A 144,179-nucleotide genomic window follows, 5' to 3' on the forward strand; every position below is an offset into this window, starting at 1 on the left:
ACACTGCACAGCACACTCTGCACAGCACACTCTGCACAGCACACACTGCACAGCACACACTGCACAGCACACACAGCACAGCACACACTGCACAGCACACACTGCACAGCACACACTGCACAGCACACCACTGCACAGCACACACTGCACAGCACACACTGCACAGCACACCACCGCACAGCACACACTGCACAGCACACACTGCACAGCACACTCTGTACAGCACACTCTGCACAGCACACACTGCACAGCACACACTGCACAGCACACTCTGCACAGCACACACTGCACAGCACACACTGCACAGCACACACTGCACAGCACACTCTGCACAGCACACACTGCACAGCACACACTGCACAGCACACACTGCACAGCACACTCTGCACAGCACACACTGCACAGCACACACTGCACAGCACACTCTGCACAGCACACTCTGTACAACACACACTGCATAGCACACAATGCACAGTTTACTCTGTACAGCACACACTGCACAGCACACTCTGTACAGCACACACAGCACAGCACACTCTGTACAGCACACACTGCATAGCACACTCTGCACAGCACACTCTGCACAGCACACACTGCATAGCACACAATGCACAGTTTACTCTGTACAGCACACACTGCATAGCACACAATGCACAGTTTACTCTGTACAGCACACACTGCATAGCACACAATGCACAGTTTACTCTGTACAGCACACACTGCATAGCACACATTGCACAGTTTACTCTGTACAGCACACACTGCATAGCACACATTGCACAGTTTACTCTGTACAGCACACACTGCATAGCACACATTGCACAGTTTACTCTGTACAGCACACTCTGTACAGCACACGCTGTACGGCACACTCTGCACAGCACACGCTGTACGGCACACTCTGCACAGCACACGCTGTACGGCACACTCTGCACAGCACACGCTGTACGGCACACTCTGCACAGCACACGCTGTACGGCACACTCTGCACAGCACACGCTGTACGGCACACTCTGCACAGCACACGCTGTACGGCACACTCTGCACAGCACACGCTGTACGGCACACTCTGCACAGCACACTCTGTACAGCACACACTGCACAGCACAATCTGCACAGTTTACTCTGTACAGCACACACTGCATAGCACACACTGCACAGTGCACTCTGTATGGCACGCACAGCACACACTGCATAGCACACACTGCACAGTGCACTCTGTATGGCACGCACAGCATACACACAAAGCTCTACATCCCTCTGCTCAGTTTGTTCTTTTTGTTTTCTTCCCTTCTCTTTTTGAAGCTATGAAGACTCTGACCTTTCTAGGAAAATTTCTAGAACTTATTCAACATGGGAGAAAAGAACAAGAGAAAGGGAAGGAGAACCAGGATGTGTGATAAGGGGAAGGTTTTCAAGAATTGTGTCTGAGCCTCACCACAGCTTGGCCCTATGGCTTTAGTTGCCTCCTACTGTAAAGTAGAGCAAGCGAAGGCTGGAAAGGTTAAGTAGTGTATCCGTCAGGGTCTCCAGAGAGACAGAACCAGTAGGAGAGATGTAGTCTAGCAAATCTGTGCATAGGGTAGAGAAAGTTGGCAGGCCCAGAACCCACAGGTCAGGCCAGGAGGCTGGACATTTGGGTGAGAGTCAACATTGCATTCTTCATTCTGATGCAAGGGACAGAGCCTGGAAACTAAAGTGGAGCTTTTATGTTGCGTTCATTTCTTTAAGATATTTTGTTATGTTTATTTGTATATGTGAGTGCACATGCTAAGGTCAGTGGGCAACTCTTGGGAATCAGCTCTCTCATACAAGTTCTGGTGACTGAACTCAGGTCATCTGTTTGTGTGTCAAGTTCCTTAACCCACTGAACCATCTCGCCTACCTGCTCATTCTGTTACAATCTTAAAGAGAAGCCTTCTCTTAAATGCTTTCAGATGATTGGCTGAAGCCAGAGAGTAATTTCCTGAGTCTACCAATTGTAACATGAGGGCCTGCTTGACCAGACAGGACAGAGACCCTAACAAGCAGGCCCTCATGTTACAGAATGGTGCTCACATGGATAACTGCATCCACATAAAGCCTAAGTCAGCTTGGGAAGTAATTCTAGAACAAAATAACAGCATTATGCGTGGTTTCTTGGTAGCAGCAATTTCTCAGGTCTGCTCTGCTTGCTAGAGGTAAGCAAGTGCTCTCATCTAAAAGAGACTTCCTGACTCAGCTTTAGCTGACAAACCCTGTAGCTCTTTAAGAGGTCCTGCCACAAAACACTTAAATGGTGTTGATAAAAGCTGAACACATGCTTTTTGGTTTTCAGCGATAGCAGGAGAAAAGCTACACCAGTTTAAAATGCCGGCTTTCTGGGCCATCCTGCCAGTGCAAACTCTGACTCTTTGAGCAGGAAGTTTGGCTACAGAGAGAGCATTTGAATGTTGTTTGTGGACACACTGTTGCAGCTTACTTGCTGGCAAGGACCTTGAAACACCATAGAGTTGTGGCAATAAACATGGCTCCAGTCGGTACCTCAGCCATGAAACTGAAATCTCAGAAAGCTAAGAAATGGGCTGGATCCAGTCGTCAAAGCCACGGCTTTAATTTTACCCATATTGCTTGATAAGTTAAAGACTTGTATAGGCAGAAAAAGAGAAATATACAGTAAAGAGAGATTCAAAGTCAAAGAAAACCTCTAAATGGTTTACAGTGTATTAAAAATATATGCAGGCTTGAAAAAATGATTAAATTTTCAAAATAAGAGAGAGAGAGAGAGAGAGAGAGAGAGAGAGAGAGAGAGAGAGAGAGTAGTTGGGTGTGGTGGCACACACCTTTAATCCCAGAACTTGGTAGACAGAGACAGGTAGACCTCTGTGATTTCAAGGCATGGTAGCACACACCTTTAATCCCAATGCTTGGGAGGCAGAGGCAGACAGACTTCTGTGAACTCAAGGTGTGATGGCACACACTTTTAGTCCCAGCACTTGGGAGGAAGAGGCAGGTGGATCTCTGGGAGTTCCAGGATAGCCAAAGATACACAGAGAATCTGTCTCAAAAAGTAAAAGAAATAGAGGTTAAGATAAAGCCACATAAAGATGGAAAATACACAGAGTATCTGGATACTGTATGTTATTATGCTCTCTTTGAATTGTTTGAATGCTGAGGAAGGAGCAACAGCTGCTAAAAGATATTTGTTTATAAATGTTGCTGAACTAATCCAAGATAGGTATTTTGAAAATACCTTGACTTCAAAATTGAAGTCAAAAGGTATGTTACTTTGGAGAAGAGATTTTGCTTTTGTTTCCACAGGAAATGTGAGACTGTGGATTCATTCTGAGTTAAGAAAGATCAGGTTTGATCAAGGAAGACCACCTGAGAAATCTCCGGTAGAAACAGACGGCCCAGTTGTCTGAGTTCGACATCCAGAACAGATTCAAGATGCTGTCTGAGATGATCAAATCTCACAGGATACTCTAGTCGGGACTTGATCATAACTCTAAATTTTCTTTAGGTCCCCATAAGAATATCAGCACCTCCAAACAGCAGAAAGTAGCCTGGAATACTACACCCACATTCCCAAAAAACGGACTATGGATATTTTCCTTTGTTTAAAAAAAATAGAGGGGGAAGTGGTGTGAGACTTCTGTATTCTGTCAGTTATGTCTTAAATAAATGCTGATTGGTCAGTAGCCAGGCAGGAAGTATAGGCAGGACAACCAGACAGGAAGTAGAGGTGGGGCAAGGAGTATTCTGAGAAAAAGGAAGCTCTTTCTGCAGTCCTGTCCAGACACTGCAGAGGCAAGATGTGACCTGACCCGCCGAAAAAGGTACCAAGCCATATGGCTAGCACAGATAAGACTAATGGGTTAATAAGGAGCCTGAGCTAATGGGCCCATCAGCGCTTCTTTAAAACATAATTGACAGGATACAGTTGTCCCGCACTAACCACATCTAAAATATACCTGCACAGGAACATATGGGCTGCTGACCAAGCACCAGGTACCACAGCCCAGGTCATTTGATACAGAATTAATGGCCACAAGTGAACAAACCAAAATTTCACAGCTAGTAAATGGTAAGCTGGGACAGGAACCCACATTTCCCTGGAACCAAAAGCCAGACAAGGCAAACAAGCTGCAGTCCAGGGGCATCCCCAGTGAGAGGATGGAACAGCACTGCCCAGAGATGGCCAATCAGCAGCTGGAAGCTATTCAGAGTGTCCCTGCTCTGACACCTACTAACTGCCTTTAAGTTCCAAGGATGGAGAGAGACAGAGAGAGACAGAGGGAGAGAGAGAGGAGAGGTATAGGCACCATGGTGTTAAGATTCAATGACACCAACTCAATAAAAACAACAAAAAATAATAACAAAAATATTCAATGACACCAAGAGGAAGTACACATTGATATCATAATAATAGTGAATATCACTATTCACCAAAATTTCTAAACATAAAAAGACTAAAAATACCAAGTATTGGCAAGACTGTGGAAAAACTGGAAGTCTCAAAAATTGGCAGTGGAAGTGTCTGTCAGTGCAACTACTTGGATATGAACCAGGAAGTACCATCAGAGTTAAATGTCTCCTGTATCACCCAGCAATACAGCCCCTAGGGATAACAAACTCAAAAAAAAAAAAAAGAAGTATAATAACCCACAAAGGAATGTGCACAACTACTTAATTCAGATGAATTCATATCTGAAAGCTGGCAACAGCCCAGTGTTCATCAGTAGACTGGATCTACTGGCAAGGGCACTTTAATTCAATGAAGCATTACACTAAAATAAAAAGAAGCTAACATTCTACATACATCATTCTAATCACTCATTTTGTGTTGGGGTGGAGACTTGTGCATATTACTGCACAAATAACTCAAGAAAAAGCCAAAAGATGCTAATTTTTTATAAAATTATTTTTGATAATAATTTTTTTTTATTTTTGATAAAGGAAGTCACTATGCAGCCCCGGTGTTTCAATTTGGGTTACTATTGCTGTGATGAAACACCTCAACCAAAGACCAAAAACAACGTGGCATACATGTCCTGGATCATTTGGGGGAAGCCAAGGCAGGAACTCAAATGGGATGCAACCTGGTGTCAGGGGCTGATGCAGAGCCATGGAGGAGTGCTGGTCACTGGCCTGCTCAGCTGGATTCTATCACATTTATTCCTCAGTTGCACGCCACCTTGTTTCCGCTTGTGGATTGGCTGGTTGCTTTGTTTTGTTGTTGCTGCTGTTGTTTTGAGACAGTGTCTCTCACTGAACCTGAAACTCATTGATTTTGGCAAGATTTTCTGGCTGATGAGTTGCGGGGACGCTTTAGTCTCTGCCTCTCAGCACTGGCCTCACCAGAGCATAGCACCAAGCCTGGTTTCTTGTCTGGATCTGGGGATCTGAACACAGATTCTCATGCTTGAGCAGCACGGAGCCGTCTCTCCATTCTCTGTTTTGCTTTGCTTTACATTAAACAAACAAACAAAAACCAACTTTAAACACTGAGAAACCTGGAGGTTGCTGTTTCGGTACCGCGGGAGAGCTGAGACTGGGAAGGACACCAGGCCACCGGCTCATGCTGCCCACCCGTTCAAGGAAGGAGACCCTGGGAAAGTGTTCCTGGCAGAAACTCAGGAACACTTTCTGAGCTTGTGATCAAAAGGAGGTACATCTTGTAAAAAGCTCTGTCATTTCGTTTAAAACAGAACTCTCTTCCCTTGTCTGATATGCTGATTAGATTTCAGACAGGATTAGTGGGGTTGATGCCATTCAGTTAAAAAGTCATCTCCTCGGGAAACAGACCAGAAAGCCTGACTTCTATTTTCAAAGGCCTTAGATCCCATTAAGATGAAATATTGAAAACCATGTGAATTTAGACTCAATTGGAGAACTCCGAGTACCGGGAGACTCTGGTGAGCACCTGGATGGTGAGAGGGGAGGGGACAGCGGCAAAATGGGGACAGTGTATTTTGGCAGGGAGATCAGAGAATTCTCAGCAGCTCTCCTTCTCAAGAACAAGTGATCAATAACTCAAGCATTGCCCCTCTGCCAGGGAGTGGCTGAATAAATTACAGAGCGGTGGCTCTGTGAAATATTGTGTAACCATTAAAATGTCCGAATTAGAGCTACACCAATGGACTTGGATGAATTTCCACCAGATATTCAGTAGAAAAGGCAAGAAACTTGTTTTAAAAGATCTATACATATTGTGATCCTCTTGCCTAAAGCCCGTATTGCTGAGTATGACAACCCATGGGTACGTTCACATGCCTTTGTATGTGAGTCTACATCAACTGAGAAAAACAGAAAGAAACCTACCAGGTCATTAATGCCAGTTATTCAGCGGGACCTGAGATTGAGATGGGGGACGCTGAAGAAGTGTGGACCCAAGTTTTTAAAATAATCAACAACCAAAGTGGAGCCAACAGGATCGATGGGAGTTCATGCATTTGCTCATGTGAAGATAGGGAGTAGGGATTAAACAGGGCACTGTGTGATGTGAGGTGCCCCTCTGTATGCTGTGAATATGTTTTATTACCATTGGTGAATAAAGAAGCTACTTTTGGGCCTATGGCAGGCAGAATAGAGCAAGGTGGGAATTTCAAACAGAGATAGAGGAGAAAAGAAGTCGGAGTCAGGGAGAGGTCATGGAGTTGCCATGTAGCCACTGGAGAAGAAAGACGCAAGCAGCTAGCTAGAACCTTGTCGGTAGGCCACGACCCTTGTGGTAAAATATAAAAGAATAGAAACGGGTAAATTTAAGATGGAAGGGCTAGCTAGCAATATACTTAAGCCATTGGCCAAGCGGTGTTTTAACTAATATGGTTTCTGTGTAATTATTTCAGGTCTTGGTGGCTGGAAACTAATGAGCTATCTCGGCCAACAACTGTGTCTCTCGTCTCTAGCCCCGTTACAGAAAAAAAGCAAAAAGGCTTTCTTCTCAGAGAGTGAATCAACACATGCGAACATTCTACTTCCCTGCCTCCTGAGTGCCTACATACCACTCTGTCATACAGTTCACTGAGCAAGCATCTCCTCAACTCACACTAGTACTAGGCACATTACTGCTGTTAAGGGGTCTGTCTAATAGTAGAGAAAACAAAACCATTGGAGGTGGGTACACAGAGACGTAAGTAAATAGTTATCAGATGAGATTAAATAGCTATAGCTTGGACAGAGAGTGGTGCAATCGGAGAGTTTGTCATCATATTTTTTGTAGCCCATGCCAGCAGACTCTATGTCTGAGAGGGGGCAGTCACCAAAGGGCAAACTGACTTAGCCGAGATACAGATAGGAAGTTGGTTTTGGTGTCCGCCACAGCGAAGACAAAAATCTCTCCTCCCTGTGCATGTCTGACAATGCCTTTTTGGACAGTAGCGATGTTTTGTGAGGATCTGAGGACACAGAGATGTGTTGTGTCTGGATCCCTGATCTTACGCTTCTGACAAGAGCACAGAGCACCGGGAGAGCGGTGGAGCATGGCCCTGGGATGTCTGGCAAAGTTCCTAAGCTGGAGATGGAGAGGAGGGAAAGGGGCTGGCATCCTTTTCTTCAGAGAGGAGATCCCTGGCTACCTTTCCATCAGTAGTAGTAAGGCGCATAGTCCCCAGAGTTCAAATGCACCACAAGTCAGGCAAGCAGGGGAGATGGCTCGCTGGGCAAATGGCTTGCTGTGCAAGCATGAGGACCTGAGTTCGGATCCCCAGCATCTGCTTAAAAAGTTGGGCATATTGGTGTGCACCTGTAACCCTAATGCTGGGATTGGCAGAGAGGGGCAGCTCCCTGGAGCCCCAGCTTGCCGGTCAGTCAACCCAGATGAATGGATGAATGGATGAGCTGCACATTCAGTAAGAAACCCTGTCTATGGAAAACTCAGGTGGGGAAGCGATTGGGGAAAACGTCCTAACTTCCACATGTACCCATGCGAGCAAGTACACTAGAATACAACACATATGTGCGAGCACACACACACACACACGCACGCACGCACACACACGCACGCACGACACCACAAGTCATGAGAACATCTCTCATTCCTCCCATGCAGTATGAAAATGCTGTACCCACCGCATTGCCCTTTATCTTCGTAAACGCTGGGTGCTTTTTTTAAAATTTATTTATTTATTAAAGATTTCTGTCTCTTCCCCGCCACTGCCTCACATTTCCCTCCCCCTCCACCAAATAAGTCCCCCTCCCTCATCAGCGCAAAGAGCTATCAGGGTTCCCTGCTTTGTGGGAAGTCCAAGGACCACCCACCTCCATCCAGGTCTAGTAAGGTGAGCATCCAAACTGCCTAGGCTCCCACAAAGCCAGTACATGCAGTAGGATCAAAAACCCATTGCCATTGTTCTTGAGTTCTCAGTAGTCCTCATTGTCCGCTATGTTCAGCGAGTCCGGTTTTATCCCAGACTTTTTCAGACCCAGGCCTGCTGGCCTTGGTGAGTTCCCGATAGAACATCCCCATTGTCTCAGTGTGTGGGTGCACCCCTCGTGGTCCTGAGTTCCTTGCTCATGCTCTCTCTCCTTCTGCTCCTGTTTGGACCTTGAGATTTCTGTCTGGTGCTCCAATGTGGGTCTCTGTCTCTGTCTCCTTTCATTGCCTGATGAGAAGGTTAATATTCAGGAGGATGCCTATATGTTTTTCTTTGGGTTCTCCTTATTTAGCTTTTCTAGGATCACCAATTATAAGCTCAATGTCCTTTGTTTATGGCTAGAAACCAAATATGAGTAAGTACATCCCATGTTCCTCTTTTTGGGTCTGGCTTACCTCACTCAGGATAGTGTTTTCTATTTCCATCCATTTGCATGCAAAATTCAAGAAGTCCTTGTTTTTTATTGCTGAGTAGTACTCTAATATGTATATATTCCATACTTTCTTCATCCATTCTTCCATTGAAGGGCATCTAGGTTGTTTCCAGGTTCTGGCTATTACAAACAATGCTGCTATGAACATAGTGGAGCATATACTTTTGTTGTATGATAAGGCCTCTCTTGGGTATATTCCCAAGAGTGGTATTGCTGGGTCCAGGGGTAGGTTGATCCCGAATTTCCTGAGAAACCACCATACTGCTTTCCAAAGTGGTTGTACAAGTTTGCATTCCCACCAGCAATGGATGTGTGTACCCCTTTCTCCACAACCTCTCCAGCAAAGGCTATCATTGTTTTTTTTTTTTTTATTTTAGCCATTCTGACAGGTGTAAGATGGTATCTTAAAGTTGTCTTGATTTGCATTTCCCTGATCGCTAAGGAAGTTGAGCATGACCTTAAGTGTCTTTTGGCCATTTGAACTTCTTCTGTTGAGAATTCTCTGTTCAGCTCAGTGCCCCATTTTATAATTGGGTTGATTAGCCCTTTACGGTCTAGTTTCTTGAGTTCTTTATATATTTTGGAGATCAGACCTTTGTCAGTTGAGGGGTTGGTGAAGATTTTCAAAAGGACACTGTCACTAAGGCAGAAAGGCAACCCACTGACTGAGAGAAGATCTTCTAATGGGTCTTTTAAAACCGGATCAGGTTTCCCTCCTGGCCAGGGGCTCCTCTTACAAAATGCCCTCACTCTGTTTCCTGGCTCCTGCCGGGGGCCAAGATCCCTCTCACCCCTCAGAAGGGTCTTCAGGAACAGGACCAGGCTCCCCGTTTGCCAGGGATCTTGCCAACCAAAGGCCTACCTCTTTGATTTAATTGTAGTGGGGTGATCTGCTCTCGGTGTTGCGCGCTGGTCCCAGCCGCCTTCGGCCTGCATCTGCCGTCATTCCCCTCCGCCTGAGGCCTGCATAGTCTGCCGCTGCGCCGGTCCCCCACGCTGGGTGCTTTGAACATGCACAAGCACGTGCCGGTTTGCACGCAGGTGTTTATGACAGCAGTATTGGTAACTGTCAAAACCTGGAAGCAACAAAACAGACTAAGGAGCTGCATGGCTAAACTCTGACTCATGCACCAAAGATACAAACTGCCAATGCCTAAAAGACACAGGAACACTGCATGTGCAATAAGAAAGGGAACAAAACCCTTGTGAGGGCTGCATACTGTAAGATCCTGAAGGTAGACATTTTGGAAAAGGTCAAACTATGGAACACGGAGGAAGTTTGTACTATGAAATTGTTCTGTGTTGTCCTGTGGCACTGAGGCAAACATGGAGCTGTTGTTCTCTGTGGTACTGCAATGGCAGACACATATCATGTATTTGATGAATGGCAGGGCATTTGCAGACAGTGGCATGGAAATAGTACCTTAAAATACAGGCAGCATTTTTTTTTTAGTGCCTCTGTTTTTTGAGTTGACATTTAAAAGCAAGACAGCATCATGAATTTATATTCGAGTGAATATTCTTATTTAGGCTAGGAATACAAGAAAGTTCACCAAACAAAAATATTTTTGCAGCTCCCAAAAATATTTATTTCCAGGCAGCCATGTATTCGTTTTTATGGGGCTGGTTGTCATTTTGAAGGTCAAAAGAGAGTTGACAAGCACAGACAGTCAAAATAGAGTTTAAAGAGGCAGGGGCAGAGAGAGTTCAGTCAGTGAAGTGCTTGCATCACAAGTGTTAGGGTTTAAAATCGATCCCCAGCACCCACAGAGGGTATGCCAGGTATGGTGGCTCGGCTGCCATCCCAGGGAAGGCAGAGACAGGCTGATCCCTAATGCTTGCAGGTCCGACAGCCTACTCTACGAGGTAAGCTCCAGGCCAGAGATAAACCCTGCGTCAAAACAGGAAGGTCCATTGACAGCTTCCTAAAGAATCACACCTACAGGTGTCCTCTGTCCCCATGTGCGTGTGCACACATGTGCACGTGTACCTTCACACACATGAACATACACAAGAACTAACACTAGCACATCGTTTATCTCTTGAGGGTATTATTGGATGTCTTTAAGGAAGGCTTTCCCATCCCAGGAACAGCTTGTATGGTTCCATGTCTCCACTGCCTTCAACAGAGTTGCCCCCGTCTATACCTATATGACTTATTCCTTATAAACACCTGGAAGTTCACAACCTTTGAGCACAGTAAGCACTGAGATACGTGTGCCAGTACATTCCAAAGGGGACCCTGCTCTGCATTTGCCTTGTGACATTGGTAATTCCACCACCCAATTTGTACTTTGAGAAGGAAGTCTGACGGCACAAGGGAGCCTCATCTGGTTCCTGGTTGTTCTCTTCCACTTCTGATGTGGGAGTGTCATATCAATCTGTTGATTTCATTGTTTAAGCAATAAAGAAACTGCTAGGCCCATTTGATAGGCCCACCCTTAGGTGGGTGGAGTAAACAGAAGGGAAGGCTGGGAGGAAGAGGAAGTGAGGTCAGACTCCACAGCTCTCCGCTCCGGAGCAGACGCAAGAGAGACGCCATGCTACCTGCTCCAGGGAAGACGCACGCTATGAAGCTCCAACCCAGGATGGACTTAGGCTAGAATCTTCCCGGTAAGCGCACCTAGGGGCGCTACACAGATGATTAGAAATGGGCTAAATTAATATGTGAGAATTAGCCAGTAAGGGCTAGAGCTAAGGGCCAAAGCAGTGTTTAAATGAATACAGTGTCTGTGTAATTATTTCGGGGCATAAGCTAGCCGGAGCCAGGTGGCTGGGGTCTTGGGGACACAGCCCTGCCGCCGCTCCTATATTACTACACACTTCTCTACCCCATGATGTTCCAGGTCCTGTCTTGCCTTCCCCTCTCCATCTGTGCCCAGCTAGCCTCTGAGCAGGGTTTCATTGTTAAGGAGAGACCCACAGGCATGGGAAAGGCCAGCATGGGAGCATGCCCCATGATACCTTGGTATTAGAGAAGCTGGGATAAGTGTCAGCTGGTACAGGTAAATTGCCTAGGACTCATGCCCATCCCAGTATAGATATTGAGGATGTCTTGTGTAAAGACTGTCAGCATTTGGGGGTCTCATGGCATCTCTGGGTTGGGGTAGTGGCTGGTAGGTAGGCCTGAGAAGGGAAATATGACTTCCCTGAGCCTTTGAGCTTGTATTTTACCTGGCTGAGTCTCCCAAATCATATAACAAGTCCTCCCCCATGGCTTCTCTTCATCTCTTCCAGGGACATCAAGGGCCCATACTTTTGTTTCATTCTTGTTGTATCACCATGAGGGTTCTTCACCCTCCGCTCCTCCTTCGAGTCATCTCTTCAGAGCCCTCCATAGATTCCCCACTTTAGCCCCACGCCCTCTCCCCCTGATCCTCATCAGAATCTCTTCCTTCTCTGTCACTACCTGTGACACCCAATACAGTCTATGTCACAAATTCTGGGATCTTGATTCTGTGTTCTTTGCCCCATTGGGCTTTCGTTAGCTCGTCTGGGACAGGGAAATGTATGGCTGGATTGTAGAGTGCTTCCCGTCCTGTCTTCCCAGGTGTCAACTCGGAAGGGTCTGGAACCAGCCAGGAGATGAGCCTCGGGCCTTGCCTGTAACGGACTCTCTTGATTAGATTAGTTGAAGTCGGACAATTCACCCTGAAAGTGGCAGCATCATTCCCTAGGCTTGGCTCCTAGTCTACATACAAAGAAGAAAGCTAGTTGGGTACCAACACTCATCTTGCTCTACTTCCTGACTGCAGATGCCATGTGATCAAACAGCTTCCTGCTTTTTGCACCACACACACACCTCCCCAGCTGCTATTGTGTTCCCCACTTTGATGGAATGAACCCCCTAGAACAGTAAGCCAAAACAAACCTTTCTCCCTTAAATTGCTTTCTCCCCTTAAATTGTTATTTTTGTCACAGCAACAGGAAAATAACCAAGACACAAGGTGTAGACACTGGATATGGACACCGGGTGTAAACACCAGGTATAGACACCAGGTGTAGACACTGGGTATGGACACCAGGTGTAAACACCAGGTATAGACACCAGGTGTAGACACTGGGTATGGACACCAGGTGTAAACACCAGGTATAGACACCAGGTGTAGACACTGGATATGGACACCGAGTATAAACACCAGGTATAGACACCAGGTGTAGACACTGGATATGGACACCGAGTATAAACACCAGGTATAGACACCAGGTGTAGACACTGGGTATGGACACCAGGTGTAAACACCAGGTATAGACACCAGGTGTAGACACTGGGTATGGACACCAGGTGTAAACACCAGGTATAGACACCAGGTGTAGACACTGGGTATGGACACCAGGTGTAAACACCAGGTATAGACACCAGGTGTAGACACTGGGTATGGACACCAGGTGTAAACACCAGGTATAGACACCAGGTGTAGACACTGGGTATGGACACCAGGTGTAAACACCAGGTATAGACACCAGGTGTAGACACTGGGTATGGACACCAGGTGTAAACACCAGGTATAGACACCAGGTGTAGACACTGGGTATGGACACCAGGTGTAAACACCAGGTATAGACACCAGGTGTAGACACTGGGTATGGACACCAGGTGTAAACACCAGGTATAGACACCAGGTGTAGACACTGGATATGGACACCGGGTGTAAACACCAGGTATAGACACCAGGTGTAGACACTGGGTATGGACACCAGGTGTAAACACCAGGTATAGACACCAGGTGTAGACACTGGGTATGGACACCAGGTGTAAACACTAGGTATAGACACCAGGTGTAGACACTGGGTATGGGCACCAGGTGTAAACACCAGGTATAGACACCAGGTGTAGACACTGGGTATGGACACCAGGTGTAAACACCAGGTATAGACACCAGGTGTAGACACTGGGTATGGACACCAGGTGTAAACACCAGGTATAGACACCAGGTGTAGACACTGGGTATGGACACCGAGTATAAACACCAGGTATAGACACCAGGTGTAGACACTGGGTATGGACACCGAGTATAAACACCAGGTATAGACACCAGGTGTAGACACTGGGTATGGACACCGAGTATAAACATCAGGTGTAGACACTGGGTATGGACACCAGGTGTAAACGCCAGGTATAGACACAAGGTGTAGACACTAGGTATGGACACCGAGTATAAACATCAGGTGTAGACACTGGGTATGGACACCGGGTATAAACACCAGGTATAGACACCAGGTGTAGACACTGGGTATGGACACCAGGTGTAAACACCAGGTGTAGACACCAGGTGTAGACACTGGGTATGGACACCAGGTGTAAACACCAGGTATAGACACCAGGTGTAGACACTGGGTATGGACACCGGGTGTAAACACCAGGTATAGACACCAGGTGTAGACACTGGGTATGGACACCGAGTATAAACACCAGGTATAGACACCAGTGTAGACACTGGGTATGGACACCGGGTATAAACACCAGGTATAGACACCAGGTATAGACACTGGGTATGGACACCGGGTGTAAATGCCAGGTATAGACACCAGGTGTAGATACGGAGTGTGAGGCCACACAAAGCAACGTGTGCTGAGGAAGAGCTACCCCGAGCATCAGGGTTTAGTTTTTGTTTGTTTGTTTGTTTTTACAGCAGAGAATGAGCTAGAGAATCTTAAAGATAAACGCCAAAGCCCTACCATGTATCAGAGACAGTGCTGGGAGGATGGCCAGCTCCCATACATGAAGAAATAGATCAAGCCCCAAGAGAACCGTCACCATCCATTACTCAGAAAGTCTCCTTTGTTCCGTGCTATGGCCTAGAGGTTTGTGTTCCTCAGAACTCTTGTGTGTTAAACCCTAAACATGGATGTGATGGAGTCAGGAAGTAGAGCTCTGGGGCGGGGGTTAGCTCTCTGCTGTCATGAGGGGGGATCAGTGTCCCCATAAAAGAGATTCTGAAGACTGTGTAGAAATAAAGCCAGACGGTGCCTGTCATGAACCAGGAAGTCGGCCCTTCCTAGGCCCCAGCTCTGATGGTGAATTGATCGTGGACTTCCCAGCCTCCAGAAGTCTAAAAGGGATTTGTCTGCTGTTTATTGCTCACTCAGACTGGAACTTCACAATAACGACCAAAGAGACAAGGACGGCTCATTCCCAGGAATTGTGTCATTTACCTCTGAAGTATCTCAAACCATCTCTTTAAAGACAGTTTATTCATATTAGGGTCTAACAGAATCCAAACACTGCATTCAATTGTTCTGCTTATAATCTAGCAAGACATCCTTTCTTTTTCCTCTTTTTTTATCTGAAAGAAACTGGGCTAGTTCTCCTACAGAACAGGTGGCTTTGAGTGTCCAAGACTAAAAGAGTTGAGGCTTGGGGTGCCGTCCTGGAAGACAGCTGGGCTTCACAGAGTATCTTGGAATGAAAACCTATTTCCTGTGGCCCTCTGTCATTGAAACCCTCACTTTATCCCCCAGAATTTAATCAGAAAATTCCTATGAGTGATACAGACTGCAGACATTTAGGGAAATCAAGTCTCACATCGTAGTGAGAGTGTGTTAACCAATCTATATACTGTGGCATTTTCCATGCCTGGTACATAACTCTTCAGCGCCAGGAGTTGGGAAGGAAAGATGGATGTGAGGTGAACAAGCAACGACAAACCAGACTCTAGGAAGACAGACTGGCATCCCAAAAGACCATTTTGAACTCCTGTTTGTCTCACTGTCCTCTAGCGACCTGCAGGGTTAGCTGGCACTCAGAGATCCCAATACCACCTGACCCAGGACTAGAAGTCACTAAGAGCTAAGGCTGTGGACATAGGCATCAGAGAACAGCAGTGGCGTGCCTGGGTCTAAGGCAACCTTCGGGGCTTAAACATGGTGGCTGTTCCAAATTCTACAAGTCTCTCTGTGGCCTGCCCAAACCTGGGACCATACAGGGGAAAAGTCCTTCAAGTTTTTGGCTAAGTGACATTTGCATAGGAAACAGCCACTAAACTTTATACTTCCCTACCCCTGTGGTGCTAGGAACGAAACACAGCCAGGCCAGCTCTCTATGCCGGATCTCATCCTCAGCCTTAACCTACCATTCTGAGGATGACTTTCATAGGAATGTGGCCAAGCTAATAGCCAGTCACCCCCTCTTATCATAGGGAATATGTTCTAAGACCCTCCCCCCAATCTTAGAACACCCAAAACTTCAAATAGTAGCAGACCCTATAGTGTGAGGCCTTTTAGTATTGTTTATGATGCAGTGTGGTCGTGATGTTTGTAGTTTGAGGTGTCATAGCAAAATCATCATGGATTTCTTTTATCTTCTTTAAATTTCACAGTGAGAAGACTCTCTGTACCACAGACCTCAGCAACTTCATTCCGTGTATTTTTTAAGTCAATAACTTTCCATATTTTGCATAAAGGATTCACTTTATGACTTTTCTTTGGCCTATCTGGACTGCCAGAATCACCATGCTTGATCCTTGGGGTCACTGTTTAGAAAAGGATTACTTGAACATTAGTCCTGATACCAAGAGGGTTCCAAGTCACTTGTGGGCGGGTGGCATATGAGGCAGACGCATTAGATAAGGAGATTCTGCACACTCGCGACATGATAGAGCTGGATTGCACAAGATTTCCTCATGCTAGCCAGAATAGTGTGTAATTCAAAACGTACAAATGCTTTGTTTCTGGAACTTTCCATCAGACATGTAGGAGTCATGGTTAACCAAGGATAACTGAAACCACGGGAGGCAAAACTGCAGGTGCCGGAGCAGATCACAGGTATGCAGTTGTGGTCAGTCCAAGGCCCCTTCCGTTCAAATTCATGCTTCCTTTGCCCTGAGGGCTAGCAATGACGTGGGACAAATGGATGCGGTCAGGAGCCCCGCGGCTGTCTTGGTGAAGATATGTCACTTTGAGAATAAGCTCCTCTTCTCAGCAGGAATGTGGCCTGCATCCTGTGACAAGAGAATGCAGCCAAGCAAGTGTATAGACACTTGAGCCTTCTTCCTACTCAACTGGGAACAAGAACTCTGGGGTGTTTTTCTCACAGGCAGTAGAAACATCCCTCTCATTCTACTTCCCCAACATGGTTTGGGATTTCTGCTCACCATGGAGTATGTGAAAATACCTATAATATGGGGGCTGGAGAGGCAGCACTGCAGTACGGAGCACTTGGTTTTACAGGGGACCCTGGTTCAATTTCCGGCACCCACAAGGTGGGCTTATGATCATGTATGACTCCAGTTCCTGGGGATCATGTGTCCTCTTCTGACCTCTCTGGGCACCAGATATGCATGTGGTGCACAGACATACATGCAGGCAAAACACTCATACATGTCAAATAAATCATTCAAAAAAGATAACAAAAATAACAGTATTGACAGGCATTTTTTTTGACAGGCATTTTTTTTATATTTATTTATTATGCATACAATGTTCTGCCTGCATGTATCCCTGCAGGTCAGAAGAGGTCAACAAATCTCTTTACAGATGGTTTTGAGTCACCATGTGGATGCTGAGAATTGAACTCAGGACCTCTAGAAGAACAGCCAGTACTCTGAACCTCTGAGCCATCTCTCCAGCCCTTGACAGGCATTTTTTAGATTGTGTTTGGTATGTGCCATGCACTGGTAAGTTCTTACCCTTAAATTCACATAGCAGGCATGCTAGGGCTAACTTACCAGGCCTGGAAGGATCAAAAAGGAAAACAAAATGGTTCAATGACAAAAGTTAACATTATTAATATAAATTATCCCTGATAGTTTTCAAGATCCCACAAAATCACATTTTATAGAAAATCCTCAATGTCCACTTTCATAGAAACAGGAGTTTCACTAAACACCAACATTACATAATTCAGGGCTGGGAGATCACTCCTCAAGTGGGTGAAGGCTGGTGGCCTGAGTTTGGTCCTTTTACATGGTGTAAAGAACAGATCCAGCTCCCAAAAGTTGTCCTCACACACACACAGGTGGGGAGTGAGGAGAGAGAGAGAGAGAATAAGAAATAAAGACTATTACACACTTCAAAGGCTTTGAGCCTCTCTCATCAAGAAGAATCTATTTCTTACACCGAGAATTGGGTATTAACTACCTCTGTGACTTGCTTTGGAAAGCGACCAACTGCCAGTGCTGAGCTCAGAACTCAAGAATACCAGAATCGCTCTTAGAATCTAACCCTGTTGTCATGGCGCTGGACTAAAGAAGAGAGGCCATGTGGACGGAGGCCTCAGACGAGAACCGCTGAGGCCCCAGACGTGTGTGGCCAGGAGAGAAGAGCCCAAGCACAGGTCAGTCAGATCCACGATTAACTGAACAAACTGTTGTTTTTAGTTATTTGATTTGGGGGAGGTTTGTTATGAAGCAAAAATAGATGCAGAAGGAGAAGGCAAAACTAGACTTTTTTTTTTTTTGAGGCATGGTCCTGTTGTGTAGCTCAGGCTAACCACAAACTAGGAATGCCCCTGTCTTAGTCTAAGTTCTAGGGTCACAGGCATGCACCACCATACCTCACTAAAACTTTGTTTCTATCATGCTATACACATGTGCACACACCTGCGACAGCGTATGTACGCCAGAGGTCAATATTGGCGTGGGTGTCAGGTTTCTTTCCACGGTTGCTTTCCACCTTTGTTTTTGAAACAGGGACTCACACTGAAACTGCAGCTCATGGATTTGGCTAGGCTGCCTGACCAATGTGCTTTAGAGATCGGCATACCCCTCTCCCCCACTGCCCCACCCCCACTCTGGGTGTGTAAAAGTACACCTCCAAGCCTGACTTTTTATGTGGGTGCTGGAGATCCACACTCGGGTCCTCATGCTTACATGACACGTTCACCTAGACTCCGAAGCTGTATATTTTTTTTCTCCGACCGGTCTCACTATGTAATTTTGGTTGTTCTAGCACTTACTATGTAGACCAGGCTGGCCTCCAACTCACAGAGATCCACCTGCCTCTGCCTCCCAAGTGCTGAGATTAAAGACATATACCACCACTACTCTCGCTTAAAGTTGCATCTTTTAAAAAATACTGAATATTGAGTTTTTTAAAAAAAATATTTATTTATTTATTATGTATACAATATTCTGTCTGTGCATATGCCTGAAGGCCAGAAGAGGGCACCAGACCCCATTACAGATGGTTGTGAGCCACCATGTGGTTGCTGGGAATTGAACTCAGGACCTTTGGAAGAGCAGGCAATGCTCTTAACCTCTGAGCCATCTCTCCAGCCCTTAAAGTTGTATTTTTAAATGCGTTGGCCTCTTTTATTTTTTCCCCCAGAAACTCCATCTGTCATTTTATTTTTTAAACACAGGGCCTTCCACACGCTAGGCAGACACTCTACTATTGAGTTATATCCCCAACCCTAAGGCCCTTTTCTGCACACCGATAGTCACCTCTGACTCTGCATGCTGGACAGGATTTAAGGAGTGCCATTTTAGACAAATAGATTTCCTCTTTTAATAAATACATTTTTTATTCTGAGAGAAAATCATGATGTGTAAAAACTTAATATAAATAAATAAATAAATAACACAAGCAGTCCATAAGCGGTGTTCACATTTATAGTTTTTTCTTTTAGACTATTTTCTACTATGTACTATTAGATATAATATATAAATGTACAAGTATCCCACTTTTCCCCCTCATATGATTCTTGCTTATATATTCTTAGTTATCAAAATTATCAAAAGCATAACTTCTTATTTTGTTTTTTTTAAAAGTGTAACTTCTAAGAGGTATAACCGTCCATCATAAAATTATATCATTACCAGACTGCCTTTCACTGGTAAACATTCACGCAGTTCCAGTTTTTTGCTGTCACAAGTAGCAAAGACTTGAGTACCTAATTATCTTTGCTCGTATCCCTAAGTAGAAACTTTACTAAGGAAGAGAGACTTTACTAAGTACAGAGACTTTACTAAGGAAGAGAGACTTACTGGGTTAAGCAAAGTAAATATTTAGTTCTTTGTGGCATATAAAAACCACAAATGGGGGCTGGAGAGATGGCTCAGTGGTTAAGAGCATTGCCTGCTCTTCCAAAGGTCCTGAGTTCAATTCCCAGCAACCACATGGTGGCTCACAACCATCTGTAATGAAGTCTTGTGCCCTCTTCTGGCCTGCAGACATACACGCAGACAGAATATTGTACACATAATAAATAAATATTAAAAAAAACCACAAATGGGGTTGGAGAGATGGCTCAGTGGTTAAGAGCACTGGCTGCTCTTCCAGAGGACCTGAGTTCGATTCCCAGCACCCACATGGCAGCATGCAAGTCTCTGTAGTTCCAGTTTCAGGGAATCTGACCCCCTCACACAGACCTGTAGGCAGGCAAAACACCAATGCATATAAAGTATAAATAAATAAATCATTTAAAAAATGTAATCCAACCATCTAGGAAGAATGGCTATACAAAGTATTTATTTATACACTTGACATCGAAGCCAATCAGGACACAGTTTCTGTTTGACTGGGATGACGTTAGAAGTGAGCAGTTGCTGGGTAGTCTGTGAGACTCGGAAGCCATGAAGGTGTGAGTCTGGGAAACCCATTCCTTCCAGGGTCTGCAGCTCACAGCTCATGGCTGGATTGCTTTAAAAACCCCTCTGGATCTTCAGCTGCGTTCTTTAAATGGTAGAGCCAGTGAGCAGACCTCAAGCGCCGCTCAGGAGTTCTTTGCTCTCTGCCTGTTTTCCCAGCCCCTTCTCACAGGGGCTCCTTCTCCCTCCAGCCGGGAGACCTGCCAGGCACTGAGGAACCGATGTTCCCAAGGCCAGTACATCTGATTTTTGCTCTTGGCTGGAATTCAGAGCAGGGAAGAGTAAACTCCAACTGGGCCAAGGTGAGTCTGTCTGGAGGCCGCCCTTGGGCTGAGTGGATAAGGTGTGAGAAGCTGAGCCAAGTATGATGGCGAGGGACTTTGTGAACGTGATGAACAGCAAAACTCTGAGGTGAAAGGCAGACTCAGGAGATCTCAGACCGGGCCTGAGGGAGGCCAGTCTCTTCCAGGGCCAACGAATGGCACAGACCTAAACCTCCACAGTGTACGTTTAGATAAAAGACAAAGTTAGAATCCACTGGGGCATTTGCTATGTGCCAGGAACCTTTTTCATATTTTCACTTTTCAGAATGAACAAGCCCCGGGAAACAAGGTTTTGCTTAAGGTTACAAAGCTATTTAATTAAAGTTGGGACTGAAATGGAGTGCTTTTCGGTTTCTGGGAACTGAGACAGATTCATCCGGTAGATCGCCAGCCTTGGACTCTCGCCAAACACTTTGTCTCCTGTGAATTCCTAGAACTTGGGCCTGGTTACTCATCTCTCCGGTTTCAGCTTCTTCTGTGAAGCCAGCCCGCGGCCCACCTTGCAGGATCCGGTCAGAGAGCTAACAAAGGGACTAACTAGTGTCCTCCCCGGCCTCCAGGAGGACCTGACCATAGCCAGTTGGGACATGCACCATATTTGCTTCTGTCTCCTCTTCTGAGAGCCTTGAGAAGGAAACCCATCCAGGCCCCCATCTCAAGGGTGTCTGGAATGAATCCCCTCTCACCCTAACCATGCCCACCATGACTGGTGAGCTCTGCCTTGATGCACTGGCTGCCTGATGCGCCCGCCACAGAATGACCTCTGGAAGCAACCTGCTGGGAACACTAGCAAGAAAGCTCCATGCTCAACTTTTTTCTGGAACCTTGATAAACCCAGTCCTCAGCTAGAGGAAAGTGAGGGGATGGTGGCTTAGACCTGGCTTAGGCCTGGCAGAGCAGTAACTATACAATGTGTCCAATATCCGGGTGCCAGCTTACCCTGCCTTATGGAAAACTATCCAGGGAGCAGCAAGGCCCTTCTTGGCTCACCTTGCTGACCCTCAGGCCCTTTCAGGCCCACCCCAGGTTCCTCTCAGGGACTGACTGAGCACACCTTCTGAAATCACTCCAGTCTGGTGTTTCCTTTAAAGGCTGTGGACTGAACACAGCCACCTCAGATGGGGCCATGGAGGACTAGCCAAGCCAACCAAAGCGGCTTCCCAGCCTGCCTGGGAAACATGTCATTTTCTATTTGCAGCATCACGGATGTTGACTTTTGATCTCTTTTCTTTCTCCCTCGGGGCCTCAAATCAGTGGTGACGGCGATTTCATTTCTTTTTTACTTTTCCCTATAAAGAGAAAATGTCAGGAGGAAAGAAGGTTTTGAAAAAAAAAAAAAACGGGAAGAGTTTCAGACCTGAAAGAAGGCACTCACTCGGCAGTGAGAGCCTGTGGCAATCATGTGATCACACAGTGGCTAGGTTAGGCAGTTTCTGAGGTAACACTTCTTAACCTTTAGGGTGTTTGTAAATCACTCAGGGTGCTCTTTTAAAAAAAATTGACCAATTTATTATAAAACACACACACACACATACATATGTATGGACTAATTGTATCTAGAACTTTGTAATAAATTATATATATATATGAGCTTAAGAAAATTATTATCAAATCCATTTCATGTTCTGCAGTTTCTTTTGTAAATTATTTTTTATTTAAATTTGACACTTTTGCACATGCATACAATAACTGTGAACATTTCTACCCTCTTGTCCCCCATTCCCTCCTACTCTCTGAGCTCCCTTCCTGATTTGTCTCTTCTGAATTTCTTGTCTTTGTTCAGGTCTTGTGCAAGTAGCCACAGTGTCTGTGTGTTTGCAATCACATTAGCCATTGTGCCCCGAAGACAGCATGCCATCGAACCCCGCTCCATCCTCCAGTGGTTACAATCGCCCCAACCTGTTTTCTGTCTTCCTGTCACCCAGGGATCTTGTGGTCACGCAACTCAGACTCGGTATCTAATGAGTCCCAGCACGAGGGCCACACGGCTCCTCTGGGTCACACTTGGAGGAGGGGGTGTTCCTTGTCTTGGCCTCACCTGGTCTTAGAGCAGTGGGGTGTCCCTACCCCATCACACAGCTGGGTATTTACAGGTGAGGCGCTGGCCACATAATCAACAGACACTGTAATCTCATTAAAGCTCACACTTAGATTTGTATCCCTCCTGTTCCATTCAAACAGAGATTTTCTGATGCATATGCACTGGATAACAGCGCCTTCAAGTGATGAGCTCTTTCTGAACCCTTGGGTGATTTCTTTAATTACAATTTTTGAGATCATAATATAGTTATTCTCCATCTATAGAATGTTACTTGTACATTTTCAAGGCTATTTAGTCTTTAATGACCAGTTGGTGTGTTCTTCCCTGGGGAACACTATTTCTCTATTTCTTCAGCTTTCAGTACTCCTAGTTGTCTGTAGATCTTTGTCTGAAGTTGAGGCCTCATGGCCTTCCCCCTTCCACACTGGCATATCTATTAAGTCTGGCTCAACCGTGGGAAATGAAGGCTGGTACTGGATACCTAGCCAGCTACCTGGGGCTAGTGGAGTCATGTTGGAAAAGAACCAACAACCACCATTTACTAAACCAGTGTAATTCCTGACTACACTCTAAATATTTATCCTCATACCCCCAGATAAGTGTAGTTCTCAACCCGCATCAAAGAAACGTCTCTTTTCAACAGTCAGAGACCAGTACAGAAAATCCTAGCTCATCAAAACAGAGTTGTGAGCCGGGCGGTGGTGGCGCATGCCTTTAATCCCAGCACTCGGGAGGCAGAGGCAGGCTGATCTCTGGGAGTTCGAGGCCAGCCTGGTCTACAAGAGCTAGTTCCGGGACAGGCACCAAAGCTACAGAGAAACCCTGTCTCGAAAAACCAAAAAAAAAACAAAACAACAACAACAACAACAACAACAACAACAAAAAACCAGAGTTGTGGAGCCCAGACCCAATCCATACATCTACAAAACATTCCTGTACCTAAGGCTCAGGGAACGTTGTAGAAAAGATTGTACAAGCCAGAGGATCAGGGACTTTGCTGTGAGATTCTATCTTCTAGAAACATCAGAGAAGTTACACACCCATGAACTCTCCCCAATATGGCTGCCGAAGCATGCGCAAACAAAAATGACACCAACAGACGTTACCTGGGTGACTTCTAGGAATGATGAGGCATGCTAGACCTGCTCTGCCAGGAGTCCCTACATAAAAACCACAGGCTCCAGTGAGTTTCATCTGTCCCTCCCCCATCCCTGCATTTGGAGCCGTCTTCAGCTCCCAGCTCCTGGCCAGTGTTCCTGGCACCTCCCTCATCATCTGAAGTCCTAGCCCATGCAGACTCGCCTGCCCTCAAGGACCTTGCGTTTGTTCTGTTTCTTGTTGCTTTGACAAAATGCCAGACAAAAGCAACTTAAGGAAGAGGTTTTTTTTTTTTTTTTTTTTGGTTTTTTGAGACAGGGTTTCTCTGTGGTTTTGGAGCCTGTCCTGGAACTAGCTCTATAGACCAGGCTGGTCTCGAACTCACAGAGATCCGCCTGCCTCTGCCTCCCGAGTGCTGGGATTAAAGGCGTGCGCCACCACCGCCCGGCTAGGTTTTTTTTTTTTTTTGGCTCCAACTTGAAGCATAGTGAAGGAAGTTTGAGAGAGCTGGTCACATGGTATCCACAGTCAGGAAGCAGAAACAAAAGAACGCTGGTGCTTAGCCGAGTTTTTCCATTTCATCTCATCAGCCCCATAGAACATTTAGGGCTCAGCGTCCCACCTCCATTAATTTAACCTCGAATGCCTCCACCAATACCGCCGCACACACAGACACGCCCAGAAATTTGAGTCTTAGGTGGTCTAGATACTACAAGTTGACAGTCGAGATTAGCCATTATTGATGTAGGTGTGGTTCTGAGCCTTTTGTGCTCACAAACCCCGAATATCAACAAATGTTACCCAGGCTTCTCCTAGGTCTCCGCTCTGTGACACTCCGAACAGGCAGGTGTCTGTGGGCAGGACTGACACACCCCGTGGGAGTGGCTGAGAGCCGCTGGCAAACACTTGATTGGAAGATGGAAATCTGCTATTCCCAAAGAGACACCAGAGTGAGGGAATTCAGGAAGAAATATGTTTCTTTTTCATTTTTAAAAGCTTATTGTTTGAGAACGTCACACAGTATATATTTCTAAGATTTATTTATTATGCAGACAGTGTTCTGTCTGCATGGATGCCTGCAGGCCAGAATTGGGTACCAGATCTCAATATGGAGGTTGTGAGCCTCCATGTGGTTGCTGGGAATTAAACTCAGGACCTCTAGAGGAGCAGCCAGTCCTCTCAACCTCTGAGCCATCTCTCCAGCCCCACACAATATATTTCAACACATTCTTTCCCATCCTCCAACATATTCAGAGAAAATATCTCAAAAAATGCAAAATCAGGCAGTCCTCAACCTAAATTCACCCACGGAAGAGTAAACAGCATGGATTGGAAAGAAAACAGCATGTGCTTTGGGTCCCTTGACGTCACATCCGGACCCTGCAGGTGTGGTGTGTGGCCACAACAGAGAGCCTACCTAAGGATGCAAGAGGAGGTGGGGCCTGAGTATAGGGACAATGGATAACTCTGGTCAACCTTAAGGAATCCCCAGTGCCCCTGACTTGCCTTTAATTACCTTCCAATTCTGAGGATGTTTGAAACATTTGGGCAGAATTCAGCCCTCAGGCCAATAAAGTGTGAGCGGCCACAACCTCAGAAAACCCTGAATATCAGCCAGTGTTAGTGGGCCTTCTCCTCGGTCTCTGCTCTGTGATGCTCCAAATATGCCTCCTCTTCATTCCTCACATCCACAAAAGGTTAATAGGATTATATCCATTTTGCAATTTTGAAAATAGAAACTGAGAGATTAGTTCAATACAACACAGAAACATGGGTTTGGAAATGGGGTCTCCTGGCGTTTCGTCTGGAGCTCCTAGCGTGATTTGTATTCTGTTCAGATACAGAGAGCTGGCGCAACGGTGCTCAGATTGCTATTATTCAAGAAGCAAAGTGATCTTCAAAGGGATTTGGGGACTAGAATGCTGTTTGAGTAATGCCCAGGCATTACCAGCAGGGGGCAGGAGCCTGCCACTCCAGAGGTTTTCATCCTTTAAAACCCTGGGTTGGAGTAGGGGTGGGGGCGCTGAGACCTTTCTTGCCCCTTAAACGTGGAAGAAGCCAAGGTGAGATGCAGGATCCCTTGGTGGGAGGATGTGCCTCCAAGGCATAGAGGCCACGCAAGACCCTCCAACACTCCTGGAATTTGAACAGAAACAAGGCAGCCCTTCAGGCTCCACCTGTCCTTTGCTAACCGGGGACCATTTCCCTCTACACAGGCTTCTGTATCCAGGAAGAGGGCATCACCCCTTCTGCCTGCGGGAGTATGGGAGCACTCAGAGGAAAATCCCTTTGCAGACGTGTGCATGCTGGTCCTTCGAGGTGAGTTCACGGGCATTTAGTAGGCAGCATCTCTCACTAGGGCGCGAGCTGGTTCACACAGGCATGGATGGTATCGAGGCCAGGGGAGTGGGAAAAGAAAGAAGGAACTGTCACTGTCTGTTTGGGTCACCTGGGTGTCAGCACAGCATCCCAGTGCAGTCTGCTTCAGATGGGTCGCCTGTCCCCTGGGGTCCTATTTGAATCTTGCGGAGAGCAACTGGCAGACCTGGGGTTTGGAGACATGTTTAGCTACATTAGCCCTCTGCAGAGTCCTCTACAGCCAAAACGGCTTAGAGCAGCAAGGCCTGCTGTGAGGTTGAGCGCGAGAACCCAGAAACCCCTTAAGCTGTCATTCCCAGCCAATACTCATCTCAGAGTCCAGGGTTTTCCAAGTTGGCCGGAGGACACAGCTTACTGTTGTTCCCTAGGCCCATAGGCCTGCGAAGCAGGTAAAGAGAGAGGCACGGCCTGAATTCTGGTCTAATAAGACACCAGATACGCATGTGCTACCCAATGGAGCAAAACTCTGTCTCTGGTCTTAGGGCCCTAAAGCCTCACTAATTTGCTCTGGCATGGGTTTCAACACAGGTCTCCCACCTCTTCCCAATGCACTCTAAAATCTCCATCATCAGTTTCATTGTCATTATCAAGATATTCAAAGGTCTTATTTTGTTTTTTGTTTTTTTTTTTTACTCCCTCCCTCACCTCCTTTTAAAAAAATATAAGCCACACACTGTACCTTAGGCTAACCTTGAACCTATGGCAATCTTTTTTCCCCAGCCTTCCAAGCCCTGGGGTGACAGGCATGAGCCACCATGGTCTGGCCTAATTTGTCTTTGCAACTGCCCCGTATATTTTAGCCCAGTGATTCTCAACCTCCCTGATGCTATGGCCTTTAATACAGTTCCTCATGTTGTGGTGACGCACAACTATAAGATTATGTTCATTGCTACTTCAGAACTGTAATTTTGCTACTGTTAAGAATCATAATGTAAATACCTGATATGCAGGAAAACTGATATGCTACCCCCAAAGGGGGTCACAGCCCACAGGTTGAGAACCGCTGATTTAGCATCACGTCCTTGGGTTCTTCTGTGTTGTATAGAATAGGCTGCTTTCCTAAGCAAATAATGTTCCGGTGGACGGATACTGTGCAGCAATTTCATTTATCTGTTCATTGCTTGGTGGCTACTGAGGTTGTTTACACTTCTTGGTCACAGTGACCAGAGCTGCCATGAGCTTTGGTGTGTGATCATCTCAGTTCTTTTGTCTGAACTCCCAGATGTGGAACTGCTGGCTCAGTGGTAGTTCTATTCCTAATTATTTTGAGAATCATCCATACTGTTTTCCATAGCAATCACATCATTTTGTTATCCCAGCAACCCAGACGAAGGTCCCTGTCTTTCAGCATCCTTGCCAGCATTGACTATTTCCTGGATACACACATACACACAAACACACAAACACACGCGAGAGAGAGAAAGGACATTGTAGTTGTGATCTGCACTTGTCTGAAAATGACTGATGTTGGACATGTTTTCATGTGTGTATTAGTCATGTGTGTGTGTGCATGCTTGAAAGTTTATGTGTGTTCATGTGTGTAGATATGTGTTCATGTATGTGTGTGAGTGTGGAGGCCAGAGGTCAACCTTGGATGCCATTGTTCAAGAGCCACACACTTTGTATTTAGAGATCAGAGCTCTTCATGGGCTTGGGGCTTGCTGGCTCCGCGAGGCTGGCTGGCCAGCGAACTCCACGAACCCTCGTCTCTATTTCCCCAGCACTGAGGTTACAAACACACCACCATGTCTGGTTTTACAAGAGTTCAGAGGATGGAACTTGGGTCTTCATGGTAGCATAGCAAACACTTTATGCTCACATCTCTATGTCATAATTTTATTAGTGTATATTATAGAAAATAATGCATTTATTATGATGTTTACATGTATGTATGTAGTAATCTTTGACCATATTTCCCTCATTACCCTCTCCTGTCCCTCTTTCTCCTCCTGTGGATCCCTTCCTCTTTTCAAACTTCTTTTACTTACGTGTCTTATCTTCTTTTCTAGACTCATAAACAAGAGATTACACGGTATTTGTCTTTCGGAGTCTGGTTTATTTTGCTTAACATAATCATATCTAGATCTTCCTATCTTGCTGCAAACTGCATCATTTTTTTCTTTTGGTTGAAAAAACATAACATCTCTAAGTTTAAAATTTTCTTATTTTTTGTGTCAGGTTATTGATCTTTTTTTTTAAAGATTTATTTATTTATTATGTATACAACATTCTGCCTTGATGTATGCCCGCACGCCAGAGGAGGGCGCCAGATCTCAGTACAGATGGTTGTGAGCCACCATGTGGTTGCTGGGAATTGAACTCATGACCTCTGGAAGAGCAGCCAGTGCTCTTAACCTCTGAGCCATCTCTCCAGCCCCAGGTTATTAATCTTTAATTATTGAGTTATAGGAGTTCTTATTCAACGTATAGACCTCACGGATCTAATAGTATAAAATTAATTTGTAGATGTCATCTACCGTCCCATATTTTCCTTTTATTCTTCAGATTATATTCTTTTGTAGACAAAAAGTTTTTAGTTGGATGAACTCTCAATTGTAAGAGTTTTGCTTTTTTGTTTGTTTGTTTGTTTTCACCTGTTCTTTTGGTGTCACATCCAAGAACTAGCCAAAGTCAACATTAAGTTTTATTTTATTATTATTATTATTATTATTATTTTGCATGTGGTATAAGGTATTGGCTCATCTCCATCAACTGCCCCAACACAGTTTCTTTAAGACTACCCCATATGTTGGTCTTTATGTTAATGCCACACTGTTTTGATTGCTGTAGGTTTGTAGTATCTTTTGAATTTAGGAAGTGTGTATCCTCTGTGTTTTCTCTTCTCATCAGATTGTTATTCGGGCCATGTCATAGTCCAGATTAATTTTGCCATGAATAGAAGACTATGTCTAGGCAAAATCCTGTTGGGATTTTGTTAAGGGTTACATTGACTATGTAAATCCCTTTCAGCAGTATGGGTATCTTACATTTGAACATTCAACATGAACATGTCGCATCTTTTGATTTTAAATTTTTTATTTTAGCAACTTTTTCTTTTTTTAGTTTTTGTGAATGTAACTTATACCACCACAGTTAATTATCTTAGAAATATCTAATTCTGGGCTGGAGAGATGGCTCAGTGGTTAAGAGCACCGCCTGCTCTTCCAAAGGTCCTGAGTTCAATTCCCGGCAACCACATGGTGGCTCACAACCATCTGTAATGAGATCTGTGCCCTCTTCTGGCTTGCAAGCAGAGTACTGAGAATATTGTATACATAATAAATAAATAAATCTTAAAATAATACGAAATATCTAAAAAAAAAGAAATATCTAATTCTAAATGGAGTTGATATTTTAATTTCCTTTTCAGATTTCTCATTATTAGTTTATAGAAATACTTCTCTGGTCATTTGGTTTTTTTCTTATAATGGAACCCCTAATTCATTTTTAAGATTTAATCACATTGGTATTGTTACTTTTGACCACGTCGTTGTATGTCACTGTGGTCCTTTGTTCATCTTTGTCTTGTTTCAGTGACCTTCTCCCTTAGCAATGTAGCCCTAGGTGTCTTCCAGCAAGGGACAGCACACTTTAATCCAGAATTTTGTTATGGCCTGGCCTGTACTCAGGGGTAGGGATCCTAGGTGCTGGGGTCTGGGGTACACACAGCTGCCCGATGACAGACCTCCAGGAAGGACTGAAGCACAGCAACATCGGCTGTCACTGCCACCAGCGTGACTCTCTGGACTTCCATCTCTCCAGACAATGGCTAACCTTTTAGCTTCTCCGCTTTCCGGGTTCGCTGGCTGAGTGGGTGTTGAGAGGCCGCCTATCATGTTTTGATTGCTCATGTCGTTGGGCGTCTTACACATTTGACAACATTTGAGTCTCCTCCTGCGCTTATTCAGTCAGTTTACCAAGAGTATCTAACATCTCCTCTCTTTTCTATTAGCAAGAGATAAAGATATGGCTGAGGTATGCTGCCCTTCTGGTTGCAGACACATCCGTCCAAACTATCATTCCGCTGTATGTAAACGGCACTGAAATAAGTATGCACTGTTGATATAATCAGCTTCATCAGGTTCCTGCCATATGGCTGTGCTTTCCCACCCCAGAGCCACAAAGACATCCCATGCTTCCAGACTGAGCTTACGTGTCACGGGGGACCAGGAGGTCCTTCACTTTTCAGCATAAAATGGAACCAGCTCCATCCCGTTCCTGATCTTCAAACTCATATGTTCTTTACTGTTTTGGGTGCCGCCTCCATCGTCAATGTCAAGGGTCTCTACGTAACAATGACTCTGGCCTGAGCATCTTCTTTTTGTTTCACACTAATTGCTCATTCCTTATGAGCACTAACATTGAATACTTTACAGTCCCATGGCCTTTTCATATACATTATAAAATATGTTTCTTTAGTTCCTAAAATTATTTGATAGAATTTTAGTTATAAATTAACTTGGAGAAAATTCATATATAAAAAATGTTAAATCACTGGGACTGGAGAGATGGCTAGTGGTTAAGACCCCTTGAAGCTCTTCCAGAGGACCTGGGTTCAGGACACAGCAGCCATATCAAACGACTCACAGCTGCCTGGAACTCCATGTCAAAGTAGCCAACATCTTTTCGTCTCCTCAGGCACCCACACTCATGGCACACACATACATACACACATAAATATAAGTAAAAAATAAGTTGTGAAAATAGCTAAATTATCCCATCAATGAACCTAGTGTCTTATTTTTCTTCTGCCCTTCTTTTGAGACAGTTTAATAATTTTCTCCTTAAAGGGGCAACACTTGAAAGAATGATCCCAGATGCCGCAGGGTTTGTTTTTGTTTTGCAATTACTATTCTGAAAATATCATTATATTCTTAAATGTTCTATATTTTAATATATCTTCTACTGCTGGCATTAGGGAGTGACATTCATCTTCATAATTTAATTGGTATCCAGAAAACTTCTGAACTTTGATTAGATCTAAAATATGTTGATTGAGTTTTGATTGTGCCTGATCAGCTTTTCCTCCTTCCTCCCTATAGCTCCTGCTTGTTATTATTGTTACTATTACTGTTGTTGTTGGTGGTGGTTTGGTTTTATTGCTTTGGTTTGAACCATGACAATCATAATAGGGACCTTTGATTTCTGGCATAAGCCTGGAATTTCTCAATGTCCTCCACTGGGCATAGACATTCAATCATAGCCCCATCCATTTGAGAAAATAGAAATAGAGGTCTGTGATAGTTCCTGGAAAATTAAAGTTTCTTAAACTTAAAGTTTGAAAAAAAACAGTCCACTAATGGTGAAAATCATGTTTCTTTCTCACATTAAACTTCCCTTTATTTATTTATTTACTTATTTATTGGTTTTTCAAGATGAGGTCTCTTTGAGTAGCTCTGGCTATCCTGGAACTCGCTCTGTAGACCAGGCTGGCCTTGAGGTCATGGAGATCCACCCGCCTCTGCCTCTTGAGTACTGGGATTAAAGGCATGTGACACCACTGCCCAGCAAACTTTTTTTTTAAAGATTATTTTTAAAAATAATCTTTAATCATTTATAGCTTTTAGATGGTTTATTGCTTTTTCTTTTGTGTGTATGAGTGTTTTGCCTACATTTGTATCAGTGCACATGTGTGTTCAGTGCCCTCAGAGACCAGAGGAGGGCAGTGGGTCTCCTGGGACTGGAGTGACTGGAGGCTGTGAGGGGCCGTGAGGGGCCGTGAGGGGCCGTGAGGGGCCGTGAGGGGCCGTGAGGGGTCGTGTGGGGCCGTGAGGGACTGTGAGGGTGCTGAGAACCACATCAGTGTCCTCCCCAAGAGCAGGAAGTGCTCTCAACCTCTGAGCCATCTCTCCAGCTCCAGTAACTATTTTATTTATGTTATTTATTTCTATTTTCTTTCATTTTTATTAGCATTTATTTATGTATATCTGTTGAGACAGGCTACACTATGTAGCTCTGGCTGGCCAGGAAATCGTTACATAGACCAGGCAGGCCTCTAACTCAGAGCTCACCCTGCCTCTGCCTTCTGAGTGCTGGGATAAAGGCTTGTGCCACCAAGCCTTTAATAAATGTATGAGCATTTATTAATCATACAAAAATGACATTTCGGGCATGTATATGATGCACTTTGATCATCTTCAGTCACCTAATAGCACATCCTGCTTCCGCCCACTGTTCCTTCCTCTACCTCCCAAGCCCTGATACCTCCACATATCATTGCTACCGGACTCTTATATACAGTCAGCCAGTGTTTTATGTAGAAACATGAAGTATTCTGACAGTTTTCTGTCTCTACTCTCCTTGTCCGGCTTTGTAATAAAGGTTGGTCTTACAGCGGAGAATCTCAGCTCTGTTTTCTGGAACAGCTTGGGTTGTCTAAGGATTATCTCTACCTTCAACAAGAGCAGAACTTATCTGTGCCTGAGTCCAGAGCTTTCCAGGAAGGGGAAGTTTTTTGATCAGTCCCTTATTGGATGCTTGAAAAATTGCTAAATCTTTTTTTGTTTATTTGTTTGTTTTCACTTTTTTTGTTTCAAGACAGGGTTTTGCTGTGGCTTTGGAGCCTGACCTGGAAGTAGCTCTTGTAGACCAGGCTGGCATCACACTCACAGAGAATCACCTGCCTCTGTCCCCTAACTGCACCATGGCCCGGCACTAATCCCTTTAATTCCAATTTTAGAATTTTACAGTTTTCCAAAAAAAAAAAAAAAACAGGAAACTGTCTCAACATTAATAAGCTTTCAAAGTTTAATTTTCATAATATTATTAGCCTAAAACTTTTGTGGTATTTAGTATATGGCTCTAACTTCTCTCTTCAATCTCTCCAGCAATCTTATCAGGCATTTGTGAACATACATATGTATTTTAAAGTTGATTATTAGTATGTGTGTGCATGTATGATTATGGTGTGCCGTGGTGTTTGCGTAGAGGTCAAAGGATGCCTTTAAAAGTTGCTTCTCTCCTTACACCTTATGTGGGTGCTGGGGATCATACCCAGGTCATCAGGCTTGCAAGTGCTTTTGCCAACTGAACCAGCTTGCCAGCCCCGTATGATTTGTATATTTTAAAAATCCAGCACGTCCAATGTCTTGTTGCTATCCCTGACTTCTCTAAGTGTGTGTGCTCGTTCGTGAACGCGTGCGTGCGTGCGTGTGTGTGTGTGTGTGTGTGTGTGTGTAAACAAGGTTTCACAGTAACAACTAGCCTGTCACTCTGTGTGTGTGTGTGTGTGCGTGTGTGTAAACAAGGTTTCATGGTAACAACTACTAGCCTGTCACTCTGTGTGTGTGCGTGTGCGTGTGTGTAAACAAGGTTTCATGGTAACAACTACTAGCCTGTCACTCTGTGTGTGTGTGTGTGTGCGTGTGTGTAAACAAGGTTTCATGGTAACAACTACTAGCCTGTCACTGTGTGTGTGTGTGTGTGTGTGTGTGTGTGTGTGTGTGAACAAAGTTTCACGGTAACAACAACTAGCCTGTCACTCTCTGTGTGTGCGTGTGTGTGCGCGCATGTGTGTAAACAAGGTTTCATGGTAACAACAACTAGCCTGTCACCTCTAGCTCAGGATGCCTTTGAACTCTTGCCGACCCTCCTGCTTTAGCCTCCCAACCACTTGGGTTACAGGTATGAGCTGTGATGCCTAGCTTATGCATACATTTCTTTAGACTTATTCTGTTTTTTGTTTGTTGTTTGTTTTGTTATTTTTTTTTGTTTGTCAGATTATGTTATTGAACATTTAGCTACGGGAATGTTTCCAGAAAAAATTTAAGATAAAGTCATCTAAAATCTTTAATACTTGATAATATTTTTTTTAACTTTTATTTAAGTGTCAGTTTGTCTGGATATAAAATCATAGGCATGAAATCCTCTTCCGCGAACAGCTTGAATATTACTTAATTGCTGTATTCAGTTGTATCGTCAAGTTTCATAGTGTTCCTGCTGTTTTTCATCTTAGTTTATCCAGTTTCTATCAATGTTTTGAGAATTCTCTTTGTCATTTATGTTCTTAAACACCGCTACTGAGATCTGGGTTTCTTTTATATCCAAGTTATTTAACACTAGGAATCCATTCAATCTGATATTTCATTCTAAGAAATGCTTAGTCATTATGACTTCAAACATATTTTCATTTGTTATTTGTTTTGTCTTTCTGGCTCCAAAGCCTGTGCTCCTAGCCCCTGCAGCCGGCTGAAAAGAGCAATTCAATCCCTCTTGCCTTTATCTGTGTAGGTTTTGCTGCCCTCCAACACGCTATGAAAGGCAGAAAGAAATAGATCCTACTTCATCTCTGCGCACGGTGCAGCCCTGTCTTCTGTGTGAGTGAATGCGTCAATGAATGAGCCAGGAGATTAGAGGGGTGGAGGGCTAGAGCGAGAGGTGCTGGGAGTGCACAGCAGGAGCCGAGTCACGACTGGAGTGTGCCCACACCCAGGGCATGACCTCTGTCAAGGTGGCAGTCCCTTCAGCAGGCCCCTCCCTGTGGCAGGGAGCATCTGGGCTAACCAGCTCAGCCCAGCCCAGCCTTGAGCTAATGACCTCCACCAGCTCCAGACTTGGCCCTGCTTTCTGACGTTTCATCCTGACACTCTGCCTTGACTTCTTGGCTTCTTCTTGGACCCTGTTTTCTCTTCTGTGACTGAAGAGAAAATTTGTACTGCCTTGTATAGCTTCTGGGGGTAAGAGGAAGCAAACGAGACCTTCCTGTGGTCTGTACACACGCATGCGCGCGTGCACACATACACGCCCAGGGAAATCTACACATACTGTGGAACCCTTGCTTTGATCCTGTTTTACTAGAGGGAACGAGATCTCCCACGGGTCTGCAGCCATTGGGATTGCTGGCAACTTTCTAGGGACTTTGGGAAGGTGGAGAAGTGACTCCACGGCAGTGATCCCATCCACATTTTGGCCCTCCTTCCCTGTACTCTTATCCATAATTTCCCAATCAGTCTCTCCTTTACACTCACCGCATCACCACCGGCCATCCCGTGTGTGTATGCCCGGCACCTTGAGTCTTCCCTTCCTCCTTGGTCAGCAGAACTTGATAGGACATCAGTATAACCTGGCTCTTTAGGCCTACGTAGAGGAATTCAAACTAAGGTTGTCCTTGGTGACATGGCCTTACTCTTGTGTGTGTGTGTGTGTGCGCGCGCACACGCATCTGTCTGTCTGTCTGGGTATCTATGCATGTGTGTTAAATAGGGACATCTAAAGTCTTAACTAATAGGGCAACAGTTGTGGGAACTATCAGCTCCCCTGGCTGCCTGGTAGGGCCCACAAGTAGATACTGCAGACTCCTCTGGAAGCTTTCTTAGGAGTAACAAAGGCCCATACTTTGCCCTGATAAGTCTGTTTCTCCAGGACCCCAGTCACCAGCCCTTGAGAAACAAGCCCTTCCGCTTCAACTTCACTGAAGAGTTTTCCCCAGCACCTTCTGAACTCTTGTTGAGCCACGCTACTTCATCTTCCATTTATTTGTTCGACTAAGCCTGGCGATCTCTCAAGATTCCAAACTTCTTAGTGTTCTTTCAGAAAGACTCTCCTTCCTCAGATATTTATCCTCGGGGCTATCAGGCATGAAGTAGGAAATCGGATTGGTGTATCTTGAGTGGTATTCAACCCTGAGTTCATTGAATCTGAAATTCAAAGCCATGGTCAAAACTAAACCAGCACCGCTGGGGTCAGCAATGATTACATCAACTGTATGGGCAGAGGCCTCCTGTCCAATGAGAAGACGTAGTGCCAACACCCTGTACTTGCTGCTAAGATTGCTCAGTTATGACTTTACTTGATTTAAACGTTCAAATTAATCTTATCTGGAGCATGGTTTAGATACCCTGTCTCGGTAATGACAATGAGAGGCAACACATCAATGGCACCTGTACCCGCCAGTCACCGTCCCAAGGGCTTGACCCACCTTAACTCTTATTTCCTACAGTGACGAGGATAAGATAATTAATATTTTCAACATGACATTGCAGAGGGGAAAGAGACACAAAGAGGCTCTATATTTTGCCTGAGATCTGATTTGGTAGATGATAGAGCTAGAGTCAGACTACCCCTGACTGTGTGAGATAGGATACATACTGTATTCTAAAGCTTGAAAGCACGGCTGCAATCCCTTCTGTGTAATCCCGCTTTCACCCCTCCTCACCAAAGGCTGCCAAAGCGCTTGTCCTTCCTCCACCCTGTCAGTACCGCGTGCATCAAGGAGAGCTGGATGCAGGTGGAAACTCTTGAAAGACAGGGATGGTACCACAAGGAACGATAACAAAGCAACAAGAAGAAATTGGACATAATGCTTGAGCCAAAGAAGGGTTGAAGAGAGGGGAAAAGGAGGAAGTTAAGAGTCTTACATAAGCCTGGGAAACCATGGTGTGCCGCGCCTTATACAAATAATTAAAAAGGAGATTTGAAAATAAAGAAATGTCATTTCTTCCCAAATTAATCTATAGAATGTCGGTTAGTGTTAATAGTTTTTTTTCTGGGGGGGAAGGTTGTTTTGTTTTGTTTGGAACTAGATAATATCATTATGAAATTCCCTTTGAAAAGAAAAGGGCCAAGAATAACCGAGAAGCAATTTTGAAAAGACACGAGCTTGAAGAACTGGCCATGCCAGATGTCAACATTTAGTCTCAAAATATTTAGCAAGAAGACAATGCAGTTGGGCACAGGATAGACTAATGGAGGAGGGCAGAAAACCCAGCCATGGCTCATCCATGCTCCGAAACAATCCAGGGCAGAGGTGAAGCTATTAACCCAGGTGGGAAAGGGGTTCTGCTGACCAATGAGTGCTAAAAAGAGCTCCCACCAATGTAGAAAACATCAAAGTGGATTTCTATGTTAGGTCAATTTCAGGAAGATTAAAAAACGAAGAAGAAGGAGGAGGAGGAGGAAGAGGAGGAGGAGGAGGAGGAGGAGGAGGAGGAGGAGGAGGAGGAGGAGGAGGAGGAAAGAAAGAAAAAAGGGAAAAAACACAAACTTTAAAAGACAACATGAAAATTTAAAAAGCCATGATCTTAAGATAAAGAAAAGAAAAATTTCACTAAATAAAAAATTAGAAGCAAAAAGTTCATAAATTTAGTTGCATTGACATCTATCCAACAAAGTTCATTGTAACACATCGAAAAACAAACCATATTATCTGAGAAAAGAAGTTTGTAATTAATATAATATGTAAATAAAATTCACAAACTAATAAGATGACATATGGAAGAGGCATGGACAAAGAATATAGGAGACTCTTAGACGAACTCCGGAAAGCCAATGACTATAAAAAGAAGCATACTCTCACTATTAGAGAAATACAATGCAAAACAACAGAGTGTTACCATTCCACCCACCCGATTGGCAAAAATGTGCAGCTCGTGCCAAGTATTAGGAAAGAGCAGTTAAATCTCAGAGTCTCATGCATGGCTGGTGGTGCTGCCAGCGGATCCAAGCCCTCTGGAGAGCAGTCTGGCAAGCAGGCATGAAGATGAAAGTGGTCATGTCTCGAAGTCCCACTGGCGGCAGGCAGTCAGGCAGACATGTATGAAGATGTTTACTGCCCCGGCTGGAAACAACTGACATATCCCTCAACAAGAGAACAGATAAGCAGATTGCATTGTAGTTATACAATGGAAGACAGCGGGATGTGTCATCAGAGATCAAGATCTCACAATTATAATGCCAAGGCAGAAACGCATTGCAGAAGGTTCTAATTTTCTCTCTCTCTCTCTCTCTCTCTCTCTCTCTCTCTCTCTCTCTCTGCTTATGTTCTGTGTAATATAAAGGGTTGTAATACTTCATTGGTAAAGTTTCAAAACCCCGCCTAAATAAAACTTTACAGTGTTTGTGAATACACACTGGTGCAATAAAAAGTTTTCTTTAAAAAACAAGGGAGCGGACGGTTAAGATGGAAATCAAAACAAGTTCGGGAAATGAAGGCAGGAACTAGGATAAAGTGTTTGGAGAGGAACTTAATTATGCCTCTTTTTTAAAAATATTTATTTATTTATTTATTATGTATACAATATTCTGTCTGTGTGTATGTCTGTAGGCCAGAAGAGGGCACCAGACCTCATTACAGATGGTTGTGAGCCACTATATGGTTGCCGGGAATTGAACTCAGGACCTTTGGAAGAGCAGGCAATGCTCTTAACCACTGAGCCATCTCTCCAGCCCCCTTAATTATGCCACTTATATTTACTTCCTTTCTTCTGTGTTTTTAAGAATACATTTATTTATTTATCTATCTCTCCTTTCTTTTGTGTTATTTAGAATACATTGATTTATTTATTTCTCTATCCTTTCTTTTGTGCTTTTTAGACTACATTAATTTATCTATCTATTTATTTTGGAGGTTGTGTCTCGCTGTGTATCCTGTGTTGGCCTGGTCCTTGCCCTGCAGTTCAAGCTGGCCTTGAACTTGCAGAAAGTAGCCTTTCTGTGTCTGACTCCTTAGTACCAGGATGACAGAGGTGCACTACACTGCAAGGCTTCTGCTATTTGCTTTCTTTGGAATAAAGAGATATAAAGTAAAAAGGGCAATGTGTTCATATTTGCCAGTGCTCATGTGGCCATCATAAGTGCTGCCCACTAAGTAATTGTTGGCTGACTGCTTTCCAGGCAGGTGATTGTATTTCCTATCCACTCTGAAGTTAGAAGTGACCTGGAGACTTCCTCTACCCAATAAAAAAAAGAGTGTGGCTTACGTTTATGACCTCATAAGCCAGTGAGCAAAAAGCTTTGGCCAACATGGCAGCCCGGACACAAAGCTTTATCCTCCCTGGCCTCAGAGGAAGCATGACACATTCAGGCCACTGGAGGAGAACACAAGGAAATGTGAGAAAGGAACCTCTGTGGGCTTGGGCCAGAGATTGGGGGTGGCGGTGTTTCTTGTTACTGCAGCATAGCTGAGCCATCCTGTAGTCACCACAAGCAACCTAGTTCGAAAGTTTAGCCCTGCTCCAGCCTGTGTAGCTCAGGCTGGCCTCAAGCGTGCAGCAACCAATCTGCTTCAGACTCCCAAGTGCTAGGGTCATGGTGAGTGTTACCATGTCACAGTTTCTTTGCTTATTTGTTTCTTTCTTTCTTTGTTTCTTTTTTCTTTCTTTCTTTTTTTTTTTTTTTTTTTTTTGATTTTCAAGACAGGGTTTCTCCGTAGCTTTTGGTTCCTGTCCTGGAGCTAGCTCTTGTAGACCAGGCTGGCCTCGAACTCACAGAAATCCGCCTGCCTCCGCCTCCCGTGTGCTGGGATTAAAGGTGTAAAGGCGTACGCCACCACCACCCAGCATCACCATGTCACAGTTTCTAATTTGAAATAAAAGGACTTGAACAAGTAGGTTAGTGTGTTAATATCTTCCTTCAGCAAGAATTATGCTGATTGCAACTGTGACGGACTCTGTGTGGCTTTTGAAAATGTCTTTCTACTCTCTGTTTTCTGTCCTTTGATGTATCTGACTAACAACTGGCCCTCATCCTCACTGGCTGCCAAAGTATTTGCCCGATTGTAGTTCACTTCTGAGAGAAATGTCAAGAAAATGGTCTCTCACCTCCTAGTCTAAGGTTCCTTTTCAAGGTGGCCCTCGAGTCCACCAGAGAATAAAAGCCCTAACTAGGGGTAATGGACGGGCAAAGCGGAGCAGGAAAGGAAACTGGCACCCTTGTCTAGTTGTGTTCCATAGGTGCTGTGCAGAGAAACCCAAGCGTTGCCTGGAAGTGGCTGTGACATGTGATGCCTTTGAGAAGTTCTGTGGAAAGAATGACATCATCACCAAGCCCTCTCCCCCACCTTTTTTTCCAGTGGGAGTGAGAAATAAATAGACGGACACATTTTCCAGTCAGGGAGCGATTCCGCGGAGCAAGTTTACCTTGGCAGAGGAGCCCAGGTGGAGTTGTGAGAAACCTTATCTGTGCTTGCCCAGTAAACAGGAGCTGAAGTCTCCCCAGAGCCATGGCTACGAGCAGGTGATAGGAGAGGCAGGTGAACGGGGAAGGTGAGCAGAGGGCGCCTTGGTCTGGCCAGAGCCACTGCAGAACCAGCCTGACCCGGGATCACCTGTGTTAGGTCAATATTGTCTTAATTTGACGGGCAGACTCCTTTTGACTGACTGCTCGTTGCCAAGAGACATGCCATTAAACCCACGAGGCTCAAAGCGGGAGGTACCTGACCTTTACATGGACAAGTCTCAAATTGTGATGCGTGCACATGGCCATGGAATCTTATTCAATCCCATTAAAATGTGGGGTCTGATTCAGCAGGTGAGATGGCCAGAAATCGCCAGCAGGGTGAGCTGCAGAAGGAGCTGGCTGTCAGGCCTCCCTGAAATTGTGAGTGTTGAGACCTCAGATGACAGTGTGTGTTTGCAGAAACCCGTCCCTACCGAAAGAGAGGAAGGAGCGCAGGTGCCCAGCCAGGTGTTTCCTATCTTTCCTTTTCACTCCTCAACCTCGGCAAGGTGGGTGTTCTTATCCCCACCCCCGCTTGGCAAGCCAAAGGACTGAAGCTGAGAAAGGCTAATTCATGTTTTCTACCTGTCATTTCCAAAGGATTTCATTGCTACCTCGGCTCCCTTCGCAGTGATCTGAAATAACCCAGAGACAAAGGGTAATAGACACCCTGTGGCAGACAGGCGTTGTCTGTTTGTGGTGATTGGCCCTCTCAACACCTGGGAATGAGTCATCCCCTTCTATGTAGAATCCTGAGCCAAACACAGGACCTTAGAGATCCCGGTATCAGCGTTTGGCCTAGGAAGCTCTGGCTTCAAAAGAGGCAGAACGGTGGACAGGTCTGGTTTTCAAATCTCTCTAGTTACTAATGTGTTCAGCCTAAGGACACAGAGTTGGAGAACAATTCTTAATACCGGGAGGAGTTGTGCTGATGTGTCAGCTTGGAAAGAATGCCTCAGGCGGCCCATGGAGGATTGCAGGAGAAAAGCAAGAGCAGAAATGCCCAGCTTGTGAAAACATCAACGGGAAAGCGATGGTGGCCAGTCAGAGCATTCTGGGGAGATATGTGGTGTGCTAAGTAGACCCAGCTGTGCCTGGGGAGAAGCTTCATCATGTCTGGACCATAAGGGGTGAGACAGCCAGGCTTCCCGATCCTGGCCATGCACTACCTTCAAGATAATTGGAAACTGTGAGACCCTCTCCCAGACTCTTGGAAAACCTGAATCTTGTGGCACACTCAACATGTATGGCTGCTTTGAGACTCTATCCACATTCTCAACCTCACTCATGGTGGCTCCCAAGGGCTGCTGTGATTGGCACCGCAGGGTGGGAGGCCACACGTGGGGACCCCTAGAAGTCTACTGCACCATTCCTGCAAAGTGGTTCCCCAATAGAAGGTGAGAAGACAAATGGAAGGTTTCCCCAAAAGGCATTACTTGATTCTGTTACTATTACATCATTCTAGAAAGTATCCATGCTTACAACAGCCACAGGGAGTAGAGTAGAGGCTTTTAGAAAGTGATAAGAGTTTTGGAGAGAGGGAAGAATAGAAGGCAGGAGCAGAGGGAGCCTAGAGTAGTCTTGCTGTGTGCTATGAATTCCCAGGTGCTTACGTTGGGGTGTTTTCAACAGAGATCAGAATTCCTGACTTATACAGTAGTATATGATCCTCCTAATCTATGAATCACAAATTCAAAGTAGAGCTGCTTCAGGAAAGCCCAAGCTCCCTATGGAGCCTCAGAATAAGAACATTGATTCCCAATATCGCGGAGAAGCCTCGCCCGCAGCCCTGTAGTGAACCCCAGAGTTTCCTAGGAAGCTTCCCACAGCACCTTCTATGCAGATGTATGGTCAAGCCAATGCTTACTCCTGCAAGAGCAATTATGGAAGGCTCCAGAATGGCCCCTGCTGGTCCAGTTTAACTCTGGGGAACCTGTTTGGGGACTCCCTGGAAACTTGGATTCAGTCTTCCGTTGGTCTTATGCTCACCTCACTTGTTGGTGGAAGCTGCTGGCTTCCTGCAGAGCTGTACCCGCGGACGATGGGACACGGCATCTGCCATCCACAAACAGGAGCTGCGGTGACTCTCAGAGTGCCAGACTGTCTCCACCAAGGAGTTGAGAAGAGGCTGAGGGGAGGCAGGGTCTCAGGCTAGCAGATCTAGGCTCACAGTGCCCTGCCTGTTGAGCTTGGGAAAAGCAGATTTTTCTGGGCTTTCATTCTGTCCCCTGCAAGGTGGGGATAGGGGTCAGATAAGCAGAAAGAAGTCATGTGTTCCCTAAGGAGCCAATTGGTTACAGTGCCGTGCACAGCTAGCTGCAGAGAAGCAAAGAAGCAGGGCTGCAAGCCTTGGAGACTGCAGAAGGTATCAAATGAGCCACCCCACCTCCTTCTCTGCAAGGGTATGCTGCCCAGCTGTGAGTGTGGGGTGAGCAGACAGCCTCCAGCTGTTCGTATCTTCTAGGTGTGCCTCCCCGATGCTCACACTTCTGCAAGACAGTCCATAGTATGGATTAAGCGAGGCAAGGCCATAAAGGTCCAGGCATTTTGGCATAGGAAGATATATTTGATGGACAATATTAGCTCCACGGTTCCTCACAGAGTTTACCAAGATCTGTCGGGCCTTCAGCCAACTCTCCTGCTGTCTTCTATTGGGTATCTCCTCCCTTCTACGAGTGTGGGTCCCAAGCCATGTCTCCATCTGTTTCTGCAGAACCCCATTTGTATAGCAGTATGAATACCCATGGCACACACTTACAGGCTCATGACCTTTATGCAGAAGCCATGGTGACACAGACCTATAGCTTGAGAAACAGTATTGACAGTTAGACAATAGCGTGGCTGCTACTCCATGAACGGTGGGTGACTGCATGGAAACTCCCTCAATGTGGGATGAACCTCTGTGTTCTGTGAATATATTTTATTACCATCAGTTACTAAAGAAGCTGCTTTGGTCTATGGCGGGGCAGAAGAAAGCCAGACAAGAAATCCGAACAGAGAGATACAGAGAGACAGAAGCCAGAGTCAGGGAGATGCCCTGCAGCTGATGAAAGAGGACCCCGGAACCTTACCGGTAGGCCACATCCTGAGGGTGATACCCAGATTAATAGAAATAGGTTAATTTAGGATATAAGAGCTAGCTAGGACTACACCTAAGCAATTTGCCAAACAGTGCTGTAATTAATATAGTTTCTGCACAATTATTCGGGTCTGAGTGGCTGGGAAACAAACAAGCAATCTCCATTTACACTCAGTCTGTTGGAAAGAGACATGACCTCCTCCTCCTCAACCAGCCCCTCTTAACTCAGCTTCTCCAGCTATGAAGCTCAAAATCTCCAACCCTGTTCCATCTCCCTCCCTCCCAACCCCCCATGCCCACAGAATGGAAGACCTGAAAGTCTGTCTGGGTATCAACTTCGGCCATCACCCCCACTTCGCATCAAAACTCACTCCTTTACAACCTCTGTAGTGACCCTTAGCCTACCTTTTCCTTACCAGGCTCTCATTCCTGGTGGTTAGTCCTCTGCTATGATGCCTCTGTTACCTCCTGTATGAATCACTGCCCTCCAGAAAGAAGAGAGAGGCCTGTTGGAACCAAGCCTGCCTCTCACACCTGTTTCCCTGAAGTCATTGGCAGGTGTCCGTTGCTACTTGCAAGAAATGCCCAAACACAAAAAAACAAAAGAAGGTAAAATAATGGGAACTGGACAAGCTTCTGTTTTGACTGGGGTCAGTGTTCTTTCCCCGGCATTGACCCAGAACTCAGAGCACTCATTCAAGTGCTGAGATGCCCTTGGCCTGGGGTGTGAGTGCTTGTGCAGACATGCAGAGGTCCCAAGAACAAAAGAGCTCAGCGCTTGCTGGCACTGGGTACCACGATATTTCTTAACGCTCCTGTCAAACGGACAGCTGTGAGAAGTTGACGGAAATGTCTGCAGCCCTGGGCGTAGCCGGGTGGGTTGTAAGGGTGGAAACTGTTCACCTGTCACGAAGGACTGGTGGGCCATACAGCAACCAGAGGTCTCAGCTCTCAGTCCTGTGGGTGCTTGTGGACATGGTACTGGCAAGTGTGAGGCCCTGTATAAATACACCCCAAAAGGTGCTTCAAAGAAGGAGAGATGGAGCAGGGACCACAATTGTTGGCATCATTCTCTTTTAGCACAGGCTAAGCTGGGAAGCCCAGAAGACATTTCACTTGGTGCCTTTACTGTTTTTCTACTAAAAAACAACTGTGGAATCGTTACTAAAGCTCTTACTCTCCTTCCTTTTCCTTGCTTCCTTCCTTGTGTCCTTGCTTCCTCCCTTCTTCCTTCCCACCCACTCTTCCCTCCCTCCCTCCTTCCCTACATTCCCCTCTCTTTTCTTTTCTTACCCCCAGTCCATCTTTAAACAGCGACTGATTAAATACTGCACCTTTCTGCTAGGGGGGCTGTGCCCTTGACACCATTGCACCTTTGCTGCGCAGTACAGTTGACCATTTTACGGATGAGCAAACTCTCTGATAAGGAAAGAAAATGGATAGTGCTTATCAATGATCAAGACCCATTGAGTAGCCCAGTTAGTCTTCCCTGAAAAGCATTGTCACTGAACTCCAAAGTGCTGGGATAGCAGGCAGGCACCACTACACACCATTGTTTTTTCCTTATGGATCAGCAGTGAGCTGAGATGCCCATCACTGTTTTCCCTGCCTCTTTTTTAAAAGCAGAGATTCTCAATCTGTTGGTCGTGGCCCCTTTGGGTAGCATATTAAATATCCTGCATATCAGATAATTACATTATGATACATAACGGTAGAAACATTACAGTTATGAAGTATCAATGGAATAATTTTACGTTTGAGGGTCACCGCAACATGAGGAACTAATATTAAAGGGTTGCAGCATTGGGGAGTTTAGGGATCGTGGCTCTAAAGCCTCCGGTGTTAGCACTGGGGAAGCTCGTCGTCCCCAAGAGAAGCGGCAGCAGCAGCACCCAGGACAGCTGTGAGTGCAAGGCCAGCTTTCCAAAGCAGCCCTGAGTCAGGAGGGTGAGCAGTATGGGTGGCCAGCTGCCCTGTCACCCTCAGTGGCTGAGGCCAGCACTGTCAGATGAGCCCTGAACACCTGCTGAGGCTCCAGGGCATAGACCCTCTGGCACTTCCTCTAGCTCTTGAGAAGGCATTTGGCATCTGGCACCCGCGGTACTTCCTCACTGTGGCCAGGGACGCCTCTGCTGGTGCATGTCTGTGCAGGGTCACCCAGTTCCCTGGGTCCAGCGAGAGGAGTCCCTTTCAGCCCAAGTCTCTGCCTCTTCTTAGACGCAAGAAAACGAGCTGCCTGGACCTTCGAGTCTCCTTCCGTTATCGCGGACTAGAATGCTGTCACCGCTTTAGAGTGAGGGTCAAGGACACCAGTCTGCTGTCCCCTAGAAGGGTGTGACAGATGGGAATAGGAACAGCTGTCCCCCTATGGGTGTCTGTTGGTGGTACCAGACTTCCTGCCAGCTCTCTCCTTCCCATGTCATCATGGTCCTGTGGTGTCTCCCACACCTACTCACCTGCTGGAAATGCTGCTTTGGTAGAAGCAGCTTTGGCCGGTGCCACATGTCACCTTTGTGGCAGAACGTATGTGTCATATTAAATGCTTGGCCTGGAAGCTTCCTGGGCTTGGGGGGTGGGGGGGTGTCACAGCACAGACGATTGAGGAAAAAAGAAAGGGGAGGCTTGAACATTTGGAAAGCAGTCAGGAGGTGCTGGGTTCTGAGGGCCGGGGCGCTGCCGAGAGGTGTAAAACCAGAGGGGACAGAAGGGGAAGTCTTCAAAGACCTATGTCACATAGACTAAATGTGACTCACTTATGTTTCTGCAGAGGTGCCTCCCTATTGGTCACTAGCCCAGGAAACACAGGCTGGAGAATTGGTTTGGCTAACAGAAGAGAGACATTTTTTTTCCTCCAAGAAATTTCACACAGTCCTTCAGCAACATACCCTTTCCTGACATAGACACTCATTCTCTTTGCAATGCAGGGCTGGCATCATCCAAAGCTTCAGCCTTTCTTCCCAGGCTCTATCAGGCATGCCCATTCCACACCTGCATGCCACGGAAGCTAGCCATAAATATATCCCAAAATAAAACAGTAAACTCACCTAAAACATTGAGATTTTCTTTATTTGTAATTCGAGTATGTGGTTTTGTTGGGTTTTGTTGTTGTTGAGCTTCATAGATGACAAGTCATGTCTAGTTCCTGGCATTCTCTTGGCATTTTCCTCTCCCGAGCCTTGATAGCAATTGTCCTGGTGGCAAGATTGCCTTTCTCTGGCTTCTCTTCATCCTTTGAGATCAACTATATTAACATGAACCTCATTTCCCAGCTACTGTTCACCCATCAAGTATTTGGAGAGCACCTACTGGGTGCCAAATGTCAAAAGGACATTAGCGCCCAGCTAGGCACAATCCTCGTTCCGGTAGAGCTTAGGTTCCGCATCCCTCTAATAAGAGGCCTGCAGCTCATGACAGAACCTAGCATACCCCCATTATGGTCATGCGTCCCTGCCATGGCACTTATCACATAGTGTTAGTGGGAGCTGGCATCCCTGTCCTGCCTCCCCAGTGCCTGGCATGCTGCCCAGCATTAGAGACAGCACCCCATTACTTTGTAACAGGACCTCGAGGAGCAAGGGTCTCAAGAAGCCATGGGTCTTGGCACACTCGGCTCTTAACGCAGTGCGTGTGCCATTTCTCTAGAGCTCTGATGATAGTTAGGGGATTCTAGTGATAGTCACCTGCTGGGCACAATGGTTCTGCACATGAGGGCGCTCATGGGGAATGGCTTTGTCTGGGTGAGGGGAGGACAAAGATGGGAGAGACCCAAAGTCCTCCTAGCGTGGCTCCTTGCAAATATGGATAACCCTCCTGGTGCAGAGGGCGTGCTAATGCCTGCTGGAACTGTTGAAAGGGCAGAAAGGGGTGTAAAATGGACCCAGCTATCTGATTCCAAGGCGTGTCTTGTGGGTGTGAAGTACACCAGGGACTCCAGCAGGCTGGAGCTGGCTCAGGTTACTGCTCAGAGGCAGTGAAGTGCTCAGAAGCCGTTCTCTGGGGGATGTCATAGGCCGCTTGCTCCTCCAAGGAGGAACAGTGGGTGTGAAATCTGCGGGGATCAGTTGCCCCTGGAGGAAGCATAGCGAAGTATATTTCTACTCAGGGAAGCGACTGGAGTGTGTTCTTCTTTTTTCATAACGCCACAGGTATGGTGGAGTTTCTCCCTGCTCCCCGGGCCGGGTAGGAGCAGGCTGGATTGGTATGAAGGAGTATGCCTTGTTCTGTAGTTCCTGCTTTTTGTCTAAAGCCTTGACAGGCACAGCCCACCCGAGGAGCCCTCACTATGCCAGCGGTGTCCCTGTGATAGTGGCCTCTCCTTCTGGCTGCGGAAGTGCATTCCTGCGTGGCTATGGAGGGAGAGAAAGAAAGATAGACTAGAGCTAGCGCAGGAATGCGAGCGTTTCCTTAATTGGACACGAGGGCCTTGAACCAGTTCCAATTGGAGTGTTTTCTTTTTAGGGCCTGGTCCCTCAAGAGTCTGTAGTGTTTTCATTCTCAGAAAAAAAAATCCCTTTGATTCAAAGGCCCCTTGATGGAAATAAAGAAACAGCCAGGTTCGACTCCCTTTGATATTTAGGAAGGCAAGAGTTTATGGGCAGCCAGCTCCCAGGCCTCTTTTAGGGTGATGGGGATTCTGGCTGGGAGGGAGGAGACATTTTCTGAGATAGTGCAGGCCAGGAGGACCATGGGCTTTCTGTGGGGGCTGCAGAGTCTCAGTGCAACTGGGCTTTGCTCCAATAACTTCGAGACCCAGTTTCTCTACCTCATTTCTCTGATACTTGCAAAGGCAATGTCCAGTGACCGCTTTGATTGCTTTAGGTGCCTGAAGCAGAGGTGTGTGTGTGTGTGTGTATATATTGTGTTTGTATATGTGGTGTATGTGTGTGATGTGATATGTGGTATGTGTGAGTGTGTTGTGTTTGTATGTGTGGTGTATGTGTATTGTGTGATGTGATATGTGGCATGTTTGTGTGTGTATGTGTGTGTGTGTGCAATGTCTCACTATGTAGCTCTGGCTAACCTGGAACTAAACTCACTATGTAGACAAGGCTGTCGGCACATGCAGAGATCTCCCTGCTTCTTCCTACTGAGAGCTGGGATTGGCATCTTGCGTGAGGATGCACAGCAAAGCAAATCAAAGGCTGAAAGATTTTTTGTCTTTTGGTTTTGGGGCTGCTGTACTCATTTTCCAAAATGACCAAGGTAAGAAGGTAGAATGACATCCTCAGGCTTCTGTACTCACCATGCACCAAGCTGGGCATGTCTGAGGAGACGCTGGTGCTGGTCTGAAGGGAGACGAGGGACACTGGAGCCACGGTAGTGGCCACTAGACAGAGCATCACTACCAATGTCTATCCCCTAACAGTTGAGAACATCAATTGAGAGACTTTACAGGAAAAGCAAAAGATCTGCCTAAAATATAAGTCTCTGTAGCAGACACACTGGACTCTGCTAAACTCGTCTTCTTCCCCAAACACCTTAAAAGTAAGCCCTACATCGGCTCAGTGCTTTCCAATGCACTGTGTGTTTTCCCAACACTCATTCATCCTCACACAGGCCCACACATTCTTGCCACTTAGATTTCTTATGTACCCAAAGAGTTTCACTGAAAAATTGGCCCCAAACTCCCCTTCTGCTCATATTTAAAAAAAATACAAAAAAACAAAATAACCCTCAAGCCTTTGACTAATATCTTTAAGAAGAAGCTCCCAGGTTACCAGGGTGGGAAACATGTTTATTCTGCCTGCCCTGCCCTACTGGATAGCTACCAAGAGTCCTGTCTTTGCTATTGGAACCAACACGTCCGTATTCAGCTCGTAGTTCAGCTGTTGAAACAAACAAAGGTACAGAGGCCATGGTGAGTGTGATATTGTAGGGGACACAGACTTTGGAACAAGTAAGCCCCAGAGTTAAATTTTGGCTTGGCCACTAGAAGGCCTTGTGGCTGTGGCCAGGGTACTTAATCCCTGGAGACTGGGCGTCTTCGTTCATCCGTCAAGTGTAGTTACAGAACCTGTGACTAAGGTGTTTTGAGGCATAAACATGAGAACGCCTCCACAAATGTTGCTCCTTGCCTTCCCCAGCTTTTCTTGAACAGGTCAAGCATGCTTAGTAAAGTCCCATTTATATAAATAAACAAAGCATTATTAACCTAAGCACCAACTTCACCACCACTAGGCAACTTAAGTGTCAGATTGTCCTTGGCAAAACACAAGGAGGCCTAACGTGGGATACATTGCTGGGTGAATTTAGATGAAGACTTCTTAATGAGATGAACAGTTAGCTATCTGCCTCATATATACACAGTCAAAACTGAGAGATTTAATTCTAATAAGACCATAAGTCTGGCTGGCTGTGGTCACTCACACCTGCAATTCCCAGAACTTGGGAGGCCGAAGCAGGAAGATTGCTGCAAATTCAAGGTCAGCATGGGCTATAGACATGTCTCAAAAAATACAGCTTCCACTCTATATGCATGTATATATATGTACGTATTATATGACTATATATGCACACCTTAACTTCATTACCCTTATTACCAAAAAGTGACTTTTGGTGAAGGAGAAAAGGAACTAAGAAACTGGATTTATGTGAGATTGGAAAGCAAAATAATTCTACATAGGCTTTTTTTATTCAAGCTGAATTGCAGTTCAATCCTTTGATCCCTCAGGACAAAGGGGGATGCTGGAGACAGCGCAGAGAACTCAGGCTGGTGCATATGGTAATAGAGGCTTGGTGAATGTTGCTTGATGGCCCGAGGAGGCCTAGCAAGCCCAGGTCTCTCATTTTATCTCTGCTGTGCGTTTCTTGGCAAACATGGAGCACACTGTGGTGTGATCACGGAAAGAACATTTGACCAGTGGTCCGCAAGTGCGGTTTCCATCGACATCACTTAACAGCCTGGCGACCTCGGACATGCCATTTAATCTGTTAGGCATCGTCTCGCCTGTAAAATGAGGAGCCTGGACTCGGTAGCTTGGAAGGTCTCTTTCAGCGCTTGAAGTCATTTCATTTGCTAGTGTTTCTGCGTCTTCATTTATTCAAAGGAAAGTGAGGGTAGAAACCTATCTCCCAGGAACCAGGAAATGTAGAGATAGGGACCAATGTAATAGAAACAATGTAACAGAAACAATGTAACAGAAACAAAGTAACAGAAGGGGAAGCTGTGTGAGCCCTACACCCTGGACTCCCCTTCCAACTCAACCTGTCTAGCTGTGACAAGTTTCCTAATTTCAGCCATGGTTTATACATCCGTAAACCTGCGGCCTGTAAGCCATTAAGCTGACCATTTCCACCACATCATATTCTGTTGAAAGCCAACATGGTGACCGTGTTTGGAAAAAAAACTGTAGTAGCATTGAGAACGGACATAGATTTGGGATGCACAACCCAAAGCTGATTTTCTGCTCTAATTTAGTGATGGGTGAAATTGAGCTAAAATGTTCCTTCTTACAGTTTTCCAAAGAATAGGCATCTAGCATTCCCTCGATGTCTTCCAACATAGGGCATTTTTCACAATGCCAGGTGAAGAAGAGACCTTATTTCACATCCTCGTTCCCCCAAAGGGCTAATTAATTTCCTCTGTTGTGTTTGGAGGTGCCAAGAGGGTTAAGACAGCTTTCTAAGTTTTGATGGCTTCACTAGGTAGTAATCACAAATATGTAAGATATATCTGTGATACAGTGGTACTGTGATAGCCTTTCATCCCAAGCCTTAGGAGGGATTGCTATGGGGAGATATGGGAGGAGGTTTCCTTCTTCTAATCTCAGGGCCTGGTTTAGGGACCACCCGCATAAGATTGCAAGAAGTCTCAGCCTAGAACCTAGTTCTCCAAACATTGGCTCCCCAGGTGACAACATGCCACCTGACAGCCAATGGCACTGAGATGCTCTCCCACCATATCAAAAAGACACTAGCAACCCCTCTGTTAACACAAACACACCCTAGATCATCTTCCCTCAGTACCTGTTTATTAAGAGCTGGCATTCCATCAGATCCCACCCCCAGCCCACCCCCAGCACCGGGCCAGGAACAGAATGGAGTAGTCCTGAATAGCACGAGCAGCTCTGGATTTATCTGGAGGAGCAGGGAGAGCCTCCTGCATTTTTCTGTTTCCGGGGTTTATGAAATACTCTTTTAGGAAGTTCAGTTTTTACTCAGGTTGACTATGTGATTGGGGAAAAAAGCAGTTAGTTATTCCAAAATTACTCTTACAGATTTATTTTATGTTTGGATTAATTCGAGGGGGAAGAGTAAAAAATTAATTTTAAGTTGATTAACATGAAAATGCTGACAATTATGAGGTCCCCTTTCCCAACATCCTCGTGGCCCTGCTACTGATAACCCTCTCTTGAACCTAGCAGTCTGTTACAGGAGAGAACCCGTGTGTTCCACTTTTCTTTCACGGCTCAGACTTATTTCAAGTCGCATTTAATTGTGCTTAGTTTTGGACCAGAGCTCTCCCTCTCTCCAGCCCCTTTATGCACATAGATGAAGGTTATGAAGCTGTTTTATAGGAGTAATTGAAAGAGAGGCCACAGAGGGGCAGCGCTGCATACCGAGTTCTGTTTTCCCGGCTCCGGGGGCTGTGCAGCAGTTTAATCTCTAGGACAGACACTGGGTCTGCGATTCCTGGGCAGTGTGGGAGTCAGTCTCCTGGAGCTCTTTGTGTTTGCCATCAGAAACTGCTCCGGGAGCTAAGGCTAGCGGGCTGTACTTGCATGCTGCCCACTCTCACGCCCTTCTCCCAACCCAAGTGGTGTGCGATTGTGTGAGTGTGTGTGTGTACACGCAAGCGCTCCCGCGCAGTAGGAAAACCCTTGTAAGACACCACATCTTTTTTTCCCACAACTGAACCCTCCACGGACCCCAGAACTGCAGGCTTTTCGAAGGCCAACAAGCCCCAACTCTTCGTCTCTGCAACCTTCTCCTTCTTTCCCATCATTTTCTTTTTCCTGACCTCGCCCCGAGTGCCAATCCCCAAGAAAGGCCTGCTCTGCATGGATGACCAGTGAAGAGGGTCCTGATATGCGGGAGTCACTGAGAAACGCGGAGCCAGGCGCTCGAGTGGAGGAATGGCGCCCTCCCACGGCGAGCTAACACGTCCCGAGTGGGCACCAACGCTCACCCAGCCCCATCACCTTTAGTGTCCCTGGGTGTGCGCGGGGAGGGGGCTGCGGACGCTGCGGATTTGTGGACAGGAAGCCGCGTTGACATTGAACTCCAGCTCGTGAACGCGCGCGTGCTAGCAGTGGGGAGGGGGCCGGGCTCGTAGCTGCGGCGAGCCAGCTCAGGCAGGGTACAGTGCCCGGCTGGTCCCCGCCGCCGCCCGCGGGAGCTGCGAGCGCTGAAGCCATTCATGATTTTGGTGACGTTATTCTAAGAGTGGGCGAGGGGAGGCGGAGCCGCTCTCGGACAAGCCCCGCCCCACTCCTATAAATGCGGGTTCCCGGGCTCTTTGTGGGACCCGGAGCTCGGTGGAGAGCGGGAGCTTGGTCTGCACTGCCTACGCCGCTGGCAGCCGGGGAAGGCGGACCGGCGATTGCCCAGTACCCGCTCTCGGCTGCCCGCTGCTCTGCTCTGCGCCCCTGTCATCCTCATTCGGGACGCAGTGACCATTTTTTTTTAAATCACAAGGGCGTGGGTCAGCCTCCCCTAGGACTTCATGTCTGTATATTTCCCCATTCACTGGTGAGTATCCTGCGCCTCTGGCGGACACCGGTTTAACCCGGGTGCCTGCGGGGCCCGGCAGCCACCTACTGCCGGCTCTGGGTGCGAGGCCAGAGAGTGGTATGGACACCCAGTGCTCGCTAACCCTCCGCCTCAGCCCCTGCAGGAGTCGACGTCAAGGTTGCAAAGCTGGGGGTTGGGGGAGGCCGTACTGAGAGCATCCAGACAAAGGAAGTGAACTCGGAACCTTCACTTAAGTGGCGGCCAGAGGGTGTGGATATGGTGGCGATGGGTGGGAGAGAACCTGGGGTCCCGCCTGAAGCCCCTAAGGACACCCTTAGAGGGTCCGTAGAGGGAGGCAGGAGATGAGTCCTCCTGGTGCAGGGGGGCTCCGGCTCACCGGGCCCCTCCCCTTTTCCTTTTTGTTTGCACGCAAGTCTCGGCGTCGAGGACGGCTGCAGCTGGGCTGAGCTGGTGCAGCCGCCCGGGTTGCAGAGCTGGGGGGGGGGGGGGAGGCGCTCTCCTCACCCACAAGCCACAAGCAGCAGGGTGCACTCTGCACCTTCTCAACCCCTGCTCTCTGGCCCCTAAAATCCAAGGCGCTTTTGTGAAAGACTGGGATGGGGGGGGGGGCTCTTCCAGGGCCAGATTGGAAGAAGCCGGTCACAACTGGGTAGGGGCTGCAGAGGTTTGCCCCCAGCCTGGGAGGATCGGGTTGTGGGGATCAGAGCCCGGGAGGATACGGAGAGAGGGCCCTAGCTGCTGGGACGTGCGCGCCAGCTGCTTCTTCCTTCCTGCTGTGGGGTATAGAGGAGGGGCCCTACCGGCGATGAGCGCTCGTGGTCCTGGAGCGCGCTTGCAGGTGCTGGCTTTGGAGAGCTGGTTGCAGGTCCAAGGCAAGCTCAGAGCTCAGAGAAGGTGGGCCCTAGTCACAGCGCTGTTCTGCTTAGCCCAGGAACTCTGAAAGTTCAGGTTTCTCATTTTAACTTTTTGGGCCGGCGCCACAGTTCCAAGAAAGAACAGAAAGCCGCTAGGAGCCTGGTCACAGCTCTGTGGATGCTCTCCTGATTCCCTTCTTTGGGGTTTGGAGGCAGTTTTTCCAGACCCGGGAGGAAATTCTGAAAGTCTAGCTTCTAAACTTAAACTGACCCCAAAGCCAGTCACTCTCTCTTACTGTCTCTGCTCCCTCACAGTTTGGCTTTGAGTAGAGGGCCCACTGAGTTTCAAAAGAAAGTAAAATTCTCCTACCCTTGGAGCCCGTGTATCTTTTCATGAGCAGACAAGTCAGGTATCTTATGGGTGAGACTTTGAAGGGTGGTGGAAGCTTTGTGCCCCTTCTCCCCGTTGCTCAAAATTAAATATGGTAGATGCTAGGGGTCCTCAGGATATTAGCCCCCCCCCCCTCATCCATTAAGGTTTATGATTATTTTGGTCATTAGCACTTTCTAAGATAGCTGCAACATTTTTTCCCTCCAGACATAGCTATGGGCTATTCATTGTTAGCATCTTGGTAATAAACAGGGCTCCTGCAGAGGGTCCATGACCTGTTAAAGTTCACACAGCTCTTAAGTGGTGAGGACTCTCAGGAACTAATTGCTTCTGTTGCCAGGGCCAAATGCCATTTCTACCCTATCAGATATATTAAAAAAAAAAAAACCCAACAAGATTCTTGTCTTCCTGTTTTCATAGATGTAGTCTCTCTAAAGCCTGCCCCTGCCGTGCCTTTTTCCTTTCGCAAACCACGTGCACAGACACGATAGTGAAAATGCTGGCTGTTGTGTTCTGGGTACCTGGATTTGGCACTATCCATACTGAACTCTGTGTGTGCCCATGGCCTGAGCAAGGATAATGGGTTGTTTGTGCCCTGCTTAACGAGTACAAAGTACTTTCACATGTCAACCACTGGTGGGCCAACTTGGCCCCTCTGGAAATTTCCTTGCAATCAGAATCTGTGTATCCTTAAGACTTTTAATCCGGGGGATGTTTTTCATGCTGGGACCTAGTGGCAGCTGCTTCTGGGGATACAAATGGGATAGTATGGCACATGGGAAGCTGGAGAAAAAGCTGACCCCTTGGGGTGGGACATTTTGCCTAAGGGAGCACCAGACAAACAGAGACAGCTAAGAAGGCTTCATGATTAGACTTTGTCTCCCCGAGGCTGGCCTGTTATTGTTATTATGTAATTCTACTGTGCAGTTCCCATTGGAAATTCCTGGGCAAGATTACTCTTATTCTTAGTGGGGGAATGAGGGGAGACCTAGCTACATTAGTTTCCTATAGACTCACAGACTCAGCTGCCTATTCTGTGTTTGAGTGTGTGTGTGTGTATTGTTACTAGTACATTTAATAGAAAATCCAGGATTGCTTTGTGTGGGGTTTGGAGGTGAGGGAAGGAAAAGTTGCAGAGAGTGGGGGCTTTGTCTGTCTCTGCAGATGAGCAAGCCACAGTGCTGTGGGTTTGAAGATTGCTTCCTCGGGTGAGCTTGTTTTGCTGTGAGCTGTTTGAGTACCTCTCATCCTGTATTTAGCCAATCCCCTGATCTCAGGGCCACAAAGTCGCGAAGAGGAGGGATGTGCCTGTGTGTAGATGTGTTGAATTTCTGGTCTGAATTTCTTGGCAGCCCTGACTATCTGAGATCGGCTGAGATGACTGAGGTGATGATGAACACCCCATCCATGGAAGAGATTGGCCTCAGCCCCCGGAAGGATGGACTCTCCTATCAGGTGCGTTCAAGCTTGGGACCTTGTGCTTTTCTCTGGTACCGCACGTAGGCATGGTTTGGGGATCCCAGTATCCCCTGTAAGAGTTTGGGAATCCCAGTATCACCTGTGAGAGCCATGTCACCTTGAGACATGTGACAGTGAGCCTCAGTTTCTTCACTCGTAGAATGGGGCAGCAATGGTCTGAATCCTGTAGGACTATGATGAAGTCAGCTTGATGCGAGGGTGGGTTTAAGGCATTTGTACTGCCCGGGACACCTAGGGGTTTAGTAAACACTGACTGGCGTCACTAACTAGCCATCCTGATTCTCCCAGTAACCGCAGGCTACTCTTTCCAGCCAGGCTTATGCAGTAAAAATGCAGCCGAGAAGCAGCTGATGGTGATGGGTGGTCTGATAGGGGAGCAGCTACCCATCGTCTCAGAGTGACAGCTGACTGGCTGATCCAAAGTTCATGGTTAAACTACGCAGAGCCCAAGAGGATGCCCTCTTAGCGGTGCTGATACTAGAATGCAGCATAGGGATCATCTGGTCTAGTGGAGATAAATACATAGGACAGCAGAAAGTAGAGGTGGGGGCTCCTTTCTCACGCTTGGACAGTGCTCTTTAAGTGTGGGAAAACCTCAACATCACGGGAAAACGGGGGCTATCACCCCAGGCAGCACCAGAGCATTTTGGTTACCTCCGGGATGGACAACTGGTTTTGGATCATCAGACAGTCCCCGGATTGCCAGTTTTGGAGGAGAGAAGTTTTGAGACTAAGGGGACGTTTTGAGACTAAGGTATTGTGTACAGTGGCCAGCCAAAGCAAGATGAAGGGGCACGAAGTGCGAAGCACTTGGCACACATTTCTTTGCTCATTCTTGCAGTAGTTCACACTGAGACCCTAGCCCAGCCCTATCTGGGGCCTTGGATCTCTACTCCTGCTGGCTTGATTCTCCTGACACATCCTGTGTCTTCACACTGGGCTTGTTCTGCTGGAGTCTAGACTTACTCCAGCTGCTTCTTCCTCGGAGCTGTTTCAGGGACACTTCTTTTGTAAAGAGCGAAGCAAATAGAAAAGCTGGGATGGGCGCCATGTGATGGGAGGAGAGTAATCAAAGAGAAGCCAAGAGGAAAACTGAGGTTGGGAACATGGCTTCAAATACCAGACATGCTTGGGAGGTTCAGGAGCCCCTTTGTTTTATGTCAACACACCAGGCCTCCCTTGTTGGCTGCAAATAAGGATCCCAGGGGGTGAGGGACCCAAGGGAAAAGATGGTTGGTTGTTCAAGGCTGCTCTCACTTTCTTTTCTGGGAGAGAAACTAAGGAAGGCAGTTGAAGAAGGCCAGGTGGGAAGTACAGAAGTTCCCCGGCCCACCTGCCAGGGTAGTTTTGGATTCCAGTTTCCAAGCCTCTGAGTCAGACTAAATGTCTTGGTTACAGGTGAGGGCATATTTCAGTTCCGGGTTGTAGATTTCCACCACAGAAACTTTTCCAGCCACAGTTGTCAGGGTGTGTGTGTGTGTGTGTGTGTGTGTGTGTGTGTGTGTGTGTATGTGTGTGTGTGTGTGTATGTATGTATGTATGTGTATGTGTGTGTATGTGTGTGTGTGTGTGTGAGAGAGAGAGAGAGAGAGAGAGAGAGAGAGAGAGAGAGAGAGAGAGAGAGAGAGAGATTCTCCTCTAAACACATCCTAGGTAAGGAGTCCGGCATTTTCTTAACCCTACACATCCCTGAATGTAGCCTTACCACAGATGACATGGAGGAGGGGACTGCCATACTGGGGAAAGAGGACTGAGTTGGGGCTGCAGTGGCTGGAGAAAAACAAAAGAGTCTCCGGGTTCTTGTAGTATCTGTATGTCTCCTGAGAAGAAGACCCTCAAAGACCTGCCTTATGCCTCTGTATTGAGGGCTCAGTTCCTATAGCTCCCAGAAAATGGACCTCTGTCTCCTGGGTGGGGACTACTGTCTAGTGTCCAAGTATCTTACCTGGAACTCTTAAGCACCCTTGTCAAAGATGATTTCAGAAAAGGCTCTTGGTTGTCTGGTGAAGAAAAAAGGGGAAAGTTACAGTGTTTGGCTAAGCAGCATTTACGAGGCATTTTCTACATTTGACCTGATGTACTTACTGGATGCAACATCCAGGGCTTGGGGCTTATGGGAACCAGCATGTCTGTGTATTTCTGGGACACATGCAGCCTGGCCAGTCTATCTGTGGGCACTGGTGAAGTGATCTTACAGAATCTGAGAGGTCGTGAAACAGGGAATCAACAAAGGCTGGACTTTGAAAGAAAATGAGAGCCTTGAGGGGCAACCCCATCTTGCACATGTAATTTTATGAAGCTTCAGATACCCCTGGGCAGCCTGCCTATGCCAAGGGCTCCACCGTGAACTGGTCTGGCAACTGTCAAGTGATGGGTACTCTCTGGGCCCCCACAAAACTGGTGCCATCAGATTAAAAGCTTTCCCACCAACGCCCTGGGAATTGGCTGGGCCCGGCTCTTGGCTGAAGCCTGCTGCCCTGTATGCTTGGGCTCTGCTTGGAGCTGAGGGTGGGAACTCAGCGCTCTGTTCTTGGCTTCCCTCCTGAGGATAATAATAGTATGTGGCTTTTACTGAGACCTGCTTTTCCAAGGAACTGAGTAAGGGCTGAAGACATCAATCCTGTCTTGGCAGATGAACCAGAATCTCAGGCTAGTAATTTGACCTTGAAACAAGGTCATCACATAAGTGACCCACTGGGCTTTCAAGTCCTTCCCCTACCTTCCAGACCCACCCTGAATTAAGCTTTCCTGAGTTCTCCATATTGCATATGACCATTCTTTTCAGTGTCTGTGCTTGGGGTTGAGTTTTAAACTTTCATTTGATGCTGTGCTGGGTTTTCGAGATGTGGGCCCATTACCTTCCCGTTACCAGGTCTGTAGTGGCAGGGGTGCCTCGCTGTCAGCTTTGTATCCTGTAGCCCTTGTCCTTTCCCCACTCAGGTACCTATATGCTTACAGAGCAGGTGTTAACGGGAAGGGTCTCCTGATTTGGGAACTAGCCACTTAATACCTCTATGGTGTTCTCCAAGGTCCTGCTGAAGCTATAGGTCCAGCCTATACCCATCTAGGCTCTGAATGCATATCTTTTTTTATCCTCTGAAGGACAGGTTAGCCCTTCTATTGTTTAGAAATTCATACCAATAATACTTTATTTTATATTTTGAGACAGGGTCTCATGTGTCCCCAGACTAGCCAAAGGTGACTTTAAACCCCTAATCCTCTTGCTTCCGACTCTCAGTGCTGGCATTAGAGGCACAGTTATGCAGTGCTGGTGATCAAACCCAGGGTCTCAGACATGTCAGGCAAGCACTGTACCGTCTGAGTGACATCGCCAGCCCCGAGTTCATGCCATTTGGTGAGCATGCATAGAAATCTGGAGCCCGTGTCTTGTTTGTCATCACATCCATCGGGAGAGTCATTCAAATAAGTGAAACCCACGTGGCACATTTATTTGGCAGGAATTATCACACCCCATGGGGAGGGTGAGTAAACGGTTACTAGAAAGCCTAGTACATTTAGCTCAGGTCGTGGGAGGCAGCAGGCTTTCAGAGCCACGTGGGAGGGTCTCTGTAAGGATATTTATGTCCTGAAGGGCTGAAAGTCCATCCCCATGCGGCGTCCGTGGGTTTCCTAGTCAGTCACCAGCCTATGGGACAGGAATGTGTACCATCCAGTGCGGACTGGACCCACTACTGTACAAATGTGATGTATAAGAATAGGCCTTTCTTTGAGGGTCTCCTCTCAAACAGACCAGGGCTTTCTATTGGGGAAGGATTCTAATGATTTCTCTATGAGTTCTTAAATGGAACCCCCTTGGGGTTCATTTTAACCTTGCCCCTAACTTCCCCTAGCACAGTGTACACAAACCATCCTTTTTTTTTTTTTTTTAATCAACATGCTTAAGTCTATACATAGCTTTGGGTACCTTCAGATTTAAACCTGTCCCTTCCTCAGCTTCTGGTCCAAGGTTTGATACCTTTATCTTGCCCTAGACGCCTTTCATTTTTATATTGTTATATTATTTATTGGTAGACAAGGTCTCTAGCTCAGGTTGGCCTAGAACTTTCTGTGGAGCTGAGGGTGTCCTTGAGCTTCAGCTCCTTTTACAAGCTGTGTGACCAAGTCTGCTTCTGGGGGTGCTGGAGAGCAAACCCAGAGTCTTATACATTCTAGCCGAGCCCCTGGCCAGCCTGAGCTGCAGCCACAGCGCCTCCTGAGGCTCTTCTTTGGTTACCATCGGTGCCGTGTTCCACCTGCTCTGACTTTTGGCCATGCATGCCTGCCTTTGACATCATCTTTCAGGCAAGCACTTTGCCTTTCCCTCCTAGAAGGCCATTCTGGAAACCAGAAGGAGCAGTTTCTTCACATACCCTGCTGCTCCCGTGTCCCTCCTCCTCCCTGATGCCTTCCTTTTGATCCAGAGAGCTAAGAGCTTCCTGCATCTCCCATGGTCAAGAGAAGGACAGTGGTGGGTTGACCTTTCTTGCCACCCCTTAGTGTTTGCTTCTTGCAGGCCCAGAGCCTTAGTTGTAGCTCTGTCCTGGAGTGAGGACTGAAGGACTCGAAAAGTAGATGCAAGATAGAATCCTGCAGGTCCCGCCGTCACCATCAGACTTTAAAAAGCCTCAGCTGTCCCCAGAGAGACATAAAGCTAAAATCCCAAAAGCCTGTGGCAGGAGATGGTCAGCTATAGACACGACATATGCCTGGGACTGGGGCACATTCTTTTTCTCCTCCCACTTCCCTCACAGTGATGAGACACACAGGAGTCTATCTATCGGACTTGGAAGCGTGAGTTGTCTCCTCTGAGTGACACTGGCTCTCGCTAAGCCGACACACATCTTTGCATTGCAAACCTTCTCTGTAGAATAGTCCAGCACCGTCCTTTTCATGTTGGAAGCTAGACGAAAAGGTCATATTCACTGTTGTGGAAAGTCCCTGGATTAGGGCCTGCAGATGGCTGGAACTGTTCCCATGGGAGCCTTCTTCTTCTCTACCCCCATGGGCACAACAGTGTATTTGTGCCCGGCTGTAGAGAGAGCCGTCTTTTTTCCACAGCCAGCCGGCCGGCTGCACACTGAATTCACAGAGCTTCTCTCCAAAGGCCTGTGTTGGGCCCGCCCCTCCCTCTTGCAGTAGCCATGTGTTCATCACGCTGCAGGGCCAGGGCCTATGTCTTAGAGTGCTCTTTGTTCCCAGTGTCCTACAAATAGAGGCTTAATGAGAGCTGAATGATGGATGGGGCCCTTCCTCTTTCCCTTTCCTGGGCCGAGGCTATCTCTGTACCTTGGCAATCCTCGGTGAAATGTTTTAACAAGATCAGCATTTTTCTCCCAGCCAGTCCAGTCTCTTACGTTGGAAAGAAAGGAGGATTGTACTGTACCGTGAAGAAAAGGGATGCATTTGGGTGGTGAATCTTGTGACTGAAGCCAAGAGCTATTCCTGGGTGTCTGGCGAACGTCCTGAGATGACCTTTCAGGCCTGAGTCTGAAATAATCCTTAGAGGATATGAAGACAGGATTTCATTCACACGGGGCTGCAGCTCGCTGGGGCTTCCTTCCTTTCCGGCCTGGTTAGGTGCAGGGCTGCCTCTGCCTGACTCTCCTAAGGCCACTTCCCCGCCCCGGCAAGGATCTGTGTCAACCAGTCAAATCCTGCTTCCCACAGTTTATCCTTGGCTTGCTGCTGGCCTATCAGCTTCACAAACCTATCCCAGAAACAATATCCGTCTCTGCCCAGAGTTTCTCCCAAGCAGTGAATTCCGGGAGACCGGTGCAAGTTGCTTCCACCTCCTCCCATTTGTCTTCATTTTTTATCTTGCACTGCGGCAATGTTTTTTTTTGTTTTGTTTTGTTTTGGTTCTGTTTGTGGGGTTTTGTTTTGTTTTAGGTTAGGCCTTATAGTAGAAGCCTCCAACCATTCAGCTAAAACTGTGTTGGCTGCTAGCTTCTTAGCCAGGGATTTTATGGGAGCCCAAGGGAAAAATGGCTCTAGATCTTTTATGTGGAAGTAGTACGGGCCAAGCCAGGAGAGCACCACAAACTTTGTTGCTGAGGTGTTCGGCTCCCCAGGACTTGAATTCATCTTCTGCCTTTGCGTTGGAGACCATAAAATGCTTGCCCGTGACCATCCCTATAGACAGAGCAGGTATAAGCGCTTTCAGTGCCCTTGCTCCCACTCCCTCTACCATACAGCTGAGAGAGCGGAGTGGTGGTGCTGGCGGGCTTTCTTTTGCCAGTTAGAGTGTTGTCGTTATAGGAAAATTCTTCCTTCCCTCTTTGTCAGTCATTTCCTGTTTTCACTGATCAAGTATGCATTTTGGTATTCTTATGCTTTTCAAAATTGGGTGACTGCTAGGAAACGTTCATTTTCTTTCTTTTTTTTCTTTTTTCTTTTTTCTTTTTTTTTTTTTTTTTTGGTTTTTCGAGACAGGGTTTCTCTGTGGTTTGGAGCCTGTCCTGGAACTAGTTCTTGTAGACCAGGCTGGTCTCGAACTCACAGAGATCCGCCTGCCTCTGCCTCCCGAGTGCTGAGATTAAAGGCATGCGCCACCACCGCCTGGCCTCTTTATTTTTTTTCTAATTTTCACACATTTACCTGGCATAGCTCATAAGTTTTTAACACTCCTGTACCTTCCACTCTCTTTTCCAGTGCTCTTCATGCACCCCAAATTTGCACTTCATTCTGGTCTGAGGTTTTAAATAGCATTGGTCACCAGCATCATGGTGCCACTACAATTTATATCCAGAATAATCTAGCTCCCTTTCTTTGTTGTATGGTCCTGGGGCCCAAAGCTAAGGCTTCATTCATGCTGAACAATTGCTTTCCCGTTTAACTACATCCCAACACTCTTTCTTACTATTGATTTTGAGATTGGTTCTTGCTAAGTTGCCTAGGTTGGCCTTGAACTCTCAACGGTCCTCCTGTCTCAGCCTCTCTAGTAAGCGTCCACCACTACACCCTGGAAATGCTGTTAGATCATGAGATTGGATGATAATTTGTTTCACTGTGGTCTTACCGTTGAAATTTTTAGGTCATATTTTTCTCTTATATTGTGATAGTTTACATTAAATTTTTAATATAAACCTTAGTGAATAATTTATATCACTTCTTTAGTATAGTTTTACGCATAGAATTTCTGAGTCAAAGAGCAAAATTGTGGATGGATGTATATGTGTTATCATTCTAAAGATAATATTTATTCTTCGTAGACCGTAGCAAAGTAGACTTAGACCAAAGAGGCAAGACCTAGTCACATTCCTATCATTGAAATATTTTGGTGTGTTTACTTTCAACAGTTTTCTTGGCACATTTTTCAATGTGTGGCAAATCCTTTTCCATTTAATCTAATGCTGTGGCTGTCTTCGTTCTTGTCACGTGGCTTTCTTTGTAAAACAGTATTTCACTCTGTACGTACCACTTCTTGCTGGATGTCTAGGCTGTGGCATCTTTTGTTCTTAGGATGACTCCTGCTCGGAACATCATTTGATGTAAATCTCTGTGCAACCCGAAATTGTTTCTTTGGAATAAGTTCCTAGAAAAAGAACTACCAATCCAAAGAGAGCCAACAACATTAAGCCTCTTGATTATATCGCGCCTTAAGAACAGAATGTATAAATGAGTTTATCAAGATTCAGTCTCTCAGCATTGATAGTTCAAACAAATGGCAGCATCTCTGATCTGTAGCATCTACAGAGATGGGATAATGGTGGAGCCCGAAGAAGAAGGCAGAAGGCATATTATTATTTTGATATATTCTGATGTTGTAAATCTTCCCATAGTTTAATTATTTATCACATACATTATAACTAATGATGCTTAGCTAACATTTAGCCAGCATTGGAAAAATAGCTAGTAATCATATTCTTGACCCACAGCTAACACAAGAGATATTTTCTAGATTGTACAGGCTAGTCATTGTTTTATGTCTTAGGGTTTCTATGGCTGTGAAGAGAGCCATGACCATGGCAACTCTTATAAAGGAAAATGTTTAACTGAGGTGGCATCTTCCAGTTTAGAGGTTCAGTCGATTATCATCACAGCATACAGACAGACAAGTTGCTGGCTACATCTTGATTAGAAGACAACAGAGAGTGGACTGTCTCACTGGGCATGACTTGAGCATATATGAGACCCACCCCACAGTGACACTTCCTCCAACAAAGCCATACTTTCTAACAGTGCCACTCTCTATGAGCTCATGGGGACCCACAATGTTCAAACTACCAGATTCCCCTAGTGACAACGAAGCACCATGTAACCTTGAAAGACCAGTGCAATCGTACAGACCCACGAAGTTTGGCCAAAGGCATCCTTAGTGTTAGGAACCATTTGGGGGTCTCTGGGTTTGTCTCATGGCAAGTTCTTGGCTAACAAAACTTTGCTTCTCTGGATGTTAGAATAGACAATGCTTAGAAGTAGATCTAAATTTAACGGGCGCTTTCCATCTACCCAGCAAGTTTGCAAGGCTTCTCATGCATATAAGCAAAGTAGGCCAGTTTTCAAGTAGGGTCCAGTGCTCCTGTTGGTTTATGAAATCGTCAGTGCTTTCCATGGCGCTGCCTACGGCACACACTAGTTCTCTATTTCTGTGGTAATAGCGTTTAGTTTTTAAGTAAGTAGATTTTAAACACACGAGTAAAACAGGAGCCTGACACCTACAAGGATATATCGGAAAAACGAGGTGTTGATGTGAGGCTGGCAGACACTTGCTCCCCTGAGTGGGAAATTCTGCAGCATGGCTCTTTAGGGGGTCATTGTTGGGGAATATTATTCTAAGGTGTGTGACTTTTGTTTATGTTGCATTTGTTTAATTCTGTGAAGCTTTGTTACTGTGCCTGTCTGAGACACCTGATGGACTCATAGAGTTGAACAGCCAGTGGCGAGTCAGGAGGGAGGAATAGGTGAGGCTGGCAGGCAGAAAGGATAAATATGAGGAGAAATCTGGGAAGAGAAGGGATAGGAGAATGAGAGAGAAAGGAGGAGGACTGTCCAGCTACGCAGCTGCACAGCCAGACACGGAGTAAGAAGGAAAGCAAAGGTACGCAGGAGTAGAGAAAGATATAAGCCCAAGGCCAAAGATAGATGGGATAATTTAAGTGAAGAAAAGCTGGCCAGAAACAAGCCCAGCTAAAGCCAGGCATTCATGACTAAGAATAAGCCTCCTTGTGTGATTTATTTGGGAGCTGGGTGGCAGGTTCCCCCCAAAAGCCTAAAGAGTAAAACAGCTGACTACAGGCGCTCACTGGAACCGGCCCTCACTGGAACTGGCCGTGAAGGAATTTGTTTCCTTCAGAAGTAGAGCATCCTCTTTGGCAGAAACACTATGACACTGTCTGCTCAGTTATGGTTTCTGTCTTCCTTTGTTAGTTACCCCCCTGAAATATGATTCACTGCCTCCAGGTGCTTCCTGGCTGTCTCCCCCCCCCTGCACTTTAGTGTTAGAGGGGTTCACGCCAAACCACTTCTCAATGATGCCCTGTGTGACCACTTCGTATCTTATAAAGTATTAAGACAGAAAGGCAGCTGCCCCAAGGGGTCGCAGAAACTCTCCAGGGAACATGAAAGATGGGGAGGGGTCTAAGGAAATCTACGCCTTCACCTTTAGCTTCCTTCTGTGGCTTTGTACGAATTACCGTTCTGAGGGAATCTTTACTGGCTGCCTTTCCCCACCTTTCTGTCCAGATTGTCTGTCTGTCTCTTTACGAGGGAGCCATGGGCTAGGAATTTTCAGGGCATTAGAGAAATGGACCATTCAAAACAATGTGTCCATGTAGTCCCCTCACTTCACAGTGAGAAACTTATCCAATAAAAATTAATCTCTCTATTCAATAATTACTTGTGATATGTTTACTGAGTGGTTGGAGACTAATAGCCACATCAAGCCAATATAGAAAACTTGAATTTTTAAAACCTTAAGGTCACCGGACTTTTTAAAATGTCAGCTTATATGCATAATAGATCTTTTGTTGAGGGGAAGTATGCAAAACCCAGTGACTAAAGCCTTGAAAACATCAAAAGATATTAAGAAAATAGCCAGTCGGGTGTGGTGGTGCATGGCTGTAATCTTAGCTCATACAAGAATGTGGCAGGAAGGTCATGAGTTGGAGGCAAGCCTAGGGTACACTGTGCATCCAGGCTAGCCTGGGCTACATACATGGAACACTGTCTAATTTAAAAAGTAAAACAAGAGTAAATCCCATTTAGAAATTGACTAGAAATCCACGCTCAAATAGAAAAAGGGTTATTATAAGGTTGACTCTGGAGCTTACTAATAAGTGTTTTAGTAGAAAATGGTTGATATCAGGTTGCTATAGTTCTCATAATACACTTGAGTATAGTTTTGTTTTCTGTTTGTTTTTGCTTGTCTATTTTGTTTTGTTTGATGGCAAGGTCTCATCTCACTATGCAGCCCAGAGAGGCCTGTGGCTCGGTACAAAGCTCAGGTTAGCTTTGAACTCTTGATAATCCCCCTTGCCTCAGCTTTCTGAGTGCTGCATGTATAAGCCTGCACTGCTGTGCTGAGCCTAACCCCGAGATGAGTTAAAAGAGTGGTGTGTACATCCTGGTTTAATGCGTTAGCATTTATGATCTAGTGGGAGTGTTTGGGCGTGGAAGCGGAGGTGCAGTTGTTCAAAAATTCTTCCAGTGATTATGTCAACAAAAAGGTGTACATACCCACACACCCTCTTACCCCTCCCTCCCAGGATAAGAACCGTGGTTCTGCAGCGTCTGGACGAGGGGTAAATTTGAGATTGGACTACTTATCTTGACATGAATCCTCCTTTGAAGTCACATGGCATTGGGATACCCAAGGGGTCCTTTGGGCACCGCTAGGAACACAGAGCTCAGACCCCCTCAGCTCAGAGGAGCTAAGGACATCTGGACAATGGTCCTCTGTTTTCAGTTTTGTGTTGTCTGTGCTGGCTTAGGAAGCACATGCGACTGCTCTCGGCCTCAGCTGCCTCATCCATAGCAAGAATTAATCTCGTTTAATTTTGCTGGGCAGATAAATGCTGACATGAAGTCGTCCTGCTAGTAGATCTCCACAGAGGACTGAAAACTTTGCTCTCTGGCCCCCATATTTGAAAGCACCCTTGATGTTCTACTCAACTCTTTCCCAGTGTTAAAGTATATATTGTCTTCATCCTTGATTTCCCTGGCCATCTTTCTGGGAATGTTTTTTTTTTTCTCTCTAGGCCAATGGTTCTAAACTTGGGTTTCAGTTTATACTTTTTTGAAAAAACAATGTGTGAACTTTTGTTTATGTGTGTTATGTCTTTATTGTTTCAGTAATTAAAGGAATTTTTTCAATTTTTACTCATTAGTTTATTTAGAAAAACAATGAAGCGATTATATGTTGATATAAATAATAGTTTTTTTAAAATACAACTATATTTTCTAAAACAGAAAAATCTTAAAAGAAAAGCATTGTTTTTACATTTTTAAATCTCTCTTATGTCTGGTCAGAGGAAAGATGGTAAGATTCTCATGTGTGCTTCCCATGAGTATAAATTTGTTGCAATATGTATTGGTTGAAGAAAATGAATAAAATCTGGCTTATACAGATTATGCAGTTAGGAATAGCAGACATATTTTCACATCTCTTCCAGATTGTTTATGGTACACTTTTTTCCTTTCCTTTCCATTTCTTCCCCTCCTTTTTCATTCTCTTCTCTCCTTTCCCCTCCTCTCTCCATTCCCTCCTCTCCTTCCCCTTCTCCTTCACCCCTGACATTGTTTTAAGACAAGACCTCACGTGACCTAGGCTGGCCTCCAACTTGTTCAGTAGCAGAAGATGACCTTGAATTTCAAATCTTCCTTGCCACCAACTCCCAAGGGCTAGGATTACGTGTGGCAACAAGTCATAGTTTCTTTTTCTTAATTATTTATTCTTATTTTACGTGCATTGGTGTTTTGCTATGGGTGTTGGGGCCCCTGGAACTGGAGTTACAGACAGTTGTGAGCTGCCATGTGGATGCTGGGAATTGAATCCAGGTCCTCCAGAAGAGCATCCAGTGCTCTTTACCACCGAACTCTCTCTCTAGCCCCTAAGTGGTAGTTTCTTAAATGTGATGTGTTTAGTGATGAAACCTTATGACTGAACTTTTTGTACTCTGACATTAAATTTTATTAGTCTGGCTTGTACCTTGCTTGGTTCTTTTCCCCATGTTCAGTTTTGTAGTGTACTACACTGATCATTTGGACATAAATTATTCAGATCTTCCAAATGATGACACAGTTCGTTGTGCCATATCAAATTCATTGCAATGTCACATTGTGCCATGTCAAAAAAATAACATATTTGTTAATATCACTGCTGGCCTCATCAAAAAGCTAGCAAGTATTAGGAGTTGTCAAGCTTTTGGCAGCTGATAGAAATTTCCCAAAATTCTAATTTGCACTTGAGAGTTCTATATTTTATCATTGGTGATAGATACCATCAGTCATTTCCTTGGACACTACAGATCACTTTTCATTATTGAGAAATCGTCCATGATTTTTCAGTTGTTTTTCAAGTACCGTGGTGGCCATTGAAAAAGCAGCTAGTTTAGCTGGCAACTCAACCACGCGAGAGCTTTTATTAGGGGTAACCCGGGTACTGTGGTAAGCGGCAGAAATGCTATACTTTAATTTGGCGTTTCACCATCCTAAATATGGAAGCGTGATCGAGAGTCAGTGTCTGGTGAGTATGAAGAACATGAAGGGTTGTTATTTTGTTGTTGTTTGTCTTTGTTCTAAACATGTGAGGTGAGAGCGGATAAGTGATGGCAAGTACAAATTTCTGGCTGTACTTGTGAAGGTGCCAGCAGTTTCAGGAACTGTGGCTTTTTATATCATTAATGTAAGTGTCAACACGGGGTAAAAAGCAAGTGGAATCTGCACAGTATTGAAAATATTTTCTCCCCATCTGTGCTTTTTCCCTGAAAGGATCTTGGAAGCAGCTTCTCTGGACGGAATAGAGTGTGGCTGAGCAGAGCAGCAGGGCTCTCAGCTAGTTCCTGTTGGGGGGGTACCCTTTTGATGGTACCCTTAAAGGTGGGCCGTTAGCAGAGGGCTTGTTTTTGGAGGAAAGCAAGTGGACATGGTACTGTGCGGCACAAGTGGTACCGAGTGAAACCGGCAAAGGTCACGAGGCAGGATAGCAGAGTTGTCGCGGGAGATCTGAAAGAGTTTCCACTGCATTTCAAAGCTGTAGGGTTTAAGAAGCATAGTCCAGACCAGGATGCCAGGGCTAAAGACGCAAGACTTTTGTCTCTAACATGGAGAAGGAAGGGATGGTTGAGATGGCAGCTGGGCCAGTCTGGACTTTCTGAGAGAAGAGACGTAGTCATGGGACATATGCGTTGTGCTGACGGAGGAGGTGGGGGATAGGAACTGGGAAGATTGGGCAGGAGGTCATCTTCTTTCAAGGGGTAATGATGATACACACATTTGATAAGATATAAATATTTGAAGTCATCTATGCCACAGAGAACTTTGTGGAAATTCTCTAATATGTTTCTGGGTCCAGCATTATCAGGAGCTATTAGTACTCATTAATTGGAATTTGGAACCCCTGACTTGGAAGATGGGTGTGTGTTTGAGAGACGTTTATGAAAGATGGTGTTTATCCCAAGGATTTCCTTTTCCTTCCAGTTTCAAGGCTTAGGCACTTAAGCATCTTTGATCCAAAGGAAGGAGGTTCAGGGTTGTTCTAAAGGCAAGTGTCTGCTCAAGTGCCCTGAAGGATTGGGAGCACCAGGGAAGAACAGAGAGGGGTAAGGGAGATGTCCTATAGCCTTGTTTTCAGAGAAAAGTTGAGATGTGAGGTGGGAATTACAAAACTGGATAACAGTTAGGTTTCCCAGAACCCCCTCTGTAACCCTATGACCCTGAAAATCCCTGTGTGTTCCCTGGTCACTTGCTACATTCAAAAGCCAATAAGATGATATTAGTGTTAACAACACGATAAGATAGCCAGAGGTCAGATTTCGAAGACTATAGTTCTTGCCATGATGCATAGCTTAAGGACCAAAGAGCAGGGTATGTTGTTCATCTGAATTAGCTGCAGCTCATTTACTCCAGCAAGATGCTGGGCAAGACCAGCCCCTCCTAAGAAGAAATAAACACACGAGGCAAATCCGTGGTTGTTCTCTAGGAAAACTAAGAATTCCAGGCTTTGGGAATCTAGGGTTCAGGAGGTATCTGACTTTTATGGGTGAAGACCCCTGGAGTAGACCCAGGGAGGAGGGCCAGGGGCTTTCCAGGACTTCCATGGAGAGAGAAGGGTTTAGTCAAGAGAGCGGTTTCAATTCCAGCTGTCCTAATCCATGTCATGGGGAAGCCAGAGGCTCTGGGAGAGAGGCAATGTCATCACAGGTCTTTCTCAAAAGAGCCTGGTCTGAGATTTTTGAGTACAAACCTAGAGTGTAGTACATTTGCTCCTGTCCCAAGCTACAGTTGTTGGCTTTCCAAGCCCTTGCTCGGAATGCTCCTGGGGGACCCTTGCTCTACTTACTAAGGGCAAGCATTAGCAATGCTAGAGTTAAGAGTTTCCCCAGCGTGTTCACACATACCCGGGTTTAACGCTCTCTCAAGCCCGGTAAGATCAGCATTAGTAGACATCCAAATTTATAGAGGGGGAGAGAGGAAGGAGCTGGCTGTGCAACAGGACCCTGCACCAACCCTAGTAATCCTGAGGAGTGCAAACTACTTCCTCTCTTTATTCAAGGGACTCAGAGGAACTAGAGCGACCCAATCAAAGTCACAGAGATATTAAGAGTTAGGGGCCGGGTAAAAGCCAAACTTTTCGAACCCCTGGTTCACCTGCAAGAACAGTGATTCTTTTCCATAGTTGGCTTGGGATTGGTTCTTTGTTGCTTTCTGCAAATGGAGAGGGTGAAGGGTTACTGTGTGGTTTTGTGCACAGTGCCTTGGGGACTTAGCCTGACTATTTCTCCCAGGCCTTCTGCCTTCCTCCCCACCCCAGCTTCTTCTGCCCTCTGCTCCTCCCCAGCAAAGAGGAGCAGGGTATCCGGGGCTGCCCATGTCTCAGCTTGCATAGCTGGTAATTAGTCCTTTGTGTCCAGCTAGGCACCTTTCATCCACCCCACCTGCTGGTGTCTGCTTTCCCCATTAGCATCTCCCAGCTCCTTGCTGAGCCCTCCACCCTCTCTGTGGCCAGATCATCTTGTTTGTCGAGATGATGGCCATGCAGTGCACCAACAGGGAAGGGCCACAAAGACGAGACTTGCTCACATTTTCCATAGTAGGTGCCAGGCGACTCTTTCTTATCCCCACCCCAGAGGCAGCTAGGTTTAGGTCACCTGGCTTAAAGGCAGACAGCTGATAGCTAGGCCTCCAAATTTGGGGCCTTTGGAGGCCTAGTTTTGTCTTTCAGTTCCTCTCTGTTCGTGAAATGGGAGCTGGCTCGCCAGCAACTCTCTCGCCCCCAGCAAAAGGCTCCTGATGAGTTCGTGGTCTCTAGAAACCTGGCCACAGCCCCAAAGTTCTCAGCTCTGAGGCCACCAGTATTGGTCAGCCAATCCAGCAGCCCCAGTCTTCCTTAAAACCCTGTTTTCATTGTCTTCGTAGTTAGGTAGCTGGAGTACAGTTGCTGTTTGAATTTTTATTAAATTTGTGTTTATGTGAGTCACATGTAAAATCTGGCCACCTTTCAGGGCTCATTTAGCCGCCCGTGACTAGTGAACACTGGACGGAGCAGCACGGAAAGCATTTTCATTACAGCAGAGCAGCCTTTTGGACTCCACAGCTTTCACAGCCAGACATGCCAGACTGCTGGCATCTACATTACCAAGACCACGTCCTGGGTCATCCTAAAGCTTCCTTTGCTTTTCAGTGCGGTGGAACCTTCTCCCATTCTCAAAGTGCAGGGACTTATTGTGATGAGGGGGCACTTTGCAAGGGGTACCTCTGCAGAGGTGTCCTCCGTGAAATTCATGTGCATATGGGACTCAAGATGTTCTTGGTGTATGGGTGACTGACAAGATTCCATTCCGTCTGTGTAGGTGGGAACTTGGTGCTCACCTATTCTGTTCCTGCCGTTCTCCTGGGCATCTCCACGTGACAGCTGGTTGTGGAGGGCAGTGGTGGCAGAAACAGGAAGGGATAGAGCTGAAGAAAGTGCAGTTGGCACATCTGGATGCCTCTAGATTAGCCCTGTTGTGGGTGAGGGTAGGTGCCTCCCATATCTCTTTCAGAAGAGCGTTGACTGTAGGGGGATTTTTCCAGTTGGTTGTTTGTTTTCCTCCCAGAGCGAAGACAGGGCACTTTGGACTTGAAGTTTCTGGAACAGGGGCATTTCTTTTGTTCTCTGCCAGGTTCTGCCAGGCAGCTCAGTGTGCAGGACGCTGTTCGCCTGCCGCCCCAGCCGTACGTACCTGTCATGTGCTCGGCAAATCGAACGAGAGTTCTTTCTTTTTCTTCTTCTTTTTTCCATTGCCTTCCCCACCCTATCAAATTGTAGGTGCGACCTCTCATTTTTCTGCTGCCTAGATGATTAAAAACCATGACTTAGTGGAAAAATGCTGACCTCCTCAGGGTCAGCCTCTTAAGCAGCTGTCGGAGATAAGATTGTGCTGGCAAAAGGCTCAGAAACACTCTGCAAGGCTTTCTGTCTTTTCCCGACGCTGTTCTGGTGCAGGATGTGTTTTTCGTGGTTGCTTAGTTTTGGAGAGTGATATAGTTTCTAGAGGCACAAATTTGTGTGATCTGATAATAAAACAAAATCTCTGATGGCAGGGTTAGAGTCATTATGAGAGTGATTTTTACAAATACAAGCTTTGTGAAAATATTTTTTTTTTTCCTGAGCCTGGCCAGTGGTAGTGCACACAGGCAGAAGCAGGCAGGTCTCTGGGAGTTTGAGGCCAGGCTGGTCTACAGACAGGACAGGCTCCGAAACTACACAGAGAAACACTCTCTCAAAAAAGCAAAACCAAACCAACACACACACACACACACACACACACACACACACCCACCCCTTTTAACGTTTCTTGCTTCGAGGAGCTCACAGTGCAGAAGCCTTTAGCAACTACTGTAATGTTGGCTGTGGGATGCTCGGATCACCCCCACAAGGACTTATGGACCTGACTGTCGAGCTCTTGCTGTGAAAAGCATTGATTGTTATCATTTTCACGACTGTGTTCGTCTTGTTGCTTCACGCTCGGGAGTAGATACCAACTCTAGACCTGTGGAAATCGTTGCAAAGAAGGCATTAGGATTTGAGTTTTGCTTCGGTCTTCCAAGAATTGTATCACTTCTGTATTTATGACCTTGGACCCACCAAGTGTGTTGAGGAGGCCACTTCATTTCTCTGGAGGAGAAACTGAGATGGGAGCTTGAGAGGACCTGGCAGGGGTCACGCAGCTGATGACAAGGGTCTATAATAAGGATCCAGATCCCGTGGCTCAACCCAGTATCCTCAAAGGGGTTCTTCACTCAAGTCCTGTAGTTATCTGATTTCTAGGAATGTGGCCTTCACTTCTAGCTCTAGGGGTCTACCACTACCTACTTCATACCGTCCTTATGAAGACGGAGGTCCTGCTCAGCAATGGCCTCCTCCATTATCAACATCATCCTTCCAGCTTGTAGTAGGATCTGCTGTTCTGCTGCTGCCCGGGCTGCCTCTAGTCCTTTCTGTTATTCGGTGTCTTGAGTGATCCTTAGAATCAGGTTCTCACGTCTCCTGGCCATGCCACAAGCTGTCCTGTGGAAGGTAGAAGGTTGGTCCAGAGGCTTCCTTTTAGCTCCCACAGCTGCATCTCAGGTCCAGAAGGATGAGAGTCTAGACTGTGAAAATTTGGGGCTTCTGTTTATTGGACAATCATCCCTGTCCATGAACTAGAGCCTTCCTCAGCCAATCTGAGTCTTGCTTGCCTTGCTCACCTTTCCCTCTGGAAAACTGAAGTGATAAGATGGACCCAGGTGTATCCTACTTAAGGATGAGCTTTGAATCCTGGTTTGGCCTTGTGGCCTTCAGAGTCCCAGGCTCTTGCCTAAGCTGGCAGTGATGTCTCCGTGAAGGGACAGATATCGGGAGAGCTTTGCAAAACGAAGCCTGCTTTCCGCTCACTGGAGAGTGCCTACATCCTCCCACAGAGCTCATGCTTGGAAGGGTCCTTATGGCCTCACCCCCCAGGATGGGCTCAGCACCATAGAAGTGAGCAACCCCCCACCTCCGCCAAAGCCTAGCTGACCTGCTCTCCACCCACACTTGTCTTTGTGAATGCTCCGCAAAGTCCAAGGGCAAACATCTGAGTGGGTGGCTTAACAGGAGCCCGTGGTCAGCTTTCCTACCTGACCTGCGTGGGTCCAGCCCCTCCCTGGTTTGTTTTCCTTCTGGCTGCTATTAGGATACTTTTTATGAGCCCTTTTAAGTCTTTAATGATGCGTGTTCCTGCCGCTGGCTTAAGGTTTAATCCCAAGCAATAGGCCTTTATTGGATAAATGGTTAATAATCACTGGTCTGAGGGGATTGAGACGCTTTGTGAGGCCTGTGATTCTCAGAAGGCCCATGTGGCCCGTGACAGGATCTGAGTGTGTGTAGGTAGATCAGACACACCAGGAGTTCCGCAGAACTGGGGAGGCGGCCTAAGTATCTCTTCATACAGCAAAAGCCAGGAGCTTCCCTGCATTTCTCCAAACTCCAAATATCTATTTCCATCCACTTGAGTTCTATGCAAACAGACTGTGTGACCTTCAGTGAAGACTCCTTTTCCCCTAGGGTCCTGAGTTTCCTGTCTGTCAGACAGAGGTGGGAGGAGATGGCCTTGAAGGTGCCAAGTATCAGCGATCTGGTGAGCCCCAGATTTCCCAGGCCAAAGCTCCTCTCTCCTTGGGTGTGTCACTGAGGGTTATGAATGGCAAGGGACCAGCAGGCCAGAGGATTAAGTGCTTAGCTACTGGGCAAAGAATTGGGTCAGCTGGAGTCACAGGGCAGTATTGCAAAGGGAAGCCAAGCTTGGCTCTTAGTTTTATAGCCTGGCTCAGTGTTTCGGTCGGCACTGGACAGAACCCGCAGCGGGCATTAATAAGCAGTGCCTCTTTCACGGGACTCTGGAAGGAGAGTCGAGTCCTCCAGGTGTGCAACTGGCAAGAAGCCAGGGTTGCTCACAGGTGAAAAAAAGGGAAGGCTCCAAGAATTCTGTTCCCAGCTAGCTTGTGACCGGAGGCCTTGCCTTGATCTGAGTTTGGCTTGGACGTGACAGTTTCAATAAGATCCAAAGGGGCCGGTGATGCCGGAGTGTGGGAGCAAGCACACCTGAGCTTGCGTCTTCGTTAATGTCAGACTAGAACATGAGGAGCGCTTGGTTTTGACTGTGTCAGTTTGAAATGATGAAGAGCCCGGTTGTTTGTTTCTTCTCGGCACCGGTAATTACTCTGGCAGGAGCGTGATGTTTTCACATCTGTTGTATGATGTGGACTGCAGGCATAAAATGCTTGTTCCGAAGCGAGGCCTGGCGTACGTGAAGACATGATTTTCTGTTCTTTTATCTAGCAGGAAAGCACTATAGCCGAGTTACACCCACCCTTTTGTTCAGTTGTATGGGCCACAAATTTTTAGCTTCAGGACTAGAAGAAATGTCTGGCTTTGGAATAATTTTCCCTAGAACATACTCCCCTGGTTCCTTTCTTACACCCACAGTGTCTAGAAGGCAGAACATAATCCTTGGAAGATGGCCAGTGTGCTCTCTCTCTCTCTCTCTCTCTCTCTCTCTCTCTCTCTCTGTCTCTGTCTCTCTCTGTCTCTCTCTGTCTCTCTCTCTGTCTCTGTCTCTCTCTCTCCTCTCTCTCTCTCTGTCTCTGTCTCTCTCTGTCTCTCTCTGTCTCTGTCTCTCTCTGTCTCTCTCTCTCCTCTCTCTCTCTCTCTCTGTCTGTCTCTCTCTGTCTCTGTCTCTCTCTGTCTCTCTGTCTCTCTGTCTCTCTCTCTGTCTCTCTCTCTCTCTCTCTCTCTCTCTCTCTGTGTGTGTGTGTGTGTGTGTGTGTGTGTGTGTGTGTGTAAGGAAAGAGCCAAGCTTCTCTTTTCAGATACATACGTGACCAGATGTCTGTTTTGCTCTTTAAAATTTCAGATCTTTCCCGACCCATCGGACTTTGACCGATGCTGCAAACTGAAGGACCGTCTGCCCTCCATTGTGGTGGAACCCACAGAGGGGGAGGTGGAGAGCGGGGAGCTCCGGTGGCCCCCTGAGGAATTCCTGGTCCAGGAGGATGAACAAGACAACTGCGAAGAGACAGGGAAAGAGAAGAAAGAACAGTAGAGTCCCGAGGGTTCACCTGGGTCGTGCGAGCCAGTGTACCTGAACTGTTTTTCCCATCGCGATGGAAGAAGAGAGTGAGCCACAATCATTCTGAAAAATGTCAAACGAGGCTTCCGTTTTGCACCTGAAAATCTCCGAGTCGGTTTTCTTTTGTCTTTTTTTTTTTTTTAAATTCGTTGAGCAATGGAGCCCTCTGACAACTTGCAAGGCTGAGAAAGGAAGCTGCTGAAAACAGGGGTGTGGGTGGGGGTGTGGGAAAGGGGTGCTGCTTCTAAGATCCCTATCTGAACTCTAGTGCCAGAAGCAGTGTGTGTGTGTGGTGGTGGGGGTTCTGGCTGAGGGAGGGAGGTGAGCACATGAGCAAGAAACATTTTGGGTTAAAAAAAAAAAAAACGAAAACAAAACAAAACAAACCCCACATTTTTAAAGAGAGCTACAGCCAGTAAGTGCTTAACAGCATTTGCTCTGGCTGCCGGGGCATCTGACAACCAAATTTTCATCTCCAGTCCTGCTGCTCACCTCCACTAACCTTTGCTTTCATTTCAAGTCTGTTGGCTACCCACAGAGAAACGGGGCCAGGACAAACCGCCTATGAGCCTATGAAGTCAGCTGGGAGCTCCACAGGAAAGGAAGCGTCCCCCTGTCCTTCCCGCAGACTCTGCCCCAGCTGCTTCAGGTTCTCAGCCCCCAGGGACCTGAAGGCTTGTAAGGGATAGTACTTTTGAGTTTTTCTTCCTATTTACCTTTTTTTGCCTCCTAATACATTGGGGGAATAGTCAGAGCACTTCTAGCCCTTATGGGACATCCCAAGGCTGCAGCCTGAACACGGAGTGCCTCCCTCCACTGTGGGTCTCCTAAGAACTCTTACCAAGTCCTCATGGAGCAGAATGGTAGAAGACTCAGCTCCCCCAGGCCTGCTTTTCTGTCTCCTTTGGTCACAGCAGTCAGGGGGATGGTCGCCTAGCTCTGCTATGAACTATCACCCATCTGACCTGCAGCACCACTCCAACGGAGTTTCCAGCCTGACTTCCGTGGGAGGTAAAAGTAGAGTGTGTTTTCCTGGTTGGATGGTTGGCTAGTGGGGCCTTTCATGACGCTGATAGATTAGCTGAGACTCCCATGTGGTACCGGATTTCCCATGGAGTGGTTTTTACCCTGGGGTCACTGCTGCTCCCCGTGTTGCACCTGAACACAGGTTGGGGGAAGGTATGGGGTGACCTGGGATCTCCTTGTGGAAAAGCAGCCTTTATCCCTTTCCCAACTCACCTGTTTCTGGCAAGGGTAGCAGTTGCATGGGGGAAATTAACATCTGGACTCAGCCTCTGATCATAGTTCAGAACCTTCTGGAATAGTAGGTTAGAAGGCAGAGTTCTCAGAACGGGACTGTTTGGTCAAGAGGTGGACTTAAAGCCTTCCTTGGGCTTCCCTCAACCAACTGAGGCACTCCCAATGTCCCCTCATATCTCTGTCAGTCCAGCTTGACCCCCATCTTTGGACTAGTGTGTCTAGCTGTATTTAATACCTCAAAGTCAGTGTGGCTCTGGGCCACGTTGGGGCAAGAGCGTGGGGGTGTGCTGTTGACGCGGCATTCAGCGAGGTTCGGATTGGGGATGCCGATGGTCATTCCCCCACCCCCTGCCTCTTCCCTCTGTCGTCTGCCTGTGATACACACCGATGGCAATAACTTTTTCCGGCTCCTCGCAGAAGTGGGAGAGAGCTGCAGCCAACCCCGTGACGGGGGAAGCGTCTCTCTCTTGCTCTCGCTCTGCTCTGTTTTGGCTACAGAGATCTGTTCATCCCATGTTTCCCCTCCTGCAGCATTTCCTGTCCCTCGCCTCCCTTTATGGACAGCTGTCTGGCCTTTTGAATTCCTGTGTTTTGGTGTCTTCTCAGCCCTACCCCAGTTATCTGTCTTGGTCTTGCTGTGTGATGGAGACGTGCTTGTAAATCCAGTATCAAATCAGCTTTGTGTATATGTGTGTTTATGGGGTGGTTTCTTCCTTTCGCTGGTCACTAGACCGTGTTGTACAACTGTGTGCAGTTTGAGCAGGCCAGGGCCTGACAGTTAATGGCAGGCCCCTCAGCCGTTCAGCCTGCTGGGGATACCCAGCTGCTCTTGGGCAAGTGGCTGAGCTCCTGTCTGGCCTCCTCCTCCTCCTCTTCCTCCTCCTCCTCCTCTTCTTGTAATCTGTGTGTATTTCTAACTGATCGTATTGAAAAAAAAATCCTAGTATTTCAGTGACATTGCCTGTTGTGAGATGAACCTCCTGTGACTTCTGTCTGTTCTGTTTTGAGGCTCAGGGAGAAACTAGCATTTTTTTTTTCCAAACTACTTTTTGTCACTGTGACAGTTGTAAATAAAGTTTGAAAATGCTTTCCATTTCTGGCCTGGGTTTCTTCTCCGCCCCCCCTGCCCCCGGCCCATGCATGGGAATGGAGTTGGCTCAGGAGTCAGGGGACTTGCCCTGGAGAGGGCTCACAAGTGTGTCTCCTGCCGGTGCATTACACTAACGCTTCACGGGAGACATGACTAAAAGTCTGTTCACCCGAGTCCAGTGTGGTGAACTGATGGGGCTCAGTGGTTAAGAGCACTGACTGCTCTTCCAGAAGTCCTGAGTTCAATTCCCAGCAACCACATGGTGGCTCACAGCCGTCTATAATGAGACCTGGTGCCCCCTTCTGGCGTGCGGGCACACATGAAAGGAATGCTGTACACATAATAAATAAATAAATATTAAAATAAATAAATAGGAACATGACCCTGAAGTAGCCACATCACTGACACAGTCTCTCATACGCACGGAGGGAGAGAGCGGCTGGGCTCTCAGGGAAGGGTGTAAGGATCCTCCTCAGTACCTCCTTCTGACCTTGAGGATCTTTGCGTGGCCACACTCTCCTGGTGAAAGTTATGGTGTCCATCAACACTCAGAGGAGAGCGTTCTACAGCTTGACCTTTCCGTGTGAGTCCACCTAACACCTGGTGGGACGGAAACATCCTTTCTTCTGTGAGAAGTTCTCAGTTCCTGATGCACATTGGAATCCTCTGGAGAACCCCATAGGCAAATGCCAGGCCCTTACCCCCAGAAACTTGGATTTCGAGGGTTTGAAGTGGACTGGACATCTGTATTTTCTAGAATCTCTTGGGAAGATTTTTTTTTAGCACGAAGCCAAAGGTCTGAACAAACCCTTTAAAGGAAGAGAAACTCAAGATGTGTCATAAGAGTTTTCATTAAAGGCTGGGGCTGGGGAGTGGCCACACCTAAGTATGAACGCAGAAATGAAACACGGTCCCAGCCGTTTGCCCAGTGCCCTACTTCTCCCACAAAAGGGGAAGTAAACAAACTAGCAATGACCCAGGCTCTTGTGGTGTGTCATCTTGTCAGTGTCAAATGGCAAACGTGAGTTCAAGGTCAGGAAGAGGCTAGGCGCTCTGAGAATGACGGTTAGGTCAGTGGGAACGTTCAGAAGGCCTCAAGAAGACCTGACGAGAACTGAGAAGAGCTGAGAGAGGAGACCTGACGAGAACTGAGAAGAGCTGAGAGAGGAGACCTGACGAGAACTGAGAAGAGCTGAGAGAGGAGAGGCTCACTGTGGGTGCGAGGAAGCTGCCCAGAGGAAAGCCTTGGCATGGACTTGACTGGCACGGGTGGAAACAGACAAGGTGAGGAGGACTGCTCGGTCATGGGGACCTTTAGACTTCATTCTGTCCCAAGGGGAGGACCTCGCCTAGCGTCATCTACATTTTGACGTATATCGACTCAGTGGTGCAGGGAGAAGGAGGCAAGATGAGACTCTGGAAGACCAGGGCCGACTTGGCGGGTGTCAGAGGGAGAGAAGGTGATGCACGTAGATGAATTTTTGAGCATTTCCTACCCCGAGGCTGCATATTTTTGCCTTCCGTAAGCCCTCATTTAGACTCCTAACACTGGTGAGTAGACATAATCATGCGATCTGTGCTCAACTCCCAGCCAGTACTAATGGAATATCAATCCATGCAGATGTTAGCCTTATGAAGCTCCCAGATGGATGAATCTGCTACCCAGAGAGGAACTTGAAAAATTCATCCATTTCCATATTAGGTTGTCCCTCTATCTTACTCCAATATTTTGAAGTTCATCTAATGTGGACTCCTTGAACACACCATCTCAAAAATCTGTCTCTACTTGCGTAGATATCACTTATGTGAGAAATGCTACAAAGCGACAAAAAAGGAGAGAGAATCGAGATGTGATTTATGTGGTCGTAGCACCTGAACTCAAAATATAGACATTTACTGGATTTCCATATAGTAATAAACAACTGGAAATTGGAATTGAAGTAATATAACATTTACAGCAGCATCTAAAAACTATTACATAGGGATAAATGTTCAGCATATTAAAAACCCGGCAACAAGTTCACAAAACTGAAATTAAAAAACACATACATAACTGAAAGATATACCATGTTCATGGACTTGGGGACTTGATGTAATTAAGGCAGTACTTTCTTGATTGATTTATAAATTCAAGACAATCAAAATCACTGCATGAAACTTGTTTTCTTAAAAGCTGATGATCTGATGCCGACATGTCTATAAAAATTCAAAAGACTCAGAAGGGCCAAAGCAATGCTGGAAGAGAAAATAGAACCCCATAGTCTTGCAATTCTTGATTTCAAAACTTATCACAAAGCAATAGCCATCAGGACAGCACAGTATTTGCATCAATAGATTTATAAGACAGACTGTAGTCCAGAAATTACTTGACATAGGCCAGTTGATTTTTTTTTTTTTTTTGACAAAAGTTCTAAGTCAGTCCAGTGGAGAAAAAGAGTTCTCTCAACAATTGTGAAAGTAGGAGCTTCTGGTCACAGAACCCCAATTCTTTGTTTCTGTCTCGTGTGCTCTTCTAGACAGAATGATTCTGTTTGAAAATAGCTCCTTCATTTCTCGAGGTTGGCCAATCTCTTCAACATTGTCCTACTTTTCAAATCTCCCGATAGAGGTACAGCAAGGAGTGACTGATGAACTGTGTTCCATGGGCTGATAGAATTTGGCTCTTTTATTTGGACTTCGGGCCAGTTTTGTCCTGTCTAGACTCCTCTGCGTTCTTGCCTGGGGACTGAAGATAAGACAAACAGCTCTGAAATAGGATTGCGAATACTCAAATGCTTAGCCAGCCCCCACAGTCAGGAGTTTCTTTACCCTCTTTTTGAAGATCGTGTGGCTAATGAATAATAGCTCCTGTCTTCTGGGCCCTGATTATTTCCTCTGGTTCCTTTGTGCACACGGTATAAAAGTAGCCTCACAGTAAATGTTCCTCTCCCCTCAAGTGCAATTCCCCTTCTGACACCTTTTGTTCATCATTCTGAGATTTGAAAAGCAAAGAGAAGTAGGAAAATTTCAGGCCTGACCGTCCACCAAGATATTGCACAAAACATCAGGTTTGATCCCCAGCTTTGCAGATACAACTCAAGGTGGTGCAGGGCTGTAATTATAGAACTCAGGAGGGAGAAACAGGAGGAGCAGACATGAAAGGTCATCCTTAGGTTATGTAACAAGTAATGGTTGAAGTTGGCGTGAACAGAGGAGAAAATCTAGGGGAGAGATATAGCAAATAGAAAGGCCCTGCAGGAGAATTTGGCTTGACCTTTCTGAGACAAGTCTGTAAGACAGTAACTACAGCAGGAGGAAGGTGGCTCAGATCAGGGACCACATTTGTGGGTCTTAATGGCTATAAACCTGTGAATTTAAGGTTATGTGAGCAATGCTCAAGGAAGTGAGCTTCTGCATCAGGCAACCATGAACATCTTTTGGTCTGCCCATCCGAAACTGGTAGACCAGAAAAACTGCCCCATTCTAACAGGGATTCTAGATCTTCAAAGAATGAGATCAAATAGAATTCAATCATTCATCCATCCCCAAATAACTCTGATTATGATAGGAATATGAGTTCTGGGAGAAGAATGCTTGACCTTTAGCCTAGCCCTTCCTCTCACCTTTTCTTCTCTTTGCCTCACTTTCCTCATTTATAAGCCATTATGGAGTATGGCTACGATGAGCTTAAATGCATTTCTAAGAGTAACCCGCTTAGAACTGTATTGGGCCCTTAAAAAATGCTCAGGAAAGCTGGGAGGTGATGGCGCATGCCTGCAGAGGCAGATAGATCTCTGTGGTTTGAGGCCAGCCTGGTCTACAAGAGCTAGTTCTGGAACAGTTAGGGCTGTGACACAGAGAAATTCTGTCTCAAAAAACCAAAACCAAAACCAAACAAAAAACAAAACAAAAACAAAAACAGAAAAAGAAAAAAGAAAACTGCCCAAGAAAGGTTAGCCATCAAGGCACACAGAATAATATTTCAACCCCAAAGATGTCCACATCTGGATCTCAGGAACTTGTGACTATGTTATGTTAAATGGCAAGAGGTGGGGTCATGATTGCAGATGGAACCCTAGGGTTGTTACTTTATCAGTTGACCTACGCCTGAGGATCGTGGGTTATCCAAGTGAGTCCAGTCTAAGTACAAGGGTCATTGCATTAAAAGAAGGGAGGAAAGGGCTGAGTAGATGGCTCAGTAAGTGAAGTGCTTGCTTTGCATGTATAAGGATATAACTTTGATCTCCAGGACTCATTAAAAAAAAAGTTGGGTATAAAAATGGGTCAAGTATATCATAGCCCTCCCCTGAGGCTCTGGGACTATTTAGCAGAGGAGCAGAAAGACTGAGGTGGAGATAGGGGAGGATCCAAGCCAAACACTGTTTTCTGGACCTGACTTCTGTGCTCCACAAACTCACAGTAGCTGCATCTGTGTGCATGAGCTCAAACCAGTCAACATTCTAGCACTGGTCAGGGAGACTGGGTCATGAACCTCCACCTCTAGTTAAAGAGCTATTGACAGTTGATGGTTTCTGGAGCAGAAAAAAGAAACCATAAAGTTGGGAAGTGGTGGGAAAAATGAGTAGGTCTGGAGGAGTTAGGGGAGGATTGGAAGCGAATATGATCCAAATGCTTTATATGCATTATGAAGCTCCCAAAATAATGTCTATCTATATTTATATAGAGATATAGCTATAGATCTATAGGCATATAAGTAGATCTATAAATATCTATAAAACAACTGCATCATTATACTATCTATTTATCTACTTATAGATCTATAAATAGATAGATCTATAGATATCTATAGGTAGGTAGGTAGGTAGATAGATGATAAACAGATAGATCTATAGATTTCTAGGACCCATTTTTAAAAAGCTGAGTGTACAAATAGGTCAACAGTATCAAACCCGTTCTCTGGGGGGTAGACATCTATAGATTCATTTATACACCCATAGAACTATAGATATATCTCTAGATAGATAGATAGATAGATAGATAGATAGATAATTGTGCACTTGTTTTTCCAATGAAGCAGTTGCAGGCAGATCCTCTGACCTCTACAACTGTAAGATGAGAGTAAATTACTTTAAGTTACTGATGTTTTAATACTGTTACATCCACAACCAGAAACTAAAATGCATTCCTGTGTATGGGCCTTGTCTATGTGGCGTCCAAGAGCAATGACTGCACAGGGTCCCAGACTTCCTCAGTCTCAGTGTCCTATGTAGGCACCAGGAAGAGACATCTGTCATGTGGAGAAGCCATCAGGACCGGGGAATGGATTGCTTTGGAGAGTATAAAGCCTTTGCACTAGACACTTGAGAATTAGTGACTCACAATTCTCATTTAGTAGAATTCTCCTCTCTCTCTCTCTCTCTCTCTCTCTCTCTCTCTCTCTCTCTCTCTCTCATTACCTGGATGGAAAGCTTACGCTGGTAGGCCATTGATTTGCAATACTTCCTTGCCATTTTCTGCCAGAGAGAAACCAACTAAATGAGCAAAACAAATTTACTCTTCTCCGTGTCTAGCTCCAATTTACAGCACTCTGGCCTTCTTCCATTTCTTCTGTTTCTCACCACCCTTCTGCAAATCGGGTCTTTTCATATAGGAGATGATTCTGTTTTCACACAACCAGCAATGGTGGGGATGACAAAAGGCGGTGGAGTCTGGGGACTTCATCTGTCAAATCCCATTGGGCAGAATACAGGTCATTTGCATTTTGGTTTCCTCTGGTAGCTGCTGTCCTTCCTGCTCACCAAAGAGGACTCCATGAATACATATTTTCCCCTCCCCCAGTGAAGTAGGCGTTTTCAGGGTATTTCATCAATGAGGAGGCCGATGCCAGAGCTTCACGATACAGTTTGTGACCAGAAGGAAAAGTATTAGAATCAATTCTGTACTAGTAAATATGTTAACCAACTGGCTAAGAGAAAAACCAAATGAGAAAAGCAATAATGCTAGTATTTTCCCATCACCATGGTATCAATGCTTTCTCTGTGGCCAATGTCATAGAACTGACATGGGTCCAAATTTGGTTCGGGTGAGCACAGCTCTGGAATCCTCCATATTGACCCCTTCTCAGTCATGAGAACACAGAATTGGCTTCCTTCTCTAAGGAATGACTGCCTCAAAAGCCAGACCAATCCCTAGCTCAGGAAGAAAATTTACTGAAAAAAGTGGTACAGTGTTGGAGTAGGGAGTGTTACTTGTTCCCCGCCACCCAGAGCTGAAATAATCACACAGAAACTGTATTCATTAGATCACTGCTTGGCCCATTAGCTCTAGCTTCTTAGTGGCTAACGTTTACATCTTAGTTTAACCCATCTCCATTAATCTGTATATCTCTACGTGGCTGTGGCTCACAGGCTAAAGTTCCAACATGTCTGACTCTGGCTGTGGCTCCATGGCTTCTCTCTGACTCTGCCTTTCTTTCTCCCTGCATTCAGTCCAGCTTTCCCTGCCTACCCAAGTTCTGCCTTGCTATAGGTCCAAAGCAGTTTCTTTATTCATTAGTGGTAATCACAGCACAGAGAGGGGACTCCCTCATCGGTACCGTATTTTTCAAACTGAATTATGACTCACAATGATGGTGAAATCAACTTGTTTGTGGGTTACAACCAAAAATTTTTCAAAAAAGAAAAGAAGTCTAGAATAGAAGAAAAGGCATCAGGGGGTAGTAGAAGGAACAGCAACTATATAATATATCTGTGAAGAAAAGGCATCAGGGGGTAGTAGAAGGGACAGCAACTATATAATATATCTGTGATGGGTCATGGACAACATATTTTTTCTTGCTGTGGCTCATAGTCAAACATTTGAGAGCCAACTTGGTGAATCTGGCTTTCTAGAAAGCTGCCCTTTTTAAGTAACAGAGTCATGAGTGGGAGGAGGGAAATGAGGAGGAGTACCTTGAGAGCTCTCTCTACACAGGAAATGGGGCTTGGGCACCCAACGTAAGGTACAGGCAGAGAGGGTATAGGTGAAAGCCTTAGAAGGCTTCTCTGCCCCTGCTCTCCTCCGAGGCCAAGGGTGAGCTCCAGGAAGTAGGTGGCACCTGAGCCTGGAGGAGAGACAGCACACGGGGAGAGAGAAAGCGACACCGGAAACGTGCTGCGGGCTAGCTTTCACTGGAGTCCACCACAGCCTCTACCAGACACCCAGAACCACGCAATAAAAATAGCTCAGGGTCTCAGCTGTGCTGTGCAGGGGCATACTATGTAGGGTGCTGAAGTGTCAAATGAACTGGGGTTGGGGTCATGGCAGTGACACAGTGTGGGGCCACAATTTCCTGCTCTCCAATGAGAGGTCAGTTCTCCTGCCCGAGGTCATCGGGACTGGTGCCATGAATGGGATCTTCCTATTGCAGGGTTGCTGCTCCCCCATTCCTTTATATAAAGTAATATTTTTTTAAAAAAAATGACTCATGCTGTGGACTGGGAAAATGGCTTAGTTGGTAAAGTATTTGTCTCAAAAGTATGAGGACCTCTGTTTGTATTCCCAGTACCTACATAAGAAAAGCTAGACACGGCATCTGTAATTCAGTACCAGGGAGGTGGAGGCAGGAGGCTCCCAGGGCTCCCTGAGGCTCCCAAGGCTCCCCATGGCTCCCTAAGGCTCCCAAGGATCCCTGAGGCTTCCCAAGGCTCCCAAGGCTCCCAAGGCTCCTCGAGGCTCCCTAAGGCTCTCAAGGCTCCCTGAGGCTCCCAAGGCTCCCTGAGGCTCCCAAGGCTCCCAAGGCTCCCCGAGGCTCCCCAAGGCTCCCCGAGGCTCCCTGAGGCTCCCCAGCCAGCTAGTCTAGATGAATTGCTGAGCTTCAGGTTCAGTAAAGATACCCTGATTCAAACACTACAGTGGAGAAGCAACTGATGAAAGCACTCAGAGCAACCCCTGGCTTACACTCACTCTTTCTGTATCTCTGTCTCTTTCTGTATCTCTGTCTCTCTTTCTGTCTCTCTGTCTCTTTCTTGCTTGTTGTGCGAGCTAGAGAGAGAGGGGGTAAATATTAAAAATCACTCATGTTGGGTTGCACTCTTACTCCCTAGGGGCTCTCAGGGCCCAGCAGGTTTTACTCAGAGGATTGCCCCTCCAGAGGGTGCTCTGGGAACCGTGAGAAGACAGGCCTGCCCCAGAAGTCTTCTCCTTAACTAATGCCTGCTACTTCTCTAACCCTATGCTAAGGCTCATTGTGTTAACAGACAACTTACCTGTGAGACTCCATATTCAGTCCAAAAAGCAAGCGCTGGAGTTTCATTCCCATCTGGTCCCACAGAGCCCTGGCTTGTGGATAATCTGGTTTGAGCCTTGCTTTCAACCTCTCTTGTCCACCTTAAAAACCACCACATCGCTCAGAGACTAACAACATTCACAAGGGCATCAACCTTGACAGTTTGTGAGGTCCATTGTCTTATTTTATTTTAATTAGTTTCGGTAGCGTTTCTTAGGCAAGAATCCATACGATCCAAGGGTGTGAGTGAAGTAACAAGATGACATGTATATTTTCATACACGATTCAGTGAAGTTCAGCATTTCCTGCCATCAGGGGGAAGGGCACAAACCGCAGTAAGGTAAACCATACCTATTTTCCACCGACAGAAGAAGTCACGAATATTTTCATTTTTCACAACACACTTGTTGTGAGTATCGTGAAATAACATTTGTTGTCATGACGACTTCAAAATACACCCCCTCCTGGACCACACTATACAATGCTTTAAGAAGGGAGCTTTATGACTTTTCCACGAATCCATGTGTTTTTAAATATCTTTCAATAGCTGAATCTTATCAGAATTGATGTTCTTTGCAACCTTCTGCGTCTTATGACACTTGAAACATTTTCCTGAGAAGAGAATCAAAATTTCTTCAAGCTTCTGAAATGATCCACAACACAAAAACAATCCCTCCCTCCCTGCCCATAAACTGGTGGTGCTACGGCCCCGAGCAGGGCTAGAGCTGTGTAGAAAGGTAAGAAGGATACACCCTTCACCCAAAAGCCTCGGAGCCCAAGGAAATAAGTGCAAACAAACAATTGCACAGTGATCTGGAGGTCATGCATGGGTGGAGGTTGCACAAGAAGCATGGCCGGGGAAGTCTGCAACAGCTGTGGGACCTGGGGTGGTGAGGAGCAGGCAGTCACAGCCTTGTTTCTGACTCTGGAGGCCTGGTTCACTTCTAATCAAGACGACAGAGCCCATCCATCAAACCGAGGTAAGACACTCGGGGAGCAGCACCTTCCTAGGCTTGCTCCTCTTTCTCACCAGCTATCTACTGCATGGCAGTTTTTCTGAAATTGAACCATCAGGAAGAAGCTGGAGACACCTGAACCCTGGCAGACAAATAAGATATCACATGAGCAGGAAGTAGAAACAGCACGCAAGATTCCGGGCCCTTCTCCAGCTTTATAGAACCAACTACTGGCGGGGAGATGCTGCCCAGCTGGGCTGTAGAGCTGTAGAGGGGAGACTCCCAGACCTGGGGAGCCTCCTGCAAGTCATGCAGAGAGATCCAGGTTGTAGCCTTTGTCAGCTGTTAGCTGGGATGTGGTAGGTTTTGGAGTGATGTAGCTGCTTTTGAGCCATCTCTGCTCCTGTAAGCCTTCACCCATAGTCTGCTAGTAATCCCAACAAAAACCCACTGGTTCACTAAGGCAGACTCTGCTGCCGTGGTCACTTCAGTCTGTGTGGGTTCCTTTCCTGGGGTAAGTCGACCTGTCAATTCCCCCTTTCCAGGAAAAGCCTGTTGCATTGTGCAGTCTATCCACACCCCAGGCCTGGGGAAGAGGGCTATCAACTAGCAGCCCGTTTACTTATCTTGATCTAAGAGGCTTCTTGGGACACAAACCTGGTGAAACAAGGAGAGTTCTCAGAAGCAGGACAGCAAGGCTTTTCACTCTGCTTGGAAGCCAACCCCATCCTTTCTCCTAGGACTAATTTGGCTGCCTAGAATTGGAGCAAAGTTATTGCTTCGCTATTTCCTCATCTCTGCTCACACTTGTCTGGGTCTCTGGGGCTTTCCCTCTCATTCCCTCCTCCCAACTTTTGCTTTAACTCTCAAGCTTGCCTAAGTCCCCAAGTCCTGTTTGCCAACTGCCCTGAAGACTCATCTTTCCCCGGGGGCCTGTCTCGCTGGCTCATCCTTTGTTTATAATTGAGATATAATTTACATAAGGTGCCTGGTTTCCTGGCTGACTGTCACAATCACCACTTACTCACCATGAAGCCACCACAAGGGACAGATATAGATTGCTGTACCCGAGGCTTCTTAGCATCCTCTTCCCAGTCAATGACTCTGCCAAGGGGAAACTGCTCAGCCGATCCTTGCCACCATGACTTTGAGCAACCTTCATATGTGATGGAGCCAGGCCCTCTGGGACCTGCAGAGGCACAGCTGGCACAAGCTGGCACTTCCTCAGGACCATGAAACAGGAAAGGGGCAGAGTCAGGGGGAGGGGAACACCAGGTGTCGTGGTTGGAGAAAAAAATCACCAGACTCATTTTCAGACAGCAGACCGAAGATTCAGACATGACAGAGAGTTTAGTCCTGTGTGGTCAGTACAGGCTGGAGTGAGGGACACATGGACAGTTGATCAAGCAGAGCTGAGATTAGAACTCAGGAGTCTTGAGCTGTCTCCCTTCTTTTCATTTTTGGGAGGACCTGTTAAGGGGAAATGCTTCCCAATCACTGACACATAATAGAATTGCTGGGGAGCTTTAAGAAATATCCAAATGTACAGGCCCCATCCCACACCAAGGAAACTACCACCTCTCAGGGTGAGCCCAGGTTGATGTCCCTTTTCTAAGCTTCCAGGTGATGCTAATACCACTGGCAGGGGTGGTTCACGAACCACAGTTTGGGTAGCCAAGACCTAGAAAGAGCTCTCTGCCCCTCCCTTCTCCATCTCACTTGTCTTCACAGAAATATATTTTGCAACAATTTGCAGATGTAAAGGTAGTATAAAGCTCCCGATTCAGTCAAGCCATCGCTTGGTGGCTCGCCTTGGGTGTCAACTTGATTGTGTTAAAGGGACCTTGGGTGAGAGACGCTCCTCTAGGCGTGCCACCAAGTTCATTCTTAGGATAGACAAAGAATTGCTTCCCTGGGGAAGAAGCTCCACATAGAACAAAACAGGAGAAGAGAGACAGGCCACTGAGGCAGAGGAAGCAGGAGTTAACTCCACAGGACAGTGAGCTAGCTGAGGGAGGCAGAGGGAGGGGACACACGAGAAGCCACAGAGAGGAGGCCAAAGTGCAGAAAGAACAAACTTCATTTAAATTGAGGGACAGCTTCCACTGGAATGATGGGAGGACACCCGGGAGTAGAAGTATCCTGGAGGACTCTGGTTAAACAGTTTATAGGCTCATCTCTTTTCTGTCAGTTCTTTCTTTGAAACTTTATGAGCAAAGAACAGTCTTCTTGTTCTTGCTTTCTAGATCAGCCAAGTTCCTCTGACCCTCGGTCAGGCGGACGTCAGATCAACGCAGAGACATTTCTGGGTGGGTTCAGAAAGGGTTGACGGGTGGGAAAGACTCTCCTTTAGATGGGCAGCCTCTTCCAGTGGCAGCCCAGATATACAGAAGCCTGCTTCTTCCTGGCCAGCGCAACCACGGCTATGGTCCTTCACTCCCATGGACCGCAGACAAATTGTTCTCCGTGAATCCTCTCGAGGCATTCAGTCTTATGATCTGAGCAGAAACCAGGCTTCAGAATGCAGACAGCCGTTGCTGGACTACCCAGTCCCTACTATGTTAATCTAATAGATCCCCTTTGTGAGATTTCTCTCTCTCTCTCTCTCTCTCTCTCTCTCTCTCTCTCTCTCTCTCTCTCTCACACACACACACACACACACACACACACACACACACACACACACATTCTATCTGTTCTATTCCTTTGGAGAGCCCTGACTAATATACCAACTTGTACCTTAAAAGGAGCAATGGCCAATCACATTCTTTCTGTGTGTCAAATACTGTCCCCAAAGTCTGAGGAATTCAGAGCCCTATTTAAACATTGAGAAACAGCAGCTCAGGACCCCAGGGTATCAGTGGCAGTTCTAATTCCAAGCTTCCATGGCTTCCCTGCCTCCCAAAGCTGATTTGACTAAATTACCTGCCCCTTTTTACTCAACCTTTTAAAAAAGGTCTTGGGTCTAATTAAAATTTAAGCTTGCGGGGCTGCAGAGATATACCTGTGCTTACATGCAGACAAACACACACACATACATAAAAATAATTTTTTTTTTTGGTTTTTCAAGACAGGGTTTCTCTGTGGTTTTGGAGCCTGTCCTGGAACTAGCTCTTGTAGACCAGGCTGGTCTCGAACTCACAGAGATCCACCTGCCTCTCCCTCCCAAGTGCTGGGATTAAAGGTGTGTGCCACCACCGCCCGGCTAAAAATAAATTTTTAAATATTTGAATTTTAAGCTTCAAAGTTATACGGGGCTGGTTTTATGTATCAACTTGACACAGCTAGAGTTATCAGAGAGGAAGAAGCCCAGTTGAGGAAATGCCTCCATGAGAGCCAGCTGTAAGGCATTTTCTCAGTTAGTGATCAATGCGGGAGGGCCCAGCCCATGGGAGGTGGTGCCATTCCTGGGCTGGTGGTCCTGAGTTTTGTAAGAAAGCAGGCTGAGCAAGCCAGGGGAAAGACACCAGTAAGCAGCCCCCTCCATGACCTCTGCATCAGCTCCTGCCTCCAGGTTCCTGCCCTGCTTGGGTTCCTGCCCTGACTCCCTTCAGTGATGAACAGCAATGCTGACCTGTAAGCTCAATAACCCTTTCCTCCCCAACTTGCTCTTTGGTCATGGTGTTTCACTGCAGCCACAGAAACCCTAAGACAGAAACCCAAGCCCCAATTGGTTTACAGGATAAACTGGACTAGAAAAAGTTGCTTCCGTTTTTCAATTCTTTGCTTCAGGTCACTAGTTCGCTGTTTTCCCTAACTCGTTGCTCTGCCCAATATGATGGATATTCACCCAAATGTTGTTCTTTCAGCCCTCACTGCTATCCTATCCTCATTATATATCAAGACAATGGCAAGGGCCAAAAAGCATGGTGAGAAGCCTACGTAGAACTCCCTAAGTACCCCAGGCCTGCTGGCTTCTTCCTCCTTTACCCAACACCAACAGTAATATCTTGGCTTTGGCATTTGGCTTGGGATTCCTTCTGTGTTGCTGTTCCCAGAGAAATTCCCCCACATGGGCAAAAGTCTCAGGATTATTGTAATGGCTAGCTTTGTGTATCAACTTGCCTGGGCTGAGGGATGTCCGGGTGACACGTGATTGCTAGGTGTATCTAGAAGGGTGTTTCTGGAAGAAATCAGCATTTGGATGGATAAGCTAAACACAGCCTTCTGCATGTGGGTGGCATTGTGCTATTCATTAAGGGCCAGAGTAGTAACAGAAGGTCTGAATTACACCTCCCTTGTCCTCCAGTCTGCAGATGGCAGCTGGGGGCGTGTCTTGACCTCCACAAACAGGTGACAGGATCCCAATAATAGTCTCCTCTTACACTTATTGGTTCTGTTTCTCTGGAGAAGTCTTAATTAAAGCAATCATGGTGCCACTTAAAGGAGCCCTTGTGTCCCTTCGCCTCTGGGACAACAGAGAAAAGAGTTATTGGTGACACATAGCTGGGCTAGCTCCCCAGACAAGTTTGCCCCTGGTCACTCTCTAGAACCTCTGTTCCCTAGTGACCAGATTATGGGTAGAGGGTTTTTTTTTTTTTTTTGCAAACAACCAGTGTCTTGGTAGCTGGTAAAGAGTTAACTACTAGGGGCTCTTCCATGCTGCCATAGCTGCAGGTATAGGATTGTCTACCTTACAGGGATCCTGGGACCAGCAAGACTAGCTCCTGATGGGGAGTAGCCTTTGCTGGGGCAAGAAAACAGATTTTGAACTTATTCGATCCTCCTTCTAAACCTGATTCCCTCACTGTTCACGGAGCAGCCATGGGACATAATTCCCTGTGCTCTAATCCCCTCATCTGGAAGTTGGAAGGAGGCAATGAATCAGTGCCTGTAGGAGACTGGTTCCAAATACCTTCTTCTGCCATGTACCGAAGCTTGAAGACGGATGCTCCGGGCACTTACGTCCAACAGTGAAATATTTGCATAGTCTATACATGTCCTTCTGTACTCTTTAAGTCCACTCTGGACTACTTACAGCACCTCAAACGATGAGCACGCTATGAGAATAATCATCACACTATATTGTTTAGTAAATAACAAGAAACAACAGTGGGTAGAGGTTCAATACAGACATTTTTTTAAAAAGTATTTTTAATCCAGAGTTCATTAAATCTGAGGATGTGGCTCTTGAAAATGTGACTGGTGAACTGTTTGTTGCAAAATTGGATATGGCTAAGCAACTCAGCATTAGCCGCTTCTCTGGTGCTCCAGGGATGGTAGGAAATGAAGCCTGTGGGAAGAGTTGGTTTAGCAAGGCTGCTAACCGGCTCATGATCTTGTCAAGTATTGCCTTCTGCCTCTGTTCTCATAGCTACTTTCTATGTCAACCCTAACCATCTCTGTAGTCATCCTTCATCCTGGGGAAACAGAGGAGTGTGGGATGGGGAGTGTGGGATAGGATGGGGGAGTGTGGGATGGGATGGGGGAGTGTGGGATGGGGGAGTGTGGGATGGGATGGGGGAGGGTGGGATAGGATGGGGGAGGGTGGGATCGGATGGGGGAGTGTGGGATCAGATGGGGGAGTGTGGGATGGGGGAGTGTGGGATAGGATGTGGGAGTGTGGGATGGGATGGGGGAGGGTGGGATAGGATGGGGGAGTGTGGGATGGGGGAGTGTGGGATAGGATGTGGGAGTGTGGGATGGGATGGGGGAGGGTGGGATAGGATGGGGGAGTGTGGGATGGGGGAGTGTGGGATAGGATGGGGGAGTGTGGGATAGGATGGGGGAGTGTGGGATGGGATGGGGGAGTGTGGGATAGGATGGGGGAGTGTGGGATAGGATGGGGGAGTGTGGGATGGGAGTGTGGGATGGGGGAGTGTGGGATGGGATGGGGGAGTGTGGGATGGGATGGGGGAGTGTGGGATAGGATGGGGGAGTGTGGGATGGGGGAGTGTGGGATAGGATGGGGGAGTGTGGGATAGGATGTGGGAGTGTGGGATGGGATGGGGGAGTGTGGGATAGGATGGGGGAGTGTGGGATGGGGGAGTGTGGGATAGGATGGGGGAGTGTGGGATAGGATGGGGGAGTGTGGGATGGGGAGTGTGGGATAGGATGGGGGAGTGTGGGATAGGATGGGGGAGTGTGGGATGGGATGGGGGAGTGTGGGATAGGATGGGGGAGTGTGGGATGGGATGGGGGAGGGTGGGATGGGATGGGGGAGTGTGGGATGGGATGGGGGAGTGTGGGATGGGATGGGGGAGTGTGGGATAGGATGTGGGAGTGTGGGATCAGATGGGGGAGTGTGGGATGGGATGGGGGAGTGTGGGATGGGATGGGGGAGTGTGGGATAGGATGGGGAGTGTGGGATAGGATGGGGGAGTGTGGGATGGGATGGGGGAGTGTGGGATGGGATGGGGGAGGGTGGGATCAGCTGGGGGAGTGTGGGATGGGATGGGGGAGTGTGGGGTGGGATGGGGGAGTGTGGGATGGGATGGGGGAGTGTGGGATGGGATGGGGGAGTGTGGGATGGGATGGGGGAGTGTGGGATGGGATGGGGGAGTGTGGGATGGGATGGGGGAGTGTGGGATGGGATGGGGGAGTGTGGGATGGGATGGGGGAGTGTGGGATGGGGGAGGGTGGGATAGGATGGGGGAGTGTGGGATAGGATGGGGAGTGTGGGATAGGATGGGGGAGTGTGGGATGGGATGGGGGAGGGTGGGATGGGGGAGTGTGGGATGGGATGGGGGAGTGTGGGATAGGATGGGGGAGTGTGGGATGGGATGGGGGAGGGTGGGATGGGGGAGTGTGGGATGGGATGGGGGAGTGTGGGATGGGGGAGTGTGGGATGGGGGAGGGTGGGATGGGATGGGGCAGTGTGGGATAGGATGGGAGAGTGTGGGATGGGGGAGTGTGGGATGGGGGAGGGTGGGATGGGATGGGGGAGTGTGGGATGGGGGAGTGTGGGATGGGGGAGGGTGGGATGGGATGGGGGAGTGTGGGATGGAGGAGTGTGGGGTGGGGGAGTGTGGGATGAGGGAGGGTGGGATGGGGAAGGGTGGGATGGGGGAGGGTGGGATGGGATGGGGGAGTGTGGGATGGAGGAGTGTGGGGTGGGGGAGGGTGGGATGGGGGAGGGTGGGATGGGGGAGTGTGGGAAGGGGTTAGAGTGGGGTAGGGGAGTGGGAAATAGGCCCAAGGTCAGGTCAGAACTCTCCCTATTTCCCCATTCCCCTGGACAGGTCCCTCTCAACACCTACACCTTAGCCTTGCTAAGACCCCTGGGATGGAGAAGCCAGCAATCCATGCTGGGACAGTTGTCTCAGGTGTTGGGGGCGGGAGAAGGAATTGCTGGCACATGGACTGTTCTGGCCAGCCCCAGCTCATAATCTGCCATGGATAATCATTGTTTATCAATGCTGGAAAAAATGACTACAGTCACATTTCACCCATCAACACAAAGGGGAAAGCAAAGCTCCAATGGAATGTCTGAGTCACCCTCCGGAGTCTTTAAATTACATTCATCATGGCCCTCTCCTTCCTGTATCCTCTCCCAGCAGGGGGAAGGGCAGGGCCAGGTGCCTGCTGCTTGCCAGACTGACCAGACCTAGAAGACTAGTTAGCCCCTTTAGATCACCCGAGACTCATAGTGCAGCTTAAAAGAGGCTCTAAGAAATTATTGAAGGGACCAGATGGAACTGAAGGCTCATTCTTTTGTAGCCAGTTACTCTGAATCCAAGGACAAACTGGTGACTTAGGCATGTCATTGACACCTGTACGGAAGCCCTGTGGAGTGAGAAGGAAGAGGTGCCAGCCAGGAGACACCACTGTCACATGAAACAGCACCTCTACTGACGTATGCTGATTGAACACTAATCACTTGGCCTGGGGCGGTGGCTGAGTTGATAGAATTCCTGTTACATAATGTGAGGATGTGAGTCCTTTATACCCAGCACCCATGGACAAAAGGCTGGGTGACTAGGACTAGAGAGGTAGAGACAGGAGAATCTGTGGAGTTTGCTGGCTTTCGTGGCCACCCTAGTGAACTCAGGATTCAATGAGAGCTTCTGCCTCAAAACAATCAAAAAAAAAAAGACCTAAACAACAACAGCAACAACAACAATAACAAAAATAAAAAAACAAGATAGGGAGCAATTCAAGAAAACACCGCAATTGATCTTTATCTCCACATCCATGTGTTCATCATACACACATACACACACACACACACATACACACAATTGTTTCACTGAGAATAATAATATGGGTATCCTTCCTCCCAAGGTAGCAATGTACCAGATAAGCCACCAGATTCCTGCATTCCAGCAGATCATTTGAAGCAATCCACAAGGCCTCTGGCACCTGAACACGGGGCAGAAGTTGGAAAGCTGATCTCTAAGGTCACATTGTAAATGCACACGGCATTTTTAAAGCATCTGGGGAGCGGGTGGTCATGCAGCCACTTGAGAACCTGATGGAAGCTATAGACAGTCTCCCCACAGATGCCAACAGAGGATTACAGATTTCAGGGGAATCACGGGCTGGGTAGGTGGGACATAAATGAGACCCAAATCACCCTAAGCGCACTTGCTGTCTGAGAAAACCCCGTAGCGAGTGTGTCCACGGCACACTCTTTGGTCCCTGGAGTCTTTTGTCCCAACTCATACTTTCGTGTGTCTCTAAACATTGGACCTTTGAAAATGGGTTTGCTTGTCAAAATGAGAAGCAATTCACACACTCTCCTGGATCAGGCTAACCCCAGAACAAGTGCCCATGTGGGGGCCTGGTAGGGACCTGGCCTCTTGTGAGTGGATCTTGTCCACCGACACTAGAGCTATCTCAGATCTCCCAGCCAAGACTGCCATCCTGGTTCCTAAAGGCGGTGCGGTCTGAGAGCAAGGAACAGCAGGCTTCCAGGCTGAATGTGGTGGCTGTGCGACACCCTGTCTTTCCAGAATCCTGGCCACCATCCGTTCATTCTTTAATTCTGTCGGTCATCAGATCTCCTGGCTGGAACAGGCAGTGAGCAACAGGTCTGGGCCAGAACAGGCTGTGTTTACACAGCACCTTTCCGCCTGCCAATCTGCCTGTGAACTTTGGAACACTCTTCTACCCTAGCAATACAGTAATTATCAATGGTGATTGGTGTGCCTCTTTACCCCATATAAAGTACTTATGCAGATACTTGTTTTATTGTGGAAAATATACATAAAAGCTACCAGCTTAACTATTTTGAGTGTATGATTCAGTGGCCTCGAGTACATTCATAATATTGTGCAACCATCTCACACCTATCTATTTCCAGGACATTCTTATTATTCCAATCAGAATTGCAGCTTCTGTCTGTCTCTATGAACTTGCCTGTTCTGGGGGCCTTGACAAGTAAAGCCACGGAGTTTCTGACCTTTTGTCTACTGTTGATTGTCACTCAGGATAATCTGTTTTGGCTCTGTTGAGTTGTATTTCAGTTCATAACATAATTCATTCATTTTTTTAATTGCTGAATAATGTCACATTATGTGGATAGTCCACGTTTTATTTACTCATTCAAGGCTATTGATAGGCGTGAATGTTAGTGTACACGTATCTGGTTAAATCTTGCTTGTAATTCTGTTCCTGTTTTTAATTTCCAAAACCAGGAAATTGTACTCAGCCCAAGTGCCCACCGTCAGGACCTATCGGGCTTCTTTTGGAACATAGTTATTGAAGTGCAGAATAACTGGCGATAAGCAGAGGGAATGGTTCTGGAGGGAGACTGACCATTTCTGGGGGCCCCACATACTTGAGGGTCCTGGAAGCCCTAAATCCAGACTCCCCGAGCTGTTAGCTCTGTGTGTCCAGCTGCCAGCTGCTCATTCACATGGCTCACAGGCACCAGACACCCAACATGGTCAAACTTGAATTCATGCCATGGACCCCACAAGTGGTATTACTCCAGGGTTTTGTCTATACCCAAACCAATTGTGTGTGTGTGTGTGTATCTCTGTGTGTATCTCTGTGTGTGTGTATCTCTGTGTGTGTGTGAGTGTGTGTATGTGTGTGTGGCAGAGCTCTTCTTGGTTCCTCTCACCCATTCTACCTCCTCAGAGATCCATCTTTTTTTCTCCTCTAGCACATTACTCTAGGTCAAGCTACCACACAGGGTACAGCCATATTTCCTTTGTCCTCTTCCCCTTCTCCTTCTCCTCCTCTCCATTCTCCTTCTCTTCCTCCCCTTCCTCCTCTTTCTTCTTCCTCCTCTCCGTAATTAGCAATGTCCTTCTAACTCAAGGTTTGTGGTATGGAGCTTTAAGAAATTCTTCCTCTTCAAGCCACATTTCAAGCTAAAGGAAACAGGACTTTTTTTTTTTCTTTTTTGGTTTTTCGAGACAGGGTTTCTCTGCAGCTTTGGAGCCTGTCCTGGAACTAGCTCTTGTAGACCAGGCTGGCCTCGAACTCACAGAGATCCGCCTGCCTCTGCCTCCCGAGTGCTGGGATTAAAGGCGTGTGCCACCACTGCCCGGCAAGGAAACAGGACTTCTGGAAGTGGGCTCCAGACTGCCTTCCTGAACCTCCACAGGGCTGGGACCCTGGGTCTAACTAGTCTCCACCCTACTTGCTGCTCCTTTGTCTCTACAACAGCAAGATGCTTTTCCTAACACACATCTCACTAACCGTTTGCTTTTTGGAACCTGTCCTAGAACTTGCTCTGTAGACCAGGCTGGCCTCGAACTCATGGAGATCTGCCTGTTTCTGCCTCCTGAGTGCTGAGATTAAAGGTGTGCACACCCCCTACCCTCCCAGCTATGTGCTAAACTCTTAGGTTACACACCAGGTTCCCTCTGGCTACAGCATTTGGATTTTGCCTCTGAAACTCTCCAGTAAGTTCTGGAGCAGTTCAAGGCAGGCTCCAGAAAGGGATTTGGGTAGGGAAGGCCACAGCATCCTCCTGCTCCCTGAGGAAGGGAGTGCATTCACAGCTCAGGGTCCCTTGGTATCACAGCTGTATTCTTGGTCTGGAGGAGCCCAACTGCTCTGAAGGCCCGACTGAAAGCACTTGTTCAAGCCCAAGGTCCCCCTTCCAGAGCCGCGGTCACAGGTAGAGAGTGAGTGTTGCCGGGATAGCATGAGGAGGTCTCCATTGTGGGTGAGGCAGCAAGGAAGGGATGCTTAAGGTAGACTCCCTCAAACGGAAACTCCTAGAGTTTTCCACACCTCACTTGCGTTGACCACAAAGCCCGTTGCCCCATGCCAGTCAGCTGAGGACGAATCCAGAGCCTCGGCATCACTTCAGTGCACCCGGGGGGCCAGCTGGCGCGGGTGGGCAGAAGGCCCACTGTGTCGGTTCGCCTCCACTGACCAAGTGGAGAGAAGCAGGGTGGGCAGGTGGGGCTGGGCCAGAGGAAGCCTTTGGGGTGTGTGTGTGTGAGTGGAGGGCCCCTGGACACACAGCCCCACCCTGCCTGACATCAGGCCCACTTTCTCTTTCCATGACCAACCGCACGGCTTGCGTGGCCAGGAGTATAGGACTGGAAACGGCTGTATTAGGAGAAGTGTCAGGGGACAGGCACACTTATTTCCTAGTTTAGGGAGATGTCACCCAGGTGATATTATAGTCAGTAAGATGCCTACCTCCAGGAGAGGATGTGGGGCTGGCTTGGGGGTGAGAGCTCACCTACGGGTTTTCTAGAACCACTCAGTCATGTTTCAGGGACTCTTGGCTACTGGCTAAGTCCCAGACACATAGGCAGAAGCCCCCACTAACTCTCACCCGGCACTGGCTGTCATTCTAGACCCACGACCACACCTACTTCCTCTTTCAGGCTCTCTTGCAGCCTCTGAGGTTTGAACTGGTCTGAGAGTCAGAGGTCCATATAGCCTCTTGATGGCCCTACAGGCTCAAGCTACCAGATCATTCCATGTAAACCACACCTGCTCAGTCTCACCTACGGCTGTTGACTCTCCTTTTTCCCTCCTCCCATCATACTCCGATCATACTCTGGTTGTGGCATATCGGCATGTGCCTCGCGGAACACAAACTTGGCGTCTATGTTAAGGCTGAGGAGGATGGATTTTGTTCTGTGATACAGAGGAGCTGGGACATTAGGATCCCAGCTGGGCAGGGGGTAGAGGAGAAAATAGAAACCCAAGGCAGAATGTCTTGGGTCAAGGCAGAGAGTCTGGGAGGTATCTCAAGGTACTAGTTTGGGTAGAAAGGGGCTGCTCAGGCAACTTTGGGGTACTAGCCTGGTGGGTCGGGGTTTCTTTTTTGAAAGAAATAGAGGGAGAGGGAGAGAAATGACCCCTCCTCACCTGTGATGTGTCACCTCCTGCTCTCTGGTTCCTTCTGGAGAAGTCCTCCTGGTCCCCTGTGAGCGCCACCATCATTCGCTTGTTTGCAGATTTCCTTTCTATCAAGCACAAAGGACTTGAAGCTTCTCTAATGAGCTTATAGTCAGTTCTGGGGAAAAGTGACCTAAGATTTCTGAAGGCTTTGAAAATGTTGCTCAGAGCTTTTTGCTTCCCAGGACAGATGCTCTAGCTCTTGTGATCCTCCTCAAAGGAAAGATTTTCCCATGGGGCCACCTATTAGCTGGGCACAGGAGACTTTCCCTGGTCCAGCTCTTTTCCTAACATCATCTCTAAATGGTTCAGCTTTCCTGCTTTCCCTCTGTTCCCAGTCCACCCATGTGCCTCTCAGCAAGCATTGTGGGAGCTCCTTCACAGCCAAGATGGCCCCTGTCAGCACTAAGTGATCTCCAGCAACATGGCATGAAGTTCCAGGGAGAGGGACTTTGGCTTTCCAAACACGTGGCTAAGCTTTGGGAGGAGGAAAGATAAAGGAAGTGGGGAGATGCATGCTCTTCTGGGCCTGAGCATATAGCTAACACCGAAAGCCTTTGCTCTAAATAGCACAGTTCCCCTAAAGTGCCCTCATCCAGTGCCCTATGACATCCTTAAAGGATTTGGTAAATGGGAAACAATACCAACACATTAATCACTCAAGGCGGCCCTACCCTGCACTCAGCTCCCATGCCCTTTTGGTGTGGGAACCATGATGACCTGGCACCTCTCCCAGCCAATCAGCCAATGGCTCTCGCTGTGGCATTTCCCTAACAGCTTACCCTATGTCCCCCCTCCCGCATGAATGCAATACCTATTTCTCACCTGGAGGTCCCTTCTCCTCTACTTTCCCCATTCTTTGTTTTCATAGGGTTGATCACAATGTCAGGGCCTGCCTCCAATATCCCACAGCAGTTCACGAGAAAGGAGACAGACTTCACATCAGTGGTTCTCAAGCTGTGGGTTGTGACCCTTTAGGGGTCAAATGACTTTTCCACAGGGGTTGCCTAAGACCATCAAAAACAGATATTTGCGTTACAATGTATAAAAGTAGCAAAATTACACTTATAAAGCAGCAAGAAAAATAAATTTATGGTTGGGGTTACCACAACATGAGGAGCTGTATTAAAGGGTCACGGCATTAGGAGGGTTGAGAACCACTGCTCTACAGCAAGGCTTTATAGGAGGGGCATTACAATGCCTTCCGATCCCCTCCCTGTCCCTGCCATTCCTACCAGATCTCACCGCAAGGCGAACCTTCCTGATTGGTACAACCATGGCGCGTTCCACCATTTTTTTTATTTAATCTATTTGTGTCTTCATGTTTCTGTCTTGTTGCTAATGAACAGAACAGAGCTAGTCTTTAAAAAATCTTTTTGGGTGACATTTGCCTTTAAGAAGGCATTTAACACATTTACACTTACTGTTTAGGCTCTAGACAAATCACCATTAAACTGTCTTCCCTGTTTTCCTTTATCCCATCTGTCTTTGGGTTTTGTGTTTTTATTTTCTTTTAGATTAGATTTTTATCATTTGACTTTTTAAATCTATTTTATTGGTTTATTGGTCATATTTATCTGTGTCACTTTATTTTCGATGTTTGCTTTTACATTTATAGTATTGAGTGGGTTTTTATTTATTTTTTTTTAACCACAGCCATTGTGGTGGTTCATTTTATTTAATTGATTAGCCTTTTACGGTCTAGTTTCTTGAGTTCTTTATATATTTTGGAGATCAGACCTTTGTCAGTTGCGGGGTTGGTGAAGATCTTCTCCCAGTCAGTGGGTTGCCTTTTTGTCTTAGTGACAGTGTCCTTTGCTTTACAGAAGCTTCTCAGTCTCAGGAGGTCCCATTTATTCAATGAGGCCCTTAATGTCTGTGCTGCTGGGGTTATACGTAGGAAGTGGTCTCCTGTGCCCATGTGTTGTAGAGTACTTCATGTGGGCCTTTTCTTGATTGCTAATTTATGCAGTAGTACCCAGCCCACTGTGGCTGATAGCATCCTTGGGCAGGTAGGCCTGCACTGTATCACAAAGGAAGCTGAAAGAAAGACTGGAAACAAGTCAGGGCTCCTCCATGGCCTTTGCTTTAGTTCCTGCATTCAAATTTCTGTCTTGAGTTCCTGCCTTGATTTCCTCAGTGATGGACATAATGCACAAGCTAAAATGAAACCTTTTCCTCCCCAAGTTGCTTTTGATCATGGTTATATCCCAGCGACAAAAAGGAAAAGGTAGAGCAGTCACCTCATTACAGCAGGCAACGCGTGGACCAGCCTCTGCCCACACCCTCTTCTGCCTGTCTTGTGAACATTTTGTTTGCACATACTATAAGCTCCACATTACTTTAATATTTTTTTATTAGTAGTGTATTTTTATTATTTAAAGATTTTAAAAATAAATTTTAATATTAAACCACCAGCCATTTATGTATTTTCCTTATTTGTGTAGCTCAAGACTTCTGTCTTCTTTCATTTGCCTGCTTTCTAAAGGTCATCTTTTAACTTTCCTGTGGACTGATAATCAATTGTTTCAGTTTTGTATGTCCGAAAAACACTTATTTCCCCTTCACTTTTCACACACACACACACACACACACACACACACACACACACACACACACATTTGTTTTATATGAAAGTCTAGGTTCACGGTGTTTTCTTTCAGCTCGAAACTAATCAACTGTCCTTGGCAATGCATTGTCCTTCAGGTAAGTCAGCTGTCGCTCCCCTTGCTCTCCGTGCGCCTTTCCCCAGCTGGTTGAAAGTTCTTTCTTGCTTGCTCCTTTAAAGCAATTTCACTGTGTACTTTGGTAAAGTTTTCTTTATATTTCTGGTTGAGCTCTCTGAATCCCTTTTCTGAAGCTGGAAAACCCTTCAGCTCTTCCTTCTCCCTTTCACTTTCCATCCTTCTTTGGGAATCATTTAGTTAGACTCTAAGTTGCTTCAAGTTGACTGGCAGACCACGAAAACCCCACTACTTTCTCTCTTCAGCCTTTAGTTTATACAGAATTACTCTCACCCCCTGTGTTTCTTTATTTCCATCTCTGCTACCAGAAGCATTTTTTTAAATCTTTAGAAATTCGACGTGAGTCTTCCTTTCTCATCCGTGTGTGTTTCTCTTTCCTCAGTGTGCTCACATTGCCTCTCTCGTCTTTGTCTTATGGTTTTATACTCACATCTTTCAAAACCACACTAGTCTATTGCTTCTATCGTCTTGTTCACATCTGCATTTATTTCTAATGATGGAATTTTTCTTCCTAATACAGACTTATTTTTTTCTAGTTTCTTGGCCCTGATCACTTTTATTGGGTGCCAGGTAATAATGAACTTGCCATTGTTCAAGGCTCAAGTCATCTTCTGTACATGCCTTTACATCTTATCCTAGGATTCAGTTAGGTACTCAGAAGCAATGTGCTTTTTCTAGCCTTTAAAGTAGGATCAAAACAACCTTTAATCAGGTTGACTTTTGTCGTTCCTGGTTCAGGGAGTGAAGTACGAGTACTTATGACTTTTAATCAAGAAAGGATGTGACTAAGATGTACATTTAAAGTCATTCTGGCAGGACAGGTGGGAGGAGACGGGGAGGACACCATCTATTCAGGTAAAGAGAAGATGCCTGCGACTCAAACCGTAGCCATTCGCCAGGGTCTGGAATCCGGGGATTAAGTCAGTGTGCGTGATATGGGCACGGCCTGAGGAAGAAGGGGGAGTCTAAAGTGGCCTGAAGTGTCGCCATTGGGTTTCTGGTTGGTTCTGAGAAAATATCACCAACTCACACAAAATCATGGTAGAGTTTCCGGAGGTCAGGAGCTCCCAGATTTCCTTTTGGAGTCACGCTGTAAGTACCAGGGGACTGATGGGAGGTAGAGGCAGAGCCAGAACCAGACAACTTGGATATCTGTTGGGTTTTATATTCTGATGCGGGGGGGGGGGGAATGACTCAGTGCTGTAAGTGAGTACTATTGGTAGTCATTATCTCCCAAAACTCCCATAATCCTAATAGATTATACAAAAAGTGCAATGGAGTTACCCAAGCTAACTATCCCAGTTATCAGACCCGAGAAATCAAGAGTGAGAGAACAAGCCAAATTTCCCAAACAGGCCCATTTCATCTGGCATGCTATTAAATTTTTCCCTGCTCCCCCTCCCGCCACGCACAATCTGAACAACCTGTCAACCAATCAGTTGTTTTTCTATTCCAGGCTCTGTCTCTACTTTACAAAGAAAGCAACTCAACACGACCGGCATTCTTCTCATTCATTCTTCTGTTTTGTTTTTATTTCTTCAGCTCTCCTCCGCTATAAAACCCTCCCCTGTTTAGTTCATTAGCGACTCTTATTCGAGTCTCTGGCCTGAAATGTGTGATTCAAGAACTGAAAACAAAGCTGATTAAGATCTTTAAATTGTAATCTCTGTCCTTTGATGGTATCCAGTTTTAAGGTCCCGAGCATGCACTGTTTCTCTTGCCTTTGACGTCACAGACTTTTGCCTGTTCGAAGAGGAATTACCTTGGTGTAAGTGTACCATCTGCTGCCTCTAAAAGCTTGGCAAATTAGAGTCTTTGTGGCACTGTGTTTCTATAATGTGACACACGCTTCAAAACGGCATCAGTAGCTCCAGTGGTGCTGTTATATCAGTCTACGATCGAGTCTGACTCTTCCTAACGAAAAAAACGCGAAAAAAGAATTCCATTCATAAAATATAGAAATGGCATCCTCCATCCTCCCTGAGTGGCTCAGAGAAATTTCCTCACGGCACAGAGTGGGTCTGTAGCTGTTCTCTACCTATGTTTACAAAGATGCTTTTCCTCAGACCACATACCATATAATTTAGCCCGGTATCCAGTGTAACAACACGTTTTCTGGCAGGAGACATGAGTTGAGCGTTCAGTGGGAGCTGTGGTTCAAAGGCATCTTGTCCACACCACGGTAGGGGAAAGGGCTAAGATTTTCAAAGTAGACTGCTCAGCACCTGTGACTCACTTCCCTCTTATTTCCCTTAGCTGTGAATTTAACAGACATGATTAAATGTTTTTAATTAGCGTGAACAAATTTCAAAACTAAATTGTCCATATCCGAGGGACCCAAGAAAGTCATCATCATGGGCAGCCTGCAGGAGCAGCCGCTTCCCGGGGCTGTCTGGGGCTGAATATGGCAGCTAAAGCGAGCGAAAGGAGTGATTCCAGGAAGTCTCCTCATTCGGACACTTTGCAAGCTGGTGGGGCCTTCTCTCATTTCCTCTATTTCCTGTGTGTGCTTCACACGTTTGTGCACACCCAAATAAGCCAGCCTAAATATACTGATTAGAGTCACACTTGGGGTGGCTTCAGTTCTTCATCCAAAAAATAATTAAAAATAAAAAGAGTGAACTGATGGTAACAGACCTCCACTTTAACCTGAAACCCTATTTTAAAACAAACAAACAAACGAAAAGGAGTGAAAGCCTAAATTATCCACATAATTAGCATCATACCCAGTATCTGAAAAGAAGCAGACCCCCAAACGGCCTTCCAAAGCTAGGAAAAAATGCCAACTCTGGTCTCTGTCTCCTGGCACTGCCTAGGCAGCCCTTAAGTGATCTTAAATACCAAAGCATGCCCGGGCTGTATTTCTTAAGTACTGGAGCTGAAATTTCCAACATAACAAATCTCAAAAGATTTGGTTTCCAGCAGGGCCCGGATGTGTTGGAGCCTGATTTTGCCCAAGTCTGGGGTAAAAGAACACAGGAATCTAAGAGGTACTTTAATAGCAGGGAGGGGAAGGCTAATGATCAGAGCCAATGGTGTACAACAAAAGCCATGTGAGGGACTGAAAATAGAAACAGTCTTCTGAAAGATTTGGAGGAGATAATATGCTATTAAAGATAATTTTCAGAAAGAGATAAAAATCACTACTCACCTACAAAAATAAAAATGGCCACATTAAAGAACCTTATTTACTACCAGGAGGCCAGACAGATGTTCAAATGAGAAGTCAGCACACACATATTTCTGCAGGTAAAGGAATGGTGAGGTGCATTGCAAATGGAAACAAAACTGGTTTCTCCCCAAATGAGTAGGAAGTTAATTATATCAGACAGAACATAATTTATGTATCTATTACTTACAGTTTATAGAGCATTGCAAAACAGCTCAAAGACAATGAACAGTAGAATCTGATCCCTTGGAAAGCTGGGCTGTAGAGGGTACATAGTTTTCTACTGAGACACCATTTCTTTCCTATAGTATGCATACATGTTGTCAAGTGGATGTAAGAGTTTTTGGAAGGACTGCCCCTTCCCAAAGAAGACAACATCACAGGGAGGTACAATGTTGGAATTTCTGTGCCAAGGGTTGGAAGAGAAAAACAATGCCCCTTGAAAAGACGGGGGAGGGACACTGCTGGAATCTCTGTGCCAAGGGTTGGGAGAGAAAGCAGTGGGCAAAGCTTAATAATGGTATTACTGATTAAATTGTCATTTCACCTGCATAGAAGGACAGACATAAAATTAGAATGTGAGAGCCAGGGGATGTGGTCCTGATGGATCTTCTAATGGAAGGTTTCCATTTCGCAGAGAAACCAAAGACACTGGGCTAGTGTCTGATCAAGGTCACACAGCTATGATCAAAGTTTTTGATCCTTGGGGCTCTCATTACATAAACTGGAGAGGACCTAAGACTTGCCCCCAATCGTGGATGGAGAAATATGCGTACCTCATGAAGATGCATTGCCCTGGAGCTGCGTCTAGAATGTCCATCAGACAAATGACCTGCCTCTGCATTATATCCCACAGATACAAAAATGTAACTCGATATACTTACAACAAATGTAACAGAAATGACTGTCTCCTTAGAATTCTTATGGCCCCCTCTCTGTGAGAAAACATTTTAATAGCTCGCAACACTCAAATTAAAAGGAAAAAGGAGCCTAAAAAAACTTTTGAACAATGCATTCCTTTTCCCTGAATGAATTTATCCTGTAATGTGTGGAGGCTTTCCAGATCATTCCATAGTTGTTTCTGAAGTTAACCATTGCAGCGGTTAAGAAGTGAAAGACTAACCAAAGTCTTTGGTTATGCAAAGAGCATATGTGAAGAGTTATGTGGGGAGCAGGCGCGCGGGTTGATTCCCCAGTATCCAGCTCTCGTTCTGTCCTGCCTCCTTTCTTTCTTTCATTCAGTCCCATGGCTAGGATGGAGACTTGTTCTAGGGCTTCTGAACAAAGGAGGAAGGGAGGAAACACACTAGCAGAGTTTGTCAATGAGATTGTGTGGAAGTCAGAAGGAAAGCGACATGTCCCAAGTTATTGCCTCTCCACCTGGGACTGGTGGTGGAGACTTCGCTTTAGAAACCAGCTCTGTGGATGGGTACAGCTGACCAGCACAGATCCCTGAGTATCAATTCCAGACACTGTGATCAAGAGACTTCTAGCTCAGCCAGCATCTGTATTCTACAGCAAAGATCACTGGATCACCTGGAGGTGATTCCGGTGATTCCAAGAACTGCCACTTAAAATCAGAGTTAGTCGCTGGGTAATGGTGGCCCACAGCTTTAATCCCTGAGGCAGGCGAATCTCTGAGTTCAGGGCTAGCCTGGTCTACAGAGAGAGTTCCAAGATAGCCAAGGCTACACAGAGAAACCCTGTCTTAACAAAACTGAATAAATAAATAAAAAGAAAGATAAGAGTTAATCTAAAAACCACAGACTCTCCCATCTGACTGAGGCAGGTCAGGGCCAGGAGCAACCAGGAACCAGCGAAGAATGGGCATTCCTGAGGTGGAATGGTAAGGACACCAAGGTGCTAGCTACCATTCATGGCCCCTTCTTAGGAGGGGTTCTCTATGCGGATCTCACTCCTAAGCCACTCTCTTCTTAAGACTCGAACTTTCCATAATAACGTGTGTCTTGCTGTCGTGTGTCTACTATTAGAATAAAAACACCGTATACAAATCCGTTGCTAAAACTTATAAAATATTCAACACAAAAAGTAAGGTTTTATGTTAACTGGGACTTCAGTAAATGATGTACCACTATTGGCTCAGCCATCATAACAAATTTCAAGACACCGTCTAATGGAAGATATTAGTTTAAGGAGAAACTATTAGGAAAGGGGGACTCTGGAAACTATTTGTTCTTTCTTCTCTTTGAAAAAAATAAAATAAAAAATCAATTAATTAAAATTTAAAAACATGTGTTGGGTCTACTCTGGGCCTCTGGCTTAACTGTTTGGTGATGTTGCCACCCACTGCGACATCTCCCCCACTGAGACGGTGGGGGAGAGAAGAAAAGGGGAGATTCTGAGAGCAGAGGGTACTGGATAGGTTTGGACACGGTGAAGCCAGGGAGTGTGAGGGACACCAGGTAGCTACATCTTCCAGACCAGGAGAAACTCAGACTGAAATTCAGGCTGCCAAAAACTACAATGGCAATTGTCATTCATAAAGCCTTCAGATGCTAAATATGGATGAGAGTCCTCTGTCTAGCAGCTGTAAGAAATTGGGATGACCAAACACATGGTCTCCACCCTCATTCATGAGGATTTAATGCAGGGCAAGGGACGGCAATTAGAACAAGGCACACGGGCTTTCTACGATGGAGCCTCCCGGGTGATGGGACATTGTGGTCTGTGTGGGAGAGTGGGCTTCTCTGATTCATCATCCACAAGTTGTGGTGTCTGTTCACGTTGTAGCTCAGCAGCTGGATTTGGTGTCCATATTTGGCAGAAGGGAGGAATAGCCTCCAGGACTGGGTAGTCCGTCAGTGGGTGATCCGTTTGCACCTGCCACATCATCGCTGATGACTTCAATCAGCTAAGACAGCCAAGAGAAAAGAGGGAATGTGTGGGCAAAACACATGAGTCACTGTGCATAGCTGTTCTCTGAACACTCAAGAATGCCCACCATGAGCATCCTGGGCAACTTCTATGCCCGGTTCCCACACAAACATCCTCCCCCACCTCCTCCTCGCCACTCCTGTCCTCTGAACTCCCAGCATTCTTGAAAGCCCAAGTCTTTATTCATCTTTGAGGGATCACCCATTTTCTGGGTTTAGAGTTTTTAAAGCAAGGGGGCAGGAAGGAAGCGGTGAAACCCAACTTGAAACAGCCCCAACTATGGAGCCCGAAGCTCCAGGGTTGGTTACCCTCAGCTTTCATTTCCCGATGAGATGACGCTAATATCCATTTTGAATGGCCCTTTGTCAGCCCAGACAACAAGCTCTAGAAAGAACCTCTTATGGACTAAGAGTATTTTTGGTGTGCTTGAGTTGTACTAACATCAGGGGGACTTTGAAGTCTTCCATGCCATTATTAATTCTCACAATGACCCTAAGGAACAATTATCTTTGTTTTAGAAGTGGAGAAACTAAGATGCAATACAGAAAGTCATTCAAGTCCCACCCAGAGTTAAAAAGTGGCGGAAGCACAATCTTCCCCCATTCCATAGGACCGGCTACAAAACACACTCCAGGATGATGGTCTCTGGGCCATGGGCAGTAGCATGTAAGAAGATACAGCAAACACATGGGCTGAACCCAGTCCAGAGATACAGATTCAGAAACACCCTCTGAGGATGAGCAGAAGCACAAGGCTTTGATGAGCCCCCCTGGGATGCTCAATCAAGCCTGAGACATACCTTGGCAGATAATGCCTGGATGTATTAGATCTCTTATGTTTACTTGTCTGATAGATATTAGGCATTCTGTGTGCTGCTATCACGTAAGTCTGGCTTTCCTACCTCACTCTAAGAGAAATGTGGTCCCTTGCACACATCATCATAAAGTCATATCATAAAGTCATGCTTCCTACTGTACCCTTAAGTGGCTTTGTCACAGCAGGCCATGACAGGCATCCCAATTTTCTCACCCCATCCATCATCCAGTCCCCCCATCAGGGCTGTGGTCTCCAACTGGCTGGCCCAGTAACATTGGTCTGGCCCTCGAGGGCAGTACTAGTTCAAGTCCCCATGTCAACCCCTGCTCGAAGGCTAGACCCAAGTAAACCTCTTCAGAGTTGCTCTTGAGTCCCCTTTTTAGGGCCAAGTACCAGAGATGCTGCCCAAGTCCCATTGATGAGTCCTGGTCTCACACCCCACTCTTACTACTGAGAACCCCATCTACTATCCTGTGCTGGGGAGGTAGCTGAGAGTTTATATGTGAATTAGCAGGCAGGAGAAAGAGACAGAGTTTGGACCTGGCTTGAGCATTTGAAACCCCAAAGCCCACCCACAATGACGCACTTCCTCTAACAAGGCCACACCTCCTAATCTCTCTCAAGTAGAGCTACACCCTAAGGACCGCACATTCAAATTGATGAGCCTATGGGGGCTATTCATTGATGTGGGAGTGTCATATATCAATCTGTTGATTTCTTTGGCTAAGCAATAAAGAAACTGCTAGGCCCATTGGATAGGCCCACCCTTAGGTGGGTGGAGAAAACAGAACAGAAGGCTAGGAGGAAGAGGAAGTGAGGTCAGACTCGACAGCTCTCCTCTCCAGAGCAGACGCCTTCAGAGAGACGCCATGCTACCTGCTCCAGGGAAGACGCACGCTATGAAGCTCCAACCCAGGATGGACTTAGGCTTAGAATCTTCCCGGTAAGCGCACCTAGGGGCGCTACACAGATGATTAGAAATGGGCCAGAGCAGTGTTTAAATGAATACAGTGTCTGTGTAATTATTTCAGGGCATAAGCTAGCCGGGCAGGGCAGGCGGCTTGGGGTGTTGGGAATCAGCCCCGCCGCTCCATATTACTACAAATGGCGCCCAACGTGGGGCTCGAACCCACGACCCTGAGATTAAGAGTCTCATGCTCTACCGACTGAGCTAGCCGGGCAGGGCAGGCGGCTTGGGGTGTTGGGAATCAGCCCCGCCGCTCCATATTACTACAAATGACGCCCAACGTGGCGACGAGGTGAGGCCGGTAGCGGCCCCCGGCGCGCCGGGCCCGGGTCTTCCCGGAGTCGGGTTGCTTGGGAATGCAGCCCAAAGCGGGTGGTAAACTCCATCTAAGGCTAAATACCGGCACGAGACCGATAGTCAATGTATATGTATTTTTGATCTTGAATATGGTGTGATTGTGTAGTTCATTTTTAAAATGTAATGTATAATTAGGAAATATAGGTTGTTGATGGATAATCATAAATAATAGTCAAGTTTGTAGTCATGTTACTTAGATTTTCTAGATATATAGAGATATATTTCAGATAGGCATTCTTCATATCTCTCAAAGGCTACAGAATATGGCATTTAAAATATTTTAATAACTTAGGACTTTTCATGACAATGAGACATGTCTGCTCCTGGCGGCACCAATCTACTTCGAGAGGAAGATGGGCATCGAAGAGGATCCTTATGGAGTTTGATAGCCATTTGGGCAAGAAACTGCTCTTGCCTGGACTGTTGCATAAAATGGACAGAGAGAACCCGCAGAGAGAGGACTGCTGAACTTGCCTAAAGGTGAGACGGTCTTTTGGGGTTCATGACTCATGAAAGAGTCTGCGAGACATTCTGCAGGACACAGCAGATAGTAACTGAACTGTCTTTGAAATTGCCTGCTTCATGGAAATGTCTGCTGGATACTATGGGCCTGAAGGCTGAAGATGGATGCCCCAATGGTACAGAGGAACTTTGGGTGACTGTACAGGCAGTGAGATGTCTCTGTCATTTTCTTGTTTACTTAGGTAATATTATATCCTTCTGGAGTCTTTGATGGAGTTGAAGAATGGATAGGTAGTTATAGTTTTCCATTGTTATGATAAAAGATAAAATAGATATAAATATTGTAACTGTGATTCTTGCTTAATAACTGTTTTGCTATATGTAATTTTATTATGTTAAAGTTAAAGCCTTTCTTTTTTGTTTAAATAGAAAAAGGGGAAATGATGTGGGAGTGATTTCTTATTAATAAAGAAACTGCCTAGACCCATTTGATAGGCCAACCCTTAGGTAGGCGGAGTAAACAGAATGGAATGCTGGGAGAAAGAAGCTGAGTCAAGGAGTCGCCATGGTTCTCCCACTCCAGTCAGATGCAGGTTAAGATCATTCCTGGTAAGCCAGCTTGTGGGCTACACAGATTAATAGAAATGGGTTAGATCCATATGTAAAAGCTAGCCGATAAGAAACTGAAACTAATGGGTCAGGCAATGTTTAAAAGAATACAGTTTCCGTGTAATTATTCTGGGCATAAGCTAGCTGGGTGGCGGGACACAGCCCAGCCCCGCCACTCCTTAACACAACAATTCATATTCAAATCATCACATGCACCATAATAGGCTTCATAGACTAGAAACAGACAGAAGCCCCCCCCCCCTATTTCTACAAAACTGTGTTCCACAGTGGGGAGTCTAGAGGAATCTTAGACCTAAGCCTTTCCTTTTTATCTACCATTTTACTGGCCCTGACCCTCCTTCACAGGTAGCTTACCTGAAACTACTTTCTTAGAAGCCCCTGACATGCTTCACACACTTGCACGGACCCAGAGTCAAGGCTGAGTCAGCCTGTATGGAAGTCAAGACCATGTGTGTTGAGAAGCTTGGCCAGGTGGCCCAACAGTCAACTCTGGATGGAAAGCATTGGGTTCATTCTGCAGTTTGTAGCAGACACTTGGACCACTGCTTGTCACCTGATAGAAGGGTCCCTTTTATATGTTCTTGGAATCCAAGTCGGGGAAGCAATGAGCTCTTTGCCTGAACTAAGCAAATTAGAACTTAGAGGACGGGTGGGGCCCTGCTGCTTGTTCTCAATGGCCCAGGTGAGGCAAGGGCACTGCTTTGGAAAGAGGTTAGCTATTTGTCAATGAAACCAGCTGTAAGCCTGAGGCTGGGTGGGGAAGGGCATGGGTTCCTGAATCCAAAGGACTTGAGTTAGATTTCTGATTTTGTCAAGACTTTGCCTTCCTTGGTTAGTTCCTGTACCAGAGCTCATGGTAAGAATTCACACATATTTCTTAAATTAATAAATGAATGAGCAATCAATTCCTGCTTCCAAATGCCCAATGGACTCTGTAATGGGTACTTAGGAAACTCAAAGTATTTAACAATACAAAACGTTGCCAACAATTTGTGTTTTAAAGTATATCTAATAAAAGTCATCTTTTTGCATGTACAGTCCTGAGTTCCATTTACTATATAACAGGTTCCTAAAGTAGTACCACTAACAAAACAAAGAAGAATTGCAACACCATAGAGAATGTCTTTCTACCACTCCTTGGCATTCAGACCGTCCCTTCATTCCCAACCTCTGGCAACCAGGGATCTGTTTCACATCCCTAGCGTCTGCAAAGTGATATAAGTAGAGTTATATGACATTACATCATGGCTTATTTCACATAACATCATTCTTTTTGAGATTCATTCAGTCACTGAGATTTAGTCATTCACCGAGTTCCACTTTCTGTAAAATAACAAAGCTAGTTTTCATGATTGCCACACTACGTTTTATTCCCACCATTAATGTATGAGAGTTCCAGTGCTTATCATTAGTTATGAAAAACAAGTGTCCCACAGAACGGCTGTGTCAGAGAACATTTACGAAGGGATACTGGGCCTGCATCCAGATTTTGGCAATCACTAATGATATTGCTGTATACGTTACTCTATGGGTTTTTATGTGAATATTAATTTTGTATTTCTCTAACATAAGCATCGAAGTGGGACAGTTGTATTGTATAGCAAGTATACATTTAACTTCGTGAAAAGTGATGAATCTCTTTTCTCTAATGGATATGCTGTTTTGCTTTTGTATCATCAGGATGGGAGCATTCCTGTTGCTCCACATGCCTGCCAGCCCATGATGGGGTCAGTGCGTCTAGCCCTCTTAGGCAACATCTCCTTCTGGTTCTACTAGACATTTCCTTAGTGACTTACAGTTCTGAACATCTCTGTTGGCTGTTTTGTTTGGTAATGCATATTTTAAAAGACTTTTTACCAGTTTAAAAATTGTGGTCATTTCTGCTTTCAAGGTTTTTTTTTTTTTTTTTAAAACGTAGTCTCTGAAATTTAAGTCTATTGTCTGATGCGGTCTGAAAATATTTCCCCAAATCTCTGGGGATTCCCCCACATTATCTTGGACACTTCTGTAAGAGAAATAAGAATGTTGTTTTCGTATGGATCATAAGTTGGTAGCCATGTTTGAGAACTTGTTGACTAACTTAGGATCATGAAGATCTTCTCCTCTGTTATTTTTGGAAAGTTTTATAGCCTCAAATTCCACATTTAGTCTATGATTGACTATTGGTTGACTTTTGAATAGAGCATAAGGTATGTATTTTGGTATATATGCATATATATTCCATATACTATATTCTGTATGTATTATATGGAATATATTTAGATGATATGTATTATATAATAGATTTACATATTTATATATAATATAGGTATATATTATATAGGGTCTGTATATATAATAGAGTATAGGGTTCTGTAAGGGATGCCTAGTTGTTAAACCATTTACTGAAAGGACTACTCTTCCCCCATGAAGTCACTATTGCCTATGTCAAAAATGATCCTGATGATATCTATGGAAGTCCATTTCCTCACTCTTGATTCTATACATGTTTTCATCAGCATCCTTCTTTCTTGACTGCTGCAGCTTTTACTCTGAATAGTGAGTCTCCAAGACCCTCTTCATACACGCAACAGTTGTGTAGCGTGACTCTGAGCAGTGGCATCAGGGCTTGTCCCTAATGCTTGAACTGGCCTTTGGGAACCTGTTCCCCATACTGGGTTGCCTCGCCCAGTCTTAATATAAGGGAAGGAGCTTAGTCCTACCTCAATTTGCTTTGTTGACACCCATGAGAGGCCCGATCTTTTCTGAACAGAAACAGAGGAGGAGTAAAGGGGGGGGCACAGAGGAAGGATGGGGGAGGGAATGAGAAGAGGGAGGGGAAACTGCGGTCAGGGTGTAAAATAAATGAAAAGTTTAATTAATAAAAAATAACCATAGTTCTGCTTCCAAGTTAGTCTAGCTCTGTAGTATGTCTGTCCATGTCTGCCAAGAATCCTTCTGTGCTTTTCCTAGGAGTTGTGTAAAACTGTGTCAATTAATACAGAATTGGTATCTTCCCTCAGTAAATATTCTAACTTGTAAACATGTTCCCTTGAAGAGATAGAGGGTACAGAAGTCTAGCCTGTACCTGTGAGGTCATCCTGACCCATGGCCCAGTTCTGCTGCTAACAAACGAAGTAGTTTCAGGAAAGCCGCTTCTACTCTCTGTTGTAAATGGAAAGTCTGGAGGTTCAACCAAAACATCACCTTTCAGACTATTCCCAGTGTGACCTTGAAATGACCTACCAGGAACAATAAGCCATGTTATCAGGTCCACCTCAGGGCCCATCTGATGAGACGTTCCAACAGGAAAACCATGCCTAAGAAGCCAGGTTGAGTGACAACAGCTTCCTAAAGGAGGCCTGGCAAGTCTGGATTCAGAGGTGTCAGCCGGCCAGGGCCCTCCCTCTTTGCTGGGGCACTAGGAGCCAGATAAGCAGCCCCTGGACATCAGTACAAGATAGTAGCCTGCCTGGGACACAGCAGCAGGCATTAGCCTCCACTACCTCCAGTCTAGGGGATGCTTGTGTGCATAGACATTTCCAGGTGAAGGGGAGAAAAGCCAGGTGGCCCCATGGTGGTATTTATAGTGCTCAAACACTGGAGGCAACCCAAGTACCCAACAATCAGGGAATGATTAAACAAAGCACAGGCCATTGAAACCCTGGGATCCAGTGCAGCTATTATTAATAACAATGACAAGTATGTAGAGTATGTGTTATGGCGTGTAATGGATAAAATAATGTCAAATAAAGAAGTTAGAGAATCAAATATCATTTGCATGCCATTACAGTGAGCTAACATCTTTAGAAGCCACACTGACAGGGTTTGCAAAGAAAATAGAGGCAGTGCAAACTGTCTGTAACTGATAATGTGTGTTTGATCAAGCAGTTGCTCTTAGAAGGTCCTACGATAAGGGACCTGGGGTTTCAGAGGTGACTCGGACTTGAGGCTTGCCCTGAGAGGACATCACAGCGGAGTGGGTGTGCAGAGGTGGGAGTTGGGGCTTTCCCTACACAAGCATCTAGGAGGCCAGTTCTGATGAAGGCTGTTTCCACGATTATTCTGTCTCGAGATTCCAAGGCAGAGTACCAAAAGTCTAGAGTGGATGAGCTTTGACACAACATCCCTGCCAGGTATCTCTGGGCCACGAGACTCAGCTCATAAAGCATATGCCAAACAAAGACAGGAGCCAGTTGGCACCCCTCGGCTGCGGCAGTCCAGATCACAGTCCAGGATGAATGTCCTTGGGCCTGCAGGGCTCAGCTTAGGAACTCACAGACTGAACACCCACAGCCCTGCCTTCAGAAACCTTTATCTCCTCCCTGCAGTTCTTAGTCCGCCACCTACAGAAGCCAGGACAAAGAAAGTAGAGACTCACTGGGTCTTCTGTCTGTGGAGAAGCCTCAGCAAAACTAGGGTACAACATCATTAGTGAACCATAGAAGTCTGGGCTTAGATGGTCCTAGATTCTGACCCCAGGTCCGTGGACCTGCTGGGGGTCCCAGTCAAATGCCATAGTTTATACACGTGCACATGGAAGGATTCTGTAGACACCAATACAACAGCACTGGAGAAATCTGCTTGCTAATGTGGAAACAGAGGTTCAGCAGGCCCCAAGATTGAGCCCGGCCCTTCACCATAGCACTAGGCCTGTGGTTAGGACCAGAGTAGTCAGTCACTAAGCAGGTTTCTTGCAGAGTTCAGAGTTCATATTCAGAGCCAACTGGGTCCCATACTGGCCTCTAGAACATAGGAAGGGGGTGGGACAAAGGCCTGAAGCAGTTTGGTGACTATCCTGATTCCCAGAAAGTCCTGGTTGGCACAGGATGGACTCTCCTGATTCTAAGAACTTAGGGGGTTCCTTGGTAGGAGGAGAAGGAGCCTGGCTTGCTGTATCATAATTGTGTCATTCCTTTGTTGATAGTTAATTAGTTAATTACCGTGGGAGAGGCAGAATCGGGCAGAAATGCCAACTCTGGGCTGGAAACAGCACTTAAACTATGAGTAACTCTCATTAACTCTCTTAACAGGCCTCCTCCACGGGGAGCGGGGTTCAGGAATCTGAACCCTCCCAGAACACCCCAATTCCCAGCATAGGCCCTGCTCCACAAGATTCAGTGTGGGGGAAGAGATTGAGAGCCCCTAACTAAAGATACGTGATTCAGTCACCCACCCATGTATGGCCTGGGCTAAAGGATGATCTGTTTGCTTCGGGCATCTGTGAACAGCAGGTGTCTTTTGACTTCTGCTCCGGATCATTTATAGCTGACCTTAAAACATCTAGAAGGTTCCATCTGAAATATTCAACCCTGAGTAGTCTATTTTAGACTTCTTCGGGTGACTGTCAGAGAAGCTACAGGTCATAAAGAATTGGTGGGGCCATGAACTGAACCATTTCTTTTGGCTTTGAAGTCAGAGTTATCTTAAAGGCAGAAACGAGCCTATTCAGGTCTTGACATATCTGTTCACTTGCACCCACATCCTGTAGAGGGGCTGGAGACTCCACACCTTCACAGCCCCTGCCTTGCTTGGTTGCCTCGTCCGGAAGCCCTATTGATTGGTGACCATATAATTTATCATCCAACCCAGGAGGCTTTGAAGGGAGAAAGGAGGCAGAGCTATTAATCATGACATTGAGGAAAGAGATACAAACCATGACTCTCCCTGGCAAACTGGGTTGTGGGTCACCTTTCCAAAGAGAAACTCCAAACCGCTTACGGAGCCTTCCTGCCCAGATATTGCAGATGCTACAGGCTCACTCAACTCTGGAGATATGGCCTCTGCCCTCTACTTCCCAGACCTCAGATTCCCTTCAATTCCTGCCCATCAGCTCACCCCAGCACTTTTCTGTATACTGTTCCCTCTGATGGGAACCTCTGCGGACGGCTTGCCCACCCCGCTCTACAGCTAACTTCAATCTACCCTGCAGCATCCAGTTTCTTCCAGCACTTCTTCCTGGAGGCATTTCCCAGCCCCACCTCCTGCCCCCGAATCTGAGTGGGACACCCCTCTCACTGCCTCCACGCTCCATCACCAGTCCTCTCCCTGGCCCTTACTCCCCCTTCGGCAGTTGGCAGCTTGAGGTCTCCGTGAGCACAGCCACTGCGTTGGCCTTGACCACCCTGTCTTCCCAGACTCCGGGGCCAAGCAGAGGCATGTCCAATGAATGAGTCACCTGTTCAGGCTTGCGCTCAACTCTATTAACTCATTCCCAACAGGGGTAGTTCCCTTGCACAGGTGGTGAGCTTCGTCTAACTTAAGAACTCATCCTATTCTCATTACAGATTTCAACATCAGGAACCAGCTGGAAAATCAGCATTCACTCCATGCAACCAATGGTAAATTCCATTTAAACTGATCCAAGTCTGGATGAAGATTATGGCAGGGAAATTGGCCCAATAACTTTGATGCAGAAGCTCTTAGCTATACTTGTCACTGAATGAATTCTTTAATTGTTTGGGTGTGAAAAGAGAACTATTATGATACTCGAAGCATTTTATGCTTTGAAATACCTTTGTCTTGAGAATAGTGACGACATCTTGGTGTCATTTGTAGCCGGACAGCTGATTTCATGCATTTTAACTTATTTGCTCTCACCCTGGATGAAGGAAGGAAGGCAGACCCTCTTGCAAATGAAAAATAGAGAAGGTTGAGTAAAGAACTTGCTCAAGCCTCAGGCCAGCATCCGATAGAACCCCAAATCACATATCCAAGATGTGATTGAGGCCTCTGGTGCCAAGGCTTTCTCTACAACAACCCTTATGTACACAGAAAAGGAAACCACGAGAGGGCTAGCTGCCTGAAATCATTGGCCGTGGATTTCAGATGAAATATTGTTAGTCAGTATTTCATGGTTAATTTTCACTAGGCTAAGGGATAAGGCCATATGTTAAAACGGTGTTTCTGGGTATATCCATGAGGGTGTTTCCAGAAAAGGTCAGCATTTGGATCAGTAGATTGAGTGAAGAAGCCCTCACCAGTGTGGGTGCGCATCATCTAAGTCATTGGAGGTATGGCTATACTCATCCTACACCACTGGAGGTGTGACTACAATTATCCTACACCACCGGAGGTGTGACTACAATCATCCTACACCACCGGAGGTGTGACTACAATCATCCTACACCACTGGAGGTGTGACTACACTTATCCTACACCACCAGAGGTGTGACTATACTCATCCTACACCACTGGAGGTGTGACTACACTCATCCTACACCACTGGAGGTGTGACTACACTCATCCTACACCACTGGAGGTGTGACTACACTCATCCTACACCACTGGAGGTGTGACTACAATCATCCTACACCACTGGAGGTGTGACTACACTCATCCTACACCACTGGAGGTGTGACTACACTCATCCTACACCACTGGAGGTGTGACTACAATCATCCTACACCACTGGAGGTGTGACTACACTCATCCTACACCACTGGAGGTGTGACTACACTCATCCTACACCACCGAAGGTGTGACTACAGTCATCCTACACTACTGGAGGTGTGACTACACTCATCCTACACTACTGGAGGTGTGACTACACTCATCCTACACCACCAGAGGTGTGACTACACTCATCCTACACCACCGGAGGTGTGACTACACTCATCCTACACCACTGGAGGTGTGACTACAATCATCCTACACCACCGGAGGTGTGACTACACTCATCCTACACCACTGGAGGTGTGACTACACTCATCCTACACCACCGGAGGTGTGACTACAATCATCCTACACCACTGGAGGTGTGACTACACTTATCCTACACCACCAGAGGTGTGACTATACTCATCCTACACCACTGGAGGTGTGACTACAATCATCCTACACCACTGGAGGTGTGACTACACTCATCCTACACCACTGGAGGTGTGACTACACTCATCCTACACCACTGGAGGTGTGACTACAATCATCCTACACCACTGGAGGTGTGACTACAATCATCCTACACCACTGGAGGTGTGACTACAATCATCCTACACCACCGGAGGTGTGACTACACTCATCCTACACCACCGGAGGTATGGCTACAATCATCCAAGCCACTGGAGGTGTGACTATACTCATCCAAGCCATTGGAGGTATGACTATAATCATCCTACACCACTGGAGGTATGACTACAATCATCCTACACCAGTGGAGGTGTGACTACAATCATCCTAAACCAGTGGAGGTGTGACTACAATCATTCAAGCTATTGGAGGTATATCTAGAACAAGAAAGCAGAACAAAGGAGACCTCTCTTTGCTTCTTCTCCTTCCTTCAGATTTGAAGCTCCTCAGGGTCACAGCATAGCATCTCTGGATTGGAGCTCATGGACCGCAAACGCTGGCACGCGGCTTCCACATTCCCATTAGACAGCACCCATCTCAGCTGGGAAGATTGGAAGAGCCAGAGAACCAGGGATGATGTTGCAGGACTGTCCTAGACATGTGAGAACCACACCCTTGAAGTCTCACCTACAAGGCTTCCTAAACATAAGCTGAACAACAAACATGCTAAAATGGATGAGGGGTTGGGAGTTCAACCCTACACAAACCTCACAGGCAACTAAGGAATGCAGAGAGTGGAGAAGCACTCAGGGAGGAGCAATGCCAAATGGTCAGCCCTGAAAATCTACATACAATAACACAATACAGATTGAGCTGGCTATATTTATCTATTTGGAAATATACATATATTCCTATATTAATAATATAAATTTAGATTAAATGTATAGTAATATATACACAATATTTACTCCTATACATATTCACACATTATGTATATATACTATGTATGTAGGAATGTATATTTTAGGAGTATAAACAAGTATATACACATTATGCATATTGTTAATTAATTAATAAAATGACATGAATTTGAAAGGGAGCAAAAAGGGGCATATGGGTAGAAGGAAAGGGAAGAGGGAAATGATGTTATTATGTTATAATGTCAAAAAATTAAATAAACAATTAAAAAACCCTCTTTTTCTGTCTCACATGTGTTCATGTGAGTATGTGAATTTACGAATGTGGCTACATGCACATGAGTCTGTGTGCATGCGCGGAGGCCAGTGAACGATGCTGGGTGCCTTTCTCAGTTACTCTCCACCTTAGTTTTTGTGACAGCATCTCTCCCTGAGCCCTGTTGGAGGAGAGCCGCTTGTTGGCTCCCAGCCACTTAGCCCCGAAATAATCACACAGAAACCATATTATTTAAATCACTGCTTGGCCCATTAGCTTTAGTTTCTTATTGGCTAGCTCTTACATCTTAATTTAACCCATCTCCATTGATCTGTGCATCACCACCAGGTCGTGGCCTAACCAGCAAAGTTTCAGTATACCTGTCTCCAGCCGTGGATCCAGGGCTTCTCTCTGAACTCCCTCCTTCTCTCTCCCAGCACTCAGTTTAGATTTCCCCACCTACCTCTATTCCCTGTGCAGGTCCAAGGTAGTTTATTAATTAACCAATCGTATTCACAGCATAGAGAGGAAAATCCCATAACAGAACCCAGACCTCTCTGAATGGCCAAGATGGCTGAATAATGAGCTTCATGCATTTTCCAGTCTCCTGCTACCCTAGCCCCAGTGCTGGTGGTACAGAGGCACACTACCCACTGGGCCTTTTACATGCTCTCTGGGAATCTAAGCTCAAGGCTTCACGCTTGCATGGCAAGTGTTTTACCAAGTGAGCTATCTTCTCAATACCCTCATTTTTTACATACATAATGTAAATACTACATATATAAGATAGTTCTGACATATATGCAGGCATATGAACACACAATATTCTACATGTACACATATACATAATATTGGTCTCTCCAGAGAGGCAGCAGGTTTTTCTTTGCCTCCTTGATTATAACTCCTTCAGGATTAGAAGTTTATGTCTTTCATGTGTGCATATTGTCTCTGCCTTATCATGCCTGCCACTTTCTATCAGAACATAAGCTCTCAGAGGCCAGGGACTTACCTCTTACAACCACATTCTCAGCACGCCATAGTACATTATGTAAGTACTGAGAAAAGTCATTTTTATGTTGCTGGGGCCAAGGCCAAGCTTCGGACACAGTCAATACATAGCAAACGCCTAAGATTCACACAGAGGCCAGCACTGGATCCATCTCTTGGAAAGAAGACTGCCCGAAGACTGACTGGAGGCCTGAGTGTCTGTCAGACAGCTATGCCAGACACCTATGCTCCCCTTCCATTGAGAGAAACAGCCAACAGCAAAGAAGAGCAGAAGGAAAGCAAAGGCCAGGGCCCGAGCATAAAGCGCTTACAGTACAGGGTACCGCCTTTCAGAGGACGCAGATCTCAGCTCAAGCCCCTCTCTGCTCTGGGGTCTTTAGGGAGGGGAAGGCAATGTTCTTCAGGGACTGTTTACACCAGGTGTGAGAGGACACTGAAGCTGTGACTCAGGGAAACAGGAGTGTCAACTGTCTCAGACCCTGGGGGTCTAAGTGACACCAGGCGTGTTGATAGCCCAGTGACCTAAGACTTGTCCCTTCCCCCTGATCAGTTCTGTATGCTGAGGTCACATGATCTTGGCTCCCTTGGGCAAAGGTGTTGGGCTGGCAGCTCAAACACTAGCTCTGGTTTCTAGCTCGAGGTTGATTTGGAGAAAGAGAAAAGAAAATGCCACAACCTGAGCCATGAACATACTTGAGTGCTCTTATTTTTTTTCACCCAGGTAAGCCTGGGCTGGTGGCAGTCAGTGAGCCTCCCTTCTGGGAACTATGCTCAGGCGCTGGCGGAGAGGAAGTCTTGATCTCCATAGCAAGGTAGTTGCGAACCCGGCCAAGCGCCAGGAGCCTCGCATTCTCTGACATTTGGACAGTTAAGAGCGAGTTGGCCCCTAGAAAAACAATCTGATTCAGAAATCGAAAGGCTGTGACCTCGGGGGAATCCAAAGCCTGAGTGCATCGGTTAAGGGGTCTAGAAGGGAGTGACATCAAAGAAGTGTGGGCTGAGGCCGCGGGAGGAAAGAACTGGTGGGCTTGCTGGAAGTTTTGAATACTTACCTCCCACAGCCTCCCAGCCCCTCCTGTGCTGGCATTTGGCAGTTCAGAGAACATCATAATGAGACCTCGAAAAACTTCTCATCTCATGATTTCTTTCACAGAGAGTAAAAGAGGAGACCAAGGCCCCCTCGAATAAAGGGACTGACCCAAGGACTAGTTGGCAGCAAAGGCAGAGTTAGGAGAAGTGACCCACAAGGTTTATTGTCTAGGGGCAAGGCCCTGCTCCATTCAGGCTAAGAGGGTGCTGGGTGGGTAGCAAAAGCCAAATGGAGCTGGAAGGCAGCCACGTCCAGCAACAACAAGACAAAGTGCATTAGAAGGGGACCACGAGAAGTCAGCATGCAGATGTCAGTGTCTTAGAGGGTGCAAAGGATTGTGGGATGAGACAGACTGAACACAAAAGCATAGACGCACGGGGCTGAAAGATCAAGGGCAGTGAGGATAACTCCTAGAGGTGATCACTGCGGCACTAACGCTGATAAGGGTAGGGCTCTCTGCTGATACATAGTGTTTCTCTAGCCTGTGAGGCTTTTGAGGCAGTATCTACGTGTACATCTTTGGATCTATGACTCGATCCCTGAGCTGGTAAGTATCTAGTTAAGAAATGAATGAGTCCATCAGCTAATAAATAAATGAATAAATCAATGAACAAATGAATGTCAGAAGGGTCCGTGGGGCGGCTGCTCTGGAGCTCTGTCCTTAGCTCAGCCTCTTACCAGCTATGAGCTTAGGGCAGGGAGCTGGAAAACGGGATAATGACAGTGCCCACTTCATAAGGTTGTGCCAGGATTAAGGGAGACCAGGCATCCGAAGTGCACAATAAATATTCGCTCTTTCTAGGATGGCTATTTTAACAATGCAGAACCAACAGGCGGTGAATTGGATGCGCCTGAAGACTATCTCACAGCGTAGTGAGATGTTTAGGCTGAGATGTGTTGTTATCTGTTTCCCTTACTGCCCCTGCTTTCTTCTCCCTTCCTGCCATGTCTGCAATCCACCAATCCTCTTTATTTGAGGCTCAAGGCCCATCTCTAGACTGTCCCGTCATATAAATCCTGATTTGGAGATAACCTAGGCAGTATGCATGCTCGTTTTTTTCCCTTCCGTTGATAGGTGTATTTCAGACTTCGTGGCATCTAGGATGAGCACATCAACCGGAGCCAGACAATGAAAATAGCAGCCAGGCCATGCACATGCTCCCCAGGGCCATTTTCAAGAGAGCGACAGGACAGATCAGCTATGATGGCTCTTCCATTTCTGAACACCTTTCCTCCTTGCTTGGACAAGGCAAGAGGAAGCAGCATAAAAGCAGGTAGACAGGCAGTGAACGTCTGATTCATAGTTGGTGTCAGACCTCCCAAGAAAGATAAATTCTGCATGGGGAAGACTAGATATTTACTAGACTCCTATTACACGTGCCATGCGACAAAGACCAAGGAGGCTTGACATTTGGGCTAATGTGAGGTTAAGAAATGACCTGATATTTGTGGCCCTCCTTTGACATTTTCCCTATTCTGCCCTTCAACTTACTTGGCAAACTATGATTCTTCCCAGATTGGCCGTCCTTCCTTATAGGAGCCAAGTTGTTGGGTCAGTGGTGACATCAGCAGACCTGGGGTGTGGTCCAGGCAGTGTCTCTCATGACTGTTTTTCTCATGTGACATGGAAGAGCCCCCACAATACACAGTGCACCTGTGGCTATGGTCACTATCCTGTCTCCTCCAGCAAGCCACTGCCTGTTGGGTTTCAGGGGTCCCTGGTTCTCAGACTTATGAGTGATTGTTGAGCCAACCTCAGCCTGTTCCCTCAGGCATCCTGCTCTCGGGAGTACAACACAAGGACTTTAAGTTCTTGCTTGCTGGAGTTTCCTTGCTGAAAGTTCCTCATCTGTCTCCTGATCCTCTGAGGGTGATTTAAGCCCCCCAGGCACCCTGCCTTCATGTCAAGTTTTTATTCCTACCTTGATTCCTGGGAGAGCCTACAACATCCTGCAAATGCTACCTTAGAATATCTGATGGCTGTGTATCTTCCCTGATGGCCTGGAAACGTCATGTTTAAAAAGCCCTGGACTGTGTGAGTCAGTATAGATACTATACGGAAAAATTTTATGGAGATTCGAAAGAAATCATAACCAAAAGCTGTCCTTAAGCTCAGAGCCTCGTGGAACAGCTCAAGGTCGCCTGTGGTTGCCGAAGGAGCGGGTTCAGCTCTGTATCCGCAGCCTCACTTTGTTCGTTACTATGATGAATAACCAGACAGTTTAGGGAAATAAGGATTTATTTTGGCCCCTGGTTTGAGAGTAAAGTCCATCACAGCAGGGAAGGTATTGTAGCAGAATTGCCTCTAGCTGGGGCAGCAGGAGTGTAAAATGGGTGATCACGTGGCATCCACAGTCAGAGCAGAGAGCTGCCCAACAGTGCTTAGCTCACTTTCTCCATTTTATTCAGTCTAGACCCAAGACCATAACTTGGTGCTACCCATATTCAGAATGGGCTTCCCCTCCTCAGTATCACCCTCGCAGACATACCCAGAGCTGTGTTTCCTAGGCGATTCCAAATCCCATCAAGTTAATAAGGAAGATCAGCCATCAGGTCCTGTAGTGAGAAGGCTGCTTGTCTGTTCTCAGCTTCTCAGCCCCCAAATAATCACACAGAAACTATATTATTTAAATCACTGCTTGGTCCATTAGCTCTAGCTTCTTATTGGCTAACTCTTACATATTAATTTAACCCATCTCCATTAATCTGTGTATGACCACGTGGTTGTGGTTTACCAGGTAAAGTTCCATCTGGCATCTGTCTCCAGTAGCGGCTCCATGACTTCTCCCTAAACTCTGCCTCCTTTCTCCCAGCATTTAGTTTAGTTTTCCCCTGCCTACCTCTATTCCCTGTAAAGGCCCAAGACAGTTTCTTCATTAACCAATAGTATTCATAGCTTACAGAGGGGAATACCACATCACCTCCCCTTTTCTGTTTAAATAAAAAGGAAGGTTTTAACTTAACATATTAAAATTACATGTAACAAAACAGTTATCAAGCAAGAATTACTGTTAAAATATTTATATCTACTTTATCTTTTATCATAACTAAAGAAAACTATAATCATAACTATCAATTCCTCAACTCCATCAAAGACTCCAGAAGAATATATTACTTAACTAAACAGGAAGTGCATTGTAAGCAACTTCAAAACTTTAGAATTGACAGAGACATCTCACTGCCTGGACAGTCACCCAACGTTCTTCTGTACCATTGGGGCATCCATCTTCAGCCTACAGGCCCATAGTATCTGGCAGACTTTTCCATGAAGTAGGAAATTTCAAAGACAGGTCCACCTATATTGGTGTTTGTGAGTCATTTTCTTCTGAGTCCTGAAGAATGTCTGGCAGACTCTTTCATGTAGCAGGAACCCCGAAGGACCATCTCACCTTTAAGCAAGTTTAGCAGCCATTTCTCTGTGGTCCTGCTTGTCTAGTTTTTACAGAATACCATGAAGTAGTCCAGGCAAGGGCAGTTTTTTGCCCAAATGGTTAGCAAACTTTATAAGGAGCCTCTTCGATGCCCATCATCCTCTTTGAGTAATTGGTGCTGCCAGGAGCAGATGTGACTCATTGTCATAAGTCCTAAATTCTTAAAACATTTTAAATGCCATATTCTGAAGTCTTTGAAAGGTTTGAAGAATACCTATCTATCTGAAATTCATCTCTATATATCTAGAAAACCTAAGTAACATGACCAGAAGCTTGACTATTATTACAGATGACTCTCTATTAACCTATATTTCTTAATTATACATTACATTTTTAAATGAGCTACACAAACACAATACCTTAATTAAGAACAGAATGTATATATATACACACATTCTGTTCTTAATGTGTGTGTGTGTATATATACCACCTTACCCAACTTTTTAAAATGTTTGTTCTGGGGATAGAACTTAGGTCCTTGTGCTTCCAAGGCATCTCCCAGCCCCATATTTTATAAACTCCTTGAATTCATCAAAAGTATGGTCCCTTCTCTGGGGTTTTTTGGTCTACTTAAGAAAAGGCATTGTTGCACATATATTTGAAGATAGCTTTAAAGGATAAAAATGTGGATTAACTAATATATATGAGAACTCTTTGAGAACAAAGAAAGGTCTTTGCAACTTCACATGAATGGGTGAGATGAAGTTATTAGTAAGTAGATGCAAATGATGACATTAGACAACTATATAATTATATGAATCTCAGCACATAAATTGTGATTTTGCTTTGCACATAATATAGAAACATCTGGGCCCAGATGGCGCTTAGCACGCTTGGTGCTAAACAAGAAACATTAATTTTTTTCTCTATCTTTAAAGCAAATTTTAGGCAAGTTCTTCATTAACACATTGCCTACGGTAACATTAAAAGCCAAAATTTAGGGACTAAGTGGGTAAAGTGCTTATACCAGCATGGGGACCCAAGTTCACATCCTATATAATAGCTGAGCTCAGCTCCACAAGTCTAAAATCAAACCCAACACTGAGCTGGAGAGAAAATGGATCCCAAAAATCTTCTGTCCAACCAGACTCTTTGTGCCCATTGAGTTTATGGCCACCATCTAGTAAGGTCACTGGATCGCTAACCTTTTGATACTGTGTTCTTTGTACTGAATGTCAAAACTGAAATAGAGATTGTAGATTCAGTGTGAGACTGTCTCAAAAAAAAAGAAAAAAACATGACTAGCGATACAGGAGGAATTGTGACGATAGTATCTGGCTTCAACATGCACGCAAGGATGTGTGCATCTGTGCATACATGTGTTTGTGCACACACAGAGCAGAGAGAGGAGAGAGAGGAAGGGAGGGAAGGAGGGAGGGAGAGAGGGAGGGAGGGGAGGGATGGAGGGAGGGAAGAAGGAGAGAGAGAGAGAGAGAGAGAGAGAGAGAGAGAGAGAGAGAGAGAGAGAGAGATCTTGACTTAGAAAAATAAGAACAAGCTATAACTGTCATGGTCACCGACACATAGATGTCATGAATCAAGTACAGCTGCCCTTGGGAGTAAGCCACCCACTGCTCTCAGAAGTCCCAGGCTCAGGACTTTGCTATTGCTGCCTGAATTCATCACCTCAGGGTTTATCTGCCTCTGCGTCCTGGAACCGCCAGTTGTCAGCCAAGAAAGCCATCTCTGAACCCACCCTCAGTGAACGGGCAGAATGCCTTGGGCTGACTCTCTTCCAAATGGCCTGATCTCAGCAGCTGTTCCATGGACAGGGAAGCAGTCCCAGGAGCAGAACTCCCTGGATGTGTATTCTCAGTCTCGCTTCTTTACCCTCTTGTGCTTCTATTTTCATCTCTGGGTAACCTCAGTTGAGGCACCTACTACTTTTACAACCACATCTGGTACAAAACATGCAGTTATGAAATCTCAGCTCCCACCAGAAGCAGCTATCATCTGGGGCGGTTCAGAAATAAAACACCTATTTAAAGATGGGCTCATGGCAAGGATGCATGCTGAGGCTCACCAGAAACTATGTTCAGCTGGCATGCCACTCACTTCAAATGTCTTTTCCATACTTTCTTCCTCATTTAAACAAGTGAAGTATAAATTATGTCTATTTGAAGTTATCTGACTAACATTCTAAAAGGTTTCTTACTTGGTTTCTCTTGTGCTTAACACTAAAAGTGCAAGCTGTCTCCATATACACAAGTTCACATTTTATAAAAAGACCTTTTTTTAATAGAAAGAATTAAACAAAAAATGGACTTTGCTTCTTTTTAAAATGAGAATGGCTTTATTTATTTTTTTTGATGTTTTAAAAATAAAGTATATGCTTACTGGAGGAAGAATACTCACGCGTACACAGACCGTACACACTTGTTTCTCAGTCTTAGTAGGTCACGTTATAGCCACTTAAGAATTTGTTTTTGAAACCTAAAGCCTGAATTCCAGCTGGAGAGACGAAGCTGGGCTGGGATATGAGAAGCAATACTGACTTTAAAACTCCCAGAGAGTAGTATCCAGCTGGTCTCAGGAAGCACTGACTTAGAGAAAGGTGTGAGAAGGGTATGAATATCACCCACACATTATCCCCTGGATAGAATTCCTCTTGGATTTTAGTAACATTAGTGAAGAAGTCGTTAGTGTGAATTATGATCCACATGTGTCAAGAAGCACCAGTTTAAGCCATCCAGGTTTCTAGCTGTCTTAGTTAAGGTTTCTATTGCTATGAAAAGACACCATGACCACAGCATTTAATTAAAGGAAAACATTTAACTGGGGTTGGATTACAGTTCAGAGGTTCAATCCCTTATCATCATGGTGGCTCCATGGCTATATGCAGGCAGACATAGTGCTGGAGAAGGAGCTGTGGAAGTTCTACATCTTTGATCCACAGGCAACAGGAAGTGAACTGAGACACTGGGTGTGGCTTGAGCATATGTGAAACCTCAAAGCCCGCCTCCACAGTGGCACACTTCCTCCAAGGCCATCCCTACTCCAGCAAGCCATACCTCCTAATAGAGCCACTCCCTATGAGCTTATGGGGGCCAGTTACATTCAAACTATCCTAACAGTCTCAGAAGAGAACACCATCTCACTGTCCTCCTTCAGGAACAAGGAGCAATGATGTGCATGGTACTGCCAGCTCCTGCTTCCTGTAACCTAGGGAAGCCATCAAAGCAAACATGCAGGCAGCAGGCAGACCCTGTAAGTAGAGACTCCACAGTAACCAAGATGGGGTGTGTGGTGATGGATACAGAAGTGTGGGAAATCCTGATGAGGCTGTAGACCACCTGTTCGTCTTCCTCTGTTCTCCCGCCCACCACACCCAGAACTTCTTCTGCAGTGAGAATCCTGGCTGTCTCAAGGCAAGAATGGTGATTAGAAGGTCCAGAAAGGCATAGACAAGAGCTTAAGTATCAGAGGGAAAGGGAGAAAATGGAATAAGGTAAATTATCCCTCTCACCTCTCTACCCCCCATGGTGCCAGGAGCCAGCTACCTGCTTATCAAGGTTAATCCCTTTAGCTTTTTCATCATTCAGTGGTCTTTGTTCACCAAAGCGGAGTGCTAATGGCTGAGACCCACAGGATTCAAGAAGGGAATGTGTGGTCAGTCGTTTAACATAGTCACTCACCACAAAGCCTGACTCAATAAAAAATAGTCTTTAAATGTCTCTTTGCACCTTTAATCCCAGCACTTGGGAGGCAGAGGCAGGTGGATCTCTGTGAGTTCAAGGCCAGCCTGGTCTACAAGAGCTAGTTCCAGGACAGGCACCAAAGCTACAGAGAAACCCTGTCTCGAAACAAACAAACAAACAAATGTCTCTTTATAAATCCCAGTTCCTTTGCTAATTTCCATTTTTGTCCCCAGAAACTAGATTCTGGCTGTCAACTTACAAGCTCAGTTCTGCCATGTAGTCACCAGTCACAGCCACCTTCGAAAGCAGGTCAGTGGCCCAGTGCACTTTTGAAGTCACGGACAGTCACCGTGTTTTCATCTTGCAGAGCATGGTTCTTTCCAGGTAGGGTGTGGCAGACAAGGTTAGGATTTATTTAGCCATTGTTCTCTTGCCTGACAGACCAAGAGAGAAGTCCCAAGAACCAGCAATGAATTATGACTGGGGTAAGGTCTTTCCTCTGAAGGAGTCTTTTAGACATTTTTTTCTATTTTTATTTCACGTACTTTGGTGTTTTGTCTGCATCCATGTCTGTATGGGGAGTTTCAGATCCCCTGGAACTGGAGTTACAGAGAGTTGTGAGCTACTTTGTCAGTGCTGAGAATTGAACCCAGGTCCTCCTGAAGAGCAGCCAGTGCTCTTGACCACTGAGCCATCTCTCCAGCCCGACATTTCGTTTCTAGTTGCTTCTTTTTATAAAAGTATAATACCACCAGTGGTGTGTGTTTGTGGTTCTATGACACCCCAGGAACCAATTTCCACCTCTCTAGGATATCACCCCCAAAGAGGATGAACGCTGTAAGTTATCAAAGAGATGTTTGTTTCACTAATAATTGGGCTGTAGTTGACATCCGATCCTGTTCTGGCCTTAGAAGCATGAAGAAATCTTGTTTGAAAAAAAAAATCTTTCCCAATATGAGATGTCAATGAAAATCACAGTGAGGGTGAGTGTTAATTGTCAAACTGGCAGCATCTAGAATCATCTAGCCGGCATGCCCAGGAAGAATTCTCTAGAGTAGATTAACTGAGGTGGGAAGACCCACTCTTAAGGCTGGACTGCGTTTTCCCATGTGTTGAGACTCATGAATAGGGAGCTGGGCTCCGGCATTTGCCACTCTGTTCCTTGAATGCAGATGTGACCAGCTGCCTCAGGCTCTTTCCATCATGGCTTCCCCACCATGATGCACTGTACACTCAGTGAGCCAACAGAAGCTTACTATGCTTTAGTCCGTTTGTTTTTCCAGGGAGGGTTTCTCTGTGTAATAGCCCTAGCTGTCCTAGAACTAGCTCTTGTAGACCGGGGTGTCCTTGAACTCACAAAGATCCTCCTGCCTCTGACTCCCAGCTGCTGGGATTAAAGGCGTATGCCACTATCACCCAGCTAAGCTTACTCTTCTTGAAGTTGCTTTTCGTTGGGCACTTAGGACAGCAATGAGACAAGGAATTAATACGATGATGACCTTTGGCACTTACCCATTTCCACTTTGGGGTTCTTCTGGTAGGACTTGCTCCTTGGAATGACAGCAGCTGTCTGTGACCATGCGAGGACCGACAGGAGGAACAGAGGAAGCCTGTGTGCAGCAGAAACCCCTGGGTCCCTAAACAATTGCCAGTACTGTCCCTTCCACCAAGAGAGAGGGTATTTATTTGTGCTTTAACCCATTTCTGGTAGGGTATTTTCAGACTTACAACCCAAAGCCACCTAACTGATAAATGGGGTTTCTGTTGCTAAGAAAGGATCTTTCTCTTTCGGTACAACATTTATGGAGGCAGGCTTGAGCCTGAAGGGCAGTGGGAAGGCTGGCTTGGTGGGGTTGCCAGCCTTTGGGTATTAATAGGAGAGGTGGTTCAGCAACCTCAAGAGAGCAACAGTCAGGGAGGCTGGGCACGAGGCGCCGCCACTGCTGGGTACAGGCTCTCCTTTATGTCAGGCCTCCACAGTAAAGCGCAAGAATTTGTTTGAGCCCTTGTATCGTACAAAATAAATGAGCGAGGATGACAGGAATTTTCTAGCTCCGAATATTTTTCTGGGAACGCTTTCCCTCAGATAAAAGTGCTTTTGTACTCATGCCTGACCCAGTGTATCAGGGACTGCGGCTAGGCATTCTCTTAGAAAAGAGCATGTCCTAAGCACCCCGACCTCCACACAGACACACACAGACACACACACGTACACACATACACATGCGCGCGCGCACACACACACACACACACACACACACACACACACACACACACACACTCCTTCATTGTCCTCTTCCAGCAACCTTTTATTTTCTCTACTCTCACTGTGAAGGCCTTCAGCATGTGGAGGGTGAGGCCCCAGGCCTAGCCACACTGAGTGTTCTGCTTCCAGTTTTGTCGTCCAGTCTTCCACGAGAAGCCCAATCCTAGCTGTCAACTTGAGGTGTTGTTGAACAACGATACAGGAAGTGGAATTTAAAGCAGGTCTTTTGGGTGAGGGGTTCACAGAGGTAACTATGGGCCGACTATTCATTTCGCAGAGGTTGACCAAGGACTTCTCAGGTAACGGGGAGATGTGGGTGATCTTAGGACCCTGCCACTCCAGCCTAGGGCTATAATTCATGTGCCTTCTGCTGGGATATCCTGAGCTATCGCTACAGCTGCTGCCATTTGCATGTTCCTAAGCTTGAAGCCTCTCAAACTCTGAGATCTTGACACACCCATCGGGAATCCCTTGTGGTACCCACAGCCTCCTCAGCAGCAACAGTTCTCTGGTTTCTAAACAACTGATGAGATGAAGAGCCCAGAGACAACACCATGGGCCGACTGAGATGTCTGGAGAACACTGGACCTCGGTTCCGTAAATGACGACTCCTAAATCGTCCCAGTTCAATATGCAGTAACCTTTACAGCATCCTCAGAACTTGGGCCCCTGCGTATCTATGTAAATCAGAATCAAAATCAGAATCACAGGAACCCAAAGCTAGAAAAATACCTATATCAGACTTACCTTCAACTATCTCGTAACTGTTTCTATTGTTATTGCTGTTTGTTTGTTTTTTAGGACTCCGGTTGGCCTCTAACTCCAGATCCTCCAGCCTCACTCTCCAGTGGACTAGGATGACAAACATTCACCACCCACTGTGCCTGGTAACTACTTCCTTTGAAACAAAGCCTCCATTTAGTCAAGGAAGAGGTTGATAAATGAGGAGCCGCTGTGTTAAATCTGAGTCGAGAGTCTCGCCTCGCTGCCTTTGCCTGCCCCATGCAATCCTCAGAAGTCTTGGCTAGGCAGCTCTCCAGGCTTCTGCCTGCTGTGCCCTGCAATGAGGAAGACAATTTACTTGTGTGTTTTCCATTCTTTAGACATTAGCAGGGGGGAGGGACTGGGATGGTAGGACAACATTAAGGGACACTATATCATAAACAAAAAAATATTAAATACTAAATGTGAGCATTTGGTAGACTGAAGAGGGAGAGAGCTAAGAGGCAGTCCGGTGGCCACCAGGTTGGCTGTGCCCCCTACCCTACTTGGTCAGTTTTAGAAAAGTCCCTTCCATTTTATTTTTTTTCACTTGTTAGATCAAATTATTCTGTAATTATATTAATGATAAGATTGAATGAGGAAATCTAAAGGCCTATCTTCTAGTCCTCTCTAAAACTCTAAATATGGGAACAGAATAAAGACCAGTAAGACTCCAGCAGTCTTAGAAGTTGTTGAAGCAGTTTTTTATTTGTTTGGTTGGTTGGTTAGTTGGTGTTTTTTGTTGTTGTTTGATTCAGTTTGGTTTTTCGAGACATGGCCTCTCTGCGTAAGAGCTCTAGCCGTCCTAGAACTCTCTTTGTAGACCAGGCTGGCCTCCAACTCGCAGAGATCCACCTGTTTCTGCCTCCTGAGAGCTGGGATTAGAGGTGTGTGATACCACCACCTCGCGAACCAGCAGAAAGCGGTTCTAACAGCAAACATGAGTCCACGCTCTGCTGGTGCCTTAGACACTCTGTTTATTTCCATTCACAGAGACAGGAAGGTGCAGGGGATGTCAGTTCTCACTCGACATGAGAAGAAGCTGGGATCCAGAGCAAAGAAACACTCAAAGGGGTACACCCAGAAAATGATGCAGTCGGGATTTGAGCTGCTTAGGCAGTCTAAACGCACCTCGGAGCGTGCAATGGGTATCCCAGCCTCTAGGCAGAAGCAGGGCTGCTGTTCCTTTTAGCAATTTCTCCAGGGAGTGAAGACCAAGCTACTGGGTCCCAGAGGCTGGGGAATAGATTAAGCATAAGCAACCGAAAAAGGGAGGGGGAGGTGGGGGAGAAGCTGGAAGATGAAGAAGAGGAAGAGGAAATGGAGGGCCACTCTTCTATTTGGGGCACACACATACCTTGTCGATTAGCAACGATGGGAAAGGAAACACACAGCGAGAGCCCTTGACAGCTTAATGGGGTTTTAGAAAAATACACATCTATATTTTTAAACTTTTTTTTTCCATTTGAACATTTTTAACTTCAAGTTCTAGACTGAAATAGCAACGGTTTTAGATAACTCTCTATCCTAAGGCTCCCACGTCTGGAAAAGGTCTCAGGCTGGTCTGACGAAAAGAAAGAGAGAGTAATAAACTTAGCACAAGGGTAATAGAGCTGGAACATAGGTTTTCAAATGTTTATCGAGCAGCTGATTCAGCAGATGCGTAATGGACAGATTGGAGGATCATGAATGGATGGGCAGATGGATGGATGCATAGTGAGAGTGATAGATGGATGGGTAGTTAGATGGATGATGGGTGATGTGAGGTGGGTGAATAATAGACATACCAGTGGATGGATGGATGGACAGATGGATGGATGATGAATAAGTGTGGGTAGTGGGTGGATGGATGGAGGACAGATGGATGGATAGATGGGTGGATGGGTGAGTGTGGGTAGTGGGTAGATGGATGGATGGATGGATGGACATATGGATAGATAGATGGGTGGATGGGTATGTGTGGGTGGTGGGTGAGTGGATGAATGTCTAAATGAGCAATTAAATAGAGAGACAAGCTGTAAGAAATCAAGAAAACTTGTTTACTCATGCTATCCTCCTGAAATATAAGCGTAGCTCCCTCTGAAGAAATACACTCAGTCTTTTTCGCCAGTAACCACACTCAGGTTTGCTGAAAGGACTAACTGCCCCCTATGGCTACTATGCTAACCCTACACACAGAATGCCACTCACAGCTCAGTCCCTGTTTACAAGTCCCATTTCTAATGCCTTATAATAAAATAAACCACTCGTACCTCTTGTAAAGACGCTATAAAGAGTCGTAAGCAAACCATAAGAATGAAGTTGATAAGCACTATTTTCCATTCACCTATGTCCTTCCTGCCTCTACCACAGAGAACGAAAAGAAAAAGACTCAAATGCTCATTCTCTTGTAGGTGAGGAGCCAGGAGACACCATCCTGCCTGTTGCAAAGCAGACTGAACCCAAAGGGCAAGTTTGCCTTCAGAATAAATGGGCAAAACTTTGTTCATTTTCTCCATTCTGCCTGGAGCTCTGATGCAGCATTTGGAGGTACGGCAAGCAACTTATGACAAAGAAGACAAATGCCTTAGTGCAAGGATGCTAGAGAAAGGAGATGCAAAGACTCCTCAGTGACGTCACTAAGCTGCCATGCTAGCTCTCATTCTATGACAGAGGTGAGCTAGGGAGATGCGTTAGAGCCTTCTGTTACCCTCTGCCAACATATCCCTAAGATCTGTGGTACACAGCTTCACATTGTAGCCTTCCAAACCCTTGTGCACACAGCCCCTCTGCCGGTCACCTGCCTTCCCGTAAGGCTGAAACACCTTCTCTAGAACCCCACTCCCTGTCCCTCCCCAAGGCAATTTTCTTCTTTCCTTCTCGAGGTCCCATCCCATTTGCAGTGAAGTACTGAGGTTAAACTGATGGGCACTTCTTCTCCCTTCAGTCACCGTGGACTATTGGTGTCTGTGGGCATCCCACTCGGAGCAGCTGGGCTTGCATCTCCGACACAGGAAGAGACTCCTTCATGGACAGACTTTGGGGGAGGGGACATTCAGATGTGGTGGCGTCGAGTGTGTGACAGTTATTTCTCTGTTTTTATGGCTTTTGTCCTCATCCGCTGCTGACCACCCTTCTTCCCTTCCACGACCTTCATGAAGTACTTTCTAGGCACCGGGCTAGCTTTACGCTGGCGTACAAGATACAAACTTCACGACAATCTCTCTTCCTCCTCTCTCATCCTTAGCGACTTTTTCACTTCCCTTTTCTCCTTAGCTTCTCCAACCTCTCACCTGCACTCACCACACCAACTCCTTGTGTCTCTGTCACCCTAACCCGCCCCTCATTTCCAAATCTAAGGCTGACTTTTCTCCAAAATGTTACATTGGGTTCCAACGCTTCCCCTTGAGGTTCTGCAGCCGGCCACACTCCTTTTCCTTCCACAGCAAGAAGACATTCGGTGAAGCGTTCTCTGCCTACTGCCCCTGGGGAGGAGAGATGCTCTCCTTTAAATCACTGCAGTTAGGAAACTGCGGAGTGCTACCGGATTGTTTAGGGGTGGGGGTGATGTTGGGTGCCGCCAGTGCGATAGCATGGCCTTCCGGGACTGCACCCCTTGGTCCAGGCAAGAGCGAGGTAAGAAGCTAGACAGAGCTAAGCCTGCGTATATAGCCTGAGGAGAGGGAATCTATTAGTCCCTTGGTGGGAGGCTGTCTCCCCTCGCATTTCCCCCACATCCCTACTTGGAGTCTCCCTGGATACAGGGTTTGTTGCAGTCAGGCCCAGCTTTTGGTAGAGGTCTTTCTCCGGAGCACAATATGGAGGCTGAGGAAAAGCCCCGCCCTCCCTCGCCGCCCTTTCTGAGTCTATGACCACTAAGCATGCCATCAGACAGCCCCCACCCCCACCCAGCTGACCTACCACAAAGGGACTGAGGGCAGAGGGCAGAAATAACTCATGAGAACCAGAAACTAAACTCTCCAATGAAGCCTCACATGGAAACAGTTCAGGGAAAAAGGGTCCCAGGGAACTTGGGCTATTAATAACACCATGTGCGCTTCAGCCCTTTCTTCTCCCAGGAGCAAGTCAGGCATGTTGATTCTTGGAAGGCCCAGATGGCCAGGTAATATGCGCCTCTTATCCCTAGCCCTTAGGTAAACACATCCTGTCTCCCTTCCTTCCTATTCTCCTGTCCATCAAACCTTTCAGGTTCTGCCCGCCTTTAACCTATGGCTGGCCCCTGTGAGGAGAGAGCACACTGTCTAAACAAGGGGAATGCAAGGCTCACAAGTTACTAGCTTTAAGGCTTTGGAGACCTAAGGACTGAGTCTTGGTTTCAACTGGTTGTCAGTACTGAAAGAACCCTGGGAACATGAAATTACTGGTATCAGTCCTATAAACTGATAAGAAAGTCAGACGGAAAGAGAGAAATAGACAGAGAGAGAGAGAGAGACAGAGAGAGAGACAGAGACAGAGAGAGAGACAGAGACAGAGAGAGAGACAGAGACACAGAGAGAGAGAGAGACAGAGAGAGACAGAGACAGAGAGACAGAGAGAGACAGAGACAGAGAGAGACAGAGAGACAGAGAGAGACAGAGAGAGACAGAGAGACAGAGACAGAGAGACAGAGAGAGACAGAGAGAGACAGAGAGACAGAGAGAGACAGAGAGACAGAGAGAGAGACAGAGAGAGACAGAGAGACAGAGAGAGAGACAGAGAGAGACAGAGAGAGACAGAGAGAGAGAGTCATCGGGTGGCCTGGTTATTTCCCATGGACTTTGATTGACACTAGATTATTCTCTGTAGCTGCAAAGGGGCTCACGGGTTCACACTTTGTAGCCATTCTTCCGCCATTTGCAGAGTGGCCAAAGTCGCTCTCATTCTGACAGAGGAATATACCTTCCATCCCTATCAAGGAACAGCAACCCAAGACAGGCTCAGCTAACCTTGAACTTGCAGGCACAAGTCATCTTGACCAGAGGGTGAAACAGGCGGTGTTGGGATTATCTGCTAAATTAAGCAGCACGTGCTTATGAAATCGCTTGAGCAAGGAGACATTAGAGAAAGCGCAGTCTAGAAAGTCTGCATCCTGCTTTAAAAGCCTTAAGTGGGCATGGGGAAACGCGCAGAGTGCTGGCGCCCTTGCTCACTGTCTTTTACGGTTCAGACCTGGCTTTATTTTGAATTACACATGTAGAATCGTGTTGGAGGGGCTATAAATTCCTCAGTATCTAAGAAAAATACCCAGGGGAACCAGATGGGCTGTCTCTCACTAGCCTTAGAGCGAGTTGAAGCTTGTCTGTGACTCAGTTTTCCCATCCATAAAAGGGGCTGGTGGCTACAGTACTTACTTCATAAGATTTTTAAAGAGATAAAAGGAATTTGCATGCAGAAATCCTATGAGCAGTAACAAGCATTTTTGAGTGTTTAGCACATTATTTCTTTTCTTTTTTTTTATTAGTGATGGTATCATTATTATTGTTGTAAAAGGTCTTGTTCAGACTCCAACCCTGCCTGGGAGGCAACTGCTCCGGAACTTTGAATTCTGTTAGCAGGGGAAGAAGAGAAAATGAGAAACGTCAGTGAGCGGTGTAAGGACACTTGTTGACACCATTGCTTCTCCTCCTCCGAGGCTCTGCTTTCGACTCCAAGTGTATACGGTGTATACAGTGGGTTTGCAGACCGAGAATCGCGAGTAGAGGCGTTGTGCTCTGGGTCAGATGTGGCTACACGTGCTGCTGGATGCTCTGCTGAGCTGCGGGAGTCAGGCCTCTTGTCTGTCTGTGTCTGTGTGTCCATACGAATGTGCATGCATGTGTGGACCTACGCATGTGGGTGGACCTCTATGGGCTTCTCAAAGGCTCCTGGGATGGTTCATCCTAGCGTGAGGGCCACCAAACACTCTATTCATTTGTTTTTAAGGAAGGTGGAAAGAAGGAACCCGCTCCTATGAGGGCGTTGCTTTTCCCAGCTCCCTGAGGAATTACTTATTCTCTCACACTCCTGTAGCAAGTCAGGAGTAGCAAACACGGTGCTGTCACCGTGTCTCTTGGTTCCAGGAGAGCCAAGATGGCGACGTTTACTGAGATCACACTCTGTGCCATGTCCCATTCTGATTCCTTTAATCATCACAGGTGCACACCTCTAATCCTAGCCACATAAGAAGCTGGTGTAAGAAGTTTGCAGGTACAAAACCTGTCTGGGCTTTAGAGTGAGTTCCCTGTCAGCCCATGCTGCTTAGACCCTGGCTCAAAGTAAGATTTTACCAATTAGGGCAAGGACTACCTTTGGTTGTCCACTAGCACTAGATGATAAAACCTTATGGACATAAACACCATGTGTGTGGACTGCAGTTTACTGAGACGAAAGCTTCCTTCTTGCTGACTAGCTTTCACAGTTCCAGAAGGTGCCATGGAGGCTTCTGGGAAAAGTCAGCTACTAATCTTGCCTTGTGGGGAATGCTATGCATTACAATACCAACCTCCCAGGCAAGGTGTGCCCACAGAAGCAACAGTGGCACAGCTGAGTGCTTATGGGGGTAACCTACCACTTTCTGATTCAATATGAGGCCTATCAATAGAAAGAAATCATGCATGGTATGATAAACCTGGTTAAAAACCAATAGCTGGGAGGCGATAGGACTAGAGGGGAACTCGCTACCATTGTTTTGCTGAACAGGCATGGGGTCAAACCGCCTTCTAAGTATTCATATTAGTGCTGCCTTGATCTCAGAGAGGCAGTAGGAAGTAGTTAATGAAGAGGTTCATAGCTCGTCAAAGTGCTGAGAAGAGGGTTTCTCTGAGATGGCTCGGTGAGGAAAGACACTTGCCACCAAGCCTGAAAATCTGAGGTCAACTCCTGGGATTCACATACTCTAACTCCTACCCATCGTCCTTTGACTTCCACGTGTGTACGATGGAACACACATAGAGTCACACAGACACACACACAAACACACCAAACACCACAGACACACACACCACACCACATACACACACACAGAGTCACACAGACACACACACAAACACACCAAACACCACAGACACACACACCACACCACACACACACACACACAGTCACACAGACACACACACAAACACACCAAACACCACAGACAGACAGACAGACAGACAGACAGACAGACAGACACACACACCTTTAATAAGTAAATGCTAAAAATAAGTTGATGGAGGAAGGTCATTGGTTAAATAAAAAGAAACTGCTTGGTCCTCATTGGTTAGAAGATAGGTGGGAGGAGTAAACAGAACAGAACGCTGGGAGGAAGAGGAAGTGAGCTCAGACTCTCCTCTCCAGATTAACCAATGACCTTCCTCCATCAATAAGTAACTGCAGAGTCTCAGCCCTAAGCAGGGCATCTATACACCTCCTTCCAAGGCTCATGCACACAATGGGAGAAAAGGCAGAAAGAATGTAGGAGCTGGCAGATGAGAAAGAGTGCTGTGAAACTGTCTTCTGGGCCTAACATTGCTGTACCCATGAGCTCATAGCAGCAGAACTTTGTTGTGTAAGATTAGGCCTATCAGCATCCCATCATGGTCTTAGGAAGGGTTCATATTCTATAAGCCTTCAGTGGTTGCTCTGGGAGAGGGAGTTGTACTCCTCAGTGGTTTAGCCATTAGTATAGCCTATAGTGGTATAGGCAAATCATCTTTGGTCCTGTTATAATCCCCTCCCACGCACGCCCATGCAAGTGACCCTAATTCAATGCAGGAGGCACACACACACACACACACACACACACACACACACACACACACACACACAAAATACATGACAGTAGGGGAAGGCCTTCTTGTGGAGAAGAAAGGGTTCAGCAAAAGGGGAAGGGGATAAGAGAGGATAATGAGAGGTTATAATAAAAGCACTATATATGTATATTTGTAAAAGAATAAATTAAAAACCAAGGAAATCAATAAAAATAGAGTTAAGTTTACAGATCAATGGTGGATAATTTATCTAGGATGTATGAGAACCTGTGTCCAATCTCCAGCACTAAAATCAAATAGGCAGTCTCCCAGAAGTCTTATGAGATAGGTACCATCAGAGGAAGTCGGAGCATGGTGATTTCATAACTTGCCCCAATAGACTCAGCTGGGATTTAGAACCAGACCATCTGAATCCCGAGTCTGTATTTCATGGCCTCAATCTCATGGCTCTTGTCCTGCAACACGGATGAGGTGGGGTGAGGGGAGGTGATCAGTAGCCCTGGATGACTCAAAGCAAAGCCTCAGCCTGGGCCAAAGAATCCCCGAGCTGTAGAGACGGCCACAGGAAAACAACCAGTTTCAGGCTGCCGTTTCCGCTCTTTGTAGCCGCTGTCCCTCCAAGCATTTCTTCTGGATTCTGGCCCCCATTTAGGCTGTTTCCTGGCAAAGGAAGAGAGGAGGATATTATAATCAGCCCCGCTGCAGAGGACTCTTCCCACCCACAGACTCCATGGCCAAAACCAGACCCTTTTCAAACCCTGCCTAAGACAGCGGTTCTCAAACTGTGGATGATTATGACCTCTTGGGGGGTTCCATTGACCCTTTTATCCTGAATATTATGCATTTACATTATGATTCGTAACAGTAACAAAACTGCAGTTATGAAGTAGCATAAAAATAATTTTATAGTTGGGGATCACCTCAACATGAGAAACTGTCATAAAGGACTACAGCATTAGGAAGGTTGAGAACCACAGTCTTAAGTGATCAGAGAGGAGAGAAAGAACCAAAGTACTTGGAAGGTTGTCTTTATTGTATTTTTTTTTTAAGTTCAGTTACTTTATATTGTTTTCCAGACCTGACAATGGCAAGCGTGGGGTCGCCACCCATAGTAACTTCCCATAGTAAAGAAAAAAGGCTTCATGAATGGCAAGCGTGGGGTCGCCATCCCTAGTAACTTCCCACAGTAAAGAAAAAAGGCTTCGTGAATGGCTAAGTACAAGATAGACACTTCCCATCTGCCCTTGGAACCCGAGCTTAGCAAAGAGGGAACTCATGGAAGGGGTTCCAGAAACTAACCTCAGAAAATAAGTCTTCCATTTTAGTGAGACTTCCCCATGGAGAGAAATTAGGCTTTCAACAAGGTCACTGCTATAGTCACTGTGTTAGTTCCTTGTCTTATTGCTACAATGAAATACCCAACAATAGTAACTTTTTTGTTGTTGTTGTTTTTTCGAGACAGGGTTTCCCTGTGGTTTTGGAGCCTGTCCTGGAACTAGCTCTTGTAGGCCAGGCTGGTCTCGAACTCACAGACCAACAATAGTAACTTAAGAAAGGAAGGATTTGGGACTGGAACGACGTCTCAGCAGTTAAGAGCATTGACTGTTCTTTCAAAGGTCTTGGGTTCAAATCCCAGCCACACACACGGCGGCTAACAACTGTCTGTGGATCCAAGATCTGACAGTTCTCATACAGACTTACATGCAGGCAAAACACCAATGCACATAAAATGAAGGTAAATAAATTTTCAGAAAAAGAAAAAGAGGAGTTTATTTTAGCTCACAGTTTGGGAATACAGTCCACGATGGTGAGGGGATCATGTGAGTTGACCTCAAGACAGCAGGTTGCATTGAATCTGGACTCAAGAAGCACAGGGAAGTAAATGCTTTCATGCAGCTTGATTTCTTGTTTTTATTTTCAGTTCCTAGACCCCAGTCTATGAAATGGTGCCACCCACATTAAGGTTGAGTCTTTCTACCTCATTTAATCTAGATAATCTCTCACAGATGCATCCAGAGACTGTTTCCATGGTGACTCTAAATACTATCAAGTTGACAAACAAGTCAATAATAATCATCACAGTCACCGTTGTGGGGGAAAGTTCTTGGCGGCCTTTTGGGGCTCTGATGGCTTCTGATCCCAGGCCTCCTGAGACTAAAGGGCAGCCCGTTTGTCCTCTGGATTAGTACCCTGCCCAGACACTGCTCCAGCTTTATTAGTGAAAATCTGGTCATCAAAAAACAGGAACCAACTTGGGTTAATTTAATGAAGAAACTGGCTCTCCAGAACGGGACCAGAAAAGGACTAGACTACTTTCAGAATCAACGAAAGGTTGAATAACAAGCCCCATACCGACAGTGAAGCTGTTAGAGGCCAGTCAAGCTCCTCCCAGAAGGAATCTGGAGATGTTCCCAGAGCCTGCTGCCACAGTGAGCCCTTTATTGGGGACCCTTGCTACCTCTACTGTGTGTCACTCTCGAAACTGCTGCCCTATGATGAGACCTTGGACCTTTGTGTGATGTCTAGATCCTAAGGCCCAGGCAGGCACAACATCTGGCCATACTTCAGCTCCCATTAATCTGTCAGGAGTAAGGAAAAGGACTCTCTGTACCTAGTTCACTTTTGTGGGTCCTAGGAAGGGTTTAGACACTCTGCCTTCATCTTTTCTTGCCAGACAGAAAGGGGGTTGCAAATTCAGATCTCCCTACTGTAGATCCATTTCACTGGAGACAAGGAGGTGGGAAACCCTTCCTTACTGTAGATCCCACTGGAGACGAGGAGGTGGGAAGCCTTCCCTGCTGTAGATCACTGGAGACGAGGAAGTGTAACTGCTTTGTTGAATGGAGAAAGACGTCTCCTGTGGCCTCCCTGTGTCATGGGAGCGCATTTCATTCTCAGCTAAGCCACTTTGAGAATAGTCTTTGTCTCTTGCAGTCAAAATAGCTGTCTTACTTCCATCTTCCGACCCATGGTTGGCAACCATTGGTAGCATCAGCCTCCCTGGGGATATTTGTGAATATGTGGAGTACAGTTGTTCCTCTTGTCCTGGGTTTTGTTATCTGAGGTCTCAGGTACCTGAGCTCAACCATGGTCTGAAAACGTTCAGTGGGAGCTTCTAAAAACAAATAATTTATAAGTTTTACATTCTTTCCCCTTCAAAATAGTATGACAATAAACTTTTTCTGTTCTTGTCTTGATTGACGTAAGAATTGTTGATTTGTCCAGCGTATTCATTCTATATATATGATTCACCTATCAGTCACTTAGTGTGAGTCTAGGTTATTAGATCTAATGTCACAGTACCATTGTGCTTGTGTTAAGTAACCCTTATTTTACTTAATAATGGCCTGGAACTGCAAAAGTAACAGCACTGGCAATGTTTTTCATGGTGTATTACTATGATTGTTCTTTTTATTGTTAATTATTATTGTTAACCTCTTATTCGTCTGAATTTATAAATTAAACTTGATTATAAGAACATGCGTACACACGGAGAAAACATAGTATAAATAGGGTTCAACACTTTCCAAGAGTCCAATGGAGACTTGAAATTTCTCTTCTACCATTAAGGAAGGTGAAATCTATGTGTGTCACCATTTAGTGAGTGAAAGCTGTCCAAAGACCCCATACAACCCAAGAAGCTTAAC

General features: G+C 46.2%; 1 protein-coding gene and 2 long non-coding RNA genes across 4 annotated transcripts; 2 read left to right on the forward strand and 1 right to left on the reverse strand.

The window, feature by feature from the left end:
* Positions 1-14,536: 14,536 nt before the first annotated feature.
* On the forward strand, positions 14,537-38,631 carry LOC142839424 (uncharacterized). 2 transcript variants are annotated; one of them, XR_012908741.1, is made up of 3 exons: positions 14,537-14,595; positions 25,997-26,099; positions 38,503-38,631. It is a non-coding gene; the product is annotated as an uncharacterized LOC142839424 (long non-coding RNA). The 2 variants fall into 2 exon arrangements; XR_012908742.1 differs by lacking the exon at positions 38,503-38,631 and adding an exon at positions 30,275-30,286.
* A 13,695-nt stretch (positions 38,632-52,326) lies between these two features.
* Lbh (LBH regulator of Wnt signaling pathway) lies at positions 52,327-78,231 on the forward strand. Its single transcript, XM_075955544.1, has 3 exons — positions 52,327-52,860; positions 55,461-55,563; positions 75,663-78,231. Exons 1-3 carry the CDS (start codon positions 52,835-52,837, stop codon positions 75,849-75,851), a joined length of 318 nt encoding a protein of 105 aa, XP_075811659.1. The 5' UTR covers positions 52,327-52,834; the 3' UTR covers positions 75,852-78,231.
* Positions 78,232-80,195: 1,964 nt separating this feature from the next.
* Positions 80,196-88,536, reverse strand: LOC142839465 (uncharacterized). Its single transcript, XR_012908759.1, has 3 exons — positions 88,419-88,536; positions 86,415-88,145; positions 80,196-80,953 (listed from the first exon to the last, which is right to left on the reverse strand). It is a non-coding gene; the product is annotated as an uncharacterized LOC142839465 (long non-coding RNA).
* Positions 88,537-144,179: the final 55,643 nt, after the last annotated feature.

The sequence above is a fragment of the Microtus pennsylvanicus genome, chromosome 21 (assembly GCF_037038515.1).
Source record: "Microtus pennsylvanicus isolate mMicPen1 chromosome 21, mMicPen1.hap1, whole genome shotgun sequence".
NCBI lineage: Eukaryota > Metazoa > Chordata > Mammalia > Rodentia > Cricetidae > Microtus > Microtus pennsylvanicus.

Excerpts from the sequence above, each read along its gene's own strand:
- Lbh (XM_075955544.1), top strand. The coding sequence starts at position 52,835 with ATGTCTGTATATTTCCCCATTCACTG. Across the intron at positions 52,861-55,460 it reads GTATATTTCCCCATTCACTG|CCCTGACTATCTGAGATCGG; the intron begins GTGAGTATCCTG and ends ATTTCTTGGCAG. Across the intron at positions 55,564-75,662 it reads AGGATGGACTCTCCTATCAG|ATCTTTCCCGACCCATCGGA; the intron begins GTGCGTTCAAGC and ends TTAAAATTTCAG.